This window comes from Ammospiza caudacuta, chromosome 4 (assembly GCF_027887145.1).
Source record: "Ammospiza caudacuta isolate bAmmCau1 chromosome 4, bAmmCau1.pri, whole genome shotgun sequence".
Lineage (NCBI taxonomy): Eukaryota > Metazoa > Chordata > Aves > Passeriformes > Passerellidae > Ammospiza > Ammospiza caudacuta.
In genome coordinates, this window is record NC_080596.1 from 58,166,405 (window position 1) to 58,294,634 (window position 128,230).

At 38.0% G+C, this 128,230-nt stretch overlaps 2 protein-coding genes across 3 annotated transcripts; both read left to right on the forward strand.

The window, feature by feature from the left end:
- The first annotated feature begins 8,736 nt into the window (after positions 1-8,736).
- HAUS3 (HAUS augmin like complex subunit 3) lies at positions 8,737-17,493 on the forward strand. 2 transcript variants are annotated; one of them, XM_058803844.1, is made up of 7 exons: positions 8,737-8,902; positions 9,824-9,883; positions 10,015-10,065; positions 10,528-11,560; positions 12,578-13,014; positions 14,619-14,847; positions 16,168-17,493. In XM_058803844.1, exons 4-7 carry the CDS (start codon positions 10,646-10,648, stop codon positions 16,432-16,434), a joined length of 1,848 nt encoding a protein of 615 aa, XP_058659827.1. In that variant the 5' UTR covers positions 8,737-8,902; positions 9,824-9,883; positions 10,015-10,065; positions 10,528-10,645; the 3' UTR covers positions 16,435-17,493. The 2 variants fall into 2 exon arrangements, with proteins under 2 accessions (XP_058659827.1, XP_058659829.1); XM_058803846.1 differs by lacking the exon at positions 8,737-8,902 and adding an exon at positions 9,134-9,212.
- Positions 16,783-107,159, forward strand: POLN (DNA polymerase nu). Its single transcript, XM_058804335.1, has 25 exons — positions 16,783-16,822; positions 19,007-19,141; positions 21,898-21,959; positions 25,179-25,664; positions 26,020-26,213; positions 27,991-28,103; positions 29,988-30,145; positions 32,712-32,780; positions 34,137-34,197; positions 34,408-34,472; positions 35,248-35,331; positions 35,733-35,822; positions 37,261-37,317; positions 38,133-38,186; positions 38,410-38,475; positions 53,805-53,862; positions 55,358-55,435; positions 55,860-55,974; positions 73,352-73,434; positions 77,579-77,710; positions 80,599-80,709; positions 84,740-84,818; positions 95,471-95,538; positions 104,173-104,234; positions 107,091-107,159. Exons 1-25 carry the CDS (start codon positions 16,783-16,785, stop codon positions 107,157-107,159), a joined length of 2,589 nt encoding a protein of 862 aa, XP_058660318.1.
- The last annotated feature ends 21,071 nt before the right edge of the window (positions 107,160-128,230 follow it).

The following is a 128,230-nucleotide window of genomic DNA, read 5'->3' on the forward strand; positions in this document are numbered from 1 at the left end:
GACCTCATGACAGACTGACCATAATGATCAAAAGCAAAGGTTCAGTTGTTCTTTCAACATCTGACATACGTGTCCTCCCTTTGGCTCTTACAACACGGAGTAGAAATATGAATACATTTTGTGGCAGCTTACAGATCCTTGTTTGCACTCTCGCTTACTGCTTGGAACTTGCCAACAAGGAAACGTATACATTTAATTTACATAACCTAATGGATGGCCACCCCTACTTTGGCTCTGGGGAGGGGCCTAAGGTTATCAACTCTGGCAGCTGAATAAGAAAACAATTAACCTTTTCTGTGATGCAGGTTTTGGTATTACATTCTATACACCTTGCATATTACTAAAATCCTCATTGTTGGGGAAAGCACACAGCAATATACTCATTGTGTGTAGCTGACAAGCAGCAGAAATTACTAGCTCCTTTGGTGCATATGTAACTAATTTCCAAATCATGGAAAAAAAATAAAGAGTTTACTTTAACACACGACTGTTAACAGGAAAAAAAAAAAGAGGCTAGTATATTGTTGCTGTTCATTTATTATATAATGAACACATTCATGGATTGTAAAGTGTTTCCTTTCATGACAAGCAGCTCTTGCACAGAACCTCCTAATGAAAAGAGATTTGAAACTTACAGAAGGAAAAACGAGACTTTAAATTGAACATTATTGTACCTTAGGTCAACCTGAAATTTTCCTTTTAAAGATGAATGTGCTAACTTAATGAGTTCTTCCACGCTGGGTATCCATGGCTTTGTAGATCTTATATTTTCAATAAAAATTACTCGAATAATCTTGAGTGGAAATAAAAAGGGTTTATTTGTTTTTACTTTTTCAGTTGTTACAGCTGGGAGCTATTAACGCTGGTAAAGAAAAATGACACCATACTGCCTGTGTCATTCTCCCTCAAGCACAGCCCAATTTAAGGTGGAATTTTCAGGCACAGCCCCTGGACAGCAGCAGCCCCGTTAGAGGCACAGCTGATCCTAGGGTCAGGTTTGGGGGCTGGCCTGTCCCCATAGCAGAGCTGCAGGCAGTGGGGACAGTCGGGGCTCTGACATTCTTTTAGGTTCTGCTGCTGAGCAGCCAGTGCAGCACTGCCTGTGGTCACAGCACCTGGGATGCAGTGTTATTTTTACTATTTTTTCTCAGCTGGACATGTGTGTGTGCCCTGTGGGTCTGCAAGTGTACCTGTGCCCACAGTGGGGCTGCAAAAAGCAAACTATTTGTGCAGGATGAAATCCTGCCCCTGGCAGCTCTGATGAAGGATGAAATCCTGAAACCCTGGCAGCTCTGCCACGTTGTGACCGCGCTTTTAGCAGGCGAGGAGGTGCTGCTGCTCAGTTCATCCATTTCCTCTGCAGTTACCACACTGGAAAAGGAGTAGGGACAAGATTACAGGGCTGCTAGTTCTCCTTCTCTGTGAAAGGGGCTCTGGAGAGATGAAGTCATCGCAAAGTTCTTTTTCTGGAGACGCTGAGGTTTGGCCTGTTTCCTGGGGGAGAAGAAAGGAAGGGCTTTCCCTTGCAGCATGCAGGTGTCAGAGGATGCACGCCTCTGCACTGCTCCTGGATTAGTGCTTCCCCCAGCTCCCTGCCTGCACTCTGGCATCACCACGGGGAGGCACAAAAAAAAACCAGCCTAAAATTGTTAGTTCTTTCTGTGCATATTCTCTGCTGCAATTTAGAGGATGAATCCTCCTTCGCATCCATCCTCTCTCTGCCCAGTTTGTACCGTGCCAGGCCCATTGCAGCTGATTTATTTATCTTCTGAATAGAGCAGGTTTGGCAGTAGAAGCTCTGCAACACATTGTTAACCAGAGACTGGATCCTCTATTGTCTTCTGCAAAGAACAAACTTGGTTCAGAGTGAGTTTTAGCAGGTTAAAACAGAAATAAAAAAGCCTCCCAAAAATCCATGAGAATGACAGTTTTCCATGTGCTGTTTATAGATGTGTTTCAATCCTAATTTATTAGTATAAGATCTGGAGTTGAAAAAAATGACATAAAATCTAACACATTTAACTTGTTCTAACTTACAGAATTAAGACTGACTTCAATGGTGTTATATTTTTGACATGGATGAGTATGGGTTCAACTATACCACATGCATATAATTATAGACTAGAAAAAAAGTTACTCATTGATCTACAAATAAGTTACAGTGACAAATACCGATTTTCTGAGCACCTGACTGTGCACTTTGCATAACCCATTTCAGTGGGTGAACTTAAAATACCAAAAGAGGAGAACTGGGCAACAGAAAGAGGTGAAGTTACAAGTGTGGGGTCTGCCTACAAACCTGCTCTGGGTGGGTACTTCTGCTTTTCCTGGAGGTACTTACAGCAGTCTCTCCTCCTGAATAAGTGATTATTTCACCATTTTACTAACTTTTTGGCAGACTGGCAATTAGTGGTGAAATTTTTCATCCTTGTGGATCAGCCATGTGGAAAGAAACACATTTTTGAAAAGAACCACATCATCACAGCTTTTAATTAAGTAATATGAATTTTATACATTTAATTTTATGATGCTGCTGATAAAGGAATGTCTTCAAAACAAATTACTCTTTCATGAATCTGTTAAATTTGTTTTTTAAAGAGTAGAGGCCATCAGTTGTGTGTGGTATGAGCCAGTAACAGTGCTGATATTTAATCCATTAACTTACACTTTCCAAAATTGATGGAAGAATAATTGAGACCCTTTAGGAACCCTTTAAGGAAGAGCTGTATTCCCTACAAATACTAATGGGGCAAACACATCAGAAATTAATTTTGCCAGCAATGAAATGAGCTAATTTGTTTAAGTGACTGTCTAAATGCACTGTTGTTAATTGGTAGCTGTAAAGAAAACATCCAAGTGTGTTCTGTAGCTACCCAGAATTAAAATGCAGGGGGTACATGAAACAGAAAAGACCATTTGGTCACCTTGGCTGTTCTCTCTGCCTGAAGTATTGTAAATAAGCCCAGGAAAGGATTCCTGGGGAGACATGGCCAGCCAGAGGCCTGACTCTTGGCAAAGCAGAGTGAAGGTGCCCCAAGTTCACAATTCCTTTCTTTCATTTTGCACGAGAGGCATAAACTGTGGTTCCACAGGATTTATGGCATTGGAAGGGTCTGTGCAGGAGGGATGTTTATGATGAAATTTTGGTGCAGGTGAAGCACTGACTGAGAGCCTTCTGCTGCTTACTGGTACAATTGTTACCTAAAGGTGTTAGTGGGGGGTTCTGTGCCAGAGCCTCTGGGTCCCAGAGCCAAAGGAATGGTTCATAGTCTGTGAGATGCATTTGACTGTACTATACAGATTCATTGTACACACGTACATGGCGCTCGCTACGTTCTGTAGCACACGGAGTATTGTGTTGTATCATTATCTCGTCATGATATAAATACAAATTTTTATACCTTTTTGTTGTGTTACTCAGGTTTTTTTTAAACTTTCATCACTTGTTTTTTGTGCTTTGTGTTTCTTCTCTTTGCAGTTCTTTACATACTGCAAATCTTTACATGTCAGCTTATTTCATGTCAGCTATTTCATAAGGAGCTCACTGAGTTTTAGCAATTCAAATTAATAGCATGGTATGAAGATTGGGGTGCTACTTAGACTTCTTTTACACACACTGGCCCATTGAAACCCCAACAATCATTAATCTTATTTGTCTCTAACCATGGGTGCTGTATAAATTTCCACTGTTACATTTCTGAAGACAAACTAACCTGTTTGCAAAGTGCAAATTGAAATGCATTAGTGTCTGTTCTAAATAATTATACTTGAAATAATTTCAGCTCGGTACAAGACAGGGAAAAAAGCATTAAAAGACAGCCTACAAGTTCTGCATGTTTATTTTGTCAAATATGAAAGTCACATCACAAGTGATGTGCAGCCAGACAAAAACAAGCATTTTAGCTGATGAGAGATGAGAGGAAGGACAAAGCTGAAATCCTTCTGTAAATTACATTGTTTTCTCTCAGCTGCAGTGTGTGACATCCCCTGGTTTGTGTTTCAGTTTGTCACACATGTTGGTACTAAATACAGTGGTACCTTAAAAATACAGAAATAGTAGTTTTACATTGAAATCATGGCCAGTAGCTAGTTGATACATTTATATTTGATTTGAATAAGCTGAGCTGCTGAATCAGTAAGATACTCATGGGCAAAGCATAGTAAACTAATTTTTCTATCACAGTTTTCTTTGCAATTAACATCACAAAATAAATATAAAATACAATCTAGCGCTTAATAACTTTTTATAAATTAATCTCCAACAGAAAAAAATAGCTGTAAAAAGATTTTAGCAGTGCTGTACTTTGTGACAGCACCAGTTTTCTCAGTACAAGAATTAAAAAAAAAATTATAAATGTGGTGGCACTATTTTTGTAAATCCTGTACAGTTTATGATCTGTACAGCTCTGCTTATGATATTTGTCACATCATACCATTTGTTTAAAAGAAAAATAAGTTTCCTCACTTTACTAATAATGGATGTTTCAAATTTAATACTAAACATCCAGAGGCTTGCCTTGCCTATCAGGATCAAAATTAGGGTTTTCATTCAAAACAGGGTCAGGAGAGTAAACAAACAATTTTCTAGGAAAAAGAACATATCCCTTTGTGCATTATATGTTTAAATACATTATGAGTGGTAGCCTGAATGTGTAGGAGCTTCTTGTATATTTACAGTACTGAATCCAACAAAGCTGAAGGACACTAATCACTCTGACCTGCTTTTCTGGGAATACAAGGTCTCAGAATGAAATCTACCATTCCTCTGGAGAGAAGATCCATGCACTTGGCAAAGAAAGCAAGCTGGTGCCAAATTCTTGTCTTCTGACTTTGTTATAATAGAAGTTCACATGGCACTTTAAAGTTGTGCCTAATCAAGAATACAATTTTGCTTAAAGCAATGAATTACATCTTAGGACAGGGTGTTTCCAAAGAATAATTGTTGTTCCAACAAACTGCAGCAGGGACCTTTGCAATCCTGCTGCTGTGAGCAGAGTACATTGTGATGTAAAATCAAAAAGCTGTACAGTTGCAGTTCACCAGCTAAAAGCCTATTTCCTTGCCTCCTCTGTGTTGATTTTTTTTCCCCCTCAAAACCAAACCACAACCAAAGCAAACCCCTAAAGCAGTAGCAAGCAAACGAGGTTGAGTTTTTCATCTGACAGATGTATCCCAGTGGGAGGGTTTAGTGCAATGCCTGTGGTGGCACTGCACTCCTTGGCTGCTGTGACAGCCTCAGACGATGGGGAACCGAGAGCTCCTCTCTGAGGTGTCAGGCACAATGATGTCATATTTTGCAGTGGAACAAACAGAACATGGTAAGGATGGAATACTGCAGAGCTTGCAGACATCTTTCCAGAAATGTTTATGCCTTAATCTGCTGGAATTCACCATAAAATGGCATGTAAAAGCAATATGCTATCTAAGCAGCCTCTCCAGTTCTAGGAAACAGATGCAAAACAACTGCTCCTAGAATGGAAAAAAAGGGTAAGGTAAGCCTTAATTATGTTTTGACAGAACACAACCAAAAAAAAAAAGATGAATCAGAGGAAAACAATCTTGACCCAAAAGGAGCAGCAAAAGCAAATGCTGAAGTACACGGGTCTGAGGTTGGGTGGGAAAGGGGCTGTTAGAAATTCTGATGATATGTGATGATATGTTTGTATGTTTAATCTCTGCCCTAAGAGCTGATGGATGGTCTAACAGATGAAAATTTGTTTCTCTTCAGAGGCTTGTTCTTTCAAAATGAGAATTTTAAGTGCACAGTGTTCTGACCTAAAATATTTCAATTCTAACCTGAATTCCTATACCAGCAGGGATTATGAGATCATGCTGTCTGTCAACTCTTCTTTTGTCCATCTGTTCCCCTCCTCCTTTTCTTGATAACTTCTGAACCTTCTGGCTAATTTTCACCAAATTTGACAAAGCAGAGATAGAATGGAGCCTGCAATTAATAATCCATGATGAAAACTTACATGGAAATTCCGTGTCTGGGTAGAAAGAAAAATAAAAGATTTCCTGCATTGAACATGGCCAAATTGAGCTCTTGCCTGTTTTCAAGAGGTGGCCACTGGCCAGCACGGACATGGCTCCAAACCTGCTCCAGAATGAAATTAGTGCTGCTTCCCCAGGTGAACAGATGGGGACATAGGTTTGGGAAAGGCCACAAAGGAGGTGGGACATCATAGCTGTGTGAGTCTGGAAGGAGGGAGAGGAAGCAGCCACACAGGGAACTGAAGGCATCAGTTGCAGCAATCCAGGCAGACAATATGATAGACAATAGACAGGCAAACTTTTATCAGATGCGTTTGTGGACTTCATTGGCAGAGCTGCCTTTGGACAGCAGAATTTTAGGAATTTTTCTAGGTGTTTAAAATTTGTTTTTACACAGGCATTTTTTACATGAATTACACTGATACTTATAAAATAAAACCAAACCAAAACCCCAAACCACAACACTGTGAAGCACAAGTCTGCAAAATACCACTGTAGGAGAAGTTCATTTTGGTGCAAGTAACTGACTGAACTGAAACAGCAGGGCATTATGAAATAAGCTGGTGAATGCTTTTGTTCCTTCCCTGTTGGACAGACACAATGCACTCTATCTGCAAGATGATTTGAAAGTTCAGCCAGCCTAAACTGCAGCTGCAGATCAGACTGTAATCTGATGGGGAGGAATTCAATACTACAGCTCTTTTTGCCCATGAGAACTCACTGCCAGGTCAGGGTTTAGTCTAAAAATGTCTTGCACAGGCCACAGTATATTGGAAACCAACATTCTGTACTTTGCAAGTGATACAGGGGCCGATTTTGATCATAAAAGCCTAACATGAGCTTGCCTTAGCTGTGCTAAACTACAAGGTTGCTCATTTCCCTGTGTTGGTTCATTTCAACAATTGCATTAAGTGAGATTAGAGAAGCTGGACATTTAGGACAAGTAGTGGGAGGGCTCAACCACCCACATATGGACTGGGTCAATGCTTCATAAGGGTGAAATGTAGAGATAACATTTCTGGATACAATAAATTATTTCTTTTTAGAATAACTGGCCCTATGAACCACAACAAAAAGAAATATCATTCTGAATTTAGTCTTCAACAGTGCAGAGGATCTAATTCAAGAGCTATTAGTGGGTGAGCTGCTCAATAGTAGCAACCACAATATAATTAAACTTAACACTAAAATGAATGCAAGACAAATAAAGCAAACAGATACTCAATTTTAAGAAAATGACTTATGCAAAAATAGGGAAAAATGCCAAAAAAACCCTAAATGACTAGTTCCAAACCAAGGAGCCTGCAAACATCCATAAGGCTTAAAAATACAGTTCTAGAAGCCAAGGTAAAATGTCTGACATAAATAGAAAAACATGGCAAAAACCTCCCCTCCTGGTATGACTCAATGAGAACTTTAAGGAGGCTGTTGCAAGGCACACGGGGAAGCCCAGGAAAACGTGGCATGAGAAATGTAAAGAGGAAGTGAAGACAGCTAAACTCGAGGAGTGGCTGATAAAGGATGCTCAGAGTGTTAGTGACAAGTTTACATGACGTTTGTTGGAGAGCCAGTCTTTGCAATGCAGAGGTGCCACAATCTGTGGCCAGAGCATTCTGGCAACCTCACAGGCAGCAGCAGCCAAAAAGCCAGGAAAACAGGGAGCTTTGTAAGGAAGGCACTGGGAATGAGGATTCCACAGGAAACCTTGGTACACCCGTGCCCTGAGGACTCTGTGCAGTCTGGTCTCTGCACCCTGAGCAAGGCATAGAGATGCTGTGGAAGGTTCAGAGGAAGATGTTGGGAACAATGCGGGGAATGGAGCACTGGAACAATGCGGGGAATGGAGCACTGGAACAATGCGGGGAATGGAGCACTGGAACAATGCGGGGAATGGAGCACTGCCCCTACAGAGGCCAAATTTTGGGACTCTCCAAATTGGAGAGAAAAAAGCTGAAAGAAAATGCTCTGGGGGTTTGTAAATTGTCATGAATACCACGGGTAAGGTACATGCAGAAGTGGCAGTGACCAAATCCTGAAATGTGAATACCAGGAATCATTTGATGGGTTTTAGAGAGAGCTACAAAACCATTAGGAAAATGCCTTTTCAAGCACCACTTAATGATGTTCTGGATGTTGCCTTGGGAAGTTATGCGTCAGCATGTTCAAAAAGGCTCCAGGCAAATCCAGGGACACTAAGCCCATGAATTACCACCGAAAGAGCTACGCAGGGGTGAAAACCAGCAACACAGCAACACTGGGTACGGATGCTGAAGTGCCCGCCGCTAGCCATGTCTGGGCTTTAAGGAAGCTGAATGGCACAGCGGTCAAAGCTGGACGACATCAGTTGCACTCAGGTCTGCCCCATCCTCCCGTTTCCGTGTGCTGGGCAGGGAAATCAGCGAGCAAGGGCCGCGGAGAGCGGAAGGGACGGGCCCGAGGGGGCTGAGGGACCGGACCGAGCGCTCCCGCCCCAGCCGAGCGCCCTGAAGGGAAGCACGGCCCGGCCATTGGAGCCCCGCCCACATGACGTCGCCGTGCGCGGGTCGCGCGCGAGGCGGAAAGCTGCGCGTGTGCGCGGCAGGCCCCGTGGGCGGAGTGGGGGCGCGCGCAAGCGCGGTGGGGGCAGCGGGGCGGGAATGCCGCGCGCGCGGCGGGCGGTTCGAGCTGCGGGCGCTTCCCTGAACCTCCCCTCAGCCTTTCCCGCGTCTTCTCTCACCCCTCCCTCGGCCTTCCCTCGGCCTTCCCGCCGCCGCCCCTCACCCTCCCTGAGCCTCCTTCCAGCCCTCCCTTAGCCACCCCTCCGCCTTCCCGCTGCTTTCCCTCAGCCCTCCCTGAGGCTTCCTTCAGCTTTCCCGACATTTCGCTCCACTCCCCTCGAGCCGCCGCTGCGGCGGAGCAGAGCTCCGGGGTGAGTATGGAGCGGTGCTGCGGGCTCGGCACTCGCTGCCGGCGGGGCGGGATCAGCCGCCGCCACGCGCCCCCGCTCCTCCCCCGGCCGGGGTCCCTGTGTGGCCGGAGGCCGCGGCTGCCCCGGGGCGGGACGTGGCCCTGAGGGCTCCACTTGTGCGGCCCGCGCGGGGCCGGGCATCGCGGGGGCTCCCTCAGGGCTCCCGAGCTCTTGTTTGTGGTGTTGGATGGCACTGGCAGTGCCGCAGTGGCCCAGCGTGCCGCGCTCAGGACTGTGTGGGTGTCCGCCATTTCACAGAATCACAGAATCGGTAAGGTTGAAAGGAACCTTTGGAGACCACCCAGTCCAGCCCTGCTGCAGGGTCACCTGGAGCAGGTTACCCAGGAAGGCGTCCACGTTGTTTTGGAATGTCTCCAGGGAGGGAGATTTCACGACCTCTCCAGGCAGCCTGTTCCAGTGCCCTGCCACCCTCAGCGTAAAGTCCGAACTCATGTTAAAGTCAAACTCCTCGTGTTTTAGTTTACAGCCATTACTCCTTGTCAGTGGGCTCCACTGAAAAGATTGTGGCAGCATCCACTTGGCACCCATATTTATGAGTTTTGAGGACAGCCCTTTTAAGCACGGAGGGCAGAGGACGCTTGGGGCGCTGCCCTGGGGCGCGGAATTCTCGCAACATTCTGTGTCATCTGCGGTCTCTGAGCTAAGTCAGACACATGGGGAGTTTTAGAGGAATGGCTTTACTTGTTCAGCTCTCCAGGCTGGCAGAGTGGGCTTCTCAGGGGCAATGTATATTTTAGAAACAAAGTATTAGGTAGTATCAAACTAAAAAAAGTCCCTTATTGTTACTGGAGTATTGCAGGCAAGGCCTCCTGGCTGTTGATAACTTATCCTGTATCCTTTGCTGTCTGTTACACACTTTAGGATTCCAAAGCTGATTACTTGTCTGCTAGGAAACAGAAAAGCCGCAAACTTCCTTTTCATGTAAGTTGTGACCGTTTTCACAAGGGTATTTTTACACTTATTTTAATTTAAATTTTTTATAATTGATAAAAAAATCTGCAGTTTTATGTTGAGGTATTTATATATTAAAGCATTTCTTGTTCCATTTTCAGAGGAAACTTTAAAACAAAGTTTTAGAAGACAAGATTCTGCTTGCTGTTGAGGTAAAAAAGCCCTTATAGCCAAGATCTTGAAATGCTGTGTGACATCACTGTAGTTTTGTTTTTAGAACAAACTGGAAACCCTGGTCATTTTGGAATAGTTAAAATAATTGTGGGTGTTTTTTTAAATGAATATGCAGAAAACCATGTAAGTAAAATCACTTTTGCAGGCCAATGAATTGCTCAGTATTAACACCTGTTGCTTTTAAATTAATGATACTCTACTGTTTCCATAATAAGCTTATGTGAATTAAGGAAAAACATAGCTGCTTGCAATGATCTGGGGTGTAATTGATACAAAAATATGTCCTGATTTGACCAACAAAATATATTAAGATATCTGAAATTAAAATTGATGTCAAGTCTCTGAATAGCCACTTTAATCCAAAACTGCCTTCAAGGTTTTTTGGTTTGGTTTTTGGTTGTTTTTTTTTTGTGATCTGACACTTCCTTTTTCCTGTACAGACTCTTTTTATTAAAATACTGAATATTCATTTTAAATGGCAAAAAAAATAAAGCTGGAATAATACCTCAGATTTTTTAATGTATTTGGATCTTTTCTACTTACAAAAATATTTTCATCATGAGCTATGGGAAGGATTTTGTGGAAACTGTTAAAAAAATTGGATATCCAAAGGCTGATGAGCTTAATGGAGAAGATTTTGACTGGATGTTTGAGTCTCCAGAAGAAAAATCAATTTTGGAGTGGTTTTGTGGAAACATAAATGTGCAGAATGTGATATCTGAAGAAAAACTGCAAGATTTTGATAATCTTCTCCAGCATGGTAGGGATGTTTTGGAAGGAAATGCACTGGATGAAGTCCTTAAAACCTTGGAGCCCACAGATTCAATGAACAGCAGCCAAGAGGAGGACGAGGAGGAAGTGAAGAAATTAGAGGATGAACTTCAGACTCTTCAGAAGTTAAAAACCCTTCAAATTCACCGGCATACTAAGCTCCAGCAGTTGATTGCTACAAACAGACACTTGTTACAGACTTACCGAGGCAGGCAGGAAGAAGCACGGAGGGAACGGAAAGAAGGACTGGAAGTGTTTACTGCAGCAAATAATAAGCTTGACAATAAACTGCAGTCTCTTATAGCTGCAGTGAAGGAATTTGCCTCTTTCTTCACTGCTTCAGATTCAGAACAAGGGTTAGGTGCACATGCACTGTTTTTTTCCCAAATTTCTTTGGACAGATATTTGTCTGTGGAAGAACAAAGCACTGCAGCTCTTACTTCACACTTAAAAAAGATTTTTTATGAAGGTATGCCTAAATGTGCTGAAAATTCACGTGAAGACATCATTCAACTTGAAGATTTTATCAAGCAAGTCCCTTTTGATGAGGCCAATGAAATGTGTGAAGAGAGGCAAGAGATAAGCAGGCTCCAGGCAGCATATATTTGTGCTCAGAACCAGCTCATTCAGCTGCAGGCTGAAGAGGAGGGCATGAATTCAGCTATCAAGTGTGCAGAGAGCCTGCTGCAGTCCTTGGGCAAGGTAAGGTAAAAAGGTGACAGAAGGTGCTGGAGTTTTAAACAGACAGGCCAGTTCCACTGGGTCTAGTGAAAGGAATTGCTGAGTTACTGGTATTTCAATCATTTTTATGTAGTGAAATTGCACTTTTGTGAAGTTTTAGTCTTGCTCACAAAACTGCTCTTGTGAAATATCTTTAGTTTCCATAGTTAGTTCTTCAGTGTGGTAGCGTACCTTTAATTCTACTTTTCAGCATTACTACCTTTAAAATCCTAGAATCTATAGTACCTTTCTAGATTAGTTTAACTTTGAATTTTCAAATTAGAACTGGCTCTTTGTACAGTAAACAGAATCTTAGCTTTGGTTGCAGTTTTGTGGTATCAGGGAGCCAATATGATAAATGTATTCCTGTCTATATTGCTTAGCATAAGCTTATAAAGTTCACTCACTCTGGCAACTCGAGTGTTTGTACCAAATAAATGGATCTGAGAGTTGAAGCTCCAGAAGTCTTTCAACAAGTGAGTGACAGGCAGATGTGGTTAGTGGAATTTGTGAAGAAATCATAATAAAAGGAAAAGTGTTTGCTTATGCCAGGCGTGGAATAACTTGAGGCATCATGTCAGTTTGTATATTTTCATTTATGGATGACTAGTATACAGGACTTGATTGATTAGGGTAATTTGGAAAAGATTGATTTTGCCAGCAGTGTTGATATCTGACTGAATATAAAAAATTGTTTGCTTGTGAGATTTCAGTTAGGCATGCTTGAAACAGGTGCAAGGTAAAATGAAGCTCTTTTGTTTTTAACACAATAAACTGTTTCCTGACCCTGTGATAAAAAGAAATTATATTTATTATCTACTTTGTTCATCTGTATTTGCATTATTTTGTAAAATTCTGTAAAACTACTTGTGGAGTTTTCACTTAATTTTGTAGCTAAATGTAACATAAATACATGAATTTTATATGAACTGAAGAAATGTTTGGGATGTGGCTTGGCGGGAACCATGAAGAAATTCACAAATATTTTGTTTTATGCAGGATACTGGACAACAGGAAAACATTGATGCTAAAACATCTAGTTTAAATGCTGAAATTTCAGCAATTAAACAAGATATAGCTCGGGTAAATAATGAAGAGCTGCTTCCCATTCTTAAGAAGAAAGCACAACTTCTGACTGCACCAGTGCTGAAAGAATACTTAGATCACCAAATTGCTCAGCAGAACTGTTATGCTGCAATTCAAGCTAAAATAGGCAGGCATTTGATAAGACAGAAAACATCATTTGAACTTATTCAGCTGGCCTGTGAAATGGAGATGAAGGAACACCAGGAGTTCAGCTGCCAGCTTGAGAACTTGGTAGAATCTCTGAAACAAAGCAATGATAAGTTAGAGCAGAGACTACAGGTGATAGCTGAACGGAGTGAGCAGGCAAAGCCAAGGAGCACTATTGGCCCAGAGGATGGTTTGGCTTGCAGGTAAGTGTTATAGTCACTGTTGGACTTGCTTTGAAATAATACTGAGGAGATGAAGGCTCAGGCAAGGGAAGCCTTGCCTGCTGCCAAGTTCTTACTTACTGGCTGTAGCTAATTAGAAATTTGAATTTTCAAGAACTGAAACTTTCAACATGTGAAACTTGTTTCTTCCATGTCCTTTGAAATTCTTTGCAGGTTTGCCTGAGGAAAAATTGTTCAATTATCAGTCTTTTTAATATTGCTGAAGCACTCCTAATTAATATCCATAGCATGAAGAATGTTTAGACCCAGGCCTGTCTTATCTAGCACCTCCTGATACTCTAGAGATACAGATGTTAGTAGCAGTGATTTCCTAGGCTGTGTGCATGGCTGGCAAAAACCCCCCGTGTGGTAGGAGAGAGGAATGACTCCTCTGGACTGTGACATGAGTTCAGCTCGATTTTACTGCTTGATTTGCCATCTGGTTTGAGTGTCCTGGTGCCCATGTAGGAGTCTGGTTTTTCACCATCAAAATAAAGTCTCCTTAAAGTTCAGGTGATACAGTTAAGGGTGTGTGCAGTACTGCTCTTCCATCAAGACTAAACCTTTTGATGTGATATATTGTATAATTATAGGTGTGTTACTGTCAGACTTTTCCTCCTTCTTTACAATGGTGCTTTAAGTGTTTGATTTTTTTTCAATACTTGATAAGTAATAGCTGGATGTGGTTAGGCACAGTAAATAACTGGAAGAATTAGGCAGCATTAATTTTACTCCTATTGTGTGTTTGTGTTAGCTTGTTACACTTTTGTTCAGGTTTATTATAAAGTCTCCAAATCACTGAATACTTCTGGCTATTTTTTTTTTGTTTTAGATGAAGGGCAGGCAAGTTGAAATATTTAAAAACCTTATAGGCTTTGTAAACAGAAGACACTTGAAAGACATTCAGTTACTTCTGAAACATAGCTCCTTCTCTTAATAAAGCCAGTGTGATTTTATATTGGGCATCAGCTCCTGAAGATTTTGTTATGCAGAGGTGGTAGTAACACTTGGACTATGTAAATTTGTCTGTAATCTTACTGAGCCCTTCCTGATGCAGTGTAAGGGTACACTCTGCTGTAGTGTGCAATTCTGTCTTTTGCATGACTTGTAACTAATTGGAGAATTTCTTAGCAGTCTCTTCATAGAGAGATAGAAAACAGGAAATACTTCAGTAAGCTTGAGAATGTTACAGAGATTGTTCTTATTTCTCATTGGCTGTTGAAGTCTGCTTTCATTCAGCACTTTAAAAAAAATCCATCTTATTTTGCAGCTCTTGAAGTGTCAGGAAATAGTTGGCAAAAGCACACTGTCAACTTCTATTTGCATTCATGATGTACTTACTGTTACTTTAATATTTCATTGCTGCTAATTTGATATTGAAATATTTTGGATTCCTGTTAATCACTGCTATATATAGATGGAATCCTGAAATCAGTGGGAGACAAAGTAGTGTTGTAAAAGTGCCCTCAGCAGAACTTACCTTACTCATCCTCTGACTTCTCAACACAGACATGTTCTCTTAACTAATGATGATAGAGTGCTTGGGAAAGTTAAAATATTTGTGTGTCTAACTTCACTTGTTACAGGCTGTATCAGCTCCTGGAAGGAGGAAGTAAAAAACAGCAGTTGTTTAAGACATACAGAAGCCTGGAGCAGATGGCTCAGAAGTTAAAGCAGGACTGTGCCACAGTAGAAGATCAGCTGGCAGCATCTGCTCAGGAGCGGTCTCTCCTTTCGGCCAGCCTGCAGAGGGATGTGGATGCCCTTCATGCTGCTCTCTATTGTGGGACAAATCAGGTCCAGCTCCGGAGTCCAGTAAGCCCTTAAGGATTCTTTTCAAATTACTGCATTGTTTGTCATGTTCTTTTACTGATAAAGTATAGTGTGAAGGCTCTAGACATGCAGACTGTCCCCACTAATTAGCAACAAATTTATTAACATAATGATGATGGATGCTGAACATTTACATTGTTCTTGGCTAATGCTGGATTTTTATAAATGCTGGCAGGTAATAATTTTTTTGTTTCTGAGCAAACAGTTGCATCTAACTGAATTTCTTTCAGAGGCTTGTGCAGTCCTGTATTCCTGTAAGTCTGTGGTGTGGGGGATCCTTTGTCTGGGTAGGGTGTCACTGGAAAACTCATTTAAATAGCTTTTCATTTCATGTGGGCTCTCTGCCCTGTTACCTCTAAGACGCCAATAGTATGGTTTGGCCGCTTAAAAGCCTGGCCATGGGTGGGTCATTTGGACAAAATAAAAATGCCAGAATTTTAAAAGACAGCTGTAGTAGGACAATCCTGCTACACAGCTCTCAGGTATTATGCTTAGAACATCTTTTAAATGGGAACAGGATTTCTTAAATGCACCTTGTTAGGGTTTTTAAATAGTTGTAGATACCTCAAAAATGCATCAAGGGAAATCTTCTGTTACATAATACGTTCTTGGTTAATTACATAAAAATATATTTAACATTCATCTGTCAAATGAATTTACAGCATATAGAACAGTTTTTATTTAAAAATGAGACTGTAATTGGAACAGTATGTATTTAGGGATTGAACATAATTTAATAAAATACCTTCCTATTGATTTAAGTTACTTCTTAAAATATGGCATTTTGTTCTACTGCTACTGTTTCTCAAGGAAAGTAATTCCTTTAATAAGGGAATAGTGTGCAAGTCGATGATTAGTCTGCTTATACTGAGCTATAACAAGAATGCCAGCTGGGAAAGTTTAGCTGGTATTTAATGATTTAATTGTAAGATTGATTTGGCTTTTTTGTTGTGCTTTGTTCTTCCCTTTTAAGACTTGACTAGCAGTGAAGACTTGTAATTGATAGAAAATGTCATTCAGTCATGTCTCTAGGTCAGGTTCAGATTTTTATGGTCTTAACTCATCTAGTCCACAAGTAAATGGAATTACATTGGCATAATATGATATGAGTTCTGTTACATGGAGCTCAAAAATTATATACATTGAATGGAATCCCTTATTATCTTTGTTTCTGTTTTTTTGTTATTATTTTTTGATTACAAATTAACGGCTTCCCAAAGCAAAAAATCTTTCATATTTTTAGTTCAGCTAGTATATTAACAATAGAAAAGTAATAAATTTTTGTCTTCTGTTTTTTGTTAGGAACTTACTGAGCAGTTTCACGGACTGGAAGTGGGTTTAGATGAACTAAATCATCTCCTTAAGGATCTGCTTGCTGATCTGAAGTCAAAGAGAAGCTTTTTAGAGTCCAATAAGCTGCTTCAGATGGAAAGAGACTTGTATGTGTATTTTTTCAAAGATAAAGAGCAGTTGAAAGAGATGGTGGAGAAACTTGAGCAGCAGTCTCAGGCTAAAGCCAGTGGTCTGGAAAATGAGAATTTCACAACCAGTGCAGTTCTTAATGTCTAAACAGCAATGTCTCTTAAGGAAGGAAAATGTTAATGTAAACTGTCTACGAGTTTATGGAATAATAAGCATTAGCTTGTCATGGCTGACACCTGTCAATGCAGTGAATCTTACTGCCACTGTTACCAGCTGAGACTGTGTGCTACTCTATGGCTTCTTCTGCCCCCTGAATTCAACCTCAGTTTTGTCAGAATTCTTGGACATGAAATCATTGTTGGTTATTTGAAAGAAGTATGTTCAGGCTGCTCTTCTGCTGGCCTGTGTGCTCATTTCTGCTGCACACAGCATAGCTTCAATAGGAGTGTTTTCCCTTGAGTCTTTTTGCTTGCTAAGAACTTTTTGAGCTGCCAAATGAATGTGGAGAAGGCATTCCAGATTTTGGAGCAAGGATGTAATGTGCTCATAGTGAAGAGGAGAGTTCTCAAAGGCAACAGATATTTCATGATTGTTTCCCCTACAGTTCTTCTAAGAAGACTTGATTTTGTTAGAAATGTGTTGGAATATGTACCAGAATCTGTTTTAACTACTAAGACCATCTGTTTTAAGACCATTCCAATATCTCTTAATTTAACTTATGGCCTATCTTCTCCATTGAAACCAGTCTATACTTATTGTGGCTTGGCAATGAACAAGAATTTAAAATTTATCTTTTGTACTTCTGAATTTGCCTTATAATTTATAATGATAGGCATTTCAATTCAGAGTGCTGATGCTTTCATACTTGTGCTTTCATGTGCATTGTTAGCCCATTTATAAAATTTGTATATAGCTTCCTAATGTACCAATGGAACTAAATAGGCTTTTATAGTTTGATAACTTCCAGTCTTTTGTATTTTGATGGGATCTGCTGTGCTTGCTTTCAAGCACTGTACATATTGATGAAGGTTAGTATATTTGTTTAAATTCAATAACAGTAGTCTTAAAACTCTTTTGATGGCACTCCTTTAACTTCTATGTGATTAGAACTTATTTTTAAATGTGTAATTTTTTTAAACTTACTGGTTGGGTGTCTTTATGTCTGGATTTCATGCTGCTTAACTCTATACTTTGTGTATATTATTAAATGCCAAACTCTATCAATTCAGTTCAGTGTGGTTAATATTTATGGTGAATCTGTGTGAGTTTTCTAGGCCTGTTCTCAAGCATGGTGTCTTGTTTGTATGTAGTGTGATGGGTTCTCATTTTGATCTGCCCCTGAGGCTGGGACTGCTGCTTGCAGGCAGGGAACACTTTAACCCTGTGTGGGGAAGAAGTGTTGCTCTTAGGCATAGAAGTTAGGAGGAGTTGAGTGCAGGGAAGGATTGTGCTTCTGACTCCTGGAACGTCAGGGAAAACAAAGCCATTCCACCTCTCACCCTTTCCTTCACATGCTTCTCATTAGAACTAGATGGATATAGCCAGTGCTAATGCAGAGTGATGGGTGTTCCTCTGAATTAGATACAAATGTTTGCACTTTTAAGTATTAAAAGTTGCAAGGTACCTGTGGTCTTGAGCCAAGAAAAATATTTCTGTGTAGGCAGAGGAATTGTTTGCTGATGGTGAAGTTTGACAGTCTGCTCATGCACTGGGTCTAGTGGGAGAAGACCAGAGTAACAGCACTCCTGCTACCCACTTGTGCAGGAATAATTGAGTCAACAGCAGGTTTTGCTAGAGTGATTGATTTGTACAGCTTGGATCCTTGAAGTATTTTTTAAAGTGTTGGACATTTCTCTTGTGTTTGTGACAAGTTTTACGTGTTCTTCTGGTCTAACTGTAAAACAACAAGAAGTCACCAGTGGGGACACTGTTACTTGTGATTCTCCAGTGTAGTGTACCTAGGGATTCTCCCAAGCATTTTGTAGCTTTTATAGAATATGGACAGGTCAGCTAGAAAACCAGCTCCTTTTCAGAAAAGGATAACAGTTACAACAACAGTAGCTGGGGTCAAAGCTTGTAGGGACTATAAATGTTACTGACCAGTTCCTTAAATTAACAAGCTATAGTAGCTATTTTAATGTTACTAATATATGGAAGTATTTGAATGCATCAATTATACAAAATTTTAAAAAGTAGAGGTCTTTTATGATAAATATTTTCTGAAACAGCACATAACTAATGGCTGTATATTGTGATAGTATTGCTTGTTTCTTTAATCTTGTGTTGGCTTAATTTTGGCAATTACTTGAAAGTTAACTATGTCTTTCCTGATAAAATCCAAGCACTAGTGACAGTAAATGTATCCATGTGCTAGATACAGACTACTTTAAAGATGCTGGGAGGGGGAAAGTATCTCAGACATACTTCTTGTTTTATTTGTCAGATTTTATTTTCTTTCAGTACAAGTTAGCTGTACTTAAGACTGCTGATTTTTTAGTTGGAGTATTAAAACACTATTTCAAAGAAGTTTGTTTTTATACATTATTATATTTTTATTTTCTATACAGTACTGATAGGCATGTCTGGCAGCAAATGTAGTTTTCCACTGAGAATGAATGGCTAAACATGTTCATTATATTTTGTTTTTAATTTCAACAGAATGTAAGTGAGGATTACTCATGGCCCTGATTGATTTATAATTTGTGTGTTCTGTGTTTAGGTTTAACCTTAGAAATGGAGCAGTACATAGGATGTGAGATTTCTAAAGTGCCTTTATCTAATATTGCTCAGAGGATTATGACAGCTTTGCAGTCTATTCCTGTAGAAGCTCAGACTAACAGAGAAAATAACCAGAGTGAGTAAAACTTAGCCTGATTTTTTCTGTTGAAAAGTTGAAACACAACAGTATCAAACTTTTAGTCCCTGATTTTAAATAGAGAAAAAGAAAATGTTTAGGTTTACAGGTTTAGAAAAGGAATTAAGCTGTTACTGTGAGACTTGCTGGGACTTTTCAAATTCAGTGATGTTATGTGAGTGCAAGGAATGGTACCACCAATTTAATTTTTTCTCTTTCTGTTCCTCCTATGTGGTACAGAATTATATGGGAATTTCACACTGTTCCTTAAGTACTACAGTGTTGTTAATTAGATGCATACATTAACTTGGCTCTGGACTAGATATTTAAAGATCACTGGAGGTACTAGGAACTTAACAGGAGACCTGTGAGCTCTCCAGACTCATGTCTGTCCTTAAAACACATATTCATTAGCACTGTGCTCCTTGTGAAATTCTAGGGGGAAGAGTGAACAAAAGTCCCTGTGAGAAAGAACAAATTAGGCAATGTTACAAGTACATCAGCAGTTCCAGAATATTGTGGGCACTAAGGAGGTTTTGCAAGGTGCAGGTTTTATTCTCAGTTCTGTGCAAATCACAGGCAGTCAAATTGTGGCTCTGGAAAAAAGTAGAAAGTTAACAGTTTTGCCTAATTTCAGTTGCCTGTTTCCTCCTGGGAGTTAAAGCCTGGAATATTTGATCAATGGGCTTTAAATCTGATATTTATTCCTGTGTATATTATGTTTTTTGCAGCCACTGTTGTATATTAATTGTGGTTCAGGCTCCTCTTTCAGTAAAGTATTGGATCAGTGGAGCCTGGTGGTGAAGCAATGACAAAGGTAATAGTTCATCACTGTGTAAATCACTGATACACATTTAAAGAAATGTGGGATGAGTTAATTTTAAAATGCTACATTATATAGTACATCTGGGACCAAAACCCAGATGATTTTAAAGAGAATTTGATTTCTTTTGAGCCTCAGTTTGATATTTTACTTCTCTTGCAACCTTGTCATTGCCTACACATACATACATTATATATATATACATACATGCATATGCATATTGCTTTAGTGTGGGTCTGTAAAAAGAAGTTTACCTCTCTTAAAAAACCAAAAACAACTGCAAACCTCTGATGTTAGTGGTCTGGACCAGACTGCATTGAACTGTATTTCATAGAGAGATTTTTAAATTTTTAACTCTACTTAATGAAAAAATGTTTGTCTTTAGAAGGTAAATATTGGGCTCAAATAGAAAAAATATCTACACTGTTGACCTAGTTGGTGAAATTCTGTGGTTATCCTGGCAGTGGAGCTCCAATCTTTTCATCAAGCCTTGAGGAGTTGGAGGCAGGGGTGGGTTTCTGCTGCCATCTGGTGATACTTTGCCATAATTCAGAAACTGGAAGTTGCAGATCTCTTCAGTACCTGTCATACCAACTGTTGGGTGCTGGAGGAGAGAAATGTAATCCTCATCATCTTCTCTGGGGATTGGATTTGTCAAGGAAAAGTGTCTAACTGTAAAACAATTATAAGCACTGAATGTAAACTCAGATACTATAATTCTTAATTTATTATCTCATTGTAGAAAGTGTTGAGAAAACAAAGGTAAAATGTTTGAAGCTACAAACACAGCTGTGCCATTTTGGCTGTTCTAACAGCTTAGGTTAGAAGTTTGAGCTGGAGCTCAATGTCTGATTATACACTTACACCAACATGCATAAATAAGCTTATTTTCTTCAGTAGACAAAGGTCTTGATTTGCCCAAACAAGTGTTTTTAAGAACAGTTCTAGTAAATTGAAATAGGTTACCTTCTGCTTTTTTTGATATTTGTGAACACCATTGTTGTTTCAGAGAGTATCTTGCTGCTGGTAATGCCAATTCATAGCTGACAGCAGCAGTTTGGTGTTGTACCCAGTATGGGCAGACAAAACACATACTCTGCCTGTGAGGTGTCTTTTGGCTGGGCAAGAAGATAATTGAGACATAAAGGAATCCTAACTGCAAACTCTGGGGAGACCTGCACTTGAGGGGAGTCCTCTTTTTCCCTGATCCTCTTTCTGTGCCCACTGAGGTAATTCCTGCTAGCCTGTTACCCCTGGCTCCTTCCTTCCAGCCTTCACTTGCTTCTCCTCTTCTTGGGACTTGTGGCCAGTATTAAGGCCGAAAAGAAACTGCATGTCCTAATGGTGTCACTTGCCATGCCTGTTCTGTAGCAAGATGAGCAATGTGAAAAAATTATCCCCTGCAGGTGAAACATGGTCAGTTTGTTCAACACGATGTGCTAAACTCACATAATGCTTTATAGAACAAAAGTTTTGTGGAATACTGCTGCTGAATTCCAAGAAAACAGTTAAGCTGTGTGGAGTTTCTAGAGTTTGGATTTTTTTTTTCCTTCGTGCTCATACCCCCAGCTTTACTATGAACAAAATGAGTTGTGTTTCCTTGAAGAGGGAAATTCACATAATTACAGAATTATAGTAATGCTTCCTGTGAATACCATGGAAGAGGTTTTTCTGCTTTGTAGTGAATTTTAAGTAATTTTTTTCTTAATGGTGACAGAGAGTCTTTTGCATATGCATATTTTGGAACCTGCAGGGCCCTTTTAAGCATGAATACTAACCTGATACTAACTTGTTAAATGGTTGTCAAGGGAAATTTTTTTACAATTCTTTCAGGTTTGGTAAAGTGTCAGTAATATAATCCTGTATGAAACCCAAGGTATATGAGCTACTTGCAGATTCATTTGTATTGTAAATTGTTTCTTCTTTTTTAAAGGTATAGAGAAGACAAAGGAAAATAAACTAGATGACAAGGATGCACATCTGAGAAATGAAAAGGCAAGCATTTTGTAAAATTGAAAACGAATAAAAACAGTCTTTTTGTAGGAGGTTTGAAGTTATACATTGGTTCTTTCATAACAAGCTTTATCATGCTAGATTTTATACAGTCATAGTTCAGGTAACTTCCTCTGTCTTATTTTACACTCGGTCTGTATTTACCTTTGAGAATCTGGGCCCAACTTCTGTTCCCTTTTCACAAGAAGTTGGTCTTTTATGACAGATTGATCAGAAATGAGGTTGCCACAGACAGCCACCAGAGTTTAGAAGTGTTCTTAGACTCCTGTTACTTAACAATTATAAAGTAAGCTGATTTGTATGAAAAATTACTTTGTATTAGGAACCCTTAATTTTGGGTTTAATAATTTCTCTGAATTTGGTTTGGTGTGCATGGGAGTGAGTGCCAGTGCAGGAGTGGGAACAGGTAACTGTGGCAGCCCCAGCTCAGGCTTTGCTTGTAAAATCCATTGAGTTGATTGATGAATTGCAGATGCTGCTTACTAATCCCAGCTGCAAATTTCACAGCCTTCCTTACTCTGACTCTGGTGCATGTTGCACACTTCAATTCCATTCAGGTTGCTCAAGATGCAGAAAGCTGATGCCTTGAGTGGAATGAGATAGTTTCCTACAAATTACACTGGCTCACAGGCACTCATGCAGCTGTGGGTGCACATGGATAGGAGTGGAACCCCTTTTTGTAAAGATGACACTCTAATTTTGACTTGCTGCATCTAATGAGATCTTCCTACATTGACATAAATTATGAAACTACATCCTGGGAGTCATTTTCTCTACTTCCAGCCATGCCATTATTTCTAATAGAAGGTCAATTCTTCACAGAAGCTGCTGTTCCTTTCTGTGGTTAATTGTAGTTCCTGCTGTATTATTCTGACTTGATAATTAAATTCCTTTGTTTATATTTTTTGAATCTTTAAAAGATAATTGCTTATTCCTGGTTCTATAATTACTAGAGTGTCCTAATTTAAATTCTGCTATGTTAAATGATAAAACTATTTGCAGTTTGTCTGGAGAATACACTTGAGTGAATTAGTTGTCTTTCTATGGCTCTTAAATATTTGGCCTTTCTGTGACAGGTTTTTTCCCCTTCTGGTAACTTTATAGTGCCCACCTTTTGGTTAGCATTGCAAAAATTCAATAATTTGTCTTCGTTTGGAACATCTACTTTTCATTTTGGTAGTAGCAGAAGCTGAATTAGCTTCCTTTTCCTGTTTACTTAAAGTGTTAGAATTACCTTGTACTTTTACTGTAGAGTAGATCCTGTGAAGTATGATCTAAAGCACTCTTAAGCCTTTTTCACCTCTTGACTCTATACTTCTAAGGTTTGGGAATATGGGAACTGGTTTGAGGCATATTGTGAAACCATAAAAAAGCCCCAAACTTACTGGCTTTGTCATTGTGGCTTGCTCAATCAATACAGATGGGATGGAGGTGGACAGCAGCCTTTGATCAGTGAAAACTCTGCTGGGGACTGGAGGGAGCCCAGCAGGACCTGGTGGTTCCTTTGAAGGGAAGAGCTCTCAGTTTTTGCAGTGGTAATGACAGCAGATGAACTGAATGAGACTGGGCTAGAAGAGACCAAAATACAGTAATTATGAGAGATTTCAGTCACTTTCCAGTGGAGTTGATGAATATTAAGCTTAGGCATGGTGCTCCAACTGAAAATTAGGAGACAACTGCTTTGTGGAACAGTTAGAGAACTCATGAGAAAAATTTGTTTTTATTTGATCTGTGTGAGGTCAGGTCCAAAACCTTCCCTGCTGACAGGTGCTCTTACAGAGGCTATAATCTTTTGGAAGCATTGAAAGATAGGTAAAAGTAATGATTAATTTTCAACAAGAAAACTATATAAAATTGAAGAAGCTTTTAAAAGAAATTATATGGAATTTTGGATAGAAGCTTTTAAAAGAAATTATATAGAATTGCCCTCCAAATCCAGAACATTTGTAGGTAGTATAGGGATTTATTTGAAGTAGAATATTGATGATTTGAAATGAATACTAAATTGTGTCTGGAAAAAGTAGTATGGCTAAGAGGCAGTATGAAGGAGACTACTAAAAAATGTCATCATGCAAAAATGTGACCTAAGCAGAATTTGTATTATTCTATACTTGCCTCATCTGACTAAGTTAAATGAAATATACAATGGTATGGTTCAAAATAACTTTGAGGAAAAGCTTGCAAATGCATCACTAATACATAATTTTTTCAAGTGCCTCAGGAGTAGAAACTTACCAGCTCCTCTAAGGCCTATTTGTGATTGAGGCATAAAAAGTGTTGAGGGAAGAGGCAAATCTGTATATCTGTAAATAGTTAAACACACATTCACCTTGGCGAATCTTGGAAGGGTCACTGGTTGCCATTCCAGAGAAATAAAATCAAGGCAGAGGATCTATTTCAGCTGAGGAGTTTGTAGAATAAACTAGCAAAGTAAATAGTAAGAAAGCACTAGGGCCAGTAGCATAGCAAGGAAATTTCTGAAGGAAATACGGATGGAGGAGTAGAAGTCAAGCACTACCATGCAGCATCTTGCTTAATGCTGTTCAGTAGCATGCTGCAGTGGAGGAATCCAGGGACTATCTGGAGTAGGAAAAACTGTTCTGGGTATAGTGGATCAAACAGAATAGAATGTAATACTAATATTTCAATGTAATATAATAATGTAATAATAATACTTCAATGCAACTTTCAATATGTATTTTTTATGTCTTGCAATCCTGTAAGTTATTTGAAGGGATCCAGTTGATTCACATACTTGAGATTCCAAAGCAGTCAATAAAGTCCCTTCCCAAAAGTTCTATAACAAATGAAACTGTCATGAAAAGTGCTCTGAATGCTGAAGCTAAAGATGAAGGGTCTCTTCCCTTTTCAGACAATAATAACCTTGTCACTATGGAAGACAGGCTATTGGATTAGATGCCTCTTGTGGTTGCTCATTTGCCATTTTTAGTGTTGGACTAATAGTAGCTTAAAAAAGAAGTGGTTGTGGATGCAAATGGTGTATGTCAACAAAATCTCTACTGATACATATTTGAATTTTTGTTTATGTGGCTCCCCTAAACTGGCTCTGTTTTGTTAGTACCAACAATTTTTCATAGAATTTTGCTTTCTTGAAAGCTTATCTAAACTAACTTAGTGCAATTTTTACTTTCTCCTTACAAGTCAAATAGTTGGTTTGCTAAAAATTTCTGATTTTCCCAGGAGGATTATGATTCCAGAATTGCCACATTAAAAACAACTGTCAGCCCTGAAAAAATAACTGCTGGTCAGATAGTCAGGACAGTGCATATGGATAAAATACTTCGCTGTCAAGATACCCAAATACTGAGCTGTTACCAGGATTCAGGCTTCCCAAAATGGGAATATCAAGAAAGAAATCTTTCAGTAGAAGGAAAAACCCTGAAGGATGGGAAAAACAAAATGGTTATTCCTCTTAAAAGAAAGCAAAATGTATCTACATCTTGTTCAGAGAAAACAAGAAAATTGCATGTAAATACCTCCATGTTGCATGAAAGAAGATACAGCTGTACCCCTGGACAAATAAAGTCTTCTGGAAAGTATCCTTGTGATATCAGCAGTTTAGGATGTGAAGAAAAAAGCAAACTCCTTGCAACTATAGAACAGGCAGCAGCTTTTATAACTACTATGATATTTCAAGATGGTTCTTCACAGCTCAACTCAGAGCAGGTTAGTGAAGGATGGGTTTTATTTAGTCACTTCTGTAGAACCATTTGAGTGTGCATGTGAGTGATAATCACAAACCCATGCTCATTGGCAACACTTTTGTGAATGACATACCAAAAATTACGTTTTACATTACATTTTATTTTCAACTACCAGGTACAACTTAGAGAAAATGAAACCACTAGGATTTTTGTTTCAAGGCTGAAACATTTGCATGCTCCTCTTGCATGTGTCAATGGTGTATGCAGTAACTGTAGTGTACAAAATAGGTTTCATATTGTAAAATAGTTGGGAATTTTTCTTTATAGGACTGCACAAAATCTGTCAGAGGAAACACTATTGTAATTATGCTTAACAGGCCTCTACCTTATCAGTAAAAGGAGTTGTTGTGCTGGTGAAGAATCAGACTGATCAGCCTTGCTCTCCAGGTCACACTTCAACTGGCTATACTTGGAATGCTGCAAATGAAAATGATAAACTAATTTATTTAAAAACTGAACAGTCATCTCTCTGGGAACGAGAACGAGAACCGGCTCACAAGAAATTTTCTTGGTGAGAGCATGAAGGAAAGAATACTCTTTTGCTTTACAAATGCTTTCAGCAGTAACGGTGTTGGTTACTTAGCACAGGCCTGATCTTTATGTGTCAGGCTCATTGAATTTCATTTTGGCTGTGTTAGTTCTGTATCAAGTCTGGGCTAAGAGAAACCAAATAACAATGGACTATTCCTTTGGGCTCAGCATATCGCTGACTGCAGCCCTTTCAGAATTGGGTTGGGATTCTGGTAGGAGCTGTTTGCATTCACCTGCAAATCCTTTATGAGCTGTTAAAGCTGGACAGCACCAAAGAATATGTTTTGTCCAAGTTTATCTTTCTTGTATTTTAACTTCCATTTAGTGAACTGCATTTCTTAACTAGTACGATTTTGATGGACATTATTCCTTTCTGAGCTTTATTAATGCTTTAAATCTTTTTAGTACAGTTTTTTTTAAATGGCTTTTGACATTCCAGGTGAAATTCTACTAATATTCAGTAATAATACAATGTAATTTTGGAAGTAAAGGCTTTATGTATCTGCTTAATACTTATACTAAATTTTAATTAAAATTTGGACTATGTTTTAAACTTCCAGTTATTAGAATCAAAGTCCATTTTTATTCCTATTACCTTGAAAATCATAACCCAAAAAGGGAAAAATAAGAACTGAATCTGATTCCTAGGTGTAATACACTAGCATGTTAAAACTCCATCAGAATATTTTATGACTTTCAATAATTGCTGTTTTATTGTAAACTGCTGAATTTGGATTATTAAATTACAAACCATTAATTTCAAGATGCAGGACTTGGTTCTTAGCTGTATCTCTTCCACTGCTTGAAATCGTGGCTTGAAACAAGTCATGGCTTTGCTTCTCCAGCTGAAATATTGGAGTTACATGACAAGTACTTTAATAACATGTTGTCAGCTTGAATATAGATTGTTGGGAACTGAGACTAACATATCAGTAAAGCATGTACATATGAACAGTAAAAATTTGATAAGCTGATTAAGAGTATTAGCATTTAGATGAAACCTATGGGTAATTACTTATTGTAAGAACGGTGCGATTGTTTAAAAATGGATCTATAGTGCATACAGCAATACCTTGTGATCTGTGTGATTTCTAAGGTGTCCAAATCCTGGATTTGTGGTCTCATACCATTAAAAATGCTTTATAAAAACTATTATTTTTCTATATTGCCCAAAATATAACTTACTAGAACAAATGACCCACATAGTTGGTAAATCTATACACTAATATTTATGTAGTTGGTTATATCTATTTAAAATATCATGAATGAGGCAATTTTAGACATTTTCAAGAGGTATAGAAATACATGACAAAGATGAAGCATTTTGGATTTAAACAGCATATTAACACAGGGCAGTAATGGCAATTTAGATTGTCTAGTAACTTTAAAATCAGTGTTTTATAATGCTACATCAGTTTAGCCTCTGTGATCTTATTTGGGTATTTTGGAGTATTACAGGGATGCCAGCTGATATTTTGGATTAAGGTTGCACTTCAAGAGTTAAACAAGGATTTGTTTTCTTTATGTACATGTGATAAGGCATATCTGCTAGGATGTTTTAATTTCTCATAGAACATAGCTTTGAGGATTACTGAATTGATAATTTAATATTCAAATGCAGTATTCTGTTCTTATAGGAATAAGGAAATGTCTTGGGTTAACTGTTTAGTATTAGGTGCTAATTAAAAGAACAAAGTAAATAGATTGACTAAATCTAGGAGCAGTATAGTGTGTGCTAATGAGCTACTTCTGTGCAGGCAAGTGTTGTTCCAAATGCTGCAGTGCAAAGTTCCAATAATTTGCTTCAATGCAAAAGATTTCCTGAGGACTCTACTTCAAATTTATGGTAATGAAATCAGCTGGAAACAAGGCAAGTATTGAATCTATGATCTCATCCTGTAATCTCTGTGCCACTGGTGTTTCTGTTAAAATCACTGACTGTAGAAATAACTAAATTTAGTAAGCAATATATTACTTACTAAATTAAGTAATATATTGAAAAACAGAGTTTAGTACCATACAAAAGAACACCTTTCTTGGAGGAGGTCATGACCAGAGGTTTGGCATGTATTCTTCTCGGAGTAGGAATTAAATCATTGACTTAAGGATAGCTTCCAGTGGAAACAAAAGCTCTCAACACAGTCCTGACTATAGCTGAAAAAGTCAAACTACTTCATGTTTCATATTCCCTAGGAAAAAACTTCCTAGGAAAATGCTAAAAGCAAGGGCCGAAATAAATCCCAGAGATGCTCATAGTTGTCAGAATTAGGAATGACTTGAATGAGCCCATGTTCCTTTGATAGAAACAAGTAAGACTCTTCTCTTTGGATTTAAGAGCAATTGCTAGCAACAAGCATAAGATGTAAATATAATGTCTTTTTTTGTTTTTTGGGGGGATTTTTTGGGGTGTTTTTTCTGGTTCCATATATCAAATTGTTGAGGTGTTAGGGCATGGGTTGGACTCAGTGGTTTTTAAGGTCTCTTCCAACCTAGTCATTCTGTGAATTCTGTGAAATTACTGCTGAGTGAATTACAAAAGTACATGTGACCTTTCAGTAAGGGCTGTCTCTATGGAGCATGATCAGCTTGTGTTCAGCATCTGAAAAGTTTCAGTAAATGACAGTGAGGATCTGTACAAAATCCAGCACTGGGAATGGGAAAGGTGGGAAAAGAAATGCTGTAAAGGGAGTGGCAATAGTGACAGTATGTAACTTGTACACACAGGAAGTATTTGATACTGTGATGCAATTAATGGGATTTGAATCTGAAGTTTCTAGTAACCAAACCAATTCTTGTTTAGGCTTTTAAACTTGGAAACTTCATGCTTCCTCATGCATTATTTCTGCTATGAAAAAAACAAGCACACAAAGCTCCAACAAAACAAACAAAATCCCTAAAATTCTCTTTAGAGTAGTCCTGTAGCTGTGACTTGCATTATGGACATTAGAATTTGCTTCCAGGTAACTGAGTCTGCAAGGTTGTGTAGCATGAAGTTCTCTAGAAATGTACCTGTAGGTCATGGCTTGAACTTAGCGGTTACTGAAGAGGATAATTAGGTTTATCTTTAAATATATCACAAAGCAGCCTAGTTATTAGTTTCTCCTGTTCTTGGCAGAAGTGCAGGAGGCATGTTGAGATTGTAGTTCAAAGGAAAGTGAAACAGCACTGGGCTTGGCCCATCCTATCCATCTGTATGAACATGAGGGTGCAGTGTAAGCACATATGATGCTAAAGGACAAAAGTTTCTGAGTTTTGGCAACAGTTCATTGTGCACCCATATGTGAATTCATATATACATTAACAATTGCTAGGAAGTAAATCTCTCAGTGATCCCCAATAGCAATTTTGTGGATATCAGTCTAGTTAACAACAATAAGAAAACTGTACCAGAGGGAGACTCTCATAAAAAAACCCTTCAGCTTGAAGTTTTCAGTTCTAAGAAAGGAAGGTTTTTACAGTTAATCCAAGGAGCCAAAAGTTTACTTATAATTGAAAACTTGAAAAAATCAACCAACCAAAAAATCCACCCCAACCTCATGAAACAACACTCTTCAAAGATGTGCAATACTACACTTCCTCCTGTGTAGTCATGTTATTAACCATGTGTTACAGCTGTGAATTTAATGTTTGATATTTTTGTAGAGTAAATATTGTCCTTTTATGATGTGTGTGTGCAGGAAAGATGGGCAAAACTTTAAAGCTGTTTTTCAGTATGGGAGGTATTTTAAATATTTTGAATAACTTGTTTTTGTAGTTGCCAATAGTGTCGTGTTAGATCCAAGGATTGCAGCATGGCTGATAAACCCCAGTGACACAGTTCCTTCCTTTGAGTGTTTAATACAGAAGTATTTTGAAAAGCCTTTTTCAAAGGGAGCAGAGAATACTGATACAGGCACTTTGAGAAATGTATCTGTAAGTAGTTTGTTTTCAATTGTTTGGGTTAAAAAGGGAAGGAAATGATAATAGAATTACTTTTGCTTAGAAGATATTGCAAAAGAAGATAGATAATAGATGGATTTTCTAATGGAAGATTTTATAATGGAAAAAAATACAATCAATGTGACATGTTGGAAACTGAAAGAAAGGGGAGAAGGGGAGGTTTTACTGCATCTAACAAGATGGGAGCTCATTTTCTAGGAACAATTGTAAAATTTTACTTTACAACTGTAAAGTTCAGTAACAACATTAATTAATATAGAGTTTTATATTTTTTCTCCTCACTATCCTGCGAAATAATTTCCAACTCTCCTTTCCAAAATATCTAATGCTATGTTTGTTGTCCAGTTCCTGTGCACTTGTAGCCTGTATTTAGTTGATTGTTATTAACAATTTTGCTAAATTTCTCAGCTGGTACGTACCACATCATAGGCTGACAAACAGCAGGGAGTCAAATGTGAACCTTCAAGCATTTGTATGAAAAAATCTGTGAATTTTAATTCTCAGTGTGAGAGAATTCATGATGAAATTTTTGAGATGTTATCCCCTGCACTATGGAAATTGAATCTTCCTTTATCATAGGAAATGTCCCCTGTATTTCTATTGGATGTATTGCCTGAATGCTATAAAATATTTGTATCTCTTTTGGGCAATGGGGATCTACTGTGGACATATTAGCTGTCAGAGGTTGTTTGAAGGATAAGATGATGTATAACAACCTAAATAATGTTGTCTTTTCTGCCATTCACTTTTCAGAGGCCTTGCTCATTCAGACCAAGTACTGTACCATGATTGTAGGACTTGTAGGATACAAATCCGCAGATGCCAAGAGGGCTTAGAGCATAGACAGGGGTTGGTTATACTGGCACTTACCCATCAGTGTAGACATTTCTGAGAAAAGCAGTGGCAATTTACTTGAAAGCACTGGCTGTAAACTGCAGTTCTTCAGAAGCTACTTTGTGAATTAAATTATTAGTGTAGAAATAGACAAGCAAATAGACAGAAGTTACTTATAGTTCTTTTATGTGTGATGGCCTTGCTGTGAGTCAGCATCCTTAATCTTGTCTCTTCCCTTAGCTTGACTTAGTCTTTTGTTCTTCAGATGTCACATCTGTTCTTAGTTATTTTTCAACTTTGTTATCCTGATTTCCAGCTCTGTGTTAAATATTGAAATTTTATTTCCTTCCTGTCCTGCTTCAGGTCTAGTTTGTTTCCTTGCCACAGCCATCTCCAGTGACTTGTTCACTCAATTCCCAGTTAATGTCTCCTTGTGACATCCTGTGACTATTCCCCCCCACCATTCCTAGTTCCTTAATTTGTCACCTGCACTCTCACACTTCCTTTTTGGCTTCCCTCTCTTTGCTCAGGGAGTTCCAGTTCTTCCTGTGTCTCCTGGTTCTTTGCCAAGTTTATCTCTTCAGTCTTCTTGCTCTGTTTTTACTGGTAGATTCCCTACAGTTGTCCATACTGCCAGAGGGATCTGTGGTAAGTGATAAATCATCTTGTGCCTCACTGCTTCAGTGCAGCTCCCTGTCTTGTGCTAGTCTTGTCCACCCACCACAGTTCTTGGAATGACTGCTGGTTTGTTCTGTAGCCCACAGCTCACCCACACACCTCTAGCACAAGGATGTGCTGCTTGCTGCTTGTCTGTGTATTTGGTGCTGTGCCAAAGTGCTCATGGTCCACACTCCTGAAACATTTGCTGGAGCAGGTGCTAAACATTATGCTGGTCTTGTCATTGCTGCAATTACTGATGAAGAATTTTGGTGTCAGTTGAAGCCTGTCACTGGCCTGTCACTGGGCTCTCTTCCACCTCCAGGAAGGGATCAAGCAAGCTGTTTGTATTTCACAGACAGCTCATTTGTTCCAGAACAAGTTGGTATGGATAAGGTTTCTTGGAGACAAAATGGTGACTTTTCACTGCAGTATGGACTAGACTATTTTAGAGCAAGGATCATCACCAGTGGATCTGCATATTTCAGTTCTGTAGAGAGTCCTCTGCATCTTATCTTCCAGGCCTGCTGTTTCTCAGTCTTTATTAAGTTTATTTTAATGGTCATGTAACTGCAGCTAACAATCTTTCTCGGTATTTGTATACATTTCAAATGGTATTCTAGCCAATTGAAGGAGGTGACCTGGTGTTGTGTGGAACACCTCTGGAACAGAAAGGAAGGAAATGAACAGTTCTGGCACAAGAGTGGCAGTACTTATATAAGAAAAAGGATGCAAAGAGTTTTTCCTCGTTTTACAAGTAGTAAGAGAACTCTGACTTCAGTGTCAAAGGCAGTTTATCAATACTATATTTCTCTGTACTTGATGCAAAATGTAAGTACAGGAACAGGCAAAATCTGAAATGTTCATAATCTAGTGCTGTGTTAATGATTTGGGTTTCACAGAGATCACGTTTATGAAATGTTAACAGAAGGTAGACAGAAAATCACGTTTTTACAATTTATGCCTTTTAAAGAAGTTATATTGCTAAAATATTTAGTGTATTGTTAGCAACAAAGTTACTGATATATTTTTGATTTATTTATGTCAGTATCAAAACTTAGGTGTGAACTTGGAGAAGCTTTATAATGTAATGATGGACCTTACTCATGGCTTAAAGGTAAGTTGTAAGTAATAACTATGTAAGTATTGAATTAAAGAGAGTTAATGATGTATTAGAAATACATCATTAGAATAATGCAATGCTTCAGTCCTTCGTGATTTACATTGGCAGTCAACATTTAAAATAAATTGCCCATCAAATTTGTTATGTTTTCTAGAAGGAGATGGTGTCAAGGTTAATGTTTAGGAGAAAATTTTCCTCTGCTACATTTAACTAAATGAAGATTCTGAGAACAGGAAAGGTTCAGAATATTGACTAGTCTTTGAATATTTTAAATCTATATATTACTGTTTAAAAAGTGTTAAAAGAGATAGAACATATATTGTTCTATATATGTATTCCTTGCTTATGAAAACTCAGCATATCTTTTGTTCTAGGTTGTGTTAACCAAGCACTGGTCACATGCTGGGACAGGCTGCCCAGAGAGGTGGTTGATGGCCCAGCCTGTCAGTGTTTGAGAGGCAGTTGGACAGTGCCCTTATCGTGTTCTTTAAATTTTAGTCAGCCCTGAATTGACCAGGCAATGTGACTAGATAGTCATTGCAGGTCCCTTCCAAATGAACTATTTTATTCTATTTTACCCCTTATTGCAGTTCAGAATGCTTCTCAAGAAATCTGTTGGGGTATGTGTTTTCTTCCTGTGACCATATAGCTGGAAAAGTACATTTCCAGGTATAGAATCCAGGGATAGAATTTAGGGATACACCCAGGTTCTGCTAGAAGGGGCATCACAGTTTCCCAGGGATTGTTTCTGAAGTTGCTGGTAGCAGGTATAGGGCTTGGACCACGAGGTGATGTAGCCATGTTAATGTGCATATCAGCAGTGTGGTGAGCAAACCATGAAGGGAGGCAGCAGGGAAACACCGAAGGCACAGAAACACTGAGCCTGAGCCCACAAGAGTTTTTAGACAAAGTCAGGTTGCTTCAGTGATTAGAAAAACATCAGACTTTCTGTTCTCTGTAAGTAGTTTGGAGACATGACCCTTTCAACTCTTATTTTCTCCCTAATGAAAACAAAGTTATGAATTTTGAATGGTTGCCTAATCATTCAAGTGAACAAAGGAAAAAGGATAACTGTGTGTCCTATTATAATGAGGCATGCTTTAAAAATAAACTGTTTAGAAAAAAGGAGATGTATATATATTTCTTTATTAGCATTCTTGTACAAAATAGTTACTATTGCAAAATTCCTATTCCCCACAAAGAGAACTGACAGCATTTAGAAACTATAATTTACACTAAGTAGTATTTCATGCCACAGACACATGTTGTCATGTAAAAAGGGAATATACAGAAAGTGAAATACTGCTCACTGGGAAATACTGAAGAATGTGTTTATAACTTACTTTACAGGCTCAAGGTTTGTGGAACTTATTTTGCACATTAGAGCTTCCACTTATCAAAATTCTGGCAGGTATGAAAAGTTCAGTTCAAAATATGAATCTTCACTGTTTTCACACAGCTGCTGACTATGCTCAAGTGGAATGTAATTCCTCTGAATATGAAATGTTATCTTAGCCTCATAACAGCTGTGTGAGCTTGAGTTTCCATTTTATAGTCTAAGAAAAATGTAAGATTGAAATTGTGTATTATAAATGTTCTCAACCTAAAATTGTATTTACAGTGATGGAAACACACAAAATATATGTGAACAAACAAGAACTGAAAAAAACGTCAGAGATTCTGGGGGTAAATTTTGTATTAATTTTTTTTCTTGAAAATGATGTAGCATCATCTTTGTGCTTTTACTGAGGATAACTGATTAAAAAGAGAAGGAACTTTTGTCACATTTTATGTAATAGTGTGATGTTTTTAGTATATCATTATAAATTATTATATTTACATTTTAGGATACTTCCCTATTTATTTGCGCAAGTAAAAGACACATTTGAGTCATCAGCCTTGTCCCAGAACTGAAATTGCATTGCAAAATGCATGGGTCCTTTTGGGTTATGTGTTGTAGAGTAAAAATGGTAATGACTCTTTCTGAACTTAGAGTTTTCAGTACCCATTTTCCTGAGAAGTGATAGACTCCTCTCCCTCTTTTTGTGAACAATGCACTCTTTAAATGAGTGTTCTTTGATAAAAATAGCTGCAAGAGGATCCTATTTTGTAACATAAAATTTGACTAGATAATCATACTGGTCTGACAGATTACTAATTTATCAGAATAATTTGCATAGCTATGTTTCTCACAGATCTCTGTAGGCTTCAGTAAACTAAATTCTTTAACCAGAAATGTTGATACTACTTACTACAATAAATCCACTTCCCAGATCATAAAACAATATAAATTAAGGAGTGTATAAGCAATCTGCTCAAACAAATGTTGGTAGCCAGCCATGATTACGCAATATCAAGTACTCCATTTTAAATAAAGGTCCAATATTCTCATGAACCTTGGAAGCAGCAGATATTGAAGAAAATAATAGTGCAAGCAGAATAATTTTGATGTAATTTATAGCTGCGGCTCAAAGAGCTTGAACAGGAGGCTCATGAGGCTGCTGGAGAACGATTCCTTCTGACCAGCAGCTGTCAGCTTCGAGAGGTATCATTTGTTCTACTGTTTCTGCTTAAGGTGTATGTTCTACAGATTTATTGATACAGTGAACTGTAAGCAGATATATCCTTACCACTTCTGACTTATTCTATATTAATTATTTTCTGGTTTTAATGAAGGACATAAAAATTTTTTTCATAATTGTGACAATGTTGAATAATCTGTATTTGAATGTGTGTGCATAAATTATGCTCTTTTTTTTTAGTAAATATGTCACTGCTTCAATAGCTCAAAAATAAAGATTTTCAATTCTGTATTGGTTCTCTTTGCTACACTATGCTCTATTTACCTTGTAACCTGTTTCTGTTTAAGTTTACGCACCCAATAATTTTCCTTTCTATTTCAACACTTGAAACACTGAAAGATTTATTGTCTTTTTCTTACCTTAGGTACTATTTGATAAGTTAAAGCTGCATACGCTGTGTGAGAAACTTCACAGAACTGAAATACAACAGCTCGTATCCACCTCAGAAGTTGTGGTGAGACAGGGAAGGGTTTTAAAACCAGCTGCATGATTTAGCAAAACTTTTAAGTTATATTTCAGCCCATTCAGCCTGTCCAGATCCCTCTGCTGAGCCTTCCTGCCCTCCAGCAGATCAGCTCTTCCATCCAATTTGGTGTCATATGCAAACTGACTGAGGATGCTCTTGATCCCCTTGTCAGATCATTAAAAAATCATTTTGTAAAGATAAAAATAGCAATGGAGATTCTTCTTACAAGAGAAAAAGCCTCTGTGCAGCTGCACCTGTTTCTGATTTGGTGCCACAATTGAATTGCTCTAGGTTATATAGGAGTTAGAGTAAAGTGCACAACTCATTGTTGAACATGAACATATTTGGGGAAGATAGAAAGGTAATATTTATTCCTTAAAGAAATTCCACTTTCAGTTCCACATTCAGTCAAGTGTCTGAACTACCAAATATGATCTCCAGTAACCTTAACAGTATAACCATAAAACCCACACATTACTCAAGGAGAAGGAGGTTTCATAGATCAGCCATGTAACCTTGGAGGGTGACAGAGAGCCTTGGGAAGTGAGAGGCATCAGTGAAATAGAATTCACATCACCTTTTTGTGGGAACATAGGATTTGTAGCCAAAATCAAAGCAATGCTTTTATGTAGTCCAACAACTGCTGAGAATTGGTTATTTGGAGAAAGGTAGGATGAAACCTTGCAGGAGATGAATAGTAAACAATAAATCTGAAGATGTTAGTTTCTCCCTCATAGCAAGAAAAAACCCTTATATTTTAAATATAAATTTTAGTACAGTTGCATCTGTTTTTCATCCTGGACTATTGTAGTTCCAGGAATTTTTTGTTGTACTTATAAATATCCAATCTCTATTTTAATAATTTAATTGTATTTCTCAACAGAATTTTTTGCAGTTTCCAATCAAAGTAATCAGAAATATGCTTTCTTTTATTGTTTTTTTAATTTGAATTTCTCTTGAAGTTTTCCTGGAGCTTTTATTAAGGCATGAACAGGAGAAATTCTCCTCTTGCATTGTGTGTATATAAATATGTACATGTGTATATATGTATTATCTTGTCTGTTTCCATCATGTTCTTTCTTGCACTGGTGCTGTATAGCACAAAAACCTAACAAAGGGCCATAAATAGTACACACACATCTCACCCCAGTGTTTTCAAAGTTGCTGTGGGAAAGTTTTTATGTCTGTGTCTTTTTGTTCCTGTATAGGACAGGAGAAAATAAAATGGGAAGGAAAAATTCCCATCCTTCCTAATGAAGGCTTTCTTGGGGCTGGGATTGCTTGAGTGATAGCATCCTTCTGCCAGTATTTTGTCCATTCAGCTGGTAAAGAAAATTTCTTCCTCCAAAATGTATTCTGTTAAAGTTTGTTTAATAATAGAACTTCAAGTAAAGTATGCCAGTAATTCTCTTTCTTGATTTTGCAGCTGAATAAATTGCAAGATCTTCATCCCTTGCCTAAGATAATTTTAGAATACCGCCAGGTGAGCTGATACTTTTTCACAGAATGTAGTTGCATTAAAGCAAAATTTAGCAAGACAGAAAAATATTTATAGTTAAATAAATAAATAAGTTGACTAGCGAAAGCTCATTCCAATACTAATTTGAAGTCAGTATCCTTAAGACTTTTTAATTTTAATGCTTATTGTTGTTTTGCTCTATGTTCAATTTCAGCTTGCAAACAGCTTGTACAATGTTGCAAAGACAATTGGAAAACTTCAGTGTTAAATTTGTGTAGTGCTGTAAAGCATACTTAGGGCAAAATGTCTGTTTTTTGAGTTCTGAAGAAATGCTGTGCATAAAGTCAAAGAGATAACTGTTTATGGGGAATTTTGGGATGACAAGCCTCCTGAAAATCCTAAACTATCTAGTTAGTCTGCTCTCACACTTAATCATTATGGTTCCAGTGAATGAGCTTCCAAGAATTAAAAAAAAAATAAAAGTTTAAAAGTTTGTGGGTTTGTTTTTGGTTTTGATTTTCTTTTAAATTTGTTTGTGTTTTTTTGTGTGTGTTTTTCATGTAATCTATTGACCTGGGGACATAAGATATAAAATAATAAATTCCAGTAATTAATTTAATAGTATTTGCAAAGCTCTGTCTTTAGGTTATGACCAAGCATTTACCTAACTCACAGGAATTGGTTAAGCTGTCAGCAAGTATATCCATTATTTATTTGGATAAAACTGTCTTTAAAATAGAAAAGTCTACAAGCAGGATGCATTTGGAAATTAGGATCTTTAATTTGAAAAATCCCTTTTTTTATAAGTAAACATTTATCTTAAAGTTTATGTATTTTAGGTTCATAAGATGAAATCAACTTATGTGGATGGACTACGAACGTGCATGAAAAAGGTAGAAATATATGAAGTAGCTTGTAAAATCCTTAAAATATGTGAAATGATTGCAGTGTTTACAGTTTAAAAACTTTTATACATGGAAAATTTAACAGTATTTCTTTTGTATTTTATTGTTTTGATTGCAGTGAATTTTTGTTACTGATACTTATATCAAATAAAATATAGTTCTTTGTCTTCATTCTTTATTTTTTTCCATTTTTTACTTTACCCGATTACAGGGATTCATTTCCTCCACTTGGAATCAAACAGGAACTGTGACTGGCAGACTTTCAGCCAAACATCCTGTAAGTGAGGTTATTGGAAGATTTGCATTTTAATAGAAATGAAAAATTAATATTACTTGTACAAAATATGTAATGTTTTTAACACAAGAAATGTTTGTTTTCATGCAAGTCTAGCAGTTACTGTATTGTATCTAAATGGTGGACAGAAAAAGCTTATTAAATGGGTGGTTTACTGTAGGACATCTGTTCTTAGGCATATTTTGTGGTATGTGTGATTAGAATTAACATTGTTACCTGAAGGAGAGGAGTACAATTGTGAGCAATGGATGTACCTTGGACACTTCCTTGTCATGAATTCTGGTGTTCATGAAGCACTCCTTGTAAAGTATCAGTGGGCCCTGCAAAGTGGCTATTAGAGAAAGAAAGGAAGCTCTCTTCTTCTGGAATTTGGCTTCAGGCCTCATAGCAGCAAAGGGCTCAGCTGGCAGTGCTGGTGCTCTGGAAGTCTTGCTTATATGGCTGTGACACGTGGGCTCTTTGTGCTTCCTCTCTTGTCTGTGACAATCTCAATGTACATGCCTGAAATGTGTTTTATTTTACTTTATGGACTGCTGCAGGCTTAGGTTACTTTTTTTTTTCTTGTTTTTTTTTTTTCCTTTCCACAAAGAGGCCTTTCAAGGGCTTACTTGAATGTGTTCTATGATCCCATTTCTCTTGGTGTTTATGACACCCACTGACCATTTGCTGTAGTTCAAAGGCCTTTGTGTTCCTCTCTTGTCACAGCCCGTGGCTGCATGGATGAGAGTGCAGGAGCTGGAGTGGGACAAGATGGGGCTGCAGAGCTCCAGGGGCTCGAGGCATAGGTGAGAGAACAGCAGAAGAAAAGTAGTGACTGTCCATCTGGGGACAGTTTCTGTTTGGTTTAACCATTGTCTTTTCTGCCAAAGACCTGCCCTCTGGCCCTGTGGGTGACTGGGGACAGATGCAGAGATGGGACTGTCCACAAAGGCTAGAGGGAATCTGTGAGGCTGTTATCCTTCTAACTTGTGCCCCAAAGTGTTGTCACTTCCTGTCCATGCAGATTTGGGTACTGCTTATCTCTCTGCAGGACCCAACCTTAAGCTTCATGAGCACAAATGGGATTAGGAGATTTCTGCAGGCTTGGAGAAAGGCCATGGTGCTCCACAGCTCTTTGTGGGAGCAGAGATTTAACTTTAACAGTTGTGAGCACTTTGCATGGATGGGCTGCTGTGGTTCCTGGCAAGTCCTGCCTGGAATGGTGACTTTGGTTTTCTGACAGAAACCTGTCCTGGGGGGTTCTCACCCTCACCACACTTGGTGACTTCCTTAGCTTTTCTTTCACCTGTCTTCACAGTTCATGTTTCATTTGCATCTTCCTACCCTCATGCTACATATTTCCATGCAATTTGTCATCAAACAATTTATAGGAAGTGCTTATGCTTTTTGCTGAGTAAAAATCAGTGTTTAGGATTCTGAATTAACAACAGAATGGGGAAGTGTTACTGCTGCTGTCATTTCTCATGCACCCAGATGGGAAAAACTGAGAGCAAAAGATGATCATGAAGGTCACAGTTTGCTGAATTCTCTGGAGTGAAGCACAGGCATTTCCAAGTCATAGCTGAACAGACAGCTGTCTTGAAAAACCACATACAACACAAAGTGACCTTTGGCCCATCATAGTAAAAAGGACATGAAATCTATTTTTCTTAAAAGTGGTTTTTGTTCAAAATAATGCTGCTAAAGTTAGCATCCAGGGTTGCCTAAGGCTGGCTTTTCCTTCTAAGGAAAAACATTGGCATGGCTTTTTTTGTTTGAAATGTTTATGGAACTTATACCATCTGTTTCTGAATCATTTATTGATATGGAAGATATACTGCAGTGCCCAGTCACTTTGCTAAGTGTTAAAGGATTGGGAAGATTCTTGCCAGAAATCATAAATATTGGAGATATTTTTGCGGTTATTATGATATTATGTCAAATTTTAGCTGAATTTTTTGCTGAGGCAGTTTATTTTTAACTGTTTTAAAATGCTTTAACAAGTGATTAAAGTAAAAGATAAGTGTGAATCACATTCTTTGACAATTCAAATGGAAAAACATCCCATATTCTGCAGTGCTTCTGAGAGATTGGATTCCAAGCAAAGATTTCTTTATTTTTCTTTTGTTTTGTAAAGAGGATGGATCTATCTGTCCTCTGTCCTGTAAGGCATTTAATGGAGTCCAGGAGAGATTTCCTTGTAGGTTTGAGAGGAAATGACTAGACATTGGATACAGAGCTGAATTTCTTTTTCAGATTAACTCTGTCATCTTCTTTCAGACAGTTCCACATTTGATGATGTATATTTTTGGCTTTATGTGGGTTTTTCTCAATAGATAAGTTTATTCACATGAATTTTTATGACTTTTGTGTTGTAACCACTTAGAGGGGGTTTCTTAGCAGCACTTTACTTCAGTGGCTCTCCATGTGTTCATCTATTTTAGTTTAACTTTACACTTCCTTTCTTCTCATTTGGTTTCTTCCTGTACAGAATGTATTCTGTATAAATCATGTGTTTTTCACACATAACTGTTAATGTATTTTTGCTAAACAATAACATGTATTATTGCATTTGATCTTGCAATCTCCTGTTAATGCATTGTAGATGTCTATTTGCTACTTTTGGAAAACTTGAGTATCTGAAACCTAAATGTAATTGTAAACTCTACAAATTATTTTATAATGTATCCACGTGCCAGTTTGTTGGGTTTTTTTCTCTATGATGGATTGCTTATGACTGTTTGGAGAATTTAATTAGGTTTATTATTTGAATGTGTTATTTTCAAATTGTTTTTGTATAAATGTATTAGTCTTGTCTACATTAGGATGCTTTTTGATTATATTACTCATAGATAACTTTTCTATTATATATATTTATGACATTCATAAAACTTGTTTATGTTTCTCCAGAGCCACCTGGAAATATCTCTTTTCAGTCTCTCATAGTTTAAAGCAGAAATAAATCAAGACACAAATGGAAAAGCATAAACCCAATTAAGATCAAGCCCCTTTCAGAATGAAAAGAGAGAAATCCTAACCTGAGATATAAAGATTGCATAAAATTAGATGTTATAATTTGGTTTAAGATGTAAATTTCAGTGCTAGAATCAGATATTCTGTATTAAGGTTTCTTTCCTCCAGGCTTCTGCAGCAGAGAAAACTGAAATGCTGCTAATGAGTTTATGCTTCTCTACTTCAGAAGATGTTTGTATCATTAAATTGAAAAGCATAAAGTGGTGGGCTTCAGGGAGCATTTCCTTCCTTTTAGTAACAAAAAGTTATACTGAAGATAAATAAAAAATTTTCACCTTCTTGAAGAAAGTGAAAAAAAAAAAAGTATTCTTGCTTTTCTTCAGGAAAAATGCTTTTATAGCTTGTCCAAGAAGGCAAAGAAATAAAAGAATATAACCTATCAAAGTCAAAGAAACATGTTAGCCTATAATTTGGAAATCAGGAATGTAATTTGAAAGGGTAGCTAATTAGGGCATATTAAATGTTAACATGCTTAAGGAAGGATCATAAAGAACCTGAAATATTGCATATATCTCAATCTCTTCCACAGATATAAGATTTTCTGGTGGTGAATGCATAATAGAGAATTGCATGCTTGTTTATTAGAAAATGAGTGTTGCAAGCAGTGTTTGGAATATGAATTATGAATTTAGCATCTGGTTTTCATTCTAAGGGGAGAGACTCCCTTGAAGTAGAGGCCCCTCTGAGCAATTGCCATCCAAAATGAGTCTGTTCTCTCAATTAACTTAGCAAACCAGTATTTCTGATTAGCCATACTGTATCTGTGTTATTTCCCCTCTGGGCTGTTTTTTTTGGAGTGAAATTTTTTCTAATTTTCTCTGAGATACAATGGAAATGTGGTTTTGGCATAGTTTTGGGATTCTGGACGGTGTGGATGGGATGCTGCTTGTTTGTCTCCCTTTTGTAGCAGAATCCCAATAGGTTTTCCATTTTGGCATCTCCACATGTGCACTCCTAGCAGGGTGGTCTGACAGAATTGTGCTCCCAAAGCTGTTGTGGCAGCTCCAAATTTCAGGCATTTTGTTCAAGGCCTTAATAAGGCTGCAGGCTGATGTGTGCTACTATAAATATTCTTTTTGGAAGTTTGAAGTCTGTGGTCACAATTGGATTCCAGCAGAAACAGGATATTCTGCAAGGTGTTTCAATAGTGATGGGATTCTGCACTGTCTTGTTTTATCCCTGCCCCTTTCTTTCACAGCTTTTAGAAGGTTTGGCAGAGGCTGGTGCAATGTGAGGAATCAGACACCAAGACTGGGAGCAGGAATATGCTTGCATTTTCCTTTTTTTGTTTAACCTCCTCCCTGAAATGAGCCAAGGCCTTGGCTGCTTTTGAAACTGCACTGATAGGAATAAGATTTTTGTAAACTTGCTTTCCAAAACATTTGCTTTCCAAATATACTGTCCAGCTGAGAAGATTACTTATGTAAAATGAAGACATTATATGGGCCTTACCTTTTCATTGATCTTGGAGTGTGTTTTCTATTTTTTTTAAAGTATGTTTATTGGAAAGCACTGGGGATAAAGACATGTCAGACACATTACAGGTTCATATAAAACATCTTGTCTAAAACTTCTATAATGTCATCTAGGCTAACAAAATCAGTTTTTGCTAAGTATTCCCTAATGTGGGCTTTGCTTATAACAAGGGTGGGTTGTCTTAGCAGATATGAGACTGTGTCTGTGCGTTCTTGGGCTTTTGAACTAAAGCAATTTAATGTTGTATTTTCTGGTCAGTACAAACCCCTGTCACTCAGATGAGCTGATGTGTTGTTAGAGAAAGCCAGAGTGTGCTTGCTGATTGTTGTGGTTGATTGGTGTTCTCTGAGCATCTTTTGCATTCAGAGCATATTTTTGTGCCATATTTCTTTTCAGTATGCTTATTCCAATACTCTTGAGTCATATGGTGGTTATTACTGCACTAATAGCACTAAAATAGTATCTCATTTTATGAGTAGAATTATGTTTTTATAGCTGCATTTGTTGTTGCTTCATTTTTTTAAGTTATCTTAATGAAGGCCTGAAGAAGCTGCATTTACAGTGTTGGAGACAGAAGTTCTCTATTTCCTCTTCCTCACTCATCACAGCTGAAATTCTGAGACAGGAAAATTGTACTTAAAACTGAGTGAATGGGCATGTTGACAAGCCTTTGGTCCAATGACATTTTCAGGATGAAATTTTACACTACCTTAACATTGCAATAGAAAGTTCTTAAGTATTAGTGTAACAACTGTAGTGTGGAAAGTCACTGTTGGTCACATTGTAACACTCATATCTGATGCTCCAGAACATCACTGTGTTGGTTTATTACCCAAATGCAGAAACAAGGTTTGCTCTTTGTTCTCTCAGCATCTGGACTGCAGTGTCCTTTTCTGTGATATATGCACATCTTTGGCATTCTCTGCTGTAATGCTCCTGATTTGTATAGATTCATTTACCTCATGGTGAGTGGGTGTATCCAATACATGGACAACATTTTATAGCACAATTTGACTCACTAAAGCTTGTAGCATCATCTGGGCTCTTATTCTTTAAAACAAGCAGTTCAATCCTGTCCTCTTCTGTTTGGGATCATCTTCGCATGTATAATTGTTCCATGTGTTATTTAAAGAAAGGTAATGTGCAGCTGGTATAAATCTACTTCCTTGCAGTAATAGCATAAAAGATACTTGCATTTTGTTTATGCAGGATAAGGTAGTCTGTCATTATTTCTTCTACAAGCTAAACATAAGCATAGAAATAAACAGAGGAATTAAAATTGGCTGCTCAAAAATGAAAGATTCTATACAACTTGGAAAAATATCAGCCAGAGTATTTTTAGCATATTATGAAATATTGACTATGGAGGCTGAAATCTTCCTTCACTGTCCTTTAGTTTCTGGCAAAAGAAATTCTCAGAGAAGCTTAAATTTGTAGAAATAGGGAAAAAAAAGTTCCTCTAAAATCTTCCTATGCTTGAGAGATGACAGCACTGCATACTTCCACTTGTTTCTTTGGAATTAGAGGATAATATATTTCAATCCAGTATGTATAAATTAAATTGTCAGTACTGAGCATTTACTGCTACTGAGTGGACATTGCTAACATTGTTGATTATATGCTGATTCATTTTACCCTTTAAATGGCCTTTGCCAGTGATCTTTTGGGAATGCTCCAGGTAAAAGCTAAAGCTATGATTATGTTTTAGAAATTCACCTTGGAATACAGCTACTACTACTGGCAGGTTATTTTTCTCTATAATATGATTGGAGCACAAAGCTAACAAGAATCAAAATTAAAATCATCCTTGCTAAAAAGCTTGTTTTGATTAATGTAGCTTTTACTACCTCACAGATTCAAAGGTGTTTTAATGTAAAGTAATTATAGTAATATCTATTACTGGAAGTATTCTGTTACATGAGTTAGTCTATGCACTTTGGGGTGTTTCTTGGAATTTTATTAAGTTTGATTCCATGTAATCTGAGAATAGTTTAAGAGCAATATTAGCATGGAGTTCAGCTTGCAAGAAACAATTAATGTCATTCACTGATGTCTGTCACAGTCATTGTTCTGCTGCTGTTTATCCATTCACATTTCAACTCCTGTCAGGGCACTTCTCTTGTGCCTGAGGTTGGCATGTGCAGCATCCCCTGATGTCCTCACTGGGCCTCTGTAAGCTCTCAGGAGTTTCATGGAGCCCATGTCCTGCTGAGGTAATTTTTACTGTCCTCATCCACAAGACATAAGATTGCTGAATCTTCAGCAATGTGCACAAATACATGTGTGATCCTTATATTAAATATCTCTGTGTCTATTTGTTATTAAGTTTTCTGTTGGAACTTCTTGTGAATTGATTAAGATTTTAGAAATTCTGCCTGATGTTTTTTTTGGTGTTCATATGAAGCACTCCATTAGAGAGAGTTTTAGATATACACTGTAGGAACTACTCAGTGCTTGGAGACAGAACATTTGAAATAAAAATCTCAGACACACAAATTATGTCTTGTGTTACATGCTCTCAAAAGGGGAAAGTGTTACTATATTTCTCTGATGGCTGAATTCCTGTTTGCAAGGACAAAATGCAGTCTTAACTCCATCTCAACATAGATTTCATGTTTAAATAGAGCAGAAGTATTTAAATAGTTTATTTTGCTATGTAGTGTTCTTCTACTGTACAATTATCTTCCAATTTCTATCTAGGAAAAAATTAAAATATCTAAGAGGTTGGACAAGAGCAGAAGTGAAGAATGATTTAAAAAATGGTTTATAGGGGAAGATCAAAGGTTAGGTAGATTGAAAAAGACTTCTTGTCTTGGATGGACCAGGTTTCACATAGTAATGATTTTCCAAAGCTTTGTCATTGGCATTCCAAAGAAATTCAGGAAAATTATCTCAGTAGCTCTACATTCCTATTATATTCATCTTTCTCTGCTGACAATTATTTTTATTTCTGTGTCAATAATTTTCCATTAAGTGGAAAATTTACCAATTCTTTATTTCCTCAGCAACCTTTCATAAAGCCTCAGGAAACTTTGTGCAGAGTTTTGGATATGGATGTGCTCTCTCAAGCTGGGAACAGCAGTAGAAAAAAAACAGTGGTTTGTACAACAATTGCTTAAGATGGACAGAATAGGACTGGGGTCATCTTGCTGTCACCCCTGTGGCCTTGCTGTCCATAGTTCTCCTGTCCCAGCATGATCATGTGCTGGCTCTGACTCTTGGGAATTTACAGTTAAGGGCCACTTCTGTAAAGTCAGGGACTGTCCTTTCCTCATTGGGAGCAAAGAGATGTTACTTACTTGGGTTTCCTTAACTCCTTCAACCAGCCTCCTGTTCACAGCCTTTTAAGAGGAATTCCCTGCAAACATATGCTCAGTAAATTCCTCAGTATGTGGAACAATCTTGTTTGAGATGCTAAATTTTACCCTTTTCATAAAACAACTGTTACATCTTTTCTTTTAACAGTAAATTCCTCCAGCCTGGAAATCTTGCAATATTTTGTGCAGTTAGAGGTCTGGTGTTTCTAGCTTTGGACAATATTCCCCTGACACTGTTTGCTTCAAAGCTATAATATGCAGCTTATCTAAAACTGTACAATATTTGCCATCTCCAGCTGCCACTCAAGGAGTTATCTCTATGCCTTAGCATTGGATTTTTTCACCAAAACCAAGTCACATCTCCTTGGGGTTCATCCCAGAGTTTGAGCTTCCATATTAATGAATATTAGTGTAATAGAGCTGGTATTCTGTATATATTTTTCTTTCAGGAAAATGAAATTAAATAAGTAATAAAATGTAGTCAGTTTGTAGATGGGGAACAAGAGCAGTCTTTTTCTCTTGCAAGATACAAAGAGCTGTGTATATAGAAACTTCCTTGCTTGCTGTGCAAAGGTGAAAGTTTGTTACAAAACACAGATTTTAATCAAAGCAGTGATTAAATTTTTTTTTTCATTTTAAAAATAGCTCATCAAAACCTTTTTCATGTGCTGCTAAATCTTTATTATCTGAGATCATTGTCAGGTCTAAATTTCAAGGAATATGGCAAAAAGATAATTAGTTGTAGGTAATCAAACACTATTCTTAGAGCCTACTCTCTGAAGGAAGAAGTCACGAATTTTGGTTGCCCTTTTTTCCTTCCTTGTGCTCACATCTTTCAAAGCTGATTAAGCTTGTGGGAATGGGATGAATAACTTCTAAGTTTCTGATGTCTAAAAAACCTTGATAATTCCTTGCTGCTGGTAAGGCAAGAGGGTACTGCCTTACCTTCGATTGATTGTTCTCTGCTGAAAAGTGCAAACTGGGACCCAAGAAAAGAGGAAATCCTTCTCCAGAAGTCTTTATGGTTCTGTGGTTTTTGACAAGGAAAATAGATGTCCTTAATTTTCCCCAAGCCACTAGATGGCGATTGCAGACAAGTCAAGGTTTGCTAAGGAATGCATGTACCATCCATACCAGGCTGGTATTGCTATGGTGACTTTGTTCATTTTCCTATTTTCTATGTTTATTGAGATCCATGCCAGATTTTAAAAATTAGATCTTCAGACTGTCTGGAAATTGTGTTTCATATAGAAGTCACAAAAATAGCTGTTTATTCCTTTGGAACTATTAATTAATGCTAGTGTAGGCAATAATTAAATGTGGCAATTTTCCAAAAAGTTTTTTTAAATTATTTTTGCTGTGTAATTTCTCATGAGTGAGTTGCCTCCAGCTTTGGAGGTGCCAGATAAATTGAGTGAGTTTGATGTTGTGAGTGCCCTCAGTCTTTTCATTCTGCATTGCAAAGATGCTCTTCTAGGCAGGGTGCAGTTTTCCTTGCTAGTTCTCCAATACCTTTGGCCTTTAACAATGGAGCAAGTGAAGTGTTGATGGTCAAGGAAAGCAGTTCACTGAACCTGTGCTTAAATTTCTTCTCAAACTGATTAAATGAGATGTGAAAGCACAATTTATGACCAGGTGTGGTCCCATGTAGAACAACAAAAGACAAAGAAGTGAGAAAATTTTGAAGAAGCAAATAAACTGGAGAAAACAGTAAAGAATAGCAAGAAATAAAAAAAAATAGCAATTAGATTTTTTTTTAAATGTAATTAGAAATTTGGAATGTAAAGCTCAAAGGAGTTGTCATCCAACTATCTATTAGTATTGTAATGAAGTCTGGTCTTACAGACCAAAGTCTTGCTTCTGCTCTAAAAGTATTACAATGCTAGTCATCAAACAGATGCTGTGGATTTAAAAGCTTACTTTGTGTTTTATTGTGTAGAGCTGAGTTGGTGTTCAAAGAGAATAGTTGTGGCCTAATTATTCTAATAAACTTTCTGGAGAAGAAGTTGCTAAGAGAAATAACAGGAACTTTTGAATGGTAATGCTTCAGTTTTTGCTGGAATACTACATTTCATGAGAGAAACTAGAATTTTGCTGTTCTGAACTTTTTTTCAAATGAAAAAGAAAATATGTGTATTTCTCAAGTATGAGGAAATAATTGGTTTCCTGAAGCAAAATCTATTAGAGCTATTCAATCTAACAAGATCACAGTCCCAGTAAATGTTATTGTTTACAAGAAATGCAAGTAGCTTTTGCTATTTGTTGGCACTGGTAGCCACTGTAAAACAATAATTAATTCCATTATTTTGCTCTTGTGCTTGGCACTGTGCCTCACTAACAGCAGGTGGATTGGTCACCACATCAAAGGATATGTACATGACTTTACCTGTCTAACTCCTTCCTTCTATCTGTTTGGTCTAACTCCTTGGCTATTTTTTAATTTCCCTTGTGACACATCCATCCTGTATATATTTATGAATGGATATTCTTATCTTAGTAGGAAGTTTTGTCTCTGTTCTTATTTTTAAGTAAGCTCTTAGAACAGTGAGGGAATTAGTCAGAATCAAATGCCCACAGAATAGTCAGGAGCCACCTCTGTGCATTCCCATTTATTTCAGTACCTACCTACCTGTTACATTGCTTTGTTCCCCTCCCTGCAGTTTGTAGGGCTTCAGAATGACATATTCCATAAAGCTTTAGAAATGCAGATCTGGGTAATTATAGATTAGTGAGCCATTTTCCAGAAAAAAAAAAAGCGCTTGTAACTATTGATGATGCCTTTGTATACAGACATGGATGTGTATTCTGAGTCACTGGGGCTGACTGAGGTTACTTGTTCAAAATAACAATTTATGCTATTAATAATGTAAATGGGGAGGAGGAGAGATGTAGGGGTTAGCTGAATCCATATAAAAAACTGAAAGAAGAATCAGAGTATAGGAAATACAAACAACAACCCTACTTGATGTAGAGTAAGAAAGAATTAAAATGCACCACCAGCCTCTGTGATTAGGTGAAATCTAACTTCACTGACTTCAAAGGTCATTTATCCAATATATGTCTGTATACTGTAGTTCTTGGAAGGAACTGAAATAATATACTGGTTTTAATCTAGGAGGGAATGAAAATATCAGTGGCAAATGAAGATGCAGAATTTTGGATACCAGAAATAAAAAGCTCAACAGAGTTGAACTGACTGAGAAGAAACTCATAAAACTGGGACCTGCTTATTTGATTTTGATGAGGGATTGTTTCATTGATGATTCTACTTTCCTTACATATAATGACTTTCCTTATGGATTAGAGCATTGCTTATTGAGGCTTGCAGCTGTGTTTGTGAGGCTTCAAGAGAGACACCCAAACCCCATCAGTTCTGAGCCTCCTTGCCAGGACTGCTGGAGATTGTCTGTTGAGGATTTGAATATCTCCAAGGGTAGAGGTTTTGGAACTTCTCTGGGCAGCCTGTTCCAGTGTTTGACCACTGACACAGCAGAAAAATTTTTTTACATTCAAATGGAATTTCCTGTAATGGTTTCTGATTGTCACCTCTTGTCCTGTCGTTGGGCATCAGTGAGAAGAACCTGGCTTCATCTTCTCTACATGCTCCCATCAGGCACCCTGAGCAGAGGACAAGGATCAGTCTCTTGTCCTGCTGGTGATGCTCTTCCTGATGCAGCCCAGGGTGCTGTTGGCCTTCCTGAGTACAAAGCTCATTGCTGGCTCACGTTCAGCTTGCTCTTCACCATGATCCACAGGTTGTGTTCTGCAGAGCTGCTTTCCAGACTTTGAACCCTGTGAGACCCTGCCATCCTGTGTCTCCAGCTGCCTGAGGTCCCTCTGAATCACTCATCTGCCAAGCACTGCTCAGGGTTTTGGATTGCCTGCCATCTTGCTGAGGTTGCATCAGTCCTGTGATCCAGGTCATAGATGGGGCTGCTGGACCTTATTTGCCCCTGGGCTGCTCCAGCAGTGACTGACTGTGGGATCTCAGCACCTCAGGACGGAGGTGCAGAGTGGCCGAGACCACCCTTGGGGGGCTCGGGAGTCCTGGAATGTTGCCAGAAGTGTCTGGTGGCAGGGCTTTGATCCTACAAGGGAGATGACACCTGTATGAGGATGGGAGGATTTCACTGGGTGAATGGTGAAGGGATAAGTTAATTAGAGTGTAAGACACAGGGTTTAGGATTTCTGTACAGGGGGGTCTAAAGAAGTAAGATGGAGGAATTGGGGCGTGTCCTCTTCTTCTTCTTCTTCTTCTTCTTGGCCTCCATCTTCTGTGGTGATGTTGGCACTTTGGGATTGGTTATTACTAAAAGTGCACTGGTTAATAAGGGTAAAAGGTATTGGGGAAAAATGATAAATATTGTATACGTAATTTTGAGTATAAAGATAGGTGACCACCCCGGGGGCTCTCAGTGTGCTCATGGCTGGCTTGCTGTGCAGATCTCTGTCGGGCCGAGAGAAAATCTTTTAGATAAACAATTAATAAACGCCGAGACCGAGAAAAGATCTGAAGTCTCTTCTCGTCCTTTGAAGCGTCGGCTCTTCAAGGCCATCCCTGGGCCTTTCCAGGCCACCTAAACAGCCGAGAAACCGACAACTGACCTCCAGCTGTGTGACTGCACCTTTGTGCCACTCACCAAAGCCCTTTGGAGCTGCAGTTCAGCTGGGTTTCAGTCCACCTCACTGTCCACTTATCTAACTTGTACTTCAGCAGCTTCTCTGAGGCTTTTATGAGTGAGTGTTTTAAAAGCCTTGCTGGAGTCAAGGTAAACAACATCTGCTGCTCTCCCTGCCTCCACAGAGCTGCTTACTGCATTGCACAAGGTGTCACTGGTTAAACATGATTTCCTCATTCTAAATCCATGGTGACAACCCTAGATCATCTGCTTGACTTTAATATGTTTGCAGATGTTTTCTAGGTTTATTTGTGCCATCATCTTCCTGGGAACTGAGGAAAAGCTCATTGGCCTGTAGTTTTCTGCATCTTCCTTCTTGTCCTTGTGGAAGATAAGAGTGACAGCTGCTGTCTTCAGAAATCTGCCCTGATTATCACAGCCTTTCAGACCTATTGAATCTGGGATTTGGGCTTCATCTATCCTTTTATCAGTTGGAAGATAATTTTGGATTACAGTATTGTTTTTAATATTTTAAAAAATAATTCTAGGATTTTCTTGTTAATTATCTACTAGAATAGCTTAATCTTTTTTTTTTACCCTCACTCAGAAACAATGAAGAGAGGTGTTATAATAGTAAACTTCCACAACCAGCTTTTCCACCACACCTTTTCAAGTTTTCCTTCTTGTCTGTTGAAACATGATTTTTCAGAGAGGGCAATTTTGTTTCTTTGTAGGTTCTAACAAGATGTGGATGCCCTTTTCTAACAGTAAGGGATAACATTCACATCTCAGATTGGATGGTCTGTGAAGTTTTTGCAGAAAGACTTGAAATGTACACATAAAAACAAAACTACAGGTTATATTTTGTAGAGGTAGAGCCAGTAGAGGTAGAATCCGTGGCTATAGAGGGATTCTATGCAGCCTGTTTAAACCAGCAACTTGCCTAAAATTAATTAATCTAAAATTAGATGAGAGGGATGTGCTGAACTATTCCAATAGCTTAAAGATGAGCATTACAACTCTCATGTTTCTTGACTTACCTCTTTTCTGAGGAGCTAGTCAAATTATGAGGTGTTAACTAATTTACAAGTGAAAACACATTTTGCAATTGTAATTACTGGTGTTTTCCAGAATTATTAATAACACTTTTAAAATTGAGTTTAAGGTAGGCTTTGTTCATATGCCCTCAATGTAAACAAGATAGCAATATAGTGATTGATTTTTACATTGTTGATAGATTTTGAAATACTTTTTTTTTTTAATTCACTTTGTTCAGGATTTTGAAGCTAATGAGACAAGGAAAAATATCAGTGAGAGTAACTATAAACAATTTTAACCTGTGCTGGAAATTACCTAAGTACATATCACAATACCAGTGTAGAGTCAAATGAAAAGCCCCTCTCCATCCTATGTTAGAATGGTTCTATAAATCATAGTTAAAATATATTTTAATTTGTGTAAAATTAGGCTCCCACATTCATTCATGTCCAGGTACATAATAATGGACTAAATTTTCTGAGTTTCTGAGGATCTACTAGATTCCATGGCCACTTGGACTGCATATTATTCATAGGAATGAATACTAGTTCTCCCCATCTTGTTGTTAGTGGAAATCAATAGCTGCCAGTGGTAGTGTTAGTTTTGTGTATAGATTAAATAACCACTTGCTTCAAAAATGACTTTAAAATATGCATTACCATAAGCATTGCCACAACTGTGTTTTTAACTGTTTCTAGATGCTAAAGAATAAAATATTCCAGTTGGCAAGTGTTTCTTCTGAGTATTGATGGACTAAGAGGAGTGTTGCTAATTTTTACCCATGCTGTGAAAATATTCTGTATTTTGTGTGGTATTTTCCTATCTCTCTCTGTAGGATGCTGTGGCAGGTGTTCAACTTGAGTACATTTAATTGTACATCTTTAAGGGTGGTACTCATTCTAGGAATGGCACTGTTGTGGTTTGGGGGTTTTGTTCTTTTGCTTCTGCTTTAGATTTCAATAGCATTTGCTGTCTGATTACATCCCTCTTAAGTTTAAAATAACAATTTTGAGTTGAAAATTGCATAGAAAATAATTGTTCTGATTTGGAAATTATATAGCACTATTCCCACTCTCTGAACTTTCAGTATTGCATAATATTAGTATGTTCCTCTAATTCCTGAACCACTTGCAAATTAATTACATGGAATGGCAAAATCAGAGCTTGATACACATTCTCTTGTCATGTGTAGCTTTTCTAGATAAAGAAGCATAATGACACAAAATAACAGAAAGGAGTTGTCTTGTGCATCTTTGATGCTTTACTGGAGGTGTATGAACCCAGACCTTGAAAAAAAATTTGCTGCTGATCCTAGACCTGCATATTGGTTGATAAAATTAGCTCTAGTTTTTAACCTGTACTGATGTGCTGTAGACAATAAATGGTTCCTTATTTATCCTGCATTTAAAAATAGTAGGAATAGATACTAGAAAAAATCCAAGAGGCTGAAGAATATTCAGCTCCTTTAGCCTGCAGACAAGATTCACATGTGTTCTTTTCTCAAAAGTAATGCAATATAACTAAAAGACACAGGTTAAAACAGGAAGAAAATTCTTTTTTATTGGATTACTAATTATCTTCTATGGTGCATCCAGAGATTAGGCTTTGAAATGGTCACAAGCGAGTAATTGTTCTTAGAATCTTCCAATTTTTATGGAAGAACAAATATTCAAAAGTATATACAGGTGCAGAGGGTGAAGATTCCTTTGGAAGGCAAAGTGGTTAATCTTTCTTATTATATGGGAAAAAGTTGTTGGCACTAGTATCACTAATGCTGGTAATAAACTGTTCCTAAACATATTTTAATACATTTTCACTTACTAAGCAATTTTATTCTTCCTGTTTGTAGAACATTCAAGGTATCTCTAAACATCCGGTTACAATTGCAAAGAAACAGTACATAAAAGGTAAACTGTGTTTTTATTAAGATGAAAAGACAGTTTTATCTAATTATTTTACTGTGTGGTATTATATTTTGAAGCAAGCTGATAGGTCCAGCATTAAATATCAGATGATCAATGCTTTGTTATACATTAGCATTTAAACCAATTACTTTTTCTAATGTTCCTGAAAAAAACAATTGATGTTTCAGCACTGATTTAAATAGTTACAAGCTTTTAGATTTTTTTTGTTTTCCTCACTTTTTCCAAATGAAATTATACATCTTAAATACCTTAAATATCCAGGGATGATTTTGTGTGTTTAGCTCGTAAGGCTTTGCCTGAGTCAATGTTTAAGCTGGGCCGTTTTAATCATACTCACAACTAAACACCAGTAGTTAGTCAGATGTGTTGTTTTTGATAACAGATGTGTTAAGGCAGATGATTTAAGGCAGATGGTTCAGAGAGAATCAAAGTGGAGTCTAGAAAAGCATGAGCCAAGTGATAAAGAGAGAAACCCATAGAGCAGACTCAAATATAAGAAAGATTTTGGAACACACATTCTCCTCCTTGAATGCCTGCGGCCACAGCTGGGCAGTGCTGCTCAATGTTTTTCTGCTAAGGTCAAGCTTTGCCTTTTCACAGCTTTTCACTCCCTGTGTTGGAAATAATACAGGTCATTAAACAGGAGGCTAGAGAAGATAATATAAAATTTTGACAGCAGTTTTATTTTATCTACATGAGTCATTTTTATAAGTATTTTTTCAAAGTTGCTATTAAAAACTGTGTCAGCAGGGGCAGCATAAACCTGAGGTGCTGGGCATAACTGTGGCACATGAAACTTTCTGGAGACTTTGTTAATCATCTTATATGCTTCTCAAAAATGTATTTCTATGTTTTTCCTGTATCAAGACACATTTTTTTCTATTTTCTTCACTTTTATGCTGACCAGATCCTGTTGCATTTCAAACACCATCCCTCCCTACACTATGTCAAGTGATATTCCCTGGATGCATTCAGTTTCTAGTACCTTGTGTTAGTGTTTCATGATATTATTGGGGATTTCTGTCATTACAGTTTGGATGCCTATGACAGCTGTATGTTCTCAACATTATATTCCCCTACCACCTCAGAATTTGGTTATTAATACATTGCTGCAGCATGTTTAAAGATAAAAAAATACTTATTTTTACTTATTTTTGTAGACCCTTCTTTATGAATGCATCCTTTATTAAGTGATCTGTGAATAATGTTAGTTATTGTATATATTTGATAGCTTGTGTTTAGGAAAGGGTTTGGATTTGAGAAAGGAAGTCAGCAGTACTGCAAGGGTGGTGAAGGTAAAGTTGTACATGACTGATATAGTGAAATAATTGTGATGCTGGCAGTTGGTGCTCTGCTAGTTTGCTTACACTGCCATTTCTATGGTGTTGGCTGTGTATTTGGTATAAAACCTTCTATGGTTTGCAGCACAGTATTTTTGAGCTGGTGTTTGGGATTTAAATGTGGATCTCCTCTTTAGGAAAAGAAGAGGACATAATAACTATTTCCCCAAGAACACTGTTTGTTTCAAAAAAAGGATGTACATTTTTAGCAGCAGGTAAGAGAGAGAGTGAATTATTATTCTCATGCATATTAATAGTCACAGTTCTCTCATGTCTTTTTCCCCTCTCCTTTGGATGACATATTTTACAAGGCTGTCAAATCCCTTAGTAACAATTAATTTTGTTATGTGATGTGTGTTCCTTATTATGTTTTGGAAGTGGATGATGTTTTTGCCTTGTGAATAGAAATAGTTAATAATATTAATTGACACATGAAGATAATGAAGGACTGAGACACTTTGTGATCCATAGCCGGAATATAGCATCTTCAGGATGAGCTTCTTACAGGCACCTGCCTTTTTTGAAAATGAAGAAATGATTGACTACTCCAGGCTTACATTTTACTTTGTGATACTCTGGTTAAAATGTAGGTATGTTTTTATTTTAGAGCAATAGATGCATTTTAACACTGTTTTCTAGACTTTTCCCATATTGAGTTAAGGATCCTTGCTGACTTATCATCTGAACCAGAACTTCTGAAACTGTTCCAAGAACCTGAAATCAGCGATATCTTTACTACACTGGCTTCTCAGTGGTAAGATTAAATGTTGCATATTTTAATAGTAATTAGACAAAATATTAAGAATAACCTAAGCTATTTTATTACTGCATAATGATAACAAAAGACAGTATTTTGTTACAATATCTATTCTTCATACTATTTTAACACTATGAATTCCCTTCTGTCTTTCTGAGCCTTCTCTTCTCCACATATCAAAACTCTGCAATCCAACTGGCCAGTATGAGCCTTGTGGCTAAAGCTGATGCAATGATATATTGTGAACAGTGGTTGCTGATGGCTTCCTCCTTCTATTATTTTTAACCAATTCTTCTAAAAAATCCAGAGCAGCACTTAGAGAGGTTATCCATCTAAAAAAGCAGAACAGTTTTTCTGAGTAGCAGTACAAGCATTATTGAAATTTACGTAGATATCCAATAGAAGTATTGGAATCATATTACATATACTTGAGAAACAAAGACTAGAGCTTATGGAATTTCTTTTGAACTAATAGGGTTTAGTGCTTCCATATTCTGGAATTATTTGGAAAAGGTGCTACCCCAATCATTTAAAAAAGGTAGATATTTTAATCTCCATATCTATATAATTATTTACTAATCTCTTCAGTATGCCAATTAAAATATTAACTGTCAAAAAAGATGAAATAGTAGTCACTTAGCTGTTGAAGGAATTTTATATTGTTGTTTATATCATGGTGATGCCTAAAAACTTCACTTGAGACTACTACTCCATTGCACTCAAAAGTGCATGAGCATTCAATAAGTGCCAGGGTAGATGTCAAGAAACTTGTGGTTTCAACAGATAGGTCAGAAAAAAATTGAATAGAATGCTGTAGCATAAAGCTGTTTGAACAAACTGTAGATCATGTAAATATTATGCACTTCGCTTATTTTCTTTGTCTCCCCCTCTTTTTTATCTTTTCATCTCCATTTTAGTTGGAAGATTGTTAGCTGAAAATGAAAGCAAAAATACCTATGATTGATTGAGCTCAGTTCTCATCCTACAGTTTCTAAATTTTTGCAGGCATAGTGTTCCAAACATGGTACTTCCTGCACACTTCCATAGTTCACAGAATCTTAGAATCCTAGAATGCTTTGGGTTGGAAGGGACCTTAAAGACCACCAGTTTCCAGTTCCCCTTCCATGGGCGGGGACCCCTTCCTCTATCCCAGGTAGTTCCAAGCCCCATCCAATCTGGCCTTGAACACATCCAGGGCCGGGACATATTTGTTAATATGTTCTGAATCTGTACAAAGAAAGGGAGCTCACATTATATTTATTCTGCTACCAACAACTGTTTCTACTTGAGATGTATGCATTCTGGGAGAACAAAACTCCAGACCACAACCATTCCATGAAATATATCTATGGAAAGTTCACCTTTTTTCTAAAGTTTCTTAGAAACTTCTCTTGATACTGTAATCAATTCATAGCTCTAACTCGATATCGCTGGAACCTCATGATGGAGTTAAATGCTTATTTTAGTTTGATGATTTATTGGAAATGTATGCATGAAGATGAGTCAAATTTTGTCTCAGCTCTGGGCACTGCTCCAGGAATACCATTCTATTCAGCAATCTCACGGCTCTTGGCAGCCATCAACCTCTTGCAGTTGCTACACGGTAACTTTAAATTTAATGAAGAATTACAGGCAAATATTTTTATCAGACAGAATTGTCATGGTGTGTCTACAAAATAATTACATAATGATTCTGCTGACTCTACTCTCAAGCTTCAGTAAAGCTAATTCTTGGAAGAAACTTTCTATTGAATCTGTTAGATGACTTATGAATCACAGAAACACGAAGGGCGTGTTTAATCTCATCTAACCTTGGACATCTGTCACATACTTGGAGAGGTTCATTTGGCAGACTGCTGATATGCCCTGTGTAATAATATCAGTTGCACAATAAAAATGTTGAGTTCTCAGTTCTCACCATTGAGAACAAAGTAGGTCTGGGGTGGCCAGCTTAAATGTGGACATCTGTATTTGTTCTGACAAATTGAATTCCTCCTGTTGGGTCAGTTCCTACTGAACTCAGCTTGGATTTTTGAATGTTGTCCTTAATTTCTTTGGCACCAAAGAGAAGATATAAAATTTCAGGCTTCACAAATGCTTTCTCATTCCAGATATTTATTCTTCTTTCAGAGTCTGTAGTTGATTCTACTGACCGGTAATGAGAAGAACAAAATAAACAACAAATCTTTTATCTCTTCCTGGTCATCTGCTTTTCTCTGGGTCTTTATCCTTTAAAATCTGTGCAACTGATACACCAATGGGCATAGCAAAAGTTTTGTTCTGTTTGAAGGAATTGTGTGTTTTACTATTTGTCTTTCCTGACATATTTTGTACAATTGGAAAAACCTTTACAAAAAAAGGTTTTTTCTCTACAAGATCTATAAAGAATGGATTAGTTTCTGAAGCTCCCTCTCCAAGGAGGAAAAATTAGGTTAGTGTTAGTATCTAGTAGCATATCAGCTTCTGAATGCATGTCAGGTGGTATCTTTTAGCAGGTTTTCTATATCTAAAAATCCTTAGTCTGATAAATATTAAATCATAAATAGAGAAGAATATATTATTGGATAGAAATCTGAGCCACACTCCAGAGTCCAGCCAAGTTTTGTATCAGTTTATTCATTTATTTTTTCTATACTTCATAGCTTCTTCACTGAAACATGACTCTGGTTCTTAGCTGCCCTTCAGACTAAAGCCTTCAAATGAAATCCAACCTTTTTAAAAATTTTCACAGGCTTTTTATAGCATTTGGCAGGAAATACACATGGGTGGGCAGTTTCTGCAAAGAGGTGAACTCTCTGAGTTCCTGATTAAATTAAGATCTCTCATGTATAAAAGCTTTCCTTTCACAACTTGGTTTGGTATTCTGTGCTGTGACTCAGCCTGTCTCTGGTGCCTTAGAGATACATTTCTCTTGGATCCCTGTTGGATCCATGTTTCTGCTAAACGTCATTCATATGGAATCTTTACCCTGGTCATCAGAGCAGGTAGAAGTGTGTGTCAGCCCAGGCTGTGTCTGTACATGGTAGTAAAGGGCTGAGTGAAATATAAACTGCCAAGCTAAAATTCACTCATGTGCAACACACTACCCAAACTAACCCCAGTGAGAGGCAAGACTCCTGCCAGGCTGAGCTGGATCTTGTGCTACTCTGGTGAGCTTGCAGAGACAGCTCATTTCAGGAGTAACTCAGCTCCAGCATTCTGTGCCTCCCTGCTCTGGGCTCAGCTGTTTGCTGAAGACACTGCTTGCTGTAGAGTGTTTTTGAAGTATTGTGTATTCCCTTTGGCAGAGCTGTCTTGAAGTGGCCATTCAGCTAAAACTGTCAGAAGCTGCAGTTAACTTCCACAGAACCACAGAATGGTTTGTGTTGGATGAGGCCTTTAAAGATTATCTAGTTCATCCCCTTGCTATGGGCAGGGACATCTTCCACTAGACCAGCTTGCTCATCTCTGCCTTGTACAGCCAATATATTTTCTGATCATCTAACATAGTTACTCCAGCTAAAGCTAAGGTGATAGAGATTTTGATGGTCACTTGTATATGCTTAGTGCTCTTCTCCCTGTTTTGCTGGGATGATGAGGTATTATCTTACAGTGAGTCCTCTGTTATGTCCTACAAAGAAAAAGCCTTAAAGACAGGTCAACACCTGCTATTACAGCAACACCAAGAGTGCATTACGTTAATGACATACTGAACACATGGCAAAATTTCAAGGCTTGCCTAAACTTTTAAAAATTCGTGATATAATGGATTCTTGCTACCTGCAAGTTCACCTTGTGTTCTGTTGCCTTGATGGCCTGTGACAGTCATAATCCTTTTAAATCCAAATCATCATCCCAGTGCTGAAGGTGACAAGAGCTGTCCTGGCAGCTGTCTGACCAGCCAAGGGACCCAACTGCCATTAGACATCCTGATGACAACAAACCTCAGTGTGAACTTTCTCTCACCTCTTTAGCTTTTACAGAATAAATGAAAAATAAGTAATTCTGTGTAATTTAAAATGCTCTTGATGTGCATATCTTAAAATCACTTTCAAAAATAGATGCTGAAAAATAAGTTTGGTCTTTTAGGTAATCTGCACTTTGCAAAATTTAGTAATTTGGGGTGTAATGATTAGCTGTCTCTTTCAAACTGTTCTTTTGTCACCCTTCTCAGTAGGTTGTTGTTTCTCCAACAAAGTAAATACCCATATTGGCAATATTGAGTCAAAAACCAGGAAAAGTATCTTGATTTAGCTAAGCACTTAAACACATCATAGCATGATATGCTTCATATAGGGGCTTCATCCTGTCTGACTTCTGCCTACTTTACTGCTTGAGTGATTTTTTAAATTAAGACAGTACTGTTTCAGAGTTCCTATCATTGGAGCATTCATCCATACTTAAAATATTTGGGTAAGTCCTTTCCTTTGTTTCTTTAGAATCTGCCTCAGACAAATGGAGATCCCCAGTAGTGACAAGTTCAGCTGCATCCAACAGAGCACAGTGCTGCCCTCTATTAGGGGTCCTGAGTGCAGCCTGGCCATACAAATGCAACTCTGTTATTTATGGCTCTGAACAAGCTTAGTCAATTTAAGCTTGAAGTTGTTGTCACTGTGATCCATTATTTGCTACAGATATCCCTAGTATCTGCAAAGTGTATTTATGTTCTATGTTTTATGTTCTCACGCCTGAAATAGAACGCTGATATGTCTGTCATAAATGGCCTAGCAGATTTATGAGACCATTTTGCCCTTTCTAAATTATAACTATGAACTAAGATGGTGAAACATGTAGTCTCTATATCCTCATAAACCAAGAGGTTCAGAGGAAAAGACCCTGTAAGCAAATGGATAGAAGTGAAAGTCCAATACTCCTATATCCAGAAATTTAGGAAAGGGAATACCCAGGTGGTTTATAGTCTCTAGGGATAACACTAACATATGAAACAAAGAACATTCTCTTGACTACATTACTTCTCTGAGATTTAATACTAATATTTCTAGATGGTTTGTATTGATTTACTGTTATCTTCTCATGGTAAATATACCTTTTCTTTGGATGATATTTGCTATTTGAGAATGGGAGAAATTAACAAAGATATTTTGTAAGTTGCTTACAGTATGATCTACTTGCAAGCATGAATTTATTACTGCTATAAATGGTGAGTGTTTAATTGTGTGAGAGTAGAAAGGTAACTGTCCCTGTGCACAAATTTTCCTGTGCAGTGATAAATTACCTGGGTATTTTATGTCATATATTCTGTGCTATAGATTGTCTGTAGATCCAGTGTAATGCTACCCAAGTTATTCTATGCCTCAGAAAAATGCCTTCAATAGACAACATTGTTAAACAGTTGTACTCTAATTCTTTTTCAGTATGGAAATCAGAGAACACACAAAAAGTCTGCCTGTATGCAGTGAGTTTCCCTTAAATTCTAAAAGTAAAAGAATAGGAGAGTAGAGAGATTTAAATAATTTCTATATTGTAATACTTACATGTTACTATATAGTAGAGGAGTACGTCTAATACTGTTCAGTATACAGATGTGTTGTGTATTAAAAGGTATAATAATCTGATAACTGCTGCCATTCCAGTATGAAAATGGGCATCCTCTTTAAAGTATCAGTGTCTAGCTCTGAACTGTAATTTAACCTATACACATTAACTACTGATAGTGAATTAAAGTAACAAGGTAGTTAGTGCATACTCTTTAAGGGTGATATTTGCTCTGATGATACCAATGAAAGGATGGTTTGTGGCAGTTGTGTGCAATGCTTGCACTCATGGCAGCGTTTGAAAGAAGGCTGGAGAAATTGATAGTGGTCTAGTTGCTCCTGTTTCACATTGAGATCTGAGTTTTGTAAGATCCAAACCACAAAATACTCCCTTCTCTCTCATCTGTCATCTGCTCCCTCATATTCATGCTATTAGTGCTTTCTTTTGTGTGGTGATGAAGAGCAGCATGAATACGTGAGCTTTTTCCAGGTATTGAATTTACCTTGGATATAATAATTGTTCACCTGAGTCTGTGTGGCTTTCAGAGAGTTTAAAAAATTGGCTCCAGAGAAGAGAATATATCTCATTATGTCTTTGTAGCCATAGCAGCTTATATCTAAAATAAAGAAGTGTGTAATTTTCCTGGAATTCCAAGGGATTTATAAATTCTTTAGCACCAATTATTTTGAAAAAAAAAAATATTTCCATTTTTATAGTGTAGGCTTGGTTGGCTGATGCTTTTAAGACATGGAAAGGTCTTTAGCTTATACTATCCATACCACAATCTGAGGAACTTGAACACTTCATTTCAAATAACTTTGGGAACTGTTTATAAAATGTTCTGAACATGAAAGTCCCTGTCTCCTCAGCTGGTATTTCTGTGGTATCATGGTGATATCTCTTCTGAACTGTTTTGTTAGAGACTGACATGCTGGTTTTGGAAATTACTTAAGAAAAAGCCTAGAGAGAAGCAAAGCACAAAATTACTTGAAATTAGCATGTTGAAAGGGGAAAAGGCTTTTTGTTATGTTTTTGGGTGATTTTTTTTTAATAAGTTCAGCCATACTTGTATAAAAAGACAACAGTGCAGGAAGATTTGGTTTGTTCTTCACAGAATGTCTTCCTACAGGAAGTGTGGAAATTTATTTCTTTACCACCTGCAAAGCAGGGGGTTCACAGAGCTGATTATATCCAGTGGTGACCAGGTGAGCCAAACTGTTGCATGCTGGCAGTTGGTCTGGTAGGAACTGTGACAAAATAGGAACTCTTGTTTTTCCAGCCTCTTGGCAATTCAGGATGCTTCCTGACAATAGCTCTATCTGCTGATACCCTGCTGAGTTCTGAAGCACACAGGAAATAAGCAGAGGTATTTTGGATATTCCTGAAATTAATCAAAATAAGTCCCCATGGGCTGAATCATACAAAAAGATAACTGGGTCTGTTTGAAAAAGATAAGGTCAAGTATGCACAAATGCTTGGTGGTGGGCTGACTAAATATATACACACCTGCCCATATCCATTTCATATGACTTTGTTTCAAATACCTTCTTTGTATTGAATAGATTAAAGATTAATCCTCCACAAAATAGTATTTTTTCAGGTTAATTCATATAACTGTATGGTATAGCAGATATGGAATTCAGTTAGGCTGCCTTCTCAAATAGCAAGAGGAAAGGCCAGTTAATCAGGGATAAGTTAAATAGATTTCTGGGAAGTGAATGCCACATCTGCAGCTCAAGGGGTTTTAAACAGATATGAATATTTGTCCTTCTATATTAATTTTATGAAAATATTATCAACAAGCTTGAACAGAGTCATTATTAATCAAGAGATGTCACCTGTGTATTTGTTAGGTGATTAAGGAATAATTAAATGATCATGCTTATCCAGGTGGATTTTTACTAAGGAAACAGGAAGAGCTTTATCTCTCCTGTCCCCACTAGCAGACATAGAGTTACAAGATTCAGCCACAGGGTTACACAGCTCCCTTTACCCCAAGCAGAGCTCTTTTAGTTTTGTCCTTTGTCTAAATAATGAGCTACGCCAGTTTAGGGTTCTTAGAGCCCCATATTTGTCTAAAGATTTTTTAGATAATCCAGGCTATTTCATACACTTGCTATTTCATACACTTCTAATCTTCTAGGACATGGGATCTCTTGGGTTCATGCATTTCTCCCCTTTTTTATGAACTTAATGTCAAGTCTGAAATGAATTTGAGTTAATTCATTCCACTTCATCCATTGCAAAATGGCAAAATCTTTGGTTTTGGAGTTGCAATGAAGAAGAGACATTCCATGCCACTGAGCACATATAAAATGGTGAAACATTTGCAGTATTAAGACAAGTTACAATCAATGTCTACTCTTTACTGGGGAGTATTTAAGGTTACTTCTAGAATCCTTTGAAGAGAGTGGAGAAAAGTTTTCCTGTGTGTTACATGGCAGCCCCCTTAAATAAGTGTAAGTGAGCATCTCTGCTGAAGTCTCCCTTTACAAGTGTGTGACTGTTGTGATCCTTCAGCTCTGAAGTTTGGTTCTGTGACTCAGCCTGTATTGATTCACTGTAAATCAGGAGGCCCTAAGCTCAGTGCTGCCTGCTGGGACACTCACTAAGGTTTAATATAACATTTCTTTCATTAACATTTACTTGGCAGGCTTTCTAATCCTATAACAATTTTTAGTTAGTTTCAAGGCTTCTACTTACTTTCCTTTGGTGGAACAGATTATGAAGAAGGATTTTTTGCTATATATGTATAATTTCTATTCTGATCAATAACTAAAATATCTCTCATCTTGTACCTTTATTTAGAGTGATACTGATAAAAAGTGTGGAATCAGTAATTTGTTTCTTATATGCTGTTAAGAGAGACAATTTCAGTTTGAATGAGAAGGCATGCTCTTTTAAATCAAGTCACAAATTCAGGGACAGGTACTATGTACAGGTATTGTCATTATGAATCTGCCATTTAATAACTTGTTTGGTAAAATGTTATGAGTGAGGCTGTACCACTTGCAGCTCCTGCAGCTGCTGTATGTGGTAAAAGGGGAAGATGTTCAGTTTGCCTGCTCAGAATCAGAGCTTTAAAATGTTTAAGTTCCAAGTTGAACACCTCATAGGTGTTGGTGTGGAATATTTTAACAGTGTTACTTTTGCAGCAAACAGATTTCTATGTGTTTTGAAAGCTCATTTGCAATAGTTGATATTAATGAAATTTAACACTTGTCTTACTTTGCACTCTGACAGTCTGTATGACAACCTGTGGAAATTTCACCTTGTACTTTACACTGCCTTGTAAAAGTGCAGCTGTGGCTTTAGTTTAGACTGGCAGATGAAGCAGAGGGAATAAAATCTTCAGGAAGCATAATGGCTTTTGGTTTTAGAAGGTTTAAATAAATGAGGCAGTTAACTAGAAGTTTAAGCAGACAGCTTAATTTTAGGTCACATTGGGAGCTTATTATTATTGCACATTAAATGCTTTCTTAGCCTTCTAGAGTAAATGAAAAATAATGTTTTACAATTGCCACCACCACAACTAAAACAGAAACTAGAGAGAAATCAAGCTCTGAGGAGGCTGGATAGTCCTCAGTTGTTTTGTGGTGTCTGATAACTTTTGGCTTTGCTAATTTCATAGAAAGGTTTTGTTGTGTATGAAACTCTTATCTCCAAACAGTCATGTCCTTCTAGAGTGACTTTGATAAAATGCTCTGTTTTATGAGCACACTCCAGAGCTCAGTAAAATATTTCTGTTTATTTCATTTAACTCAACTTCAACTCTAGTGCCAAGCTAAATTTTGATGAAATCAAGACTGTCACAGCAATTCATTCTTCACTTTTACTTTTGCCTTTAGTTCAGTGTTGACCCAAGGCATAGCAGAAATTTAAGCTGAAAGAGATGTTTATAGAGAAGATTGAAAAAATGGGATAGGAAGTTTCTTATCCCTCTCTGCAGGATTTGTTCAAGACCCTTATATATAGCATGACTGATTTCTTCCTTTTTTGATTGCCCGGCCAAGATATTTCAAAGTCTGTCTCTTATTTTTTTTCTGTCTTGTGAGGATGCAGTTTGATGTAATGTGACATCTCCTCCTTCCCCTGCCTATTTTTCCTGAGCAAACTATACATTGTTGGAACAATATGATAGCTCTATGTTTTATTCTGTGTAATGTCTGAGATAGCATTACATCATCTTTTGATTATATATTAAGAACTCTGCTCTTTCTGTTTCACTTTTCTGGTATTTATCTAAAGGCTGCTCTGAAGGTCCATCTCTTTATGAGACTTTTGACAGGTCCAAGATGAGTAATTATTTGATGCTCTGCTGCAGCTGCCTGTGTCATCTCCCAAAATGGCTGCTGCTCTGTCTTAACTATTTGAAGCTTCTTGAAAAGTGATTTGTGATAAGTAAAGAAAGAACTCCAAGGGCATTAATTTGCATTTGATCCTTTGATCCCTGTTGTTTTATACAAATGGCCTCTGGGAAATTTTATGCCATCCCAGTTTGCATAGACCTCTTAATCCATTAACATTTATTTGTTCTTTCAGTGATAGTGCCCATCACTCTTGATGCTCACACCAGCACCTGATGTGGGGAGTTAGTTACCCTGACTTCCTTCTCTTCTGTGCTCATAGACCCAGAGAGACCCTAAAATAAGACTGTCCTCATGGCTCAGAAATAAAAAAAGACTATGGGTATGTGAGGTGAAAGCCCTTTTTCTTTTTTTCCAATGGGGTGAAGGAGAGGCAAGGTGAAGGTTGCAGGGTAAGGTGTGTTCTTTCAAGTACTTATGTCAGTGTCAGGGATTTCCTGCTCCAGCTGACATATGTCCAGAATTGTGCATTTTTACAGAAAAATCTTCTAAGTGGCCTTTTTCTAATGAAGAGCACTGAAAATAAGTGCTATCTAATTTATCTCTTCAGTATCTGATACCTGAAACAGCAACATGCCAGTAAATATCTTCATAAAGATAATGGATCACTTCAGTCCCAAATTAATCTCTCAGCAAGTCATTACTGATGATAGCTATAATTTATGATATAACCTTGTTGCAATTGCTTTATCTGGTTCCCTGCTACTTTAAAATGTAACAACAGAAGACTTCTGACCCTCATGGCAAACTGCAAAGTCATGTCTTTATCTTCTTTAAAATACATGAAAGTTAGATACCATGCTCTTTAAAAGGAGGCTGAGAACTAATGAAATAAATCTTCATGCAGTGGATTATAGAGGCTACTCACACAAAATAAATTATTTTATTATTAGGTACTGGAAGAAGTTTTAAAATGCTAAAGTGCTTCTGGATTCTTGCAAAACTGTTTTATTTGGGTTATAAAGATTTTCCTGTGCTAAATACATATAAAAGAAATTAAACCACAGTTTTGTAGGGTGGCATACCCAAAGGGAAAAGAGACAAAATTACAAAAATGTTTTAGAGTTGGCTGTAGTCTGGGAAGGATGACATCAAGATGACAGCTGTAGTCTTTATTTCAAAGAAGCTGAACACAAATAAAAACTTAAAAAAACCCTTCTTATCTAAGTAAAACACAATGTTTAACTCCTGAATAGTGTGTTGTGACTCTCTCCCCTCTGAGCCATGGCTACATGACCCAGTACTTACATGGAAGATCCATGCCAGAGGTCCTCCATCATGTGCAGTGGTTACTGCAAGACAGCTCCGCCTCTGCTGATGCCAGGGTGAGGATAAATACACATGGATATAAATGTAATACTATGTAATACTATTGCCTTCAGGTAAGGAGGAAGAGATGTGAGGGATCTGCTGTCCTATGCTGTGAGGAGTTTCTTGATGTTATTCTGTGACCTTTTAGCTCACTTATGCAAACCAGGTAATGATAAAATTGCAAATCCAGGCATTTGACATAACCTTTGAATCAGACATGAGAAGTGTTTTGAAGTGACATAGATAAAAAAATACAACAAAAACTAATATATTTAGGTTGCAGCAGAAAGGTTTATCTTTCTGTTACTCTTGACCTGCTGTTTCCCTTCTGGCAAGATATTAGTCTGCATTTTAGTCTTTGTAGATGCTTTTTTTCATAGAATCCTAGAATCCTACAAAGTTTGTGTTGGGAGGGACCTGGAAGACTATATAGTTCCAGCCCCCTACCATGGACAGGGGACACCTTCACTACGCCAGGATGCTCAGAGCCCATCCAGCCTGGCTGTGAACACCTGCAGAAATAGGGAGTCCACAGCTTCTCTGTGGAGAGGTTTCTTTCCTATTTCTAGAAAAGTATTTTAGCTGTATTTCCACTCTTCTGGGCTTTCTAGAAAAATTTCATTTTTCATCCTGCTGTCTCCATGCTCTTGTGTGAAAGATAATCTCATTACTTTTTTTTGAACGTAGTTGTGTAAATGCCTCATAGTTATAGAAAGCATAGAAACCATATATTTTACATTTCTGTATGAAAAAAAAGATGGGCTAATTTTACATATCTTATGTCTAGCTCTTGATTGATACAACACAAAAGTAGTGATACATTTTGATACGACAATGTCTTCAGGGAAACTGTTTCCCAGCCTCTTCCTTTTCTGTATTTTGTAGCAGAGATTAGCCAGGCAAAAGTAATTCCAAGTTAGCTTCTGCATATTGCCTTGCAAATATCTGAGAAAAAGTATGCCTGAGCCTTGTCAGCATTTTCCATGAGTCATGGAATAGCAGCTTTCAAAAAAATTGTTTATTCTTGCTCATTGCATTAGCAGCAGGTGAACTGGATTACAGGTAGTCCTTTTTTTTCCTGTATGTCTTGAATACTCATATACTTTGTTATATATATATATGTTATATATACATATAAATATATATATATATGAAACAGTATATATATTCTGACTGCCTCAGATATAAGGTCTGCTAAACTGAAAAAGTGAACTTTCAGAATTTACATGATCCACCCAATGGTGATGCTGCTGTAAAACTGGGCTTTTCTAATTTTACTGATTACATAAAATGTCCATACCTGTTTCATATCCCAACACAAAGTTCCAGGCAAACTTACTGAATATAACACAATCATCTGCTATTAAACAGCGACAGGTGGTGGAAAATGAGATTTATATAGTTCACTGATGAAAACATAAAAAGCTGTAAGAGCCATCAGATGAACAAAAGTGTACTCACTCATACATTGACTCATTCATTGGACATTAATGACCACATATAAAATGAATTTAATGCCACTCCATCTCATTTCCCACACCAACAATTCACAGCTTTGACTTGGATGAATTGGCAGATGCAAGAGAGCAGCCAAGGGTTTGTGGCTATTATGAGTGAGCATAGCTTGGCTGGAGTGTAATGCAGATCAAGGCAGCACATGCCTGCCAGATATTGTGTCTGAGGAGTTTGTTCTGCCATTTCCTGTGCATAAACAGTTGCCTTCCGTCCCCACACAGCGTTTCCCAGAAATTCTGGAATGTCTTATCGCATTCTTTTAAGAGTGATTTCCTCCCATTTCTACCTGTTCTCAAGGTTTTATTTTGCCATTGCTCATATGTTATGCCCTGTGGCCTCTTTAATCTTAATGGGTTTTTATGTGTTTATGTTGTGTGAGCACATTTCTGTATACTAAAATTCATGTTAGTTTTTTAATATTCTGTACAGGTAAAAAATTAATCCATTGAGATGTTTACTCTGTATTAAATGTGCTATTCCAGTTTACAGTTAAACTTTGTTAAAATTACAGATATGATTGCTGTATATTTTTGGGGTATAAAGAAACTTGGTGTTCATATGTATTAGTGACTTAAGACTGAATTCAGTAGAAACTCTTTGAGATGTCCATTAGATCCCATTAATAAATGAAAATGTATAGTGCATTTTGGAGAAATTATGTTAATATTCAAAGTATTTTCTCTGAAAAAGTAATAAATGGTATATACCTCCTTTTGTTTTGTATCTTCACTTTATTTCTTAATCATAATTTCATGTTATCCTTCTTCATTGTTTGCTAGAAATTTTTTTCTCCATGTTTTTTACTCTCAGAATTAGGCAGCTATTCCCTTTTAGACAAACAGTACAATTCTTACTAGAGCCACCTTTTTAAAGACTCTGTATCTCTACTCTCACCGTGTTTGTTAGATATACTACAATTTTTGTCTGCAAGTTGTTTGCTGCTCTTACAAACCTTCCCAGATTGTTTAGCTCTGCTAACTCTTTCCTAGGATACTGAGATTTGCCAACCTGAATATGTCTTCCAGCACTGAGAACTGTTCTTTTTTCTGCCTAAGAGATGTCTATAAAATAAAGTACTGTAAGGCAAAGTACTTAGAAATCAGTGCTAAACAAAGTAAAGGACAAGCAAATCAGAGATATGGAAATAGCCTGAGGCAAGTATGCAGGCAAGGACAGGAATGCAGAAGGTGAAATACTGCACATTTGGAGATTTGAAGATGGTGAAAATACTGATTATGAACTTGAACATTTCCCAGCATACTTGAGAGAAGGATGTGGAAAAATGGAAAAATGTTTCATACTAGAACTAGTAACTGCATATTTATTTCCTGCAGGCCTTCAGGAATTTTGCTGTTTCCACAACAAAATCTGCAGCAAATTCTTTTTCCTCCTAAGCTTTTTCTGTACCAATTTCTATAACATTGCATTAACAGTCTTCTTATTACTCCAGCTGTACAGACAGTGCTGGCTGGGCTGGAGTCACAGCCTCAGTGTCACTGCCCAGCAGCTAAGACTACTTTATGCCTATTAACCTTCCTTTTTCAGATTCAAATCTATTTAAAAAAATGCATTTCCACTAAAGATCTATGTTACATATACTACACTTCAGCACTGAATATTTTCATGCCCTGGATGGCTTACTAAAAACTTCTTATGCAAGTATGCAGATCACAATGTCTTTTTATCAATATTTTGGGTGTTCCATGATGAGTCCAAAGGCAAAATAAAGATTTTATCATTAAATAGGTTCTCACAGTACCCATTACGACAAATCAATTATCACAAACCTAAATTAGTTTGTAAAGGAAACAGGATAAAGCAGAAAGCCCACTGGGGATTTCTAACATGGCTGCTGCAGTTCTGAGAAACTGCACACCTCCCCTTTAATTTTATTGTTCAAAGGAATAAACAGCCTTCACCTCAAACTGCAGGAATGCCTCTCTGAATTACAGAAGGAATCAAACACTCTAGGAGAAGCCAATAATTGTCAATACAAAGAGAAAAAAAGCATTTATTAGGAAAAAAAAGAAGAATAGTTATGATTAATGACTTCTGTTTGCTCAAGCAGTTTTGATTTATATGGCAATTTCATACCTTATAATTATGTATTCTTTCATGTGGTACATAAATTTGCAAATACTCAGAGTGGTACATGTAATGCCTCTCTGTCCAATGCTCACATTTCCCACTGGCATGCTTGGAGGTGTTGACTGACCATTTTGGTTGTAACATTATATTGAAGGAAATATTTAAGATAAGGCTCTGAAATTTTTATTTTTTCCATGTGTTTCATGACTAATCACAGACCAGGAATTGCTAAATGACTGTTGGATTGCCATGATTACATGATGCATGTACATCTGCACCAATAACTGTGTTAGGCAAGGTTTTACTGTGATTGCTGACACTGCCAATCATCATCACAGCAATGAGACTATTTCTGGTTTTTCCAGTCAGCCTTCCAAGCTGAAGCTTGGATAATGCAAAATCATAATCAAAGTTCTAGCAGCAGTTCTAATTGTGCACAAATCCAGTTCTGGTGTCTTTCACTGCTAAAACTTCTCTAGAGCCACCAGTCCCTCCCAGCAAGTCTCACCTTGTGTCTCCCTCAGCATCATGGTCTGATGAATATCTTTATTCCCCTACAAGTGTCCACAGTTCTTACCCACTGTGTCCTTTCTGTTGTAGCCCTTCTTTTCCAGAGAAGTGAGCAGCTGATGTACCCACTGCCTCTCAGTTTTCTCTAGCCTCTGACTTCAGTAAATCTCCAAGTAAATTCTGCTCCTGTTCTCCCATTTCTTGCCTGGTCCAATCCAACCTAGTTCAAATTATGCAGTATTAGGAAAGCAGTATTACATTTTTAGGCTTTCCCCAGTTTCAGCATTCCCCAGTCTTAGTGTTGCATATCAGGTGATATTTGCTCTTACCAGATTCTATTTTCCCTTGGGATCAATGCTTTCTCAAGTGTCTGTGTAGTTCTCTGCCAGGTTCTTCAGGAAATTCCTGGAGTCTTTCTGCTGGAGATTGTTTCAGGAAATCCTTAATGATGTCTAGTTTCCTAATTCTGCACTTATTAGCTCTTATTGCCACTTTGTCCTTGTATTCAGGTACAACTGAGAATCTCAACCTATTGTATTCAACAAGATCCATGAACTTTTGACCTGCCACAGCTAAGAAAGTAAAGTGTAAGAGTCTCAAACTAGCAGAATGATTAAGTGGGAACAGTCTTCATTACAGGTGGAAACACTATTAAATTACTCTTGTTTCTCAGCTAAACTGAGCAGTGAAAAATTTTGTTTCATCTTTAAGCAATTAGTAGTAGTCAACAGAACAATGTGGGCTTCTGCAAAACCAAAGACTTTTTGTCCAATGAAGGCTGGAAATTGTATTCAGTTTTATTTTTTCTCTTCAAAAATCTGTACTGCTGTAAAGACTTGCTTAAATCTGATTTCATCCAGTGTCTGCCTGTTTGTCATTCAGAATGCCTCATTATACCAGCGCTGAGCATAGGCTTGGCTAAAATCAGTGTATGAGGTATGCAAGCAAAAATTTGTGGCTCTGCTGATTTTCTAGAAATTTGAATATCTTAATAGTGGCGAAAGACTTTCCTTGAAGAAGATTCAGAGAAATACACCATTTTCTCAAAGTTCCTCTGCTAAAACCTTCACAGCAAAGCATCTTTCATGACAAAAAAGCTTTCATAGCAAACCATAGAAAACTTTTAAAAGTTTTAAAAATGTGACCAGACTCATGAAAAAAATGGACAGTCTCCTGAGGAGACTTTTTCTCAAATGGTGCAGATGTCATCAAGTATCTCTGATAGCAATTAATCTCCATGTTTCAAATACAATTTTTGTAAGTATTTGTTTTCAGAGAGTGAGTGTATGATTTCCCCCAACACCATTCCATTTAAACCAAATGGTCAATATTCTTCAGTGCTTTCAGTTGTTAATAATTTCAGTATTCTTTCTGAAGCATTTTGATAAGGAAAACTATAGATGGCACATACTTGATGATTGCAGAGTCATAGCTTTTCATTTTTCACATTGCTAAATCCATTAGCATTTTTGTAGGACTGTTTTATATCAGTTGGGAGAGAATGGGAGCTGGGAAGGAGGACACTTGGCTGGGAGTAATCTGGATGCACTCTTGAGTTCAGAATCAGCCACTGCTGCTGTTTTATGGAGCCTTGCTATTGTGGAGCTCTGTAAAGCATATGGAGCAAGCAGTGCCAGTTCAATCAGTTATTTCTTGAGAAAAGGTTTGATATTTCTGTTAGTGAAGCCTTGAATATAGCCTTATTTAAACAAGCTTTAGGTCAGACTTCTGCTTTGAGTCTCTAGACCCTCACATCTTGAAGAAATGCTGCTGCTGGAAATTAATTTTTCTCATGAGCCACTATTAAATCCTCCTCAACCTGAAAAGCTAGTAATATAGTAGTAGGATTTTTCCTAACCAAGAATTTAATTGAAATGGAAAGAAGAAAATTAAAATTAAAATAAATGGTTTAATTTACTATGGACTATCAGCATGAAAATTTGTAAAGAAGTTGTGCATTCCTGGCTGACAACAAAAGCCCTCAAGTACATCTACTCATATCTCACAATTTTGTAGTTATTGAATGATTATTGACTTTAAATAAGTTTTCTGTGGGGATAACAACTTAGTTTTAACTGAAAATGTGTGATTTTTGTTTGTTTGTTTAGGAAAGGGATTCCAATTGAACAAGTGAAACATGCTGATAGAGAGCAGGCAAAGCGAATCGTTTACTCTGTAGTTTATGGAGCAGGTAGGCATTTTTAGAAAAAACCCAGCCACTGTAAATTTATACTTTATTCATAATTTATATAAGTAGACTGAATTTATAAAGGTGAGTAAAAGTTTATCAGAGTATTGCATTTATATTTTTATCCAGTATTATCAAATTATCTACTCAGTATAAAAATTAAGAATTTAATGTAGTTACATTGCCATATACAAAGATTGTCTGATTTTGTATTTATTTACTGCTGATATAACTAAAGCATATATCTAATTTTGAGTGGACTTTTTAATTAACTAATTAGCTATAATTTTCTTAGCATATAGATAGAGATGAGAATAACTGCAATGAAATTTTAAAAACTCCATTATTGTTTGAAATCACATTTATAGAATCAGAGAATGGCAGAGATTGGAAGGGACCTCTGGAGGGCATCAGATCCAGCCCCCTATTCAAGCAGGGCTGGTTGCCCAGGCCTGTATCCAGTGTCTTCAGGGCTGGAGAAAGGGCTCTTCAAGGCTCCACAGCCTCCCTGGGCAACCTGTGCCAGTGCTTGCTCACCCTCACAGTGTAAAAGTGTCCCTTTACTTTGAGTCTTAATGTTTGCTACCATTTCTTTACAACTGCAGAAATCATGCAAAAATCCACTGTTACCCATTCTGCCTAAGTCTTGACCAGGTCCTAGATAAGTCAAGATGTTCTTCACACTTTCCAAAACTACCTGCTATTTCTAAATGATGCCCCACACTCCTTATCCTTTGTACATGCCTAGAGTTACCTTTTCTAGGGAGATAAATGCAGGTATGTCATCAGCCTAGAAGCTCTTGTGAATTGGCTTCAGTGAGCACCTGACTAACTTTCTTTACAGAGGGTAAGTTCTTGAAAAAGTAATTTAGGAAATCAGAGCCTTGGGCTGCAAACTTTGTGTAACTTGGAAACACTTAATGTTACATCTTGAGTTCCTGGTTGTGAATGCTTTCTAAGCCATCTTTTGCACTGAGTCCTTGAACCAAAAGCAGAATCAGTCAGGGTATTCCATTTATCATTTATAGCATTCAGTTGGGAATAAATGCATCAAATTCAGCTCTCCTGAATATCTTTTTTATGTTTAGGGGTGTGTGTGTGTATGTGTGTGTGTGTATGCATACACACCTGCATTTTTCCATTAAGCTGTATTGCATTTGAAACCTCTGTGTTTAAAATCTATATTAAAGAAGCCCAGCACTCGTACCCTACACTGTAAATTTAGACCTCTCTGTGCTGAGACTGGAATCAAATCTTCCATTTCCCACCTGAATGGTTTCATCACTGGATTACTTTACAAAATGCCAGCATTATGACCCCTGCCCCTTGGTCCATGCAAATGGTACACATTTCCTATCTCTTCCCTTCACTGTGGGTGGAACAGACAGATACCAGATGTAATCAGAAGAATCACCACCAGCTGAATGCCCTGTAGTTCTGTATATATAGTCAGAAATGCCTCAATTCCTAGGGCTCAGTAGAGCCTGTGTCTGTCTACTAATCTATAGAGAACTTTAATGTTTACATTTAAGCACAGTATTGGCACTCCCTCACTTGCTTTGAACCAGGCACTAAAGATTTCAGTGCAGCAGTGCTTGATATGTGTCTCCATTTAATTGTTTGCCTTGTGTCCCTCTCTCTCAAACAAGGGCAGTTGAAGCACCTCAAAGATAATAAGAAGTTTCCAGTTCATTAGAAGTGTGATCAGATCCTAATTAAGACATGAAATGATATCATTAAACCACTTAGATGGAAACTGGGCTGACAAAAAGTAATTGTTAGATACCTGAAATTGATGGTCTGAATTCCACCCACAGTTTGTCTCCCTTCAAAAGACAGCTCACTTTTCATAAATGAGACATTTTTAATACAACTGAAGAGTGTGAATAATATTTCTTTTAGGATTGAAAACTACAAAAACACTCCCTGAGGAGCTTGCCTGTATTATGCTTACAGGAGCTAATAAAAACCTTTCATGTAGTAAATAGTAAGCTTTTAATTTTCTTTTTTTTTTCTTAGGTTGCATGTTCTGTTTTCTTAGGTTGCACTTGGCTCATGCCTTCAAGGTCTTTTCTTTAACTCTGAAGGATAATAAAGGAAAAAGAAGATTGATAATTAGGAAAAAGCTTTCACCTAGAGGGGTGGTTGGGCCCTGGGACAGGCTCCCCAGGGCAGTGGTCACAGCCCTAAGTCTGAACTAGAGTTTGAGAAGCATTTGGACAACACTCTCAGGCACATGGTGTGACTCTTGGGGTGTCCTGTGCAGGCCCAGGAATTGATCCTTGTGGGTCCCTTCCACCTCAGGACATTCTTTAAGTATTTTTGGTTGGTTTGGAGCTGTTCAATTCACCTGCTTCTGCCTTAGTCATCTCGTAGAACTAAAATGCAAGCAACTTAAACATCTGTAAAATAAGGAATTCCTTCTATTCAATGGCAGGATGTTCAAGCCCTGGACTAACACTGAGGGCTACCACAGTGTATAAATGAAAACTAATGCTATTTTAAATTTTGAAAGATTATATTGCAGAATGGAGAACATTGAAACTCACAGGCTGCTGCTGCTAATTACCCTGGCACAGATAACTCCAGAAGAGTGCTCAGAGAAGGTTTAGTCCATCCTGGGCTTTGCCTTGCATGGCCTGTGCTCCTGCACTGTGGAGCATGATCTGACACAATTACGTGGCTGTTCATTCCCCTCTTTTTGCTTCCTGGGAGCTGCATTTCCCTGGGACCTTCCAGATATCCTTGCTAATATTGTGCTTTAATTTTCCTAGTATTTTATGCAATTGTTCTGTATATTAATAGTTCTTTAAATGGAGAACATGGACAAACTTAGATGTTACAGTTCTCCAAGGAAGGTACAGTAGTCTTCTAGCTGCTAGCAATGTGTGCTTTATCAAATAGATTTGTCATTTGCTGACCCAGGAAGAAAACCCAAATTAATTAGATGTTAAAAAAAAGAGAGTACAGATCTATAATAGCTCAGCAAATGTCATCCTGGATGTCTGTGTGAATTTCTTCCTCTAGCACCTTGTCCAGACTGGTGTTCTTGCAGCTCAGTGCAGATCCTGGCGTGACTGAGAACAAAATGCTACAAGAATTGTTCTGAAGTGCACATCAGCCTGACAGTGATGGCATGTAGATGGCTGCAATCCTCCCTCTTTTTAAAGTGCCAGACAATTTTTCTTGACAGTCTTACTGTGACAATGACTATTCCATGCCTTTGGTGCTTTGAGATGTCTCCTCTCAGCTTCAGACAGTGCTGGTTCTGTGTTCCTGTGCAGCTGACACAAATATATCTGTCTTTCAAACTTCATATGACTAATGTTGATGTATGTTTTATTTTTACTGGAACTGTTTGATTTATAAGTGGGTTTAAACAGTAGCTCTTAGTTTATATTTTAACACTCTGGAATATCTTCAGGTTTTTTCCACATCTTATTTTAAATGCTCTTAGATCCAGCATAACAGATATTGTACGCCTATATCCTGTCCAAAAGCTATTATTCCTTTCTCCCTCTGTTGGAACACTTTTTCTGTTTTTTCTTTTCCCATTTTTTTCTTTTTCCAACCCTTTTATCTCAAAATTTGGACCCCAATTTCTACTGACATTGAGGTCCCTAGGACTCTTTGCAATCTGTGGGACCCAGCCTCCAAACATCTTTTCTAAATTCAGACTGAATTCTAAAGCTTCTAGCTAAATTTAAACATCTCCAACCATTTTAGATCTTCATTATATTTGTGTTTGTTAAAAGTTAGTTTCAAATCTTTATCTGCTCTTCTAAGTTTGGAGATTGCAACAGTGATCTAGTAAAATGATACTTAAAGCTACAGCATTGCTCTGTGAACAAAAGTGATTTTACCCACTTTATAGGTATAAATTTTAACGAGTAATTTCTTAATTACATACTTCCTGTATATTTCTTACTAATTATATGCTTAATCCAGTAACTTCAGTAAAACATTCAAGCTCAGGGTTAAACATTTATTTTGCTGCAATATGATTTTAGTGTATCAGATCCATCCTCTTTCATAGAGGTAAGTAAAGTTAATTAATTCCACTAATTGTGCATGAAACCAGTGCTATTGTATGTAGTGGTTTTCTGTTCTGCTTTTTTGCATACAGAAATAATTTCTGTACCACCAGGTAAAGAACGTCTCGCTGACTGCCTGGGAATTACTCCTGTTCAAGCCAGTCAATTTATAGAGAGTTTTATGCAAAAATACAAGAAAGTGCATGAATTTACAAAGAAAACCATTGAGCAGTGCCGGAATAAAGGTAATCCAAAGTCTGTGACCATATTTTGTTTATTGATCTGCACTGTGTGACAGTGGTGAGGACAAAGATTCAACTTGACTCAAATTCAGATAGTTACAGGACAACAGAAAAAGATGGAATATCCTTTCTTGGTGAATCAGGGTTGGGGTTTTTTTTTTTCTTTTTTAGCCCTAAAAGGAGCTGGGTAAGTCTGCCTTTTCTCAGAAAGACACTAACAGAATAAGACATCTGTTCTCAGAATGAACCCCACTTAATGTCAAGTTACACTGCATCATTTTGACATATAATGTACTCCAACAGAAAAAAAGCCCAAGGAATCTTCTGCCTAATAAATTTGGTACATGGCTGCTGGACCATGGAAGTTCAGTCAATTTACACAGCCAATTTTTTTTAACTTATTTTTTCTTTGCAGCAATCAGAATTTATGTTCTTGAAGTTCAGGTGGTAGCTGTAGTGACAGATGTGCACAGAGTGCTTCTGGAGCCAGCAGCTGCAAACTCTTCTTGCACCAAATTTGTTTTTAGTCTAAATATTCATTTATATTTAGTGAATCCAAGGAGTGCAGTAATTTGAGAAGAGAAAACATAGCTGCTTGAAATATTGTCTTTTAAAAGCTAATTAGCAGAACTGTCAAAATTGAGTTCTTTTGTTTCTTAAAAGGACAGGCAGTACTAAGACATTTTTTAGAAATAAACAGTAAATTTGCAATACAATATTACCCATTACTGTATGGGTGAGTGTCATGACAGAAACATATAATTCACTTCTAATCATGAAAATTGGTAGTATTAATTTTTTGTACTTTGTAGGCTCTCAAAATCTACTGGAAGTATGAACTGTCATTGTGTTACACATTTGCATTCCTTTGTTTATTAATGTTGCTCAAGAAAAGTGAAGTTACTGAACATCTATTTTTAGCTGTAATTAAGCCAAACATAACATACCTAGTAAAATATTACACATTTATGATATATTTTTGGTATATTTAAAATAACTCAGCATTCTTTTCTTTAAAGTGAATGAATTTCAATGAACAGACTTCTGTGCAAGAGAATCTGCTTTATGAGTTCAGTAGACAGGAATATCATGATTAATACTCTAAAATCATCACAGCACCCTTGTCTAATTACTTCTTACTCCTTCTTACACTCCTGCCTATCAACCATTTTAACCATTAATGGTAGAAGACCAATCTGTTTAGGTTGTACAAGCTTTAGAAATCTGCAGCAGATCAATATTATTTAATATTTTTATTGTTAATCCACCTTGGATTCTAACTTTTCACCAAAACCTTCCAACTTATTGAGCTCATTAGTAGGTATTTTTTTTAAACTTATCTGCAGTTCAAAGGTGAGCAGCACCCCCCTGACTAATATATTTTAAGTGTTATGAATGTCTGATACTCCATGTAGACATGAAAAACATATAAATAATTCTATTATGAGGAAGAGATTTGTTAGTGCATATATTAATATCCTGCTGCTGTTTTTATGAAATTATTGACATATTGAAAAGACCATATTAAGGCCTCATTCAGGCATGCATTTGCAGATTAATCATTGACACCAGGCACCTTCTGTGCCACTGTTACACAGATGATGGTGTTTGTCTGGGGATGCTGCTCAGTTATGAGGAGTCACACCTCACAGGAATCAGGATATTGCAGCAAATCTGATTTTACTTAAGAATACAATCTAATTTTACCTAAGAATACAATGTTCAAGAATTCCATCTTTAAATACTATTCATCATGGAAAATGATGAAAATGTTAGTTAAATTGGGAAGACTGATTTGCCAAAGAATACCCTAACTTCCAGATAATTCAGTTTGTTGTTTCAAAACTGGTACTTTTGGTATCAGCCCTCCTGGAAATGCAATAATTCACAGAAAACTAAATTAATTCATCCTCTGCACACAAGCCTGGGTATGTGTTGTCCATAATAAGGTGACAACTTTTTGTTTGAAGAGGTCTCCTTACCACTTGTGCTTGCACAGAGGAGGAGATGAAACTATGTCAGTCTGAATTTACATGGTATCTAATGACAATTCATGGGTAGTCAAGGTGATCAGAAATAGAAAGAAAATTTTTTTCAAGATGTATTTTTAACATGGATGATTTTTCATTTTTCTTAAAATAAGAATAGAAGTTTATTTTTGAAGATAAGGTAAGTTTGTGTGTGTTATTTTGACAAGAGGAACCTCACATCTCTTTTCCTATCTCAACTCCTCTCACTTGCCCTCCAAATAGGGTTTTTTTAGGAAAATACATCATAGGGCCTAACATAAAGCTTTAACTGTGTTTTAATGTTTATTTTAAACTAAAAATTCCCACCACACTAGAGTTAAGGAAGTTTGGCTGTGAAAGGAACACAGAAATACTACATAAAGAAAATGGGAAAAAAATAACTTTTTTCCCCCCCAAAGAACCTATTTTATATTTTTGGGAAATATTCATTACTGATTTAATGACTCTACAAATTGATTTTTCTTTACTATTCCCAAGTAAACTATTCATTGTGTGGAAAGCTCTAATTATGGCTGCTAATAGATAGCTAATTCTGCTAGGTATTTATAGTTTCATCCCCCACAGAGAGAGTTTGCTGCTTTATCAGTAGACATTCCTAATAAAAATTGAACAGCCTTAAAGCACTAAAGTTTTCCTTGTATAACATGTACCAATTCTCTGAATTAAATAATTCTTAATACAGAAATACAATAAGCGTTGAAGGTTTAAATAAACTCTGACTGTTTTCAGTGGACAAAATATTAAATTGACTCAAGCAGCACATAATTACAAATATCTGTATTATTTTCAAAAATTATTTTTGAAATTTAATTTTAATCACTCTGTAACACATAAAAGTAATTTTTGTTTAAATCCTGCAAGGTTATGTGGTTTCCATAATGGGACGCAAGAGGCCCCTGGCCAACATCAATGCACAGGATTACAAGCTACGCACTCAAGCAGAGAGGCAGGCTGTAAATTTTGTTGTTCAAGGTAAAGATCTGCCTTCCTACCTTCCTCTCTACCCAGCTGTCTTTATCCCTGCTTAGCTTTAGTGGGCAACAACTCTGATAATCTCAGAAGAATGGATATTACAGTAGTCTACTAGACTAGGCGTGAGTTTTCCTGTGAAAAAGAAGTTAAAATTATATATTCTATCTACCTTGGAAATTGCCAGTAAACAGAATAATATAATAATAATGATAATATTAATAATAGCAACAGTATAAATATTCTAATACACTAAAGTGCTCTGTGATAGTTAAATGTGGGTATTGATGAACACTATGTATAGAGAGAATATCTAGAATTCAATTCTTCAGATACATTGTTTCTTTAAACACTTTCCTTTCTGGTTTTTATAGTCTGTTACTCCAGAAAGGTTTCTGTGATTCTTCCTGTGATTCTTTCTGTGATTTCTTACAAATTCCAGCTTTTATTTTGCCAGGTAGCTTTAGTTTCAGAAATACAGAATGTTACAATAACTGTGCATTGTTATTATTTGTTTTGAAATCCAGCCCATTCTTTGCAGAAACTTCAAACATCATTCTGTAGAGGGCAAGAAAAAAAGTATTTTTTTTCCACAGAAAAGCATTTTGCATATAGATTGGAAATGTAAAAGTCAGCATTCTGTGCTCACATGTTGGTTAATTTGATACAATAACATACTCTGGTTAGGTCACTTGCAGCTCAGGTGTGTACAGAATTTAGCTACCCAAAGAAAAAAATTCCTGAGCTGTCAGCCCAAGACTGAGATCCTTCCTACCTTGATGTCCCTTAGAAGAATTATTTTTTTAATTGGATGATGCTGACAGGGTTTTCTTTAAGTTACCCTGGAAGTGTACAATTTACAGGCAAGGAAAAAGTGCTTTCTAGACATGGTGATGGCATGTTCCTTCCAAAGCTATTTGAATTTTCCTTTTGAAAGTATCACTTTCTCTCCAAATATTATTCATTTTAATGTTTAATTTTTAAAATGACTTAAGTATTTATGTCATGTTTGACAGTCTTTGAGTACTGTCTCTGCAAAGATACCTACAGGTCTAGAATTCTTATTCTAATTCCCATTCTGTGAGTCCTGCAATGCACACAGTGTAGCACTGATAAAGAGACACAGCCCTCTGAGCAGCATTTGCTGTGTCCATCTGTCCCAAGAGCTGAAGCAAGGCTGTCTATGGAACACTCACTTCTATGAAGCTACAATAATGAGATTGTCAGATTTTGTTGTCAGTACTGCAGGACAAATCTGATGAAAAATAATGTAATTGTTAGTCAAAATGGAATGTTAGAAGGTGTAGTGAAGCAAGGATTAAAAACTATAAAATATTCGGTATTCCCAAATTTTATTAAAAAAATCATTTTAGACTACCATGATGTTTCAATTTTAAGATTTCACCTATAAGGTAATATTTGAAGTCTATAAAAACTTTCAAAATTATAAAACTTTTTATCACATTTAGTGTAATAAATTGCATTTAATATGTTTTATAGTTTTTCCTAATAGTCTAATTAATTTAAGTAGTTTACATTTTGATTATGGTAGCAGTAAATGATAGTACAATGCATTTCAGATGCATTACAATATTGAGAGGAATGCAGAATTGCAGCTTTAAATTATTACAATTCAGTTTCTCACATTTATTTCATAGTGTTTTTCTCTTTTTAAATATTTTCCAGTTCAATAGTTTTCACCAATGTACAGCATAATATTCTTCAGTTATTATTCAGTTGTACCTATTCCCATAGAGCAAATAGTTTATCTTTAATTATTTATTTGTAATTATTTTCTTTTTTAAAAGGAAAATTATTTACTTTTTAAAATAGGATACCTCGAAAAAATCATATTTCAGTAAAAAGATATTTTGAGAAGCCTTTCAAATTTTATTACTCTACAATGTTTCATAAGGAATGTATCTAGAGCATATCTTTTGTGATGGACTAAATGCTAAGTATAGTTTTATTCTCACAATCACTTAGAAGATATTTACCTTACCTTTGCTGAAACAGCCTTTCTTACTTTTTATATCAGTTGTCCCTTTTTGTAATGTAATTTGAGTAATTTGCCACATCATTTAAACAGGAAAACAGGACAGGTATTTGAGGCTAAATCTGCAGTCAGACATTGCCATCTCAATCATCAGCTGAGGGTCAGCATGAGTGCAGTTAATGAGCAAAACAGAGTCTGCATGTGATCCAGAGGAGACAGCTTGTCATAGATGACTGTGGAGAAGGAAGAGATGTTAAGCCTTTGTCCTTGTTCTTTTGGATATTCTTCCCTAGCCAAAAAGGTCCCACTGTATCCTGGGGGACATCAGGCCCAGCCTCCCTGGCCAGTCACTGTCCCACTAAGCTCTGCCCTGGTGTGGCCCCACCTCACGTCCTGTGTGCACTTTGGGTGCCTCCACAGGAGAAGGACATCAAACTGTCAGACTGTGTCCAGAGGAGAGTCACCAAGACAGTGAAAGGGGTTGAGGACAAGACTTAGAAGGAGCAGCTGAGGTCCCTTGTGTTGCTCAGCCTGGAGAAGAGAAGGCTGTGGGGTGACCTCATCCCAGTCTGCAGGTTCCTCAAGAGAGGGAGTGGAGGGGGAGGTGCTGAGCTCCTTTTTCCAGTGACAGCTGTAGGACTTGTCACTACAGGGAATGGCATGAGGCTGTGTCAGGGAGGTTTAGATTGGATATTGGGAAAAGGTTCTTCACCCAGAGGGTGGCTGGGCACTGAACAGGCTCCCCAGGGCAGCAGTCACAGCCCCAGGCCTGACAGAGTTCAAAGAGTGTTTGGACAATGCTCTCAGTCATAGGGTTCAGATTTAGAGCCCTGCAAGGAGCAGGAGTTGGGGAGTTGGACTTGCTGATTGTCACTCTTGCGCCGGGCTCGGCGCAGGAACAGGCGAGAGGCAGGGTTGTAGCAAAGGCAGAGAAAGCTTTATTCAAAAGAACTGTGTGGTTTTTATAGAGTGGTACCATGGATTCTTTTCTATTGGCCAACTAACAGAAACATCTTTCTCACGCACTGTCCTTGAGAGGAACAGAAAAACAAAGTAGAAAGACACCTGCAAATTGTTTATAGTCAACAAGTTATCACATCTTTCCAGCTCCCTAAAACTTCTCACAAGCCGCTGTGAGAAACACTTGCCATTTCTCTCTCTCTGTCCCATGGCATCCACAGATGATCTCTATGTGTCCCTTCAGATTGGAGATTTCTGTGATTCTCTGATTACCTCCAGCAGACTACCCTTGTCACTTGGCTACCTGGCTGTTCTCTGCCCCTATTCTGAAAGTTGAATCATTTGAAAGAAAAAAATTCAGAATTCATTGAGTTACAGGGTGGTAAAAATGACCATGACATTTAGGATGTTTAATGTTTAAGGACGATTATGGCTTCCACTCTTTACTCAAAGGATTGTTTTTATATTTTATCAGATAAATCTTTTGTGTAAAATGTTTGGAACAAAGCCCTTCACCAGACTACAGGCCTGGAGAATCATTCTGCTTCTTGATGACCAGAAATGTGTCATTTATTCCGTGCCATGACACTGTTTTATGCACCACTGCTCTTAACACTGTAATGTAATGAATATACTTTGCATATACATGGAAATATGAAAAAGTGTAAAATTAAGGCTCCAAATTGAAATGCAGCACTGAAACAATGTTCTGACCTTTTGTGACATTAAACTTTAATTGATTATTAGATAAATTTTAATTAAAGCTTAGAGATAGATAATTTCATACCTTTTTTATAGAAAGCAATTTTTCAACATATAGTCGGGAATGACAAATTCACCTTTAATTAACACATGATATCATATTGTTATTTTCTAGTTTTAATTAACATATAATTACTTCCTCTGTTATTTATGAATCTTAAAATGTTTCACATATTACATTAATTGGATCTGCTAGTTTACAAAATTCTTATAATTCAGAATCTTCTGATATTTTTTGTTCCTATGCCATAGTTCCAAGAAGAACATTTTCTTTTTGCATGCTTTAAATTAAAACCAGATCCCTTTCTTTCGTAGGCTCTGCAGCTGATCTTTGTAAAATGGCTATGGTGAAGATTTTTGCCTCTGTTGTCATTTCTCCAACTTTAACAGCCAGGTTAGTAATGAATAACTGCAAAATTTCTTGGTTTCAAAACAAAATGAGTTGAAATGAATGTTACTGGCATTTTAAGCAGCTCTAGAACTACCATGTGTACCTCTGAGTCTTTTAACAAGCAAGGACATGCAGAATGCTTTTATACATTTAAAGTTATATCTTTGTGCTTAAATGGTTGGATCTGTAAATGCATCCCAAGGCATTCAAGTGCCCCAGGGTCATTTGAGCTCAGTCAGATCTAATTCAGTGGTAGTTCTGCACCTTTGAAATCAAGCCCACTGATCATATCCTTCCTGTATTTGAGCGTACTGTACAGTGGGAATTGAACATTCAATGGACTGGGAAAAAAAACAGGAATCAGGAAACCAGTGCTCAAGCAAAATAAATGAACATTTTTCATTCTTGTATAGATGGCTTTTCTTTAAAGAAAAGCTTGGTCATCATGATTCTCTTCTGTTGTGATTGCTCAGAGTTGGGTGTGAGATCACAGAATGTCCTCAAAGAGTTTTATGCCAGTAGCAGAAATAATGAAGTCTACTTTTCCTGTGGAGAAGTTGGTCCAGACAGCCACTGAACATTATTATTTGCTGCAATAAAAAGAGACTTTGAAGTCAAATATGTAGAAAAAACTCCAAATAAGTGGTTTCTCATCTTTGGTAATGCAAAGATTCTGTAGCAAACAATCCAGTAGAACATGAATTGGTGCAGTAGAAGTTCAGACAAAAGCAGGCTAGTGCAAGTAGGGCAGAACATCAATGTTTCTGTTGGCATCTAGAAAGGATGATAATTTATCTGTAGCAATCATGCATTGAGGACTACTGTGGGTGTGTAGCTCAGTACAAAGAAATAGGGTTTGTCCTTCTGAATGTACTTTTATGGATATTATCTAATCCTATAAGTAATTTGTGTGTGTTAGTGTGTGTATCATTTACACAGAGCAGTGTTGTCTTATCTGATCAGTGTTTGAAAATCCAATTTCTAATTACAAATAAAAGTTCAGTTTGTTGAATTCAAAGTAGTTGGACTCATTCCTATGCTAAAAATAAAACAACTTCTGAATAACTCTTAAATGTTCTTGCAACTTTTAAAGCAAAATACCATCGAACTATTTAAAAAAAAAATAATGTAGTACAAATCTGAAAAGGGAAATTGTTCTTTGGTGGAGATCCTGCCTGCACTCAGTCAATTATACATTTATGTATTAAATGTTGGATGATGCACTATCACATATTGCACTGTACACTGCCAGGCAGATTGTCTGCACTGATTATAATTCATTTTGCTACCTGAGTTGAATGAAGAGCCCAGAATCTGTCAGCTGTGGCATGGATGAAAATTTCTGTAGCAGTAGCAGGCGTAACTGAGTTAGATGAGTGATAGAGGAGCAGCCAACAGCTTTTAGTGGAGCAGGCAAGTGGAGGTGGTGCAAGGGCAAAGAACATACTACATTCTGTGGTTCCTGCCTGGCACACAGATCTTTAGGTTCAGCAGCTGCCTGTTTGTTGTAATTCTGAGAAAGCCAAAGTGTTTTTGCTACTAATGTCATGTCTGATTAAGCTTGTGAATGTTTTTTTCTCTCAACAAAAAATTTTACTTGAGGTTTTCTTTCTTAAAATCATTTATTTCAAAGAAGTAATGTCACCAAATGGCTAAGGAGGTAACAGCCATGGGGAAGTATTGGAGCTGTACGTGTTGAAATTCCCGGTGTTGTGAAAGCATAGAGGAATGGCTACACCAGATAACAGAAAAACATCACTGTCTATCCTGCTTGTTCCTATCATAAATGTCACAGCTGGGAAAGACCAACACTGCAAGGGCATTTAAAAAGGATAGACGGTATTAAACAGGGGGTTTGAACTGCTGCCAGCCATTAACAACTGGATGCCTTTGCTAGAGGAGAGTATTTTAGTAGTCAATAATGGCTCCTTGCTGTAATATTTAGTAGGTACTTACAGACCAGGCTTGTCAGAAAAGCACAATCAATGCCTTTGTAAATTCTGTAAGCACTTCCCTGCTTGGACAGTGGCATTTGAAAACATCAAAAGGATCTTGCCAAAAGAATATGGGACTGAAACTTGAAATATTTTGTTTCTGCTTGTCCGCCAGGTGACATTCAGTTGGTTATTTTTCAGTAGTCTGTTTCTTGATTTTCTTATCAGTCAGGTTAGGATAATGATTCTAACATCCTTTGTAAAGCCTTTTGAAAAATATTGTTGAAAGGAAGTGTGGACATAATTGGTGCTATTGTAACAGTGGGAATGTACAGTAGCTCTTCCAAAATAAGAAATATAATCAATCTCCTATTATCACTCCATCAGATCATATTCATTCCAAAGACAGCATACAACTATCTTTCCTTCTGTTATAATTTCTAATTTAGAAACAGGGTTTTCACTTTGAACAGCATATCAAAGGGAAATATCATTTTTACATGCTTTAGAAGTGATTATGAACATTTACCCTGGGAGACAGTATTCTATTAAGCATAGCTAAGTTTTGGCTAACATTCAACATTTTTTCTTCCTTACCTTAGAAATAGAGAAAAAAAAAAATTCTAAATAAGGTCTTACAGTTTTTAGTGTTAGTTTGCAGGTATGTTTGCAGTCTTCACTCTCAACACTGCATTTATTGTTCCTGTGCTGGAGGCTGTTCAGCAGCAAGAAAACTCTGACCCAACAGTGTGAAGCTTCATTTTTGTGTGTCTAGCAGTCAGTAGATTTTTAGTTCTTGTTTGCACATATGATACTGTATTTGGAAGGCAGGAAAGGTGATTTAATTACATTTTCATGATGCTTCATCAGAGAGGTGTTCTTGATGAAACAGTACTTTCCACTGTGACTGATAAATTCTGTCAACAATCTCAATTTTTTCTTTATGTTTATTTATCTTCTAACTCAAATACTAGCCTAGCAGCTTATGCAATTGACAATAACAAGTCAATCAATTACTTGGAAGCAATTTTACAGAAATCAGGAAAAGTAGTATTAAATTTAATATATATGATACAGATCTAATAATAGTATGGGTTGACTACTGGCATCAGTGTTAATATCTCTGCATTTTGTGTGGTGCTGACAAGTTTTCAGACTTCTCCTGTATTACCTAGATCTTTCTTAAGATGTTCTGCTGCTGCTGACCAAGTTGCTCACTGAAAATGTGCTGCTAGCATAAATTATTGAAGTGCCAGCTTTCACCCATCTGATGCAATCCACAGAATCTCCTCACAATGTTTCCTGCAGGCAGATGATAGCAGAGAAACTTCTGAAACGAAATCAAGGCATACAGTAGCAGCTGAAAGAAAGACTCATGGAATTGATGAGAGTGCAAAGGTGAACTTGGTGAACTCAGATGGACAGTTGTAGTTCTTTTCTGTGTTTAAAACATCACTGCAGTGAGAACCACATGGAAACTTGGTGAGAAAGAAGGGTGCTGACAAATTGTGGAAGAATTGCTGCCTATAGCATTGCTTGTACATATTATCATTTTGTAAGCTGAAGAAGCACTGATGTTACCCAAAGTCTATTAGGTATTACATGGACTTCTCAGTATCTCAACAACATGCACATGAATTTTAACAAGTCTGCAGAACTATTGAGAAATTTGGTGTGAATCCACCAAATCTGCTTTTGCATGAAGTTATTGTTCCTCCAGCACTGGACCTGTGCCACAAACACACAGCTTTACATCTCAGCATGTCTGGAGTCCAGTTAAAGAGACAGGTTCAACCACAGGCCAAGTATAAATGAGTAATCTGAAAGGGAGAAACCACCAGCAAATTAAAGGAAAAGGTTTATTTTCTTGGTTGATCCCAACTGCTTTTCAACAGCAGTGAGTGGATGTTGGAGTTTTGTATGTCTTCCTTAAGGAACGCCTTAATCAACCTAATGATTTTCTGTGCTGGTGAGCTGTAAATACAACTGGCTTCTACAGATATCTAAATTGGTTAGAAACAGCTCTTACTGTCCCAGCAACAAGTATCGTTTTATGTGACCTGGATTTTTTTCAGATAGAAGTCATGCGATCAGTCAAAAATGATGAATTTCTTGAAAGTAGCTTTCAGTTTTAGTACAACACAAGAATCTAGCAGCATTTTTATAAGGTGTGTAGGGATTCAATAATTATTACTTCATAAACTGCTTATAATCTCTCAGATTCATACAAAAGGGCATATTAATAAACCAAACTCCCTGATTGCATCATAGTTTCAAACAAATAAATTAAGTAAAATTTATAGTACTGCTGCTATGTGTGTTGATTTTCTTTAATTTGGGGTATAAAACTTACATCCATCTATGTGTTTCTTCAGAAGTTAAAGAACTGTTTTTACATGTTTCTTCTCTAGCAGTTAACTAGGATTTTCAAATAAATGCTTTTTGCTCTGGTGTTCTGCCCACAATTCCCACTCAGTATGCACCCAAACATACTTAATGTATTAACTCTAGCAAGATGATTAACTTTTATCCTTAGCCTGATACTGGAGAAATTGAACCACAAGGAAAAGATAAATTTTGGATTCTGCTTGAGAGGAGAGTAAGATTGTTGTTTCACAGACAAATGCTTTTGTTTCTGTAGCACAAGGAAATTTCTAAGGTCATATTGCACTCTCAATAGCTGTTCTCTAATATGTAGCTCTTTGCCTCCCAAAGTAGCCAAATAACATTGAATTTCTATGCAAGCTGTAACTTAGAAAAATCATCACTTTCCTCAAGCAACTAAAGCAGTATTGTTTTTGCATGTATCCACAAGATGGTGAGCTGTTACCTGAACACTTCATGCTCAGTGAGCCAGAGCAAATCAGACTAATTTGTTCTTTATAGAAAGAGCCAAGTACATTTAAAATGCTGAAATATCACAGCCAAAAGAGACATGCATGATTTAGCAGGTTTTTCACTATTCCTTTATGTAAGACATTCAATACAAATAAATATATTTCTTTTATAAAACCTTTTTGTAGGTTACCTTTTAGATTTGTATGTTTTCAAACATTTTGGATACATGCAGAAATTCTATTATCTTTAATTAGCCATCTGTTCAGTTTCCTACTCTTCATGATGTAGCTGCTGAGAAAACCTATTTCACAGGCTAGCTGAATTTTTATGGCAAAAATGTTAAAATAATTTGGTCTTTATCATGAAAACACTGGAACAGGTAGCTTGAAGTTAATGCAAGTAACATCTATTCATGCATGATGTATCCTGAGCTATAACTTTTATATTACAACATTAGGAATCCACATAGGTGCAGCCTCAAAAAAATTTTTAGAAAGGGAAAATTCTACAAAATATTGCAATATGCTAATGATCTTGTTCCTTTCTTACATGACAATAGGCCTTCTGTCCACTGGGTTCTGTGGGGAAACCATGGCACAATTACCCAACAGGTAGTGTTAGTAGTATCAGAAAACAAATGAATAGTGTTTCAGTACAGGGAACATGGATATTTCTGAGAGGAATTGGATCCAGCTTCCATCTGGTCCATTATCACTGAGTGTGGCCAGTAGCAGATGCTCCAGGAGGGAGGTGTAAGATCTGTAGAGAGTACAAATGTCTGTCTGTCTGCCTGCAGATTTTCATCTTGCTCTGCTTGTGGGGATGAGTCTGAGTTCTGAAAAGTAAGATTTAAAAGTCTTCCCACAAAATCATTGTATGTCATCAGTTCTAAATGTTCTTGACATCCATGCAAGTGTTTGTTAAATGAGCAGCCATTCTGGCTTTTTCTGGCAAAGTATTTCATTACGTGCCTTTTCAGTCAATATTTTATTTTATTAAATATTTTATTTTATTAAATATTGATTTATTAAGTGTGAATGTGTCCATTTTTCAAATGATTAATTTTTTTTTTAATTTAAAAAACATGAAATATATTTCCTTTTTTTTTTTTGTTTTGATGGACTGGGTTTTCTTTTTTTTTCCATATTCCCCCATTTGTCTGATTTTAAAATACCTTATTGTTTTAATATTTTTTTTCCTAACCACTTAACAGTTTTTATGCTTTTTGGGTTTATTTTTAAACTTTTTACACATAGCTTTTAACTGTGTACTCCCATATCTGCAATTTTGAAGTCTCCCATTAGGCATTTATAGGTTTCAAATTCAAAACAAAAAATGTGATGTTACTAGTTGGATTATTATTTTATTGATTGATATGCTTATATCAAAAAAGGGGAAGAACATAGGATGAGAAACCAGGATATTATTATTTGGGACATAAAATCTGATACTGTTGTATGGCCTTCATTTCACTGGTCAGAGACATAGTACTTTTTTAAATAAGATGAAAACCTTGTGAGAATAGAAAACAAGAAATATTTTTTAAATATTTTATAAAATATTTTAAAGAATATTTTAAACAAGTATTTCAAAGTTTATTCTACCAAGTGGTCATTAATGCCTTATTTAAAGTGGTGTACTTTTCGTAACTCTTCAATGTTTATATTTTTATTGTTCTTACATAAATACTTAACTGCTAACATTGTTTTAAATTCTCAAGATTTATTATAGGTTTTTTTTCACTAGAATTTTTTACTCCAACCATTAAATTATAATGGATTTCAAATAATCAATCCTCTTCTCTCCTTCTCCAAAGACCATCCTTCTGTTTTAGGAAATCCCTTGTTAAAATATTATTTAATTTTCAGTATCTCTTCAAGTTAAAATATGTCGTTTGCTGTGGAAATTTTACGCTGGTATGTATGATCTAGTTCAGAATCAGACCTGTGACCTTGTCCTGCACCACTTTTTATCTGAAGATGTAGGAGTGTCCATCAGGAACCATCTCAAACTGAGCTGGGCTCTCAGCTTGGCTGTTGGTCAGAATGAGGTGGCCTCAATTCCTTACAGAATTATGGTATCAGTTAGGCTGGAAAAGACCTTTAAGGTCATTAAGTCTTGCTATGTTATGCATGATGATCAAACCCTCTTTTTTAACCCCTTTTCCAGTTGCCCAGTTTTAAACCTTATTTTAATTTATTTCCTATTCAAATTCTTAAAACAGACAGCACAGTATAATAGAGAATGGTAGAATCAGTTAGGTTGGAAAACACCTCTAAGGTCCTTGAGTCCAACTGTTAAGCTGGTACTGCCAACTCCACCAATAAACTGTTGGTGGTTTATATTTTATTTTATCTTTCTACAGACCAATCTGGAAAGCTGAACCATGTTATGCTTTGGGTGTGTTGTTAACAGAAGTAAAAATTTCCCCAGTGATGCAAAAACTATATAAAAAAATGTACAGAGGGTTAATCTCTGTCTAACTTCAGGTAGCTGTTTTGGGAGATGGCACTGCCACAAAGCCACCACACAGAGCTGGGGTTTTCCAAGTGTGAGTTCAGAACATCTAGGTCAGAACCAGCCCTAGTCCCTTGTCTGTAGAAGAAGCATGAATTTAATTAGTTTCAGCATCTCTTGGCACATTCTAACATCCTGAAGCACTGCATGTTGCTGTTAAAATCCTCCTTCTGATGAAGACTACTATGATAATCCTTTCTTTTTTCCCCTCTCCTACACTGGCCTCTCCTAGTGAACATACCTACAGTGGAGCCTGCAGCATGTCATGTCACTAAACTTCTTTTGAGTTTAGAGAGAAAGCTGTTTCCTTTAATGATAAAGAAAAATGCAGTTGCTCAGTAATAAGGTAACAGCTGTTTTGGTGAGATCAGTTCAGTAGTGTAATTATTTCTAGGTCTTTGTAGTAGTAATGGAAAACCTTCCAATTCTGTACTTTAGAACAGAGTAGTCCAGACCTGGAATATATTGATTTCCAGTAACAAACAAAATCTTCATTAGTTCTTTTATTAGACAACTGGCCTGATACTATGCTCTAACAATATGGCTTCATAAATAGAATACTATGAAAAATCTATTGAGAACATTTTAATCAGTTTTGGCATATATTATTCATTAATATGATTATGATTCAGTAGTAATAGCTGGGCTGTGATCTACTGGAGGCCTGAGAATTTAGTCCCTGTGTTGCTTTATAGGAAACTGGAAGAATGATCAATGTAGTGTTAAGAAAATGAAAAATATCTTCTTTTTTAAATCCTATAGTGCAGCATTATAGTTTAAGAAGGCTGTTTTATGCTGGGCACACTAAAGTGGTGTCAAAAACCATGTTCAGACTGGCAGTCACATAAATATTTCTGCATTTGAGAGGTCAGGCTGTAAAAATTTCTATTTCCACACTACTGGCATGCTCAGATGCAAGTCATGTTTCTCAGTAAAGGAAATCCTATGTGTACTCACCAAAAGTGATGTCTAATTTTTAGTCAGGCAAGAACATAGTTAATAAAATACTAGTTTCTAAATCAAAGGCATTCTTAACATCTGTAGAATTAAAAATATACTAGTGTCTGCCTGGTTTGCAATTTCTAATCCAGTTGGCCATACCTTTTAGCACAAGATAATGAGGGGAGCTTGCTATTGCAATATTCCTTCAAAGTGAAGAGAATTCAATTAAGCTATTAAGCAAAAGTATAGGGGCTTTTTCAAACTTCTTTCACTCAGTCTATGCAATAGCTAGGTAGGTGTATGCAGGGGAATGGTGAAAACTGTAAATATTGAATGCAAAAATTGCTTTGATTTTTTTCTTTCATCTTTATTGATATCAAATTGAATGCTTCCTTCTGTGGAACAGCATATTGCATGAAAGCAATATTACTTAAGCAAGCTTGAAAAAATGCAGGTGGCCTTGTACTGCAAGACCAGAACTCATTATTTGCTGTGAAACATGTAAGAAAAAGAGATAAAACATCATCAAAAAATATCTATCTTGTTTGATGAAGATTAAGGAGGAAACAATGTGTACTATTTCATTATTGGCATCAGTCCAGGAAATAATGTTTAGTGTTAATTAAATCTTCTATAATATCTTTCATTTGAAAATAGAAGTGTATTAGAAATACTCATTCCTTAGATCTCACAAATATTATTCCCATTTTCTAACTGAATGCATTGGTTAGGAGAGGAGCAGAGCTAGACAGAGAACCAGCAATGCCAACTTTAGTTCTGTATTTAGCAGACAGAACATGGTCCTGAACTTCAAATTAATCACAAATGTGTAAGACGGGGCAGGTGTAACTCTGCAGCTCCAGGCAGCTCCTGAGTTAACTGGCAATGCAGCTGAGCTGATGGGCTGTGATGTTCAGGATGATGTGGGTGAGAAACAGAAATGTCCTTTAGCCATGATGGAGACCTAAGCTAAAGGAGCTGGGCTGCATTCATTTGGTGAACAGGAGCATGTAGAGTTGTATCAAGTCTATTTTGCTGTCCAGAGAGAAAATTTCAGTTAATTTACATTGCTTCCACAGGTTTTTGGACATACATAAGATGGCAGTTAATTCTGGTCCAAACCTGCTCCTCCTGTTTTACTTTTAGCATGGAGGTGAGGCGATCAGTTGCTACAATGCTGAGAGGTTTTGAAAATCCTATTCTTTCATTTCTAAATCCTGAAAAATTTATGATGAAGTTTTTATGTATATTGTAAGTTCTTCTAAGAAAGGACTTTTCCTTACCAAATATTCAGAATATATGATGCTTTAATCCTGACTGAAGGCATGAGACTACTCTGGAACAAACAATAATCAGTCTATTGTGTTTTTATTAGACTGGTTTAATAAATGCAATTATTTTCACTTATTCAATTGATTGACTGTTTATTCATCTTTAATATTCACTGTTCTGATTTGTACCTTTTGCATGTCATTTCAATGGTTATCAGGATACTCTTGTTTTAATTAATTTACTTGAATTCGAAATTACAACTTTTCATGTAACTGTGTTCTCTTGCTATAGATGATCCTGGTCTTTTCATCTATTTCTTTTTTTGTGTCCTGTGTCCTAATTTCCTATTAAAAACATGTTAATCTGTTTCATTCTGCTTCTGACTGTGTTGTAAGTGACTAATAATTTAAGATCTATTATTAGAGCTCACCACACTGTTAGTCAATGTCACACTGTAATTTAAGGCAGTGTGAAACTATCTTAAGAAGCTGTGAAAAGTTATAAGTCATAACCATATTGATGTTTCAGCCATTTGTAAAGAATTATTTACTTGAATAACTGCTATTATTAAGAAAAGATATTAAGAAAAGTCTACAAGTGACATTTAATTTAAATCATGGAATCACAGCATGGTTTGGGTTGGAAGGGACCATAAAGACCACCTTGTTCAACCCCCTGCCATGGGCAGGGACACCTTCCACGAGACCTGATTGCTCCAAGCCCCTGCAACCTGGCTTTGAGCAATTCCAGAGATGGGGCATCCACAACTTCTCTGAGCAACCAGTTCTAGTGCCTCACCACCATCATGAGCAAGAACTTCTTCTTTATATCCAATTCAAAAAACCAAACTATATTAACAAAACGTAGTCTGTCTCCATCATTTCTTGTCTTTTTCTGCAAATTAGGTTGGTTTTAAGTGATACCTTGTTATGTCATCAAATCCCTGAATGACATTTATATGGTGGCAAGCACAATTTGGGTTTACAACTATGGCCTTCATGTTTCCAGAATATAGGGAGAGGCAATTCTTAAATTCATTAATGATTTTTAAATTTTCTTTGGATGTTTATTTTCACTTTAACTTATTCATGAATGGAAAGCACTGTTAAAAATTTCTTGCATGTATTATCTGATATCTCTGAAATTTTTCAGGTTAATTGCCCAGATCCACGACGAATTGTTGTTTGAGGTCGAAGATTCTCAAATCCAGGAATTCTCAGGTAAATAAAATCTCTTCTGCTCTTTTCCTCTTAGAGAATAAAGAACTAATGTAGTGAGAAGAAGCACATTGGTTCTCACAATTAAGAAAATGTATACTAAGCAGATTTTTCTGAATGTTTTCCACCACTGGCTTGTATGTAAAATGTGATATACTCATTTGGAATTCATTAGCATGATTATTTGTATGTAGTTTTTTAATCAAGATTTCATCATCCACTGTGTGAATCCTGTAAAAGTAAATACTATTTCTTCCAAGGTTTTAGAGGGAAATAAACCAGTTTGGAGTACTTTAGATTAGGGGCTGTTACATAAAGAATTATTCCATTCTTCATGTAAGATTATGCCACACTGTAATTTCTAAATTAGTTTACTGCTTTTTTGTAATAAGAAACATTTATGATGGCACTCTCAAGATTAAGGTTAGTAAAAGTTTGTGCCTATGTTTCTATCTTCTCATCTGTCTTACTTCCAGACATTATTCCCTAAGCCAGGGTTTGTGTCAGCATCTGGTACAAATTTAGCAAGTGAGGGCATGTAGCAGACTATTGGGTCTCTTCCCCAGTAAATTGTGGATTTATTCCTGTAGGCACCAAGTGGTTATTCACAAATGTTGACCTAGTTTGAAGCTCAACAAAATGTTTGGCTAAACCCATTAGTCAAAATATCAAAAATGATTTAAATTCACCAATACAAGAAATATCTTCCATTATAGCACAAGCATTTAATAAAAAATTAATTTCACCTTCCCGTGCTGCATTCATTTGAACAGTGCAATTTCCTATATTAGTCTCATTTCATCACTGATCCCTCTTGTGAATATTAGTTCAGAATGAGAGCATTAAAACTCTATCTAATCTAAACAAATTACCTGGGAGGTATTTCAGCTCAATATATTCAGGGCATTGTAATGAATTAAGTTAATATATTAACATTTGACCTCTAAATACAGGAATTAAAATCAGATTTAAAGTTTAAAAAATATATGCAATTTATAGGAGATTGCAATATCTGTTCAGAAAATGTCTAAAAGTGACATAGTTTCAGAGTTAGGAAGTGTAGTGCATTGAAAGACATCTGTAGGACAGCATAGAAGGATTTTTATTATCTTATTTTGCATCAATTTGCATAAAGTATAGAGCTAATATTATACCCAAAATATAAAAATGATTCATGGTTGATTATACATGTAGAAAATCATAGATTCTGCCCCCATTGGGTCAAATTTAGATCTCCATTACTAGTCTGAATTTGTAGCAAATTCAGAAAAATCAATACTTTTCAAGTATAACAGAAAAAAACCTCTAGCTATCATATGAATAATAGTAATACATTATCCCAATATGGAAATATGGTGACTGGAGGCTTTTTTCTGAAAATGCAGAAGGAGTGCAATTCAAATACTCAAGTTTAGACTGTGTAGTAATTAGTTTGCTGATCTCCAGGTCTAGCTGCAGGGTGCAGAACAAACATACCTGTAAATTCCTTCTTGTGCCTCAAAGTTATAATCCTATAATTGAAGTTGCTAAGATGACCTTTAAAAAATGGACTTGGGCAGTCTTGAGGTATGAGATACCTTGGAAATTGTCATTGCACTTAGCATGGGCTGCCAAACTTGAGTGTTCAAGATGGAAGTTTGTTTCATTCTGCTGATTGAAGATTGACTTTTCAATTTGTCTCTACTTTGCCCTAAGAGCCAAAGAAAAAAAAAGGAAATTCTTCATTACAGGAACTTTCAGATATACTCCTGTCAGAACAGAAGAATGATAACTTGTCTTATTCTTTACACAAAAGAGATATTGAGATATTGATTTCTTTCCTTTTTATTCATCACTGGGAGAGCCTTACTTGGAGTACTGCATCTGGTTCTGAGCTTCCCAGACTGAAGAAAGTGCAACAAAGGGTGACAAAGATGATGAAGGGTCTTGGGGGAGAAGGCAGGCTGAGACCTGGGACTGTTCAGCCTGGAGAAGAGAAAGCTCAGGGGATCTTGCTAATGTATATATCCTAAGGGAGTGGGCATAGAGGAAGTGGTGGTGCCCAGTGACAGCACCCAGGCAATGGGCACAAACTGAAACACAAAAGGTTCCCTCTGTAGATGAGGGAACACTGTTTTACTCTCAGGGTGACTGAGCACTGGCACAAGTTGCCCTGAGAGGTTGTGGAGTCTCCATCCTTGGAGATGTAAAAAAGCCATCTGGACAAGGTCCTGGGTAACCAGCTCGAGGTGGTCCCTCTGAGCAGCAGGGCTGGACCAGGTAAACTCCAAAGGCTCCTTTCAACCTCTCTGACTGTGGTTTGCAAGTAGTTCTGCTACTGGTAGAAGAACTAATCCAAGATGTCTTAAAAGGGTCCAAAGCTGGCAATTCTTCAGTCATTAATGAGGATTTTGTTTGATCTGAATAGCAGAGAAAGTGTGGATCTGCAGTCGCATCTCACTTGCAGCCAGCAGCAGTGCTGAAGCACATCTCCCTATTGTCCCAGTCCTTGGTGGGAATGGCTTGAGTTCACATCACAGAGCAGCCTGAGAACAGTTGACCTAGATTCCTTTCAGATGAAACTAAATAGGAACACGCTTTTTCTCCTCATATTTTCCAATTATTTCCGGAGCTGCTAAGTAAGGTAACAGATTAGATATCTGAGAGTTAAACCAAAGAGGAGTCAGTAGGATATGTGCTCTTAATTCACTTAAGTGCTTTGAAAGTCCAAATAGAGTTTTCATCTCTTTACCTAAAGTTCTCTCACCCTTTTTTAAAAATCCTTACTCTTTTTGTTTTTATTTGCCAATATTCTTTAGCTGTCAGCTTTGTCTTTACATATCTAATGAGCTTTTGTCCATTCAGAAACTTTAAATTACAGAATCTGCTGACTTGCAGTTTCCAGCCTGCAGTTTAATGATCCAGAGAGAAATCTCAGTTGTACAGTCACAAAGCTCTGTAAAGGGAAGGACGTGGACTTGCAGCTAAAGAACAGTGCTGGAGGGTTTAAATGGATTACACTTCAGTGCTGTGTTATTCTTCTGCATTTAATGTGATCCAAGAAGTATGGCCTACTATTCAGCATGTTTGCATTCTGATTCCAGTCATGCTTCTGATCTACTTTTTCAGGAAAGCATCAACAAATATATGTCTCCTTTTTCTTGCTTGTAGAATGAACATGAAACTTAAAATATTTTTAAGATTTATAAATTAAGAACATAAAGGTAAATAGTATTATTTCATAAGATCACAATGCAGGAGATAAGCCTTCTCAGCAGCATTTCCCTGATGGAAGAGTCTCTTTTGAATTGCTTCACAACATTAAAATGTTCTTTTGCTTCTTAGACTCTCTTGAATGGCAGCTGAAAATTGCCCCAAGGAATTGTAGTATTGGCACCTTCTTTAGTCTTGCATAGGACTTCATATGTTCCCATAAGAATTTCCAGGACTTTACAATATACAGAAATCCCATTTATAGTGCATCTAATAATGCACAAATTATTTGGAATATTTTGAATCTAATAAACAAGAGGACAAGCAAACAAGCAAAGAAATGTTCTTTTTTTTCTGATCTACTTCTGCACAAAGTACTGCATGAGGTGGGTCATCTCAAGGTCTCATCTGTACTTTGGAAGAATACCTTCTTCAAAAAGAATCCATTGCCCACAGTTTTATAGTGCACATATGGCTCACTCTGAATGGACAAGACAGAACATCATTTATTTATAATAAGGTTTTGACTGCCCAAGCTTTGACATACTTTGAAATACAATGAAGCACATACTACTCTGAATGTTGCAATTTTCATCAATGATATGGAATATTGTTTCCTTCAATTCTCTGTTTAGGGCAAGAACATGACAGCAAAAGAGCTTTTTAAAATCCTAATTTCCTATTAGAGGGTGCTTGGGAAGTTCAAATCAAAACATTTGGCAGAAATTCGTTTTGCTTGGGCAGAACACTCTCAGCTTTACCATCAATAATCTGCCTGGTTTCTGGCCAGCTTGCCTGTCTGGCTTCCTCACGTCTTGAGCTCTCCAGCAGCCCAGGAAGCAGAAAGGCAGATGATACTATGGGAATGCCAAAAACTGGATTCTTGGATCTGAGAAGGCTCAGTGCCTCTGAGTCCTGAAGTCTGTGTAATCGGGTAGTCAGTCTGTCCCCAAGTCAGACTCTGGAAGAGTATTTAGGAATGGCAGAACTCAATTTTTCATTTTGTGAGACTGTTTCTGACACTGGTGCTCCATGCTGTGTTTGAACTGCCTCTTTGGCTTTGGATTATGCTGAATGCATTACAGCTAAAAGGGGAGACATGCTTTGTGGGGAAGAAAAGTCAATTTTTAAATTTTTTTTTTTACGGTCAAGGGATACCTGTAGTTACAACTGTAGAATCTGGCTTCTAATGTGTGTTCCATAAATAGCTGATGAGTTTGAAAGGTGAACTTTGCCAGCGGCAATTACTGTGGACTCTTCTATGCCTTTCTCTCTGCTTGATTGCATCCATTAGTGATAATTAAATGAAAGACACTTGGTACTTGAAATAACATCTTTTTGTGGAAATTCATGTATTCCAGTGCTTTGTGTTCAATATCACAGTGCATTAGAGTAATTTTAAAGGGGTTTTTTTTAGAATTCATTTATAATTATACAGTATTGATAGAAATAAAAAATTTCTGCATCTGTTTGTATTTTTGATACATGCACAATGTAGAGCTTGAAACAATTTTTCTAATACTTTACTAGGTATAAAATATTTCAGCTGAAGTCCTTACCTTAAATTTAAGAACATAGAAATGACCAGTCAAAAACAAACAAACAAACAAAAAAACCCCAAATAACAAAACACAACCAAAAAGAAAAACCAAACCAACAATCAATATAAATTAAACCTATTTATGTTAGTATTAAGATCACTTGCTACCCAAAGAATAGTATCTTAGACATTTTTTTAACATCTGCCAGTGCACATTTTTGACTCACATACAGATTACATGAAATTTCACTTTATTCTGCTGCAATTTTATGCTTACTTGATACTGAGACAACTGCATTAAAATGTGCACATGTTCAAAATGGAACTGCAGGAACAGAAGAACAAAAGAATGAACTGGTCATCACAAGTTAGTGACATTTTCTTTCCTCTGAGGTGCCGTTTTCTAGCTTGGAAAACACTGGTGCGTAAACTAAAGATGCCTCTAGATAGCTTTCAATTTGCAAAAATTCCTGTTCCATAGATCATATGTCTGGCCAGCTTTGACATGTTTCTAGAGTCATAATTTCATAGGTGAGTGCACTTGAAAAATGTCTTCAGTTTGATAGGGACAAATAAGCTTTTGTTCCACAGCAAGCATGCGTGTCTTATCTTTGTTCCTATTCACAGCACTTTCAATAAGCATATTTATTCTGGTCAGTATCAAGAAAATCTAATGTATGGTAAAACATGTGTTAAAATTTCAGTTCCTCTAAAATCTTTTAACTTTGCTGTCACCAATTTTTTATGCACAATATTTTAACATGTATACGTAGCTTACAAAGCATTTTAAGATGAGTATAATCAACAGCTTTCCTAATTGCTGACTATGGGTTTTGAGAGATAACTTGCAAAGATTGGGAGAACAGCATTTTACAGATGCCTTTGCAGTACATGGCTGGCTGTAAAGGAACACTTTAAAATTAATAATTTATGTGCCCTAGATATACTAGATTCTTGACTGAACAGAAATAATCATTATCCCCAAAGTCTCCAGTCTAAATCTTAGACAAGAAACAAAAAATCAAGAGTGATAGAGACAGATTTATTTAGACACTGTGGTTCTGTTTTTTAGTGACTACACTCTAAAATGTATACAAGATAAAGAAGATATAGTTGTACATGTTTGATTATTTATTGTGAGCCTTGAGAAAGAGGGAAGTTTTCAAGGAGATTTGCAAAAACAGTGGAAGAATCAGATATTATGTACATAGGACTAAAGGGAACCTTTCCTGTGATTACATACCCCCATGCCATATGGTCTCTTTTATAAATTATCATCTTCGTATGAAAAATTACTCCCACTAAGGACTGTTCCAGAATTTTGTCTCTCCAAAACCTAGAACTTTAAATTTCCAGCCTAAATGTATTCAGCCACTATACCTATTTATTTTTGTGCAAAGACTGTAATGTATTTAAATTCTTCCTTCTTCACTGTTTACAGTCTTAGCAGACCACTGAACAGGAATGGCAATCCAGCTGCTTTTTCTTGATATTTGCAAGGGAGTGATTTCAAAAGGCTGAAATGCAGACACAACAACTTCAGATTGCTTGAAATGAATGGCTTTACTAAACTCTGGATAGAGAAAAGTCAGTGTGACATGAGAAAGAGAACAGGGACCTGAACTGACAGAAAAAAAGGAAAGAAGAAAATGAAGCAAACCATGGAGAGGTTTTTAATGGTTGTCAAAGTGAATGAAGAACCGTTGGGTTTGTTCACTGATGTGGCCACTTTAATCTGTGCATTTTAAAATTAAGAGTATTTAAGAATGCAGCAGAACTCTGGTTGTGCCAGATGCCTTAGAGCAATAGATGTGTGAACCAACAGAGAAAGCTGTTGCAGTTATTGCTGCCATCATGCATCCCCTTTTGGGGATAACAGCTAAATGGGACATAACTAGTCTAGTTCAGAGGTCTAGAGAACCTGGGGGGAGCAGATCTAACTCAGTGCACAGGAGGCAGCAGCCTTTGTCATATCCCTCACTTATTTCAGCCCAGGAAGAGATGCTGCTGACTCATGCTCCATCTTTTACTGTCTGTTGGAACTCGTTTTGTCAAGAAGACCTATTCCTCTCCTTGCCCAAAGGCTCTGCTGCTGTTTATTTATCTAAAAACACAAGAAATTATAAGCTGCTCAGAGTTGAGTGTGCTCTTCCTAAGTGTCTGGTGAAACACACAGAGCTGAGTGATTCTGTGTGAGAAGTGCAGAATTCAGGTGTTATCCTCTCAAAAGTTTTGTGTAGTCATAGCTTGGAAAAAATGTTTATCCAGGACTGACTGGCAACACACTGAGCCTTCTGAAGGCATCCCACCTGGCTGGGGTGCCCCAGCATTGCTGACCTCCTGGAGCTGACAGCTTGTTGAAATTCAGAGTGGGCTTCTCAAGACAGAGGCAGTCCAACACTCCTCTATTAATAGCCATGTTGACTTGGACTGGATTACAAATGAGTAATTATTTAGGCCAGCACTTCTCCTTTCACAATCTGTGGATTGCAGTCTTTGTTTCTGCTTTTGAAAAAATGTTGTTCTGCCCCACAGTGGACCACGACGTACCCCAAATCTGACATGAAGCAAGCGTACAGGTGTAGCTGTACATAGATGTGTCAACAAATGTCTTGGCTTCCTCAGCTCTGGCACTTGATCTGCTGATACTTTGAGTTACTGCATAGTTTGGACTTCATGAAAAGCTTATGACAGCTCGTTAGCATAGAAATCTGAGTGAGCCAGCACGGTCTGATCACTGTTCAAGCAGAAGCTGGTTATCCTCATCATTATTATCAGGCCAGCCTCAGTGTCAGTGACACGACATGAAACATTACAGACTGCTCTTCATTGCTGGCATCATTAGAAAGGTTTTGGCAGCAGCCAGAGCAACAACATCCACAGCTTCTTAGAGTTCTTGTCACTCCTTTGCCTCTAACCTCAGCTGCCAAAGAGCTGTGATGTGCAGTGAGGGATAACTTCAAAGGAAGCTGCTCAGTAGTCATGTGGGTTTGCCCTGGCAGCTCAAATCACAGCCTCTGCTTCTTCTCAGGCCTCTGAGACACAAGACCACATCCATTATTTATTCCCCCATCCTGTCAGAGCAGGGCAGGTTCTGGGGCTACCTGGTATTCCTGCTTCACTTTCACTAGCCAAAAATACCTTCCATTTTAGAAGCTGTTGATCCTCTCCTTGATTTTTATTAGAAGAGCATGTGTTGAAGCAGCAATCTTTGTCAAGCAAAACACTAATTAGCAGGACCAGTGATGGTAAATCTGATCCCAGATGATTGTTTTGGAATAATTATAGATGCATTTGCACAGTAATACTGAGCATAGTGTTATGGCATGATGAGTTGTTAAGTTACATGAATTATACTGACATTAATTGTTTAGAGTCCTGATAGCTCCACTACCCCACAGAGATGATTTTTTAAAAAATTTGGCTCTGATCTTTTTACTTTGAAGATTAAAATATTTTTTAAAGTTCAGATTCTTGTGGGCTTTTTTCCTAGCTTCTTTTTTAAAGTGAGTTTTATGGTTGCACAAGAAAGTTAGAGAATTAAAATATATAAAATGTCATCACACAGATAGTTATGAGAAGTGAAGTTGAACACTGAGCATTCACACATGCTCTACATACCTTTATATGAAATGTAGTAGTGCTATACTTCTTTACATATGGGCTAGATAAATTAAATAATTCTGCAAATTTTACCCAAAAATTCAATTTAAAAAAGGAAATTAAACTGTTCTCAAGAGATAAAATATCACTTTAAAATAATCTGAAAAAGTTGTAAATTATAATTTTTAATGTAGAAATGCAGGTATTATGTAACAGAATATAAAAAACTATTTTTAATATACATATATATAACAATTCTAACATGGAAAATAAAGCTGTAGGTTTTCAAATTTACCTTACAGCACTGGTAAAAAGAATAATGGAGTCCCTACAGCAAACCAAAGCCTTGGAAGTGCCACTGAAGGTAGGGACAGTTTTGAATTTCCATTTCTTTCTCAGGCATGCTTAGCTTTGTACATCATCATCATCATCATCATATTAGGAATCTAGAAACAACTATTTTGCTTTTTACTTCAATTGTTTCATTTTCATATTTGCAGTAATTGCTTTTTCAAATTACTATAAAAGTTCCAAAGGAAAATAACTGAAAGAAAAGATACTCCCTTTTGGGAAGTGAGATTGTTGTAGCAATGCACATGGTAATTTAAAAATCTATTTCATTCATTGCCGTGGAACTTCTGTTGGGTGTGGTAGAGTGAGAAATATGTCCCTTTAATATGTGCCTGCCTTTCTAGATGTGCCAGGCATTCATTACTGCTGAAAAAATATTGCAAAGGATCTTTCTCCAGTAATTTTCAGTTAGAAAATGTGTCTATTTAACATTTCTGTGTGGATGCCTAGCACACAAAGCAAACAAAATCACTGGTCATTGCTAAAGGTAGAGAACATAATCTGCCAGACCAGCATCTCTAGAAAGTGAGTAGGTAACTACACAGCTTTCTATGTATTGGACCAAATGGTAATTACATGATAAAATAATTATGTTTTTCTATCTACAAAACTGGTACCTGTCACTGTAGCCTACTGCTCAGCTTTTGTTGCTTGGTAAAAGGCTAAAGCTCCTGGGAATCCCTAAACTTCAGTGAGCCAAAGCCCAAGGGTTTCCAGTGTGCTGACAAATGGAGTACTTGGTGTTGCCAGGTCACTCACTCAGCAGTAATACCCAACAAGATTCAGGGACAGAAACAGCTTTATTCTAATTAGTTCAGAGATGGTTGCAACATACAGATTTGCACTCATGGAAACAGCTGAAAAAGAAAACTACTTGATAATTTTTCTTGTATTTCCTCCTGCAGATCTTCTGTATCTATTGCAGAATTCCAGCCACTCTTTGAGGCTTGCAGTTACAAGACCCTTTATGGGTCCTTAGGGAGCCCATCCTTCCCACAAAAATTGAGAAAGGATAATGAAGGGTATCCAAGATCTAAATTACTCTTTCTGGTTCCCATACTTATTTCCCCCCTCACTGTTCACTTAACCTTTGTAAGATCTTACATTCCTGTTAACTAAATGTTAAAAGTCCAATGAGACTTTTTGGCTACACTGGGATTATAATGTCTCACACTGATACTCCCAAGCTTTGCAAAATGCATTTCTGTAGGTTGCTTACATTGTACACCTGTGTTTGCCTTTCTTCTTTTGTTACAAATTCCTTGGGAAAAAAAGAAGCTAGAGTGTTTTTCAAGATACATTACATTGAAATATTTTTAATTACTGGATTAGATACCTGGCATTTATGCTTCTATAAGGTTCTTAAAAATGATCAAGTATGGTATTACTGGTGGCATATAAAGTGAATAGCAATCATAGTCTCCTTTCCGGATAGGAAAAGTTTAAGGAGACTTTTTGGTGCCTTTTTCAGAGGTAAAATTTTCATACTTTCTCTGAGGAAGTCATGGCCATGAAATAAATATAAGCACTGTAATAGGTTTCTAGGAAAGACAAATGTTTACATGGTTACTGAGAGTGTTCCTGGTTGCAGGGGTAGAATATCATTTTAGTGTTACATTTTTCAGACTAACCATTAACTGGCAGAAGGTTTCAATGTCCTATGGACAAATGGGACATACCTTGTTATTCACCTCTGTCTAAGGTGTTTTACTGTCACACACTGGCAAATCCTTCTCAATGCATTAAACAGATGGGTTCAAGATGTCATTCCCATGAGAACCGTAATTCTCCTTTAAACACCAACTATGCTTTAATAGGTGAAAAGAAACACATTCTTAGACAATAAATAGTTATCTGGGGCTTTCAAAGATTAGGACTTTTGGAGATACACATTTCATAACCCTTGTTTGGTCTCCTTTTCCTAAGCAAATTACTGTGGCAGTCCTGACATTCTTCTGCTTGTGCATGTTAGACTACATCCATCATGGAGATACTTCAGCTTCCTCTGAAGCTTCAAAGAGAGATCAATGACAGAGGCCAGATAGAAAACATAAAGTTTGATCTCGGAGAAAAAATTGAGAGTGATCTTTAAAAAAAAGTCTGTTTTTTTGTTCATGTTGTTTACCCTTCTATACAGTACGAAAATGTCTTTCAGGATTAGAGATGTTAAAGATGAAAAGATTTTTGTGAAATGCTCCTGCTCCCCTTCAGCAGACTTCCTTCAACTAAATATGTATTATGTGCACCCTTATGTATGAATATTATTTCTTAATACAGAGACAAAATGTCACTAAAGTAGAGCACACATATAGTCTTAATGGGGAGAGAGCTCTTTTTCTTCTTTGAGGTAAAGGATGTTTTATCTTTGAAGTAGCTTTTTTTCCCCAAAATATAGTCCATGCTAATGAGGCAGCTTTCATGTCAGCAAATCTACTGTGTACAACAGCACTAGGCACTGCAAAACAAACTGAAATTAAGCCAAAGCAACAATAAAAATACCCCAGAACTTGAAAAGTGGGGGGTAAAAAACCCTAGTATCTTTATGCATTGCTGACAAAGTTGCTGATGAAAACATCAAAATCATCATTTGTAGCTCTTTTAAAAGCATGAGATGAATTTTGCTTTAGTGTATTCATTGCAATTCAGTAACATGTATTTGCAATTTGAAAACTAAAGGTTAGTTTAAATTGTTAAGGTATTTTTATCAGAATTGTAGCAATAATTGAGTATTAATACAAATGAAGAGCATTTCACACTGGATAGACATGGAATCTGGAGCAGTATTACATCCAAAGGGAAAAGCAAAAAGAGTAATTGTGCTATATGTGATGTGTTTATTTGTTTAAATTTTTATTTTTTTCCCTGACAGGTTCCCTTGAAAGTGATTCTCACCACTGGGAAATCATGGGGGTGTATGACAGAATTGGAGGAGATGTAAAGCAGTCATTGGGGATGTTATTCAGTACCCAAACACCTCATTGGCCTGTGCTGATTCCTGGCTGAATCACTAGGCAACAGCGCTGCTGGATCTTTCATAAGCACCTAATACTCTGCATGTGAATTTTTTTACTTCATTTTGTCTGTAGCCCTAGGCAACAGCAGTGAGATAAAACTGGTTTTTACCAGTTCATTGTGTTTCCTTTAGCCAAGGTATCCAGCAGGGAGCTGCTTTTGTTCACAGCTAAATTACTACATGTAAGAAATGAAACAAGACAGTATTAACCCTTTGGGAGCATCACAAATATATTTGAGTTACACAGATGTTTAGACTTTAATGTTAAATATTTTGTGAAGTGCTTGTGTAGAAATACTTATAAACTGGCAGTATTTGGACTGTGTCAGATGCTTGACTGTTGCGTTCAGCTTATTTTGTATTTTGTGAGTAGAATGTACTGCTTGGTGTTCGTCACATATTAACTGTCCCATTCCTCAGACTTAGAAAAAGAGTTAATGAACTTAATTTTGTCTAGAATTTTGGAGCAAAACAGATAAACAAAATAGAAGCTTAAAGGTATTAAAAATAAGGAGATTGTTGTCCATTCAATTAATTTCAAACTGAGTTTTCACTATAGCCTTAGCATACTTTAGACAAAGTATGACAGTTTTGCTAATTAATTATTTTTATTACTGATATAATGACAAATATTGTTTAGATAAATTTTAGGATTCAGCCTTATTCCTTTTTAGGATTCAGGCTTTTACTTCAATGTTTGAATTTTTTATTAATAATTTGTTTTTCTGTAGATTTTGTTCTTCAAGTGAGATTTGTTTCATAACATTACTGTTTTACAAATTCTGTCTCTGTGCTTGTGGTATATAAAATTGTCCTTGAAGTCTACTAATTATTCAGAAATTAAAGTCAAGCAGAAAACTTTTAAGAGTTGTTCAGTATGTTTCAGCATTAGACTTCAAATTATCACAGTAATACGATTTAAATTCTAGAACTGTATGATTGTAAAGACTTTGCAGCATTTTTAATTTGTATAATTAATTAATTTTACTTTGCACTTAGAGCCATTAAACTATTAAACATTGTTTTCTTATGTTGCTTATTAATCATACATAACCTGTCAGCTGATGTGAGTCAGTAGTTTCTAAAAATTGATTCTTATAAAACTGGCATTGATCATGTAAGCAAAGTCAGAACCTGCTGCACATTAATTGGGGCCAGATTTTGGCAGGGGGATCCAGCCTGCATGGCTGTGACCCCGTGCCAGGTGCTGGGAGCAGGGGCCCTGATCCCACCTCTCCAGCAGAGAGGAGGTTGCACAAGTTTCCTTCTGTTTTTTGCTATTTTCGAGCCCTCTGTGTTTGCAGTAGCATTGAATAAGTGTGAAATGTTCTGTCTCATCTCTTTCACTCCTCTTGAAGATCTGCTGGTTTTGGGAAGCCTCTACTAATTAAGCCCTGTTTCTGTAACACTATATTGCTAACCTTCCTACCATATGGAGCAAATAATAATTTTTGGTAAATTTCCCAGCTGATTTTCACCTTGTGCATTTTTCTTAGGATGCATACTTTACAATTAGATGAATGATGCATTTTTTTCAAACCCCTTCAACCTAACAAAACCCAAAAACACACTTAAGAACAAAAAGAACCTCAATCCACTTGTGCGAATTGACATCTGTTCAAATCTGCAGCTACAGAACTGCAGAGGTCACCACACAAATTTTCAAACACAGCCCTTCACAAATGACTGTCAGTCACACTTCCCCAGACATGTGCACTTTGTGTAGGTTGTCATACAAGAGGCAAAGTTAATATTTTATTCTCCTTGTATCACAGTTTCTTCAGGGTTTTAAATTCCCAGAGAATCAGCTAATAGAAGATTGAAGACCAAGCAGTAAAGCACCAATTTATCACAAGTGTCCAAGGGCTCATTCTGTGTGCACTGCTGTGAGGCCAAAACGCAAACTGGCATAATTTTGGAGGATTGTTGCTTACCAAGTCTTGGGACTTGGTGAAGTTTGTGTCCCCCCAGCTTGCAGAATACATACCATGAACTTGGGATATCAGTGCTCCAAATTCTCTAGTAAAGAAACTGAGAAGCTTTCTCCATTTGAGAAAGAGTAGTGTTTGCAGTTCATTTCCCAATGAGATCCTCTGGACAAGGCATCAGTTTTAGCTCACTTGTGTGCTGATCTATGTACAATCATAATAATCTGTGCAGTACAGTTTATCCAAACCTTAGTTGAGGCCTGAATCTAAAGAGCCATTATAGGAAGCAAGGCCAGTCCTGACCACAGATTTCCTCCCAAATAAATATAGGTGAAAATATTCAGTATTTGATGACTGCCTTGAATTCCTTTGGGTGGCACAATAATTTTACACCACAAGACTCAAGACCCTTATTATAATAAATAACCACCTTGTCAGGTTATTTTGGTTCTGCATGAAAGGGACTTTAAAACATGGTTAGGCTTGAGCAGAACAATCATAAGAGCACTTTTACATCCTTAAAGCTCTCAATTTGGTCTCTAAAATGATTCTGTTTTCCTCACAACCTACAAAGAGGCACTGGGAGAGCAAGAAACAAAACCTTCTGTTAGAATGGCAGAACCCTGCAAAAGTACTGATCAATGAGCATGGGAAATCACAAAATAAATGGGCAGGGGGAAATAGCTGGTTGTACTTAGTTCCAGTTATTCTTTGTGAGCAGGAATTTCATTAATTGATTCTCTGAACACAGTAATAACACCCTTTTAAACTGATTTGTGTCTGGGTTTTATTTCAGGTCTGTCTTTGACGGCCTGAATCTTCCTTCTGTTCATCTGTAAATCTCTTTGTTTGCCATGTGAAGTAGTGGGGAACGAGCACTATTTGAAAATACTTCAGCTCAGTGTCTGTGGGAAATGAAACAGCTCAGCTGTTTGCTGGTGTTTGCATGGGATGCCATGACCAACACTTCCCTGCTTGCAAATCTTGTCATGTCCACATACAACTGTGGGACAGCAGGACTGATCTTCAGTGCTGGTCCAGCTTGATAAAAACCATAGCTCAAACACTGACCTCAGATGTTATGTGAGCAAGACATCTTAAACATGAGGAGGGGAAAAAAGTGTGAGTTTTTGCAAAGTAAGAGTAGATTAAGAGATTGAGTCTGCTAGATCACTCAGGACATAGTTTTATTAATCTTAATGATTAAGAAAAAGCCCTTAAAAAGAAAATAATTTCATTTTTTGGGAGTCAGCAAAACCTATTCCTCTCATTTCATGTTTAATCTGATTTTAAAAGGAGGACAAATAAGGTTGGTTCAAGGTTGTTGAACAAGGTTCAAGGTTGAAACTTCTTTTCTTGCTTCACCACTAGAAGACCAGACTGGACAAATCCCTGAGTAGCCTCTTTTTGGCCTCATAGCTCACCCTACTTTGAGCAAGGGGTTGGACTGGAGACCTCCTGAGATCCCATCCCTACTGAGTTTTGGTCCTGTGTCATTCCTCAGTTAGACAACAGCAATCACCTGGGTGGAAGACAAACCAGAAATTCCCTTTAAACATTCTGCTCACCACATTAAGGATATAGTGCCATTCCAGCAGAAGCCCCAGAAGTGTTTTGGAATTTGCCTTCCCACCTGTGTTGCCTCATTCTGTGCCAGCATTTACTATATTCCCTGGCTCACAGGCTCACTTTTGGCTGGTATACTTCCTTTTGGTAGTAGCACATTGTCAGAAACATTCAGGGAGTGGAAAGGAATAGTTTTTTCTGCCATTCTGCAATGGTTGTAATAGAGTTCTCTGTGTTTAAAATAAGTTTCAATCGTGCCTTGTCTTTGCCTTGCTGGGAAACATCCCCAGCCTAATAATCAACTCATCCCTTCTGGAGACAGCAGCCAGGCTGTTCTTACTGGTCAGCCGGTTCTCTTGAGACCTATTTGAAGGGCACTTCTACCACCTGTTCCTGCAAGTCCCTTTTTGTTATCAAGCAAGTTGTTATTATCTGCTCTAAGTCGAGGCAATTTTTTATGCTGTCTATTTATGTTTTGAATTGTGGAGGTCCAACTTCCAGTCAATGTTTGTACATTTTCTGTCCACTTTTCCATGTCACCTTCTTCATTCAAGGTTAATTAGTTGGACAATTTTTAGCTCCTTTCTTCCTCAGCTTTTGCTTCTTACACTGACAATTTTCCACTGCTAACCTTTCCTCCCTGCTAACCACTCCTCATCGATGCTGTTGTTATTTCTAGTACAAATCTCACTACTAGTTGTCCACAAGTTAAAAAAATTGCTTATATTTTTATCTCTAATCATTGTGCCCTCAGTTGATTCCTCTGCCATTTGGTATGACATTTATGCATTTATAGCATTTTAGAGACTGTTCTCTGGCTAATTATATTTTTACTGTTATTCATTTCATGATCAATTTTTCCAGGCTATCAGAAATCGACTGTAGAAATCCTCTCTGGTTTCCCCTCCCCCTACATTTTTGGCAGCTTGATCTGCTGTGCACGCTGAATTTCTCACATCTAATTATTCAAAAGTGCCATGCATCAGATTACAATCCCATTTTCCAATTTGTGTGTTAAGCAGAGTACTGTAGTTACAGGCTCCTGAGAATCAACCTCCATCCTCCCCACAAGTGGCTCCTGCCTTTCTCTACAGAATTGGCTGAGACAAAATTAAATATCTCCTTGGGTTACTTGGCCTGTCTGCACTGATCCATTAGTCCACATCCAGCTGAGTCCAGAAATTCGTTAATTGCTGATTTATCCTAAATGTTTTATTGGTATCTGGTTAGGTGAAGAAGACAAGTGTCCTCAGGACTTCTGCCAGATATTTTTTTCCCTCTCTTTTTAACTCTAAGCTATGCCCCAGAGCCTGTTCAGGCTGATGATTGACTCCAAACTGCATGTGAAAGACACCTATAAGAACTTCATTTCTTCACAATGAATAAATTCTGCAGCAGTTTGAAAGCTGAGCCACCCTACTCTCCTGCCAGCAATCCCCATCTCTGTTTATCTTCCCATCCATTCACTTGAACTGTGATGGTAAATTAAATAAGCTACCCAGGGAGGCTTTCCTTTAAATATAATGAGCTTTTGTAACATATGAGCTGGGAGAAGTCAACATCTTCCCTTGAGGCCTCTGTGGGTCTCAGATGAGGTTAAAAAAGTGTTGCAAATGTTGGGCTGTAGTCAAAATCTCTGGCTGCTTCTGATACTGTGGCTTGTGATACATTTGATTTTTTCTTCTGGAGATTATTTCTTTTTAGTCCTTTCACTTCTCATACCTGACCTAAAATTTAACCTTCTCCTGGCATTATCCATATCCTTTAACACCTTCCATTCCCTGGAAATCAGGTTAATAAAAACCTCTTTAATTCATCCCACACCTCCAGTCTGGGTAGACATTTATCATTGCACAACAAACCAAATATTTTTCTGCAAAGAATCATATATTTCTTTGGGAAGCTCTTGAATCCTGTTGATATTGCTTTTGTACAGTTGAAATCTTGCTTTAAATCCTTCTGGCCAACAGGTTTATAATTCAATAGGATTTTAACACAATGGAATATTAGTATAAGAGGAATATAAAGAAGTGAGGATAAATGCAAAGCATCACACAAAAGCAAAACCAGTTAGCTACCCAAATGTAGGCAACATATTTCCTAAACTGTAGGGAACAGCTAGTTAGGTATCAATTTCATGAAAGGACCTGGGGATCTGAAGGTGTTTCTAGAAGGATCAGGAGTGGAATAACTAATCCCTCCACTCACTTCAGCACCAGCAAGGTCTCAGTTGAATGCTTTGCCCAATTTTCAGAAGTGCATTTCAGAAAATAGATGGAGCAACAGGAATCCATAGGAGACCAATAGGAGTGATCAGAGCTATAGACAATATCACCTGTGAGGAAAGGCTGCAAGAATTTAAATCAGTTAACCTTGAGAAGACTGAGGAGAAATCTAAAAGGATTCATCCAGTATGAGACAGGCTGTCATAAAGGTGGCACTGAACTGCTCCATAGGTCTCCTGGGGATAGAATGAGAAGAGAGGGGCTTAAATTTCAGCAAGGTGTAACTAGGGGAGATGTTAAGCAAGTGTTTACAAAGAGTGCTAGCTATAATTGAACATTTGGATGGAGTTGAATAGAGCTTTCAGGTATTTATTACTATGCATTTCTAGAGCAGGATTTACAAATACACATCACAATATACTTATACTTCTTTGATCCTTCTTCAGTCCAGAGGCAGAGGCTGAGCAGCACATTGGGATCCTTTCCAACCCTTCATCCTTCAGAGAATGCACACACAGCAACAGAAAAGATGCCATTGGCAAACCAGACCCCGAGTTTCCATCCCAGTGCAAAATGAGGGGCTTCCAGTGCAATGTGTGTTACAGGTTCTGAGTAGACTCTGTACAGTGTAAGAGCAAACAAAGCTCCCTGCCACTCCTCTCTGTGCAGCTGGCCCCCGGGGACAGGAGTAGAAGGAACCAGCTCAGATCCTTCCCAGCCTCAGTTATTCTGTGGGTGTACACCAATGCAGAGGTGAAGCACTCAGCTTTTCTGCTGGCTCATTCCCAGCCAGAGTCCCACCTGGGCCAGCTCTGCAGCCTGCCTGGATGACAGTGCCAGATTCTTACTTGCCTCAGAGAAAGAGCCCATAATGGTGTTTTTTAATCACTGGAGTTCTACTGGTGTGGAGAAAACTGGGATTTTCTGATGAAGTCTGTCTCAACTAGTGCAGACGGATTTTTCTTCATACTGAAAGAAAATAGTTAAATTCTGACCTGCCCTTGATCTTTAAAGGATCTTCATCTTTTGATCAAGCAAAAAATAGTAGTGTTCCAACTCTCAAGACTGTTGTTTTGCTCTCTCCCCTGCTTGCCAGTGTTCATTGCCAATTCCTTATGGATAACATGTTACAGGAACCTCTGCATCAACGTTGCTGAGCAATCTTTATTGGTGCTGGCTGAGGACTGGAGATGGGCCTCCTCTCCATAATTCTTAGGGAAGCACCTTCAGCTGTGTGAATTGAAACTTGATACAACTTTTATCTGTATCCTTGCAGGTGAGTTGCTGCTCAGCTGTTGAGGCTTTGACGCATTTCCTTACCCAGGGTCATGCCTTTTGTATGTAACATATGTATATAACATATACATAACTCTATGGTTGTTCAAACAGCAATTAGGATACAAATTAGGAAACAACATACAAGATCAGTAAGTCATAAGACAGAAAACGCTATTCCCAGGTTGATTTGCAGACAGCTCCTTAAGACTGACCAAAGTTTGTATTCATCAGTCCTCCATGAGAAATTACTTTCAATGTTGGGCAACACCTGAATTTTTAATTAATGAAAAACGTTATTTTCATGTTTAAGGCACACAGTGTTGACTTCAGAGGTGATTTTCCCCTCTGCTTCAATTTTGAGGAAGACATGCCTCTGCAAGCTCAGGCATGTACAGGTTGATTTTCTCTGACTGAACACTTTCTTCAGAATTATTGCTGTCAGTTCATTTGGGAGATTGAAAATAGCAAACCCACACATCTGTGACTTATTCAAACATAAGTATGAGCATGTATCCTTTGAGAGGCTCAGTGCCAGACAGACATGATCAGGAATGTGTTGGCTTTTGTGTAATAAGTGCACCTTACCCTTGAGGTTGGCCAAAAGTGTGTTTGTCTATCCCAGCCCACCCCAGCACCACCTCCGTTTCCTGCTCATGTTCCTGGTGTGTCCATCCTTGCCATGCAGGGAGGGGACCTCCTGAGCTGGCACTTTATCTTTGCTTATCTGGAAGTGAAGCTTGGGCCAAATGAACTTCTGACCCTTCTTTTCATCAGCTGCTAGCATGAGGATTACTCAGCCTGACAGAAGTAGCAGGAGCTGGCAGACTGTTGGTGTCACACAGCATTTCTAGGACCAGGTGTTCACTCAGCACTCCAGAAAGTGCCTGGTCTTAACCCGTCCCTTGTTTGCCAGCCCTCTGAATAACCAAGCAGCCCAAAACCTGTGCCCAGGGAAGTGATTGATTCTGCCCCTCTGGAGTTTAAGTGCCAGCTTCTGGGATTCACTTCCTTGTGACTGATATCCATGGTCTTTTGTTCTAGCACTGAGCAGGCTGTTCCTTCCTTCAAAAGGCAGCCAGAGCAATGGATGTTGCTGTTGCTCCTGTCCTTTTATCTACAAAGTGTAAGAAACCTTTCTCCCTGAAAGGCTTTCAGCATCCACCACCCACAGGAATGCACAAATCACCAGATTACAGGATGTTCTGCTGAGGAGCTTTCTGTGCTCCCTCTTGGGGCTGGCCACTGCATTTGAGCTAATCAATATTTGGAAAGAAGAAAAAAAAAAGGCTTGACTGTCCATCCTCCAAGTTACTGTACCCACAGAATAGAGAAAAGCCTGGCCTCTGTCTCCAGTCTTCAATCCAGGCAATCCTTCATGTTTCTAAATATGTCTTTGCCCATAGGTACACCCCAGTGAAATCCCTTCCTTTTGCCCTTGGGCTTTCCACTTTTTTTATCACTCCTCAATTATGGATCCTCCAAGTCCCTCTTCATGCTCCACACTGGTGGTACAAAGCCAGGAATGTGCTTGCTTGTCCCTGCTTCCCCTCCATCATCTTCTGACTCAAGAGTGGGCATTTCAGCTATTTTTATGTGATGTCTTTGCCTTAAAACTCCTTTCTAGGTTCTTCATATTTCAGTTATTTCAATAGATTATCTTAGCAGCAGGTGTTATTCGCTCCCCATCCCACTCTACCTCCTGCTTTTTTTTGCTCATTGATAGTTCTGTACCTAACAGTTGCCAATAACATTATTTTTACTCCTTACTCCAAGGACATTCATCCTCAGCAACAGCAAAGTCTCTTTTTTTTCACTTCTGGGTTTGTTTTTTTTTTTTTATTTCCAAATCTGCCAGCTTAAAACATTGTCCTGTTTGTGGTTCATTTAAACACATTAGTCATAGGGAGGAAACTGTGGAATTGAAATCCCTCTACTGCCTACATGAACCTCATGTTGTAGGCTAAGTGTTTAATCTTCAGATACTTGCTTTTCCTGCCCTGGAGAAATGGGGAAGTAAGCCATCAAATTGTCTGGTTCATAAAGCCATTGGGCTAAAATTCAATTTTGAAAACACTTCTTGATATACAGTTGAAAAAATGTGGGTTCTCCCCCAAAAACTAGTGAAATGACAGAACTCAGCAGATAAAACTGAGCCTAAATGAAACCTGCATGGAAAAGACTCAATTCAGAATGTTTGGAGATGCTCTGAAGAAGTCTCTGCCTTTCTGCTTCCCACAATTAAGGAATAGGAAAGTTTTGAACCCTTTGGTACTGATAACTGAACTTGGACACCACTGCAGGGGTCCAAGATCTCAAGCCTGCTTTGTAATTTCAGCATCTGTGAGAGGTTTAGAGAAGAGCCACAGCTCAGAGCCGCCCTCCCATTGTGTATCTTTAAGTGCATCATGATTTCTTGCCTCAGGTTCTTTGAAATTTCATCTGAGCCATCTGTCCACCGCTACTCTTCCAGACAACTTAGTGCTTACAGGCCAAGGCATTCTCCTCACAGTGTGTGCTGGGAGGGATCTCAATTTTTGCTTACAGAGAAATAAGGTTTTCAGATCACTTCCTCTTGGAATGGTCAGTGATGCTCTTATTCCCTAAGGCTGTGGCACAGGACTATGAAAACAGAGCCTCTGGCAGTGCTACCAGTCAGGACACAAGCATAAATCCATTACCAAGGCAGGCTGTATCAAACATTTTTTAGAAGTGTCTTATCTATTTATTTCTATTTTCCTTAGACTCTGACATGCCTTGTCTGTAAAGACTGATCTTGAGTCACCTGCACAGAATGTGGCCTTTGACAATCCCCCACAAAAGACTCAGAACCACACAGAATTTTCACTTCTTTGTAAACTAAATCAAACCAGCCCCTTTGAAGACCTAGCATTGTAATAATTGGGATGGGTTGTGTGTAGAAGTCATAAATAGGTGAGCAAGATAGACAAAATGCTTGGCATTTATAATTTTAATGTCTAACTTTGGTAGTACTCCCAGAAATAATAATTAAGTAGGAACTAAATCACTTTCTTTTATTAAAACATTTTGCCAGGAAAACAACATTATCATTATAGTGCAAGAGTTCTACTGTCATTACAAGGGTTCCATATTGCCAGAGTTTTGTACCTCCTTGATGTTTCTCACAGACAGCTCCTCCAGGCACTGACTCTTCCTTGTCCGCACAGCAGCCTCTGACTCCAAATCCCCTCAGCCAACCAACCAATCCACTCTTTTATAACACGCTTCTGACTGGCTACAGCTGTGGCCTGTTAACATCAGACCTGCTCCTAAGCCTTAGTAATTGGTTCAGCTGCAACTCTTTAGGGGATAAGATTATATTCTATACTACCTTTATTTACCCATACTGTACCCCCTACAAAACAACACTGATAGGTACCTCACTTCCAGGAACTTCACATCCCAATAAACCGACCAAGGGTTGCTATATTGAATTTCAGCAAATGCCTCCATAGCCGTGGCAGGAACTTGCTGTCAGTGCAGTTTGGGAGGCTCAGTGATGGTGGAGCAGCAGAGAGCACAGTGTGGGCTGCAGGAGCACTGGGCAAGGTCCTGTGGGGGGCTCTGCTCTGTTACTGCCCTGCCCTAACACATCCTACAGACTCACAGACCCAGAGGAATTCCTTTGAAGTCCCACTCCCTGGGTAGTCCTGAAGTGAAGAGGTGAAGAGGGGCAAAGATACCATGGACCATCTCTTAAAAGGCCTGCAATGGGCAGAGGTGACCCCATCCTAAGTGTGGGAGCTGCCTGCTGAGGATGCTCTGCAGCTGCAGCCACGCTGGTTTAGAGCATCTTGTTCAGAGCAAGAGCTGCCTGTGAAAGTGCCTTGGACCTGTCAGCTCTGCAGCATGAGAATCACACAATCTTTATTAAACTCATTATCTGTAGAATGAATGTAAAGAGATTTGTGTGACATTCTTTAATTTAGTGAAAAGGGAACAAAGAAACAAGCTTAAACATTGTTCTTTACCTTGACCTGGTGTTTCAGCTGACACAGATTTTCCACAACACCAGCCATGAGAGGGGCAAAGCTCTCTGGGCAGCCACTGAGTGATGGCAGAATGAGCTCTTCAGCCTCCAGCTCTGTGCAGCTCTTAACATCCAGGGAGTAGGAGGCTGTTGCACACCCCTGGTAAAATAACTCTTCAGTTTAAACACAAAACTCTTGAAATATTTTTCTGAGAATGAGTTTTTGAGTACAGGACACACTTAGATAAATTATTCTATACCTGTGTGCTGGAAGTGTATGAAGTTCACAGTTCTTACCCATCTGACACAGCCTTTTGTAGGCTCTGAGCTTCTGTGCTATTTTCCCTTAAGACTTCTTTACATATGCAAAAAATACTGAAAATCTGTGTGGAAGCTCTGGTGACAAATCCTTTGAGACTCTGACATGATGAAGGAACAAGCCATCTCAATGAATAATTTTGCAGTTTATTAGCATAGTGAAGTGTTTTGATTACTTTTGCTTAAGTGAATGACAAAGGAACCCTTTTATCACATACCCTGCTCATTTCACTATTATTTGTCCTATTGAAAGCTATCCTTTTTTTTTTTTTTAATTAGGCACAGGCATAGCAAATTCTTAGGACCAGAGGTGTTATGACACTGGTATTAATTAAAAGGCTACTAAAGAAATAATAGATAATCATGTGATTAAGCTGTGTGTCTCAGATGTTCAGAGTCTAGGAAAACAAACAATCTCAGAGGGGGAAAGGATATTTATATTTTAGCCTTCATAACTTGCAAGTGCTCAAGGTATCTGTGTGACTTGTTCAGGTTTGCCATGCAAACAGAGCATTCAATAAATCTTAATGACTCAGCACGAGAGTAAAGGAGAAGACAACAACATTTCTTACCTCTCCAGTTGGTAAACTCTCCCAAAGCACTGCTCACAGCCTGGCTGGGCTCACTTCAAACATCTGAACACAGGCTGTCTCAAATGATAGTAGATCCTCATGTTTATCCAGCTGAATCATGTCCTTTGTGTTTCTAGAGGGCATTGCTGTCCATACCAAAATCTATTGTGTTTCTGTTAGAAGGAGTGCGAAAAAAAACAGCATCTGCCTTCTCTAAATGCACAATTTCTGCAAGTCACAGGGAGGAATTTTTGCCAGGCTGCCCAAAATCTCAAATACTGGTTTTAAACACTGCAACAGAGCTGAAGCATGAAGGGGAACTGCAGTTCTCCTCCCCAAGGCCAGGCTGAAGGAGATGGTGTGTGATAATCCTAGGTGTATTAATTGACATTTAGGAGAATAATACTGCAATGATAAAAAGTCCAGATCTAGCATCAGTGAGAAACACCTCAGCCTTGTGAAAATTTAATAAGCTATCATGGATATGTTCTGCAGTTTAATGTACCCAAGTGCCAGCCATACAAATTTTTCCTGTCTGGGAACCAAACTGGAAAGTTTTCACACTATTGTATTTGTAGAAACTAGCTATCAGGTTAACTTTTTATTTTCTATTTTCCATTCTTTTTCCCTTTTAATTTTTTTTAAATTTGCTCACCCTTTTTTCAGTTCCCCACTCTTCCCAAGACACTGATGTCCCATCTAACATTATCTGAAACAGAATCTGATGAACAGAGCTACCTTTTTTCTTCTCTGCATTAACCCCTGCAAAACTTAATGGGAATGAAGAGAGGGACAGGTCAGTATAATTTTGGCTGTCATTTGAGTTCCATTCACCACACCTGGCAATGCAAAAGGAGGATCTCCAGTTCTCCAGTTGGGTTCTTTCTTACAGTGGACTCAGTGAGAGAGCTGGGTGTATAATAATCATTCTTAAGAGGAAAAAAGGTATCTTCATTACAGAAATATATATATTTTTTTTGAGTTTTTATATGAATTGACATGCATACAGGCTAATAATGATATTTTAGACATTCTTGCATCAGAGAGCATTTTGAACAGAATGCTAATCTCTGCAATGTGAGGCAGAATCACAGTGTGTTTTTCCCCTGTGGTTAAACTTGAAGTTATTTTAGGTGGTGTTTTTCTGGGTGTGCTGCCCTGAAATGGAAGGAAGAGCTGTTCCTCTGCTGTGCCCTTGTGTCTGTGAATATCCACGAGGGGATGTGCCCACAGTGGCAGCTGCACACAGAGCCCTGCTGCCCTGCCCACCCCTGCATTCAGAGGCACAAACTCTCCTGGGCTTGGAGCCTCTCACCCACCTGCTGGGATGGAGGGAAAATTCAGCTCTTCATGCAGGTTTGACATTCTGCATGAGGTCATTGTTCAAGCACGGGGTTGTTGTCAGGCCAAAGCAATCCAAACCCTACAAACACCTCTTGGATTGCTCAGCTCATCTATCCGTGGAGGGAAAAAAAAGGTAAATCAGTATGTGAAGAGAGCATCCAATCCTAAATTCATTTCCTGGGGTGATCTTCTTGGGTCTCAAGGCTGGACCTCCCCCTTGTAATGACTCTCCAGCAGGTTTGAGACTCCTCGTGCTTTAAGAGCAAGAGAAGTTCATCACCATGGGACTGGAGGGTTCTCCACCTTCCACACTTGGCAAAGGCCAAGAGCAGCATTTGTAACCATTTAGTCATCCCTCCCTCCCTCACTCTTTGATGTTTTCACAATTCCCAGGGTGTGGGAAAGATCCATCCTTCCCACTTGGTGGCTCCTGGTCCGGTACTGAATCCTCTTCCCCTTGGTGCTCTGCCCAAATATCTTCCTAGTGCACATTACTCGGAGGTTTTTTAATGGTCCACTGACTTCTAGCATTTCTTTCTCTTCCTTAAAGTGCTCTTAAAGAAGTCACAACCTGTAAGACTTAAGCATTTACTTTTTTGTTGTTTTTTCTTTATGCTTCCACAAAAGAAAAAACACAAAAAATTAATGTTGGAAGCCAATCTCATCATACAGATCAGTCTTTCCTGTTGAGAAACATGGCCTCTTCAGCTGAGAAGGATGTAGGAGCTTCTGTTTCTACAAGTAAGCCCAGCAGCTCTAAACCAAAATGGCCTCTAAACAACAGAATTGGGAAACTGATGTTGATTTTTATTGGCTATTATTCAGGGCTGCTGCAAGGCAAATATGAGTGACAACATAAAACAAATAAAGAGGAGTGAAAGGTAATTCAGTTTGCTGTAGTGTTCCTTTCTTCTATTGCACTTCTCTCTCTGCAGAGAAACACAAAGCAGCTCTTTATTCTTTTCCTATCCCATCAGTTTTTTCCTGTATAGGTCAAAAAACTGAAGTAATTAGACTCTAATATAATTACTGGTGGTGAGCAAATGATTTTCACACTTCTCTCTGGTAGAGGGAACCACAGTGCAGATAACCAGTGCAGCTGGACCACACTAATGATCACCTGAGTTTTCACAAGTAATTTGTCTTTACCAAGCATCAAACCTTTGATTTTTTAACAACCGGGAATATATTTCCCTGCTAAGTCTTTAATCTGTGGTTACTGACTGCAACCATTTACCTTTAAAGCCCAAATGAATATCTGTTGAAGAAATGATAATTTGTCCTTCAGCTTCCCTGAGTTCTCAGGTGCAATTAAGCTTCTCTACAGAGGCATCATGTTAGGATTTATCTCACCTTAGGTGTTTCTGGAATAGACATTTACTGCTGGGTAGTCTAGACATGCCTTGGACTGGTTATTAATGGAGAGAAATGAGTGCTTTTTGGAGCATGATTCACCTGACCCTGGCTTTCATGTCCAGATGAGAAGATTCATCTTCCTACAATGCTCATTCCTCTTCTGTTATAACAGATATCAGGTGCTAGATTTACTTTATTGACTTTGCAAATGCAATCAAGCTCAGAAAAGAATGAAAACCTACCATGGAGAAATTAATAGGCTGATTTCCTGACAAATTTGGCCAGTAGTGTTGTAAATAAGTGCAATAAAAATAATCTTTGAGACAGGACACCCTCACCTTCACCCTCATGAGGATTTCTTCTATTAAAATGGGAGAGGTGGTAACTGTGGTACTTTCATTTGTGGAACAGAGGCTGTGAACCAGGGAGATGCTTAAGGGAGTAAAGAGAGAAATGTCACAGAAAGCTCCATGAAAGACTTGGGAGATGAAGGAAACTTCAAGCTGACTCCAAGCAGGCTCTGCAACAGCTGAGCAGAAGTGTCCCTTGACACAAGGTGGGGATGGATGGATGGATGGATGGATGGATGGATGGATGGATGGATGGATGGATGGATGGAGAGATGTAGATAGCTGGATAGGTAAGTAGACAGATGGAATATTTTGCAGCTGTTTGCCCAAGATAAAAGCAGTTTTGTGGGTTGGATGTTTTCAGCTGGGGTCCTCCCTGCCTGGTTCCAGCCTCAACCTTCTTCCTCTCTTTGGGAGAGCACCAAACCCCTGATGGGAGGCCATGCTTATGGCAGAGGGACAGCCTGGAGTGGGTCCATGCTGCTGCTTTGCTTTGGCGTTTTAGGAGGCACCAAGGTGTCCATAGATGGTGGCTGTGCTGAGAGCACAAGGATCAGGAGGTCCAGAGCACGAGATATGTGCTGGGAACACAGGCATGGAGGCAGAGTCCTTGTCTCCATTAATTCTAATTCTAGTTTTTTTATCTGAAGAAATTCACCACAAAGGATGAAAGAAGCCGGGACAGGGATGTGGCCATGTGTGGCTAGTGGAGAGTTTGAACCCAGTTAGCAGTTAATTGAGGCACACAGCACACTCACTCTGCAGCAGCTTCTAAAACCAACTCAGCTCTTGTTGCCACTACTCTGTTATTAAAACTAAACTAAAGCAGTTTTAAGGGTGGAGGGTTTTTTGGTTTTTTTGTTAGATCTGATATAAAATAAAGCTTGTGCACATACATGATTTTACAGCTGTTCTGCCCCCAGGTCGAATCCCAGAACTCACTGCTATCAGTGCCAGGAGGTGTTTTGTGTTCACCTCCTCAGAGTGAGATACAGCTATCAGGATCTGCACCTCTGGGTAGGGCAGGGAAGTGACAGGGGCCAGATCCACAGAGCAAATGCATTAACTTTGTGCTCCACATCACTGCTGACTGCTCAGCTAGATAACCCTGCACATCCCACAGCCCCAGCTGCACTGCTGGGGGATGATGGCCCTGGGGGTGCTGCCTGCAGGACCCAGAGCCAGGCTGACAGGGACATACATGGTGCTGGGGAGGTGTCCCTCAGCTGCTGGCTGGCAGGGCACTCCTGCAGCATTCATAACTGCCACCAGAAACTGCTTTTCAGGAACAGACAATCCCAGAGGCTGTTTCAGCAGCAATCAGTTTATTTCAAATGCATCTCATTGTGACTGGAGGCTGGAGCCCCATTCCCACCCCAAAGGGAGGTCAGTGATTCTTGGCCTCACAGAAGTGCTCCAGAGAGGGTCAGGAATAGCCTTGTGATGTTTCACAAACAAACAGTGGGGACAGCCCTCTGATGGGTTTCTACCTAAGGTAATGCACAGGTGTAGGCAAGAAAAAGGGGCCTGTGTGGCTTGGGGAACCCCAAGGATGCACCCCCACCATGAAAGTTTCCTCCTCAGTAACTCTCACCCCACCACCTTATGGCCTTGGTGGCAGAGAGCAGACACTGTGTGGTTTTGCTGTGTCCTTGCTCCAGTGGCACATTCCTCAGGGCCACCTCTGATCCCTGGGGGGATTTGGGGTGAGTGCTCACCAGGCAGGTGGCTGGAGCAGTCAGGTCCCAGGCAGGGCTGTCTCCACATTACTGTGTGCAGCTTCTGGACATGGCAGTATGAGCTGGAATAGCCTGGAAATACAATCTAAGGACAAGCATGAGGCACCAAAAGATATCCCTGTTATCAATGGAAGCAGGAACGAGTGGTGTCTGCCCATCTGGAGCTGGGGAGCTGGAAAAGATGCAGGCACCATCTGCACATCAGTAACTTGACAGCAATACAGTTTAGGAAAAAACTGACATAAGTTTTAGATTTTATTCATTCGTACATTATTTACAGCAGTTGCTTTCATATTACAATTCTCTTTCATCTTTTCAGTTTTCACTTATAAAAAATTAACCAAATAAACCTTATATAACCAAATTTATCACAGCAGGTCTGGTTAATTTTCACAGTTACAGCGGCCATCAGGAACAGAACTTAAGTACCTACAAGTCACTTGTGCAGAGCACCCAGCCTGCCCCTGCCTGGGGACACCCTGCTGGCCCTGCAGAGCTGTCCCTGCCTGGGGACACCCTGCTGGCCCTGGAGAGCTGCCTGGCTCCCGGGGCCACGCTGGGGAGGCTGCAGCTCAAAGCCTGAAGCACACCAAGGGATAACTTGTACCCACCTTAGCACGTGCCACGCCCGGGGAATGGTTTGCATTGCTACCTTAAAGCTATGCAAAGAGTTTTCCAACCTAGCTGGCTCCTGCTTCCCTCCACAGAAATGGGAGCAATTGATTCTGTTTTCTGCCATTGCTGAGCCCCAGAAGTGCAGTAGCAGAATGTGCTGGGGTACAAGGCTGTGGCAATAAGTGTTCACCTTCCTCTGTCTGACTCTGACAGCTCTTCCTGATGTCTGTCTCTCCCACCAGGAATGGTATTTGCAGTAACTCACCCTTACCTGGTGAAAAGCCTGCACTGCATCAGGGCTGGCAATGCCCCAGCTCTAGGGACCCCACACAGGCAGGTTCTCTGCCAAGGTGACACCCAGCTCCAGAGACTGATGGCCTTCCCTGTACTTCATCCTGCTCCCCAGGTGCAAGAGCACTCCTTAGAACACACACACAGTGTGCTCCTGACAGCATCACCTTCATGAACCATCTCCCTGGCTCTCCCCCACGTGCTCTTTTGCTTTCCAGTGGTAATTATTGCTGTTTTAGAGTGTGTTCATTTTTCTTTGAGGACTTGTAGCCACTTCCCATTACAGATACAGTACATACTATGCTGAACATAGAAAACACAAGACTCATTTCACATTGGTCTTGTACAATGGGGAGGAGATGCAGAGTAAGAGGCTGTTTGGGGAAATCCAAGTTTCTTATTTAGACATGAGTGAGTAAGCCACTGCCTTAAACACAAGCAGTTCTGGGAAGCAATTCAGCCTGTTTGTTGTTGTTTTTGTTTTTTTTAACTGACATCGGACATTTTCCAAATGCATACCACACATCTGCTTAACACTACCAAAAATATTATTTTTTTCCTTTACTGCATTTGTCTCAAGAAGACTTTTGCTTTAATAAAATAACACAAGCACACAAACTGCTTAAAGCTAACTGCCCAGCACAATCATAAGTACAACTCACAAAGCAACTGATGCTTTGTTAAACCTAATTACATTTAAAAAAATCAAATATACATATTACAAGGCAAAAGGATTAAGCTTTGGAGGAAAAGAAATTGGAAACAATATTAGCTGTAAGTTCATTACACTTACATAGGAGTAGCTGCTTCTGCATTCAAATGTGTTACTTGTAAATAAATTTACAGTTGCATTATGTATTTGTTATGCTCTTGGTCTCACTAGGTCTGTCTTCTACTATTTAGATGTTAAAAGCATGTTCTCTCCCACAGGTGATCACGTGCAATACAAAGACAGCACTGAACAGTGACTTTTAACTGTGATCAAACTCCAAATGCTGACTTGGAGCTTGTTATTTTAAACAATACTGTGTTTTGACTAAACTCTCAGTTATCCAAATTAATCTTCTGATTTACTTTCTATGAAAGATAGTCCCAAGCACCATTCAGGTAGCAGGTTTTGGTGGGTGGGATTAGCTCTGTTGCATAGTCTCTATGACTGAGGGATGCAAGAGCACACCAATTTTTCCTCAAGATTCTATGTGGATCTATTTTGAGGGAGAAAAAAAAGAATATTTTCCTTTTGCATTTTAAAGCTTACTTAACACTTAGCATTACTTCATTTTCTTTATGTGGTGCAGTATATTCCACTGCAAGACTCCAGTTAGTGTCCAATTAAAATGCCTTTATTAAGCTTTAAGTAGAGTGCATACCAAGAGCATCACACCAGCACTAATGAAACACAGGCCCCAGCACACCCAAAGTGAGATTGTTAATTCAGAGGTAACCAGAGCTGGTTCATGCCTTTGTGTGTTTGGCAATTTGGAAGTCCCTGCAGTTTCTATCCATTTGCACCTCAGCCAGCAAATCTGGCAAATTAAAAGGCAGCAGACCTGCATCACACAGGGGTGTGGATCAGTGAGCAACAGCAGCAGCAAGGACTGGGACAAAGATCTGCAAAGCCACAGCTCCCTTGGGAATTCTGACCATGGGATTTTCTGCTCTTCCAGGTGGCCACAGCAAGGACAGGGCCCAGGACAGCCCTGGCACCAAAGCCTTTGTGCTCGTGCTGCAGGTGAGCAGCACCAGGACCCCACCAGGCACATCCCAGCCCCAGCAGCCTCTGCTGGCCCTTGGTCCTGCCTGCCCTCCCCAGGGACACAAATTCTGACAGCATGGCCTGAAGAATCATCCTCATTTGCCATGGGGAGGAACACAGGGTAGAACAACCCCAGGTCCCAGCCCCGGGGACAGATGTCCCCAGGGTCATTTGCCCCCTGCATTTGTTGAAAGGCAATTCTGAAATGAGTCCTGCAGGCTGCACCCATCCCCACAAAGCAGGATCACTTCTGGAGAAAGGTGAAGGCTTTCTCAGAGATAGCACCCCACCTAGGGACAGAGGGGAGGGAAAAGAGCAGCTTTCCACTGATGGTAATGCCCTGGACTTTTCTGCATCTCCCAGCAGAGACACAGGTGCCATTCCTAAGCATCTTGCAGGGGCTGTCTGCTGCACTGAGGGAGAACACAGCATGAATTTACAACAAATACAAATTCAAGGGTTTCAAGTCAGACTAGAAACCACTTTCTTTGTTGGCTTGATTGCTTAGCATTATCAGCCTGGATCTGTTTAGGGGCCAAGCTTCCCAGAGAGCTTATTGCCAAATCTGACATGTGCTTGAGATGCCAGTTTGCTCAGGATGTGGAGGGAGTTCCCACTCACTCCACAGGGAATGGCCCAGGCTGTGCTGGAGGGCTGGGACAACCCCAAGGCTGTGGATCTCAGCCACAGTAATGCAAATTTTCCCTTATTTCCCATTTTCTTTTTTTTTTAATTTTTGGACATAACACCTAGTGCTTTCCGCCGGGAACAAAGGCTCTGCCCCAAGCCCCTCCAAGCAAAGGACACTTGAGCAGTGTCTCGTGCACAGGGATTAGCAGAAAAAGCCCCAGTCTAAGGAGGGAGCAACCAGGTGAGGAAACTGCACCCCTGCAGGCAGCACGAGGCCTGTGAGAGCCCCCCTGCACTGCAGAGTAAGAGCAGTGTGGGAAATGCCTTCACATGTCTAAAACATCCCCCACCTAAATCTGAACTGATCTTACTCAACCACCACATTTACCAACCTTGGGCTCAAACCCAAGACACGCTCCACTCTTCCACACACTCCTGCCAATGTTGTCCTTGGAAAGAGAAGCCCCCAAACTGACTCAGGAAAATCCCCTCTCATCTCACACTGATGTGGGTCTCTGTTGGAATCAAGACTCAAGGACTGGCAGGAGGTCCAGATCACCACCTCATCTGCTTGGGACCAATCCCACAACCATCTTGTGCTGCTCCTCACCCACCCAGCCCTGAGCTGGGATGGGGAGAGTCAGGAGAAGATGCTCAGGGCCTGAGAAAGGGCTGTGCTGATCTTTTCTAAGCACTTTGTTAAAACCTGAAAGATGCAGACCGGAGGGATGGATCTGCCAAAGGCAGCTCAACCTCATGTGCCACCCTGTGAGCTGCACTGTGGTCTGCCCTACACTTCCCTGGCAGCAGGTGAGCCTGGCTGGGCAGAACCCAGCACCCCTGACCCCAGAGCTGTGCCTGAGCTACGGCACTTAGGGAAACTTCCCATGAATGCAGACAGAACAACAGCATCATGTGGTGCTTTTAAGGCCAACCTTGGCAGCACCCCTGTCCCACTGCTTCCACCAGGGATGCAGCTCTGGCAGCCTGCGCCATCTTCCAAGGAGAGCAAATCCCAGCCTATTTGGCAGCCAGCCCTT

Excerpts from the sequence above, each read along its gene's own strand:
- POLN (XM_058804335.1), top strand. The coding sequence starts at position 16,783 with ATGAATGTGGAGAAGGCATTCCAGATTTTGGAGCAAGGAT. Across the intron at positions 21,960-25,178 it reads CACATCTGAGAAATGAAAAG|GAGGATTATGATTCCAGAAT; the intron begins GCAAGCATTTTG and ends TGATTTTCCCAG. Across the intron at positions 53,863-55,357 it reads AAAGAAACAGTACATAAAAG|GAAAAGAAGAGGACATAATA; the intron begins GTAAACTGTGTT and ends TCTCCTCTTTAG.
- HAUS3 (XM_058803844.1), top strand. The coding sequence starts at position 10,646 with ATGAGCTATGGGAAGGATTTTGTGGAAACTGTTAAAAAAATTGGATAT. Across the intron at positions 11,561-12,577 it reads TGCTGCAGTCCTTGGGCAAG|GATACTGGACAACAGGAAAA; the intron begins GTAAGGTAAAAA and ends TGTTTTATGCAG. Across the intron at positions 14,848-16,167 it reads AGGTCCAGCTCCGGAGTCCA|GAACTTACTGAGCAGTTTCA; the intron begins GTAAGCCCTTAA and ends GTTTTTTGTTAG.